The sequence below is a fragment of the Temnothorax nylanderi genome, unplaced genomic scaffold (assembly GCF_030848795.1).
Source record: "Temnothorax nylanderi isolate EJ_2023f unplaced genomic scaffold, tnyl_v1.0 TNYL_tig0127_pilon, whole genome shotgun sequence".
Taxonomy (NCBI): domain Eukaryota; kingdom Metazoa; phylum Arthropoda; class Insecta; order Hymenoptera; family Formicidae; genus Temnothorax; species Temnothorax nylanderi.
In genome coordinates, this window is record NW_027249189.1 from 12,733 (window position 1) to 153,810 (window position 141,078).

Below are 141,078 nucleotides of genomic sequence, written 5' to 3' on the forward strand. Positions count from 1 at the left end.
TAATTAATGTCAAGATAATAATCTCAGTCGAGTATGTCTTATTTCACTCTGTTTGTGAATATATATTTGATACAGACTAAAAAGTACAGACAAATCGCGAAGCGCGTCAGCAACAACACGTGAACGTAACAAACGGTAACGGTAAAAAGCCCAAGCTGTAACATCGCCTGACGAACAATCGCAGCGTTTTGCCTCCTGTGTCTCCGAATATTAATTACTCCACTCGGAAAGAGACGAACCATCATCCGCGGAGTTCGTCTCTTATTGCATTGCAAACTAAGAAGAAGCAAGCGCATTGAGCGATCTGCTAAACGTCGACGATCCTTTTCGACCGGCGGTGGTCCTACCTCTTTGCAGCAAGAACAGAAAGAAGAAGACGAAGAGAAGAGGAAAAGAAGAAAGAGTAGACGGGAAGCAAGAATAAGCAAGAAGTCGAAAAGGGACGGAGACGACGACGGGAAAGGAGATCTGCAATCTTTGAGAGAGGGAGAGAGAGAGAGAAACGTGGAAAGGCGACGAAGGCGAGAGCAGTGGGAGGAGGGTAAAAACAATTAGCCTAGCACCCTATCTCACCCCGGCATGCATCATAGGGTGGGGGGTACCCGCTGCTCTCTCGAGGTGGGAAAAGGAGACTGCTGGAGATGAGCCTCCATGAATATATCGATATCCCATTAGAGGGTTCCCTCTTCACCGTCCGCCTCCCCCTCCCTCCCGCCGCTTCTTCGGCCCTCTCCCGCACCCTCTCGTCTCGTCATCCGCGCGCCTCCGCTTGCCACTAGACTGTTTAAAGAGTGGCTGGAAGCCAGGCGCTGTGGCGTTCGGATGAACGCCCGCGAGGATCGCGTGCCGAGTTGAGGGAACGAGGAAGAGGGAAAGGAAAGAGAGGAGAGAGGCTGGCGCGTTCGTGCCACCCTCCGCGCACCCTGATGGTTCCGCCAGGGTGTTCGATCCTGGAATGCAGGCTGCCGGTTTCAGGGTGGAGTTTCGCATCGCATCCCGCGCGCCGGCATCGACGCGGACTAACGGCCTCGACCTAATCCCGACATTAATGCCACGGCAGGCAACCGTTACCCGTTTTGCACCTATAAACCACCCAGATCCTCTTGCTATGCGTTTCAGTCCTTTCATCGGTGTGAAGAGGCGAGAGAAGGAAGAGGGAGAGAGGAGGCCGAAGGGGTTAGGCGCGATCGAGTGAAACGATCGTTTCGCTTGTAACGGCTCCCCTTTTCTTCTTCTTTTTTCCCCCTTTTTATCGTCGCGAGACGGAAAATACCCCTCACTTGCATATAACTACCGCATTATATTTTCGATCACGTCTCAGGTGCAGGTCCTCGAGGACAAGGCTGCGAGACACTCGCTCGAGGTCGGAAACGAGCGAGAAAGCGAGATCGATCGATCTTACCGCGCGAGCGAGCGAGCGAGCGAGTGACCGCCGCGCAGGAGAAAAGATCCGATTTAGCAAATTGCCCGTGCGGATTATTCGCGCTTCCTTCCTCGCGCGTGGAAAGCACGTGCCGCAAACTTTTTTCATTTCGAGCTCTCGAGACCACTCCGCTATATCTGCGAGTGTGCTTAACGTCGGAAAAATTTCGCCAGCTCTCCGGCAACGATGAGACTTCATCTATCCTTAAATGAGCGCGCAGGAAGGTGTCGGACTCCTTGCAAGATCGATAATACATCTCCCTCGATTTTCGCGATCAACCGGAGTTTGCACCGGAGTTACTGTCATAAATTATTAAATTATAATGTTGCCGTTGCACATTATACACGGGCTAAATATTACTTTGTCTAATTATATCATTTGTTAATTCGTCTCAAATGATATAAATGGTAATATATAATAATACTATTATTTATTCTAAAGCTCAAATAATACTCTAATATCCATTATCTAACATCAATAGGTATTCTTTAATTATTTTAAATCTTTATTTCGATATTGATTTCTCTCTTAAAAATATCTATAAGATATTATAAATCATATCCGTAATATATCGTAAGTCATTAAATTATACACTGAAAAAAAAAATACTTACTTAATTTAAGTAAAGATATCTAATTCTAAATAAATATGTGATTATATATTAAGTACACTGAGAAAAAAATACTGTTACTTCAATTAAATGTGGAATCCCGGGGTGCCAGAAACATAAATAGTTGATTCAATTGTATAAATAGTTGATTCAATATTTAAATAGTTGATTCAATATTTGAATTATTAAAACGACTACACTATAGGTTGAATCAACTATTTATACAATTGAATCAACTATTTATGTTTCTGGCACCCCGGGATTCCACATTTAATTGAAGCAACAGTATTTTTTTCTCAGTGTAAATAAGGCCATTAGTACTATGTAAAAAAATATTTTCTTGGGGATCTAAGTATTTTTTTTTCAGTGTAAGTTACTGTAAATTGTAGACATGCTAAATATTTTTATAATTCGTCTCAAATGCTATAAGCATCAATATAATAATACTTTTTAAAATCGAATATTCTCTAATATTCAAATATCGAGTTTTTAACTTTTTTAAATCATCAGAATTCGATATTAATCCCTTTTAAAACATTCATTAATAAGATTAATTAATGTTAATGTATTAATAATACAATTCTCTCAATATTTTCTATGCATTGCGTTGTTTGATCTTAATATTATCCCGTAGCTAAAAAACGTCTAACAACCGTAGATCCGTGACTCGGCCTATACACACAGGTGCACGGTAAGATTGGAATCCTTCCCGCTTTCTGCTCGGTATTCCACGAAAGTTCTTCGCCTCTTCCACCCCATTACACTTGGCCAACCGAGTAAAGAGTCTCACTTTATTTTTGACCACGTACCGAGATAGCTAGGAATTTCATTTCTCGCTTCCCTAGGGGTATAGTTACGTTCAGATCAGGATATCACCCTTGCAACACTTCTCGCCCCTAAGAAATATTATTCCGCGAGAATCGCTTTCTTCCACGGCGCGGTCTCCTTGTTTCCTCTCTTTTCCTTTTTTTATATTTCCCATTATCTCGATCGCGATTTCGACGCGTGCAGCATCACACTATTTGATATGAAAGAACTATGATTCTGCAGCGCGAAGGAACTATATATACGCGGGTAAAATTAGAGGTCTATATCTTTCGGGATCATATAATTCTTATCACAGAACATCTTTTTACTACTTACTTTTATACGATTATTTTCTGAATAATTTAAAATAGTCGCTTTGATAGCAGCAGAGCGAGTAAGATCTGTCTTTACGGTCGGTTTCGTTGCATCTCCGCGACGCGACGCGCCAAAAATCCCATGCGTCTCGGGGTGGCTTTACATGCTGGTTAACGACTACTCGTATAAACACACCCGGCTTCATAAAAATGCGCGCGAGGAAGGGTGGAAAACAAGACCGGAGTGCTAATTAACTCGTGGCTCGATGCTGAAGGCACGGAAAATGTTGGCTTCAAGCTGCTCGTTGACCGCGTAGAGAAATGGATGTTTATAAAAAGGTAAAGAAGAGAGAGAGAGAGAGAAAGAAAAAAAAAGTGAAAACGACGTCGCGTGACTCGCACGATAACGGAAGGAAAGTGGTCTTATTTCTGTGAGAACCCTGGCCGGGAAGATTGCACTCCATCCATCAGTATGATCCGAGAGATACTGCGTTTCTCATACACAACACAGAAATCGAGCACAATGCGAGCGTTCGTGCGCGCGAGGCGTTCCTATCATTTGGATTTATTAACTTCAATGGGAAGAAGCACTCTCGCATTCGGGGAAATCTGTTAGCCGAGTTAAAAATGCAAAGACGTGCACGGTCCGTTCGTGATGCAAATTCAATGCTAAATGTAGCTGTCCGAGACTCCGATCTATATCTTTGACGCTTAATAAGAAGGAGCTTTCGCGAATACTCTTGAATTCGAGATAAATCATGCAAAGCTCGAAGTTTACGCTTAAAATACATTTTATATTTATCGCTGTGTTTTTCGCAAAAGAGCTTGGCCTTTAATAACTGCGATAACGAAAGGTTTAATAATCATTCCCAGCGAAACACGCTTATTCGTGTAAGGGCGATATTCCCGGCAAGCTGGCGGGCAAATCCCATTCAGTGCATTCTGTTCTCTTTCTCCCCTTCCTTCTCTCCCTCTCTCTCTCTCTCTCTCTCTCTCTCTCTCTCTCTCTCTCTCTCTCTCTCTCTCTCTCTCTCTCTCTCTCTCTCTCTCTCTCTCTCTCTCTCTTTTAACGTCTTAAACGTAAATCTAATTTTTACTCGTTACACGGCAGACTCATTCGTAGCAGCGGTTACATACAGCTCTTACTCTCTCCTCAGGTTTCACGTAAGCCGCGGGCTCTCCGTTAGCAAGTACATATTCCGACGACGAGGGACTGCCGTAACCGGTGACTCAATCTCATTTACAAATGGACCAGTCACCCGCGGCAATTTCTGTAATATACTTAACCGTACTCTCTGGCGGCGCTCCGCCTCCTCCTCCTCCTCCTCCTCTTCCTCCTTCCCCGCGTCATCTTCCTCTTCTCCACGACCTCCTCCTCCTCCTCCTCCTCCTCCTCCTCTCTTTCCGTTCCTTCTCCACTTTCCCGTACTGGGATAGGATTACATTGTCTGTGGACATTCTCTCGTCGGCTGCAGGACGACTACTCGCGCAATATGCATCGTCTCTCGTGATGAGGCTCGCGTTACGAATTACGCGAGGGGCGGGCGCCTCGCAATATATGCCGCCGTATAAACGTAATGCGAGATTTCGTGCCACGGAAACTGGCCGTTACGCCCACCAATTTCGAGCGGCAGACGCTGTGCGGCCGAAGCTGTGCAGAGTGGAGCTCCGCTCGCGTCGACGTGTCGGCGACGTGACGGGGACGGGGATTAAGGATCGATCGCGTGGACACGCGATTGGGCAAACACGCGCCGAGAGAAAAGTCTCGCATCCACGAAAGCGCGCGGGCCTTGTCGGCTTACAGACCGACGAACTGACACGCCGGATCTATTATTCGCGGATTTGACGCGCCGGTTATTTCGTAGGCGGAAACGTTCGTCGCGTTTTCGCCTGCCGATTTGCCGGAAATAAATGCAAATTCGCGTAAATCAAAACGTCGCGGGTGGGAAATCGACTGATGATATTGTTTTCCGTGGGACCGCTGATCAAAAGTGCATCAATTATAAAGGTGATTATCGACTGTAATGGCACACTGCTAAATTTTGTTTTATTAATAATATATATCTATAATTCCATTAAATGTCGAAATTAAATTCATAAACGGATCTCGGCCATGATTTCCATTAACTAGGAATATCGTTCCTTTCGAACGGTTTAAGAATTTACGACAGAGCGCGCGAAATGATAAAGGGAATATTAACTCCCGTTCCTCACACATGGAAATATTGCATATGCTGCTGGTCATTTAACACTTTGATAGTAGGGTAATTATTTGCGACGTGGAGTAGCAATTAACCTAATGCGAACGGCGCTTCCTCCTAATTCGAATGCAAATATTACCATATGAAAGTGCAGTTGCTGAACCAGCTTACGATCTTCGCGTAGAAATGATATTACGAGCGGGGCTCCCATTTAATCCGCCGTAACGTTTCAAGAATATCGGAGCTTAATCGTAAATTAAGTGATTAACGACGCGACAGTTGGACGCTAATTAAATCTCGCGGTGCCAAATTAGATCGTAGGTACGCAGTAATATCGGAACGGAATCAAAGTACGCGTCAAAACGTTTGCAGCGCAATTCAATTCGACAATAGTGCGTCGAATTGTATTAAAATAGGCTTTGAAACGAACGCGAATGAGAAGCAATTACGGCAAAGTGATTATACTGGCTCGTCGAACAGTAGCAAAAGGATTATTTATTTGACGTGCGCTTTAATTCGATTTTTCAGATTCCATCGTCGGGATCAATTAAACACAGTTTGGAATTATATTAAATTTCCGTGAAAAGTGAATCCACTTCGTCGCGCGAAGTGGATCATACTCGCGGCCAACTATGCTTTTAACGTAAGCCTTTTTGAAGTGAGTTTAGGATTCGTTCTCTCGGCGGCTTTTTGCGTAAGCTTAAGCTTTTCTAACGAACTTATGCATGCAATTTACGAATATCGGAGCTTTTCCGCGTTCCTTTCCGCTGCTGATGCTTCTCGCGGGGACGGTGACATTTCAATCCGCGAGCTATATAATTAACGCACGCGAGCGAAAACGCGAGAATGCGGTCACGCGATATGCGAAACCAATTAGATTCAAACGCGGTGTCGAACAAGCGAACTGAGTCGTTCGCCTACCTCAAGGGCAGAACTTATAATTTGCGTTGCCTAGGAAACTGCAGGTAACGTTACCGAGTGGTCGACGACAAGTGCGACGTCTAGAACGCGGATCGTTCTCTCGGTTTCAATCTTGGTTGAACCTTCTGAACGATACTACATTCTACATTATACGGAGTAACGTTGGAAATTACACGACCGCAATCGTCAACGAGACTCGAGACACTTCGTGAAAGAATTAAAGAAATAAATATTTACAACGGTTTAGTGAAATGCAGTTAGAGAGATAGAGCAAGAGCAAGCGCAAGAGAGATGTAGGCATTTTTTGTATCTTTTCCACATCGCAATAAGTTTAATATTTTCTTTCGTTTATTTCACTGTTTCACAAAATCATTTTTTTCGAGCACGAAAAGAAAATATTTATTTCCCGTAGTTTATTTCTGAATATGACCCCGTCTATTAAATTACTCTATCGTGTTACAATTTTGAAACAGTTGCAGTTAAAGTTAAAAAAAACTATTTTACTGTATTTTTTGACATATTATAATTATGATATGTAACGCGTTGAAGAAGTTTAATTGCAATAAAAATTAATTATATTGTTAGGACTTTTATTTCTTAAGAGGAATTTATTATATCGATTATATAGTTAAGGAGATATTTATGGTTAACATAAGATCTATTATAATGGTCTATGTAAGTCGCAGTTTTGACGCAACAGACCTTACATTGATCATAAATATCTTTTTAACTTTTTATAATTGACACAATAAATTCTTTTAAAGGCTACAATTTTGATTGCAATCAAACTTGTCCAATACACCACATATCGTAGTTACAATATGCCAAAGTAGCTATTTTTGCAACTTTAATCTCAAATTTCTCAACATTGTTGTGTAACAGAACAATATAAATATCGAATTCAGCGCCAAAACATTATGAGAAACGATTACCTTCGTTCTTATACATTTTTTTTGTTAAACAATGTTTTTTACAATTCAATATTCAACAGCTTCATAAATAAAAATTATGCATATATATATATATAACAAATTGAAGTAATTTTACTATGCGATTAACGGTTCTTATACGTTAAAACTTATACATTGTTATCGTAGGATGTTATCTTCTTAGCCCTGAACTTAGCAAACTTGATACAAGATATAGTCCTGCCGCAAGCCTCAATTGCAATTTACAATGTGGACCTCCGTTCTAGTTCGGAAACGGATTTACCGGAATGAAGAAATAGTATAGAACTCCCAGCACTCCTATGCATATTTGAAGAATCCTCGTCTAACGCTCCACTGAAAGTATAATCAACCTTGAAATGGGGAACGTTCGCACGAGCGGGGAACGTTGAACGCGCGGTGCGCGGGGAAAGCTGCGAAAATTTAAAAAGCAGAATGGAGATGAAAAAGTCGAGCTGCAGCCGCTGGCTGCTGCGGGGAGTCTGTCAAGAAGGCTGACGGCGTTTATTAGGCGGAAAAAAGGCGAGCCAAGAGAATTAAACGATAGCGTGGGAAAACCTCGGAAGTCGGTCCGAGGTAGCGCGGCGGCGGCGGCGGTCTGTGCGAAACGACGGTGACCATGAAAAGAAATTTCACTGAGCTTCCTCGCGAAAGCCCGCGGCGAAGATTTGAAGAGCATAAAAGGATTTCACGACGAACGACACAATCAGGAGCGCGCGTAAAATCGAGGCAATTTTCAAAAAAGCTCCGTGGAATCGGTGAGGCGGTACGCGAGGCAGAGGGACGACGGGGGGAGGGAGGGAAAGTACGCGGATGGAATTAACCTCGGCGAAAGCTTGTCAAAATAAACTCAGAGAAAATTCCTCCGTGGCTGACAATAAATTTGAACCTCGGGGTTATAACATCGCCCGGATGCTGAGTCAGAATACAGCGGCAACGTCTCTTCTATGACGAAGTTCAGAGAGGGCGATGATATTTCTATCTGATTCTCAATCTCGTTAATTATATTTGGGTGTTAATCACGAGATTATTTTCTTATAATGTACTACCGTTAATTAAAGGAAAATTTAATATCAGGAAAGCACTCTTGTATATCGTTATAATTGATAATCGCACAATTGCAGAAAAAAATAAAAAAGCTACGTACTAGATGTAGTGCGTTATAACATAATTTTATAATAGCTTAGTCAAAGCTGTGTAGTAATTGTGAGTCAGAGAGTATATAAAAGAGAATATATAAAATTGCACATGCATAAGAATATATTATTAAATAAAATTTCCTTCCATTTCTTCACGGCATTCCAGATAATGGCTCGATGATTGCCGATGTATAGTGTCGTTTTAGTAGCTATAGTCGCTACTCCTGAAGAGTTTGCACACGGCGGAAGAATTTTCCCCCGCAAGTTTCTTCGTTCTTCTCTCTCGCAGCGGGGTGTAATAATTTCGCGGACGCGCAAAGTTTCGCGGCGGAATATCTCAAGGTCCGGCCCCGAAAGGTCGTTCCTCAGGATAAATCAGCCGAGGAGCTCGCGCGCGCGTTACTCTCTTCCGCGGATGATAACTTTGGCGAATACTATTTCACGCTCAAATTCTCGGCGCCGCCGAATTACGGCGATAATGGAATTCGATCGACAAGAAGAATACGATGAGTTTGCCCGTTCACACGATATCATTGCGAATAATGCGAATATAAATGCCCGAACATCTAAATAAGTCGATATAAAATCGTTTAAGATATATTTTTAGGCAATTTAGCTTTTCTGCATATAAAAATATTTATTCTTTTATTCGCTATTAGATAGCTTCCCTCTCGGGATATTAACTGAGATACCAAAAAAAGAGGAAGCGCAAGGAATCCCATTACGTAAACGTTTGTTTTGCGATACGTGGAACCGAATGTAAAAAGATCTCTCTTCATCGTGGATCGATGCATGGACTATCAGATGTTTGCGTGAGCTCAAGAATTGCTCTCGATTGCTACTCACGCGCGAGTGGACTGATCCTTCGGCAAATAGCATCAGAAACATTTCCTCCTGAAATATCTACGAAGTATCTGCTTCCCTCCCCCCTCCCCACTCCCTCCCCCCTAACCACGTCCTTATTCTCCTGCTCTCTACAATTTGACTCACAGAATTCCCTCGGCGACTTTGAAAACATCCAATCGCGGTGGTAAAGGTTGGAAGTCCGGTGTCCTCCTGTGGTGAGCTTCACCCCCAAACGACTTCACAATGAACACCGACCCGAAAGGGGTAAAGCAGTGGTATAAACGACTCATTGAAAGTCCGATGGACCAACGAGGAGGGGCGAAAGTGTCGAGAAAAAGGGAGAGAGAGAAAGAGAATGGCCAGGGTGGAAAATGCGACTGACAGAAAAGGCCGGGGTCCACCGGAGAGCTAATTCTTTCGACTCTCGCTCTAAATATTGGAATAAATTGAGGCTGGCCCCTTCGATTTCGCACCCGAGGTCCCATCTCCGACAAGCCTGCGGCCACCCCACGGCCGCACCACTACTCCGACAACGGTGGAGCTGTGGCGGCGTCGTCGGGGGTGGCCCTTATCACGTGTACGCTTCACTGCGCTTCTTCGTGGCTGAAGGCACCACCACCTTATACCCCGTCCCGTTGGCGTTACCAACCCTCTGATCCCCGACCTACCCCCCGGCGGCCACAAGCGACTATTTGCAGCCGGCGGATGCGCCCGCTAACGGGTGATCCATCAATTTCCAGATAATCCTTTCGTCTGCCGATCGGAAATAAAGATGCGGCGCGACTCTCGAAGAATACTTTCGCATTTTGCTGCTTTACTTTGCGCGACACTTCGATTTCTCGCGAGAACAAAATATTTATCGCTTCGCTCATGTGTGCGCAACGTGCGAAAGATTTATATGTGACAGCGAGTTTACTTTATTCTACAGTCAGTCGGCGTTAAGTTATGCCTATCTGTCCGATTTTATAATCTCCGCGCGACTATCACACTCCCGGAATCTGTTTATCGTAATATTTAGCGCCGAGTGTGCAACGAGAGGATATCTCTCGTTAAAGCTCGCCGTGAAATATTTGTTTGAAAATCGGAGCTAAAATGTAATCGCATAAATTTGATGTAATCGTCTCTTATTTTAAGCAGCGCCAATCACGCTTGCGTGATGACGGAACGAGGGGATATTATCGTCGAATAAATGGAACGGCCAATTCCGAACAATCTTTTTTTTTTCTCCGAACACCGAGCCCCAGCATCTCCCGATGCATATTTCGCAGGTGATTCCTCCTCCATTTAATCTCGCAGAAAATTTCACATCTCCGCTGCGCGCGCGCGCGCGCATGCATTTACATCGATATCACCACCGCGCGTTTGCTTCCATCGCTAGTTTAGGCATCTCCGCCAAACGGATGTTCGCGAGATAGTTTTGGGACACCGGTTCTCCTAAAAGTCATTCTTAGATAACTGCACTTGGAACATTAGCACGCGCGTACCCTCTCCGCGCGCTCTGTTGTCTCGCCCTTAAAGTCACGAAGTCCTCCTTCGACGACGAGCAACTGCGAGAGCCTCAGCTGCTACTACTGCCTTAACGGCCCGTCCAAAAACGATCCTACTAATTTATTTATACCGAGTGTGTGCGCTACAGTAAATAATTACGCTGAGCCGAAAGTTCGGTACGGGAGCCCGCCCCCGTGTAGCTATCATTGGTTGATCAGGGAAAACTTTTCACTTTCGAAGAACCCTCTAATATAGAGAATCGATTTATCGAGTTTATTTGTTACACTAGCTAAAGTGTCCCAATCACGCACGGAAAGAACGGTTTTGCTGAAGTATCTAAAAATTTAGCTAGATACAGATCTGAAAATAATTTTGTTGCACTATCAAAATAATTATGTAGAACTGTCAAGCTGCAGATTGCTAAAATGTCAAAATTTTTTACAGCATTATTATTATCTTCAGCGACCTGCTATAATTGTGTCATTTCTCATTTTGATAACGAATTTTTTGATAAGTTTAAAGAGTCGAGCTTTCCTGACAAAAGTTTCAAGGAATGCAACCTCGTCGCCACTTTTTAATATTTAACATCAAATTAAAATTCATGGCGGAACGAAGTTCGAGTGAATTTAAACGAATAAGATTTCCCTCATTTATTTGCATCACTCCTGTTATTAATAACATTTCGCGGACGCATTACATCGATTGAACGAATTCCGGTTGTAATACCGGTGTCTTCGAATTCTTTCCGGGGTAAATTGAAATAATCGCCGTGTTCTCGGCGTGCCAGGGTAGATTAAGCGTGCATTCTCGCGGGCGTTTGACAGTAGCAATATTAAAATTCCTCTCCATCGCGGTGACATTATCGCCGACACGATCGTTACTAATTCTACCGGCATTCCGAGGAAATCCAGATTTCCATTTCCATTCTGGTAATCAAGAAACGCGCGCCAGCTCCTACATACTATCGGATTTTTATTCACGCCCCACACTTTTTTAAACTGGATTCTCTCCATTAACGAAGGGAAGAATCACGATTTGTTATAAACGGTTGCTATCTTCCTTTTGCCGTACCTAAATTTTTCATACCGATCAGTAACTGAAATCTAAGTTCGTAATAAGTACGGAGATAGAGCTTGACAAATACCAATAAAGATGTTAACCTCGTAAATATAAGCGACTTTTTAAGTGCGCCGTCGGTGTAAGAAGATTTAGAAAAGGGAGCAGTATATGTATATTCGTCGGATATCTTGCCAATATTCATAACTTACACACTAACTTAACTCAATTTTATGCCTCGCCCTTACACTTTGTTCTGCTTCGACGTTATGGATACTATCGCTTCCGACTTGAGCAAACATCCTGTTAGGTAATAAAGAACTTACACCAAAGTCAAGAGCCTCGGCATATCTGTTCTGTACGGTACATATCGCTTATTTATTGCTTGCACTATTGTTTACCAAATTTAACAATTCCTGCAATATAATATGAACTTATATATGATTAATGCAATTATATAGCGATAAAAGAAATTATCCCGTACCTAATTTTTTAGACATCAATATTAATCGCAAATAATATTAATAAAGATGATCATAACATGGACATTTTCATTAACATTTTATTAATATTTTAAAGATAAGATTCTTATCTCTCTATTCGCATGTTTTAAAACTGTAGACGCTCTTGTATCTGTAATATTTAGTTTAAAAAATTCGTTATTACTTCCCCATATTGACTGCGGATAGGATATCTGAAGCTAATCTGGACTACGACAATCCCGCTATATCGACTCGCTTGATATTTCCAATTGAAAAGTGAGTTAAATTTTAATTTGATAGATAGGTATTCGCGCTTTGGTACTAAATTCAACTTCGAGTTTAGCTTTAAACTTTAAAGTGTAAATCCTGTCAAGAGGGATTCACCCGATAGCGGCTTGAACATACAGTATGCTGCACAAAATAATAATTTATATTTTATTCCGTATATACATATATATGTACGTGTATATGCATTTATATGTGTAAATATAAATAATTTATTTCACAACAAAAAATAAATGTGCGAAATTAGCAAATACATGTAATATCCATTATCATAAATATTTCCGAAAAGATAAATATTTTACAAATGTGAAAACCAATTATTGATTTTCATAATTATTAAAAACAATGAATCATAATTCATAAATATTCATTAATTCTTGATATATAATTTATTGAAATAAAAAAAATTAGAGTACATGTTATTACCATGATACCATATCATTGATTTACTAAACTTTTATGTTTTAAAATATATCACACTTTGCGCTAAAGAAGGCAGAAGTTTATTGTCGTAGAGTTAGAATTTCTTTTTATAAAAGAAATTATACAGATTTCTAAGTGGAATCGCGATAATAACTGCGCTCTTCCAAATGCGAGGATATTGATTCTGAAACATTAGCTCTTAATACGCATACGTTGTTACCGTCGGCTACGTTTCCAGCGAAATGATTCGGATTTCCATTGAACTCCGAAGAACCAGTACTTTATCTAACGGGTGTCGATAAATAATCGCCGACGGAGAATGCGCCTGCCCTGCGGGTGTAATAATTTTCATACCCATTCAAAGGCCGGGCGGCTTCCACGAGACAGAGGAATATCGGAAGAAATCGAGCTGAAAGATACGAGCGGATACGTAATATTCTCAGCTCCCCCCAACCCTATCCTTCCTGCTGCGCGCTTTTACCCTTTCCCGATAACTTCTCTTTTTCTCAAAGCACCCCGAGACACCCCGTAGACGTTCTAGGAGAAGAATGCACGCACAGAGAAGCCGCAGCAAAGGCGGTAGTGCACAAAGAATATTTCGGACGATTATCAAATGGCAAAAATAAAGATCCGTTTCCTCATTACACACATCACTGCTCGGTCAATATAATCGAAATTCTTTAAAGAAATAAAAATTCAAGTTTTACATCCTTGAAATCTTTTGTATCTAATTTCCTCTAACGGAACAAAAATTGTTATTCTATTTTATATTTTCTATTATATAATTTATTTAACCAATTACTCTGAAATACGTTAATATTTCAAACCAATCGCTAATTAATAGTATCACGTAAAGTTACTCTCATTAATTTTCAATTAATTCATTTCTCATAACATCATAATTTCATTAAAGTGTTCTTTTGGTGTAAATGATTATTCAGAACTATCAAATCTCCACACATATAAATTAAAGCAAACGGAAAAATTGCGCAAAATAGCGGTCAAATAAAGAGACACGCCGCCGTATAGCGTCCGATCGGATGAAAGCAAGGGGAATTGGGGATAAGATCGAGTATCGAATGTTACTCGAGGGCAATTCGGAAAGAAGCTGACGAGGATGGAGACGAGGCTTCTAACATGAGTGGGACGATTACGATCTCCCTTCGCGCGGATGAGCACTTTTACTCTTTTCTACCGACACTCGCCTCGAGAAACTTCCTATATTTAGACGCTCCTTAACAGGGGCACATCGACGCGTGAGCTTCAAACTCGATTAAACTCTCTAAAAGAAAAAAAAAAGACGAAATATACGCACCGCGAGTGAAATTTCGCTCGCTCAACTTTAAAAAACGCGGAAGTTCGACCGCACACTGAAAATGAGGATGATAGATTCCGCGGCGGGACGACGGCAGACGCGAAAGGAAAGGTTTTTCCGCGAGGTGCACGACATCGATCTACCCTGTCCTGAACACACGTACAGGATCGTCGCCGGCATCGATCGTCTCGCTTTTCATCCTTCTCCCCCGCCCCTCCCGCCCCTGCTTGACAGAGACGACACGCGCGTGTCAGAGATTATGAAATTTCGCCGCTGCAGATCGAACGCACGACAACGATCGGGCGATCTATCGTCCTCTCCTCATCTCCAACGACACGTTTTCCGTCCTTTCCTTCCGCATCGCCGGCCGCCCTTCTCGTTTTTCCAATTTATATTTCTCTTTTTCCCATTTTTGCTTCCTTTCATTTCTCGCTGCAAGGTACACGTGTCGTACGCCGTCAAATGTATGGCGTCAGCTGAATATACGCCGGTCCGATGTCATTTTTGAAAGATACTAACGCGAGCCTCGATCGCGTTGCCGGTAGCAACAATGCTCGACAATATCAGATAAACACAGATTAATTTACGGCGTCGACAAGCGTTAATAGCGCTCTCAATTTTCCTGCATTGAGTGCTTAATACCGAGAAATAAATTGACTAAAAATGTATAGGTTCATTAGTAGGCACCGGATATCACAATTTCCACGAGTAATAATAAGTTTTCACGGAAGTAGCGTGTATAAAAAATATAATAACACAATACATCTCCAACTTTAATCTTAATTTCGAACAAGAGCGTCTCTTCCTACACACTACCGCTCTTTGACACTTTTTCCAATCTGCCTTCCGGGCTTTGAGTTTGTAAAACTTGTCCGTTCGGCGCGTTTCGGTCGGTCATAAGTTACCTTATAATATACTGGACAAGTTACACGCGGTTTCATCGGGATTCGTTCCATCCTCCCTCTACCTCTGTTTCTCTTTCTCTTCCTCTCTCTCTCTCTCTCTCTCTCTCTCTCTCTCTTTCTCCCTCTTTCTCTTTTCCTATGTCTCTCTTGTAGTCATCTCCTCCTACAACTTGTCTCCGAGATTCTAAGATTCCATAAAACTTCCTTGTGCTCGCTGCATGCTTTTTTTCTTGTCATCGTATGTCTTCGTTCCTTCTGTTCTTACGACTCTCCACGGCCTTCGAGTTCGATGAAACTTTCCCCGTCGTTCCGCACGCTTCCCTTTCTCTCTCTTCCTTCCTCTCACTCCCCCTTTTTCTCTCTCTCTCTCTCTCTCGATGCCGCTCTCTTTCTTCCGATTCCTCTTCATCCATATTGTCGGTGTAACCCGCGCTATTCAACGGAACTTAGTATCCCCGCGTCGACTTTTTCCGAGCGTTGCAGCTCGCAATTGTCGATCCCGCGACTCTCTTGAATCCCGCAAAAACGCTTCCGTGCTTCCTTCCATTCTACAACATCACCTCTCCCGAAGCGGATATAATTCCGCGGAACATCTCTCCCTTCTGGTTTTCACTGTTCGCCCTTTTTCCGCATCGCGCCTTCCGTCTCCTTACATCAAAAACAATTCGGCCTCAAACCTTTTTCTCCTCACGTCTCGCTCGCATCAAATTCCATACAATGTCCCCAAAGACGCATGATGGCACTTGAGGTGGAGGTAATAATTTTTAGCGGCCCCAGCAGAAGCATAAACAAGGAAGTGTTAAAGGCAACCTATGTATCATCTCTTACTTTATTTAATGTATAAAGAAAAAATCAATACAAAACAGAGAATATTAACGTACGACTCTTTCGTTACGTTCTCAACAGGCTTCAAGATAAAAGTAACTTAAAAAAAAATCTATAAATATTTATAAACAAATTGAAATAAATTCGTTTCTGGATCACTCAGTGCCTGACACGCTCAAGGTTCTTCAGTTTTGCTGCAGATTCCAGCCATAGTCATATTCCTCGCCATATATTTCTCTCGCTCTCTCGCGACCAGGCGTTATATCGGCGTCTCGTCTCATCTTGCCATTCGTCAAATTCCACGGAGCGTCCCTTCGCTGCAACCCCTCGTCCCTCTCGCTCTGTCCGTCGTCGCATCGATTTCGCGAGATACCGTATAGTCATCAAATCCGATGAAAACACGTCCGCGTTCTTCGTCATCGGCACCGCTCCTCCTTTTCGTCGTCATAACTCGCCAGCCGTCAAATTCCGCGAAAACGTCTCCGTTTCCCCCCCACATACTGTCGCGCGCGCGCGCGTGCCCATCAACCACCATAAAACCGCCCGTCGTACCTTTTGCAAGCGTCCTTCCACGATCCCCGCGGATCTTCCACGGGAGGTTCCATAAAACGTTGGCGGTGAATCGCCGGAATCGTGAATCATGTCCCCGAGGAAAAGGGACGACCTCGACGAAGCGGAGAAGCGGCGTAGAAGGCGGAAAGCGGACGCAGAGGGAGGGGGACAACGAGGACAGCGGGCGGGTGGCCGGAGAATAGGGATGGTGGTCCACGACGGAAAATATTAGCGATAAATTATTGCGCTACATCGAGGCGCAGTAAGTTATTGCTAGTCCTGCACCGGCAATAACCGTAGTAGCGAGGCCCGCTCGGGTGATATAGCCGTAATATTCTCGGCACGACGCGCGCGCACGTTTACCCACAGCAATGATGTTATACGGCGCGTAACACGAAAGTCGGTGGCGCGTCTGCATGCGGGTGTGTTTCGTGTGTATGTGTGTGTGTGTGTGTGTGTGTGTGTGTGTGTGTGTGTGTGTGTGTGTGTGTGTGCTCGAGCGCGAGATCCATCGATGAGAATTTTTGTAATTAAATCTCACCGAAGTGCACGGCGGTTCCGTATTTATTTATCGCGCGAGGCGTTAATTGTCAATAACCGGCATCGACGAAATTGTGAATATCTCGCGCGCGATACTTGCCCCGTCGAGTCAAGTACGTGACGGTAATCATTTCTTAATTTAAAATTTTAGCAGACTCCATTTTGCAACGGCGGATTTTATCCCACCGAACGCGATACAAAGGTAGGTCGCGAGAGAAATTACGTATTTATTAAATTAATAATCATAATGAATAAGCAAATGAAATGGCGAGTAACGAGCAAACCCTGTATCACTATGCGTCATTCTCTGTGCTGGGAATTAAATATGGAGCGCGTAATAAAGCGCGTAATAAATTAGTATAATAAAATATTCTTATATTTCCAATTTTACCTTGCTTTTATTATTTTATCTTACACGATTTTTTAAAACTGACTTTAAACATCGGATTTCAGAATTATTTACATTTTTGTGTGTCATGTAACAAAAAATATTTGAAGAGAGAATCAGAATGCAATGTAAATATAAAATACATATTAACACATTGTCAGAAGCCTATATATTACTGGAAGCTTAATAGTAGGCTTTTTGTTGCCAGCCTTATCGACCACCTATCAATTACAGACATATTAATCGACAAACATTTTATTATCCTTTTTATTCTGTTATTTACTTATCAGAATATATGTACTCACTTTCCGATGTTATTTAAGAAACATTCACAATACACTGTCGATCCACTGACCGTATGTATATATATCCATTTCATACGCGAGTTATGAAATATTAAAATAAACATATACATCAAAATACACGACATATAAAATTATAAAGGAAATCCTATTTTAAATTCTGACACGAGTTACAGATTGTCTAAAATAGGTTACAGTTATATAAGTTATTTTCTCTCACATGAATCTCGTCGAATCTCGTTTATTTTTATCAACTTTTAGGATATTAGAACTTCATTTTACGTATAAACATTATCTCCGAATATTGCGTTTAAAATATTTTAACCTCTTTGTTGCATCTTTGTATCAAATACAGTCAAAGGTATTTTTTACTACTTTATTAGATGGAAAATAGGCTCTTCGAAACCTTAGGTCTCGGTCCATGAAGAAAAATCAATCATTTTATTGAGAAACAGTAATCGTTTTAAAAGAATTAATAAAATTAATATAACAAGATAAGAAATAAATATTGATCTTATTGTAAAAATAGTACACGAGGTGTGCTTAATAAATAGGAGAAGTAAAAAGGAAAATAAATGTTCAGCGACGCATATTGCAAAGAAAAGAGTTCACTAAATGCTTGTGATAAGGTCATAAACATTTCCCTGCAGGCGCTCAATAACTGATGCAATAATTGTCGTAGCAATAATGTCTGGCATATCTCTCTCTCTCTCTCTCTCTCTCTCTCTCTCTCTCTCTCTCTCTCTCTCTCTCTCTCTCTCTCTCTCTCTCTCTCTCTCTCTCTCTCTCTCTCTCTCTCTCTCTCTCTCTCTCTCTCTCTCTCTCTGTGCGCGCGCACGTATGTGTATGTGTATAACGTTCCGTATGCATAACGTTCTTTTGCAATAAATCAATATTTATCCGCCGCTGTCTGTTGTCGAGCGAATGGCCTGGCGTTGACTTGTCGACGCTCCTTCACATTGTTTCAGTTTAACAGAAGTTGCGATAAACAGGGCCGCTTCTGCTTATTTCTATTATTGCAACCGTCCGTAATTCACAATCGTATGCATTAATTGTAAGTACTCTCACATAGTCAAATATTATCTGTTTTCATTAAATGTCCTGCGAACCGATACATCATTGCAGTATTGATAACTATACTACATTAATTTTTATTTCTTTTGCATTCTCCCAATTTGTACCATTTTTCTCCTGCAAACAGTAAACCAGCGAGTCCACTGTTTTATGAAAATAAAAACTTATTTTACTTTTAAATATTCAAAATGCTACCTTAATGGCTCTATAGCGGAACAAAAACGCAGTTGTTTTTTTTCCTTTTTTTCGTTTTAATGAGAGTATTTTGATGTTATATACAATATCTATATCTATACTATAAGTTAGTCTGCAATCTCTTATAAATATTATCTATATTATTACTTTATTTTAAAAATTACATAATAGCTCAAAGAGCATCAGCTTAAATGCCTGCTAATCCCTATCTTATGATATTTAGATATAATTAAGACGTAATAATAAAAATTCAGCGCAAATGCCCGACGTCATTTTCTTCCCATCCGAAGGGTGATTCGCGGGATGAGGGATTGGAATTTAGGGGGCGGTGGCTGCAATTAAGCCGGAAGTGACTGGGCGCGCGGCGGGATGGCTGCCAATCCGTAATTCGGCCAGTTAATTTATTTTGCCATCTGGTAGCGCGGGGATCGAGAAATCGGCGGTCGATTGGCCCCTGAGAACAAAACCAGCCGGACTAGTACTCCCCCCTGTAGTATTCGAAACGGATCTCGTCCCCTAACAACACGTGACTCTGTAACTTCATTACATTGAATATAGGGTCCGTAATTTCTGGCCGGCACGTGACCACACTCTCTTTCAATCAATGAGGCGATCGATATGTAGATAATCCGGGATTAAAACGGACCTCGTTTCGCTAAAATTTGTCAATGGCCAATCGGCAGGAAGATACCTGATCTGTGTCGATACGATATACGCGTACGACATATTGACTTTCAATCGCTGCGGTGCACTTTTGACGGAGAATTTTAAAATGAATTGACCGGCGGCGGTATATCGCATAAATTTCGCAGATTTGGACTTTGTGCGACGTACATAATTAGCCCCTCGTATCAAGGTACTGGATTTTAAACGAGTCGGGTGTATTCGACCGCTCTAGCCAGATACGAGATTAAGCATTGATATCATCGCGCCGCTAGAATATTCATCGTGTTAATGTTACAACATACAACCGATGATATCTCGTTAAATATATATCTCTGTAGGGGGGCGTCGGTTGTAAAATCAAGTTCGCGTTCTGACGAACTACTGGCGCTTTTGCAAATGCGCCAACCGATGGGAATTGCCCGCGATTAAACGACACTAGAACCCCGAACACCACTCCATTAATCATTAATCTCAATATCGACGAGCATCCCCGAACGCCTATTTTCTCGGAATTACTGTTGCTCGACGCGAACGTATCAAACCCCCACTTCGTTGTACTGCCAAAAATCATGCATACAAACCAGAAGTACCTTACTGTCCACAAAGCTCGAGTTGTATCGGCCTCAATTATGCCCGGTAATATTTCGACCGCTTAATTAATTTCGCCGTTCCACTATGCACCTAACAGTCATTCTATCCGCTCTTCGGTCCCCTTGCCTGGCTGAAACCACCAGCAGTGAGACCTCCTCAAGCGTAGCTCGTAAATTCTTGACACTATTTAAACGACTAATTAATAGATCCTCCAATTGGACAAGCATGTAATGAAAGAGTAATTTAATATAGTCGCGTTTGAATACTTTTACGAGGCGTTTAATAGAACTATTGCACGCCTCGAATATCACACTGGGAGTTTAATCATATCATGCGCACGTAATTTTACATGCCTTTTGTTGTTTGTCAGGCGATTCTATATGCGCGTAAATTAGCGCACAAAAGGCGAGAGATTCATTGGATCGGAGAGCATTGCCTAACGCGGTGTATGGACGGCAGAGTTTCGTGAGTTGTCGCATTTATTTCGCTCCCGATCGCAGATCGGCGCGTTCGTGCTTTAGGGTCCCTAGGCAGCGCCGGGGAAAAAAAATCGATCCCACCAGCAGCACCCGCACCAACGATGTCGAGAGAGCGGCATTGCTCATCCGACCTCGGTTCGCTTCGATAGCTCCTGATATTCTCGTGGGATCAGTCTCATCCCTGGGACCACCACCTTTCGGTGGATAGGCAGGCTGCGAGAAAGGCAAGAGGAAGAGAAAGAGAGAGAGAGAAGGGGGGAAGAGAGAGGGAGGACAGGCGATAAGAGAGAACTAGATACAAATAGACGGTGGAGGAAAAGAGATGGAGAAAGAGAGACAGAGAGGTCGGATAGGCAGATGCAGAAGGGGGGAAAGGAGAGGGCGAACCCGTTTGACGTTTCGCGTTTCCCCGACATACTCCCGCGGGATGGTGGCGGCTTTCGTGCCTGGAATCCGCCACGGGATATCCGCACGAAATGGATATCGTGCACGCTCCACAGGATAACCAGATAGAAAGAGGAAGGGAGCGAAAGAGGGAGATCGGCACGATGGGGAGAACGAGAGAAAGAGCAAGAGCGGAAGAGAGAAAGAGAGAGAGAAAGAGGGAGGGAGAGAGAAGTAAAATCGAGAGGTCGAAAGGTGGGAGAGGTGTATTGCACCGCGGGGGAACAAGTTTACGAAATGCAGAGGGACAAATTGTCTCCTGCCTGCAATTCGCGATATAACATTTCAGTGGGCAATGAAGAGGCCACGAAAGGAAGGTTCGCAAGGAAGGCACGTTGCACAAGGAAAATGCATTTGGCTCAACGTCGCTAAAAATTAACACGTTACTATCTGCATAAAATTATTAAAAGACTTAGTCAAAGTTTAGCAACTAAAATTCCTCATAGCGAAGAAATTCAAGTTGTGTTAAATTAGAGAATGAAATATTTTCTTTCCCCAGTTACTTTTGAATACCACAAAAATATCAATAGAAAGAAAATCAATAACAACTAATAGAAATTTAATCTTCTAGATTAAAATTCTGAATCTTCTGTCTCTTAAAAGCAGGCATTATCCTAAGGATTTTGATGAACCTTTCTTCTTCCTTTCTCTGCATTTTAATTCTCTGAACCAGACGCTATAGTTTTACCTCTGATGAGGTAACGTGAATAAGAGCACCACAGGAAGACTCATTTATCTCGTATAATGCGAAAGGGAAAACTCGTACGATTTCTCGTTTGTAGTATTAAATCCCAAATGGCCAACAGCCTTAAGCGGATGTGATCGCATTCCTTTAGAACTTGCGGCTTAATTGGTTCTCTAAGTGGAGTGTGTACATACGTCACGCGCGCGGTCAGGACAAACTATTCCGTCCGCGAGTGTTTGCAACGCGCGGCTACAGTTCGTAAGTTCACCAGACACGCGAATACAAAGTACACGCTGGTACACGGTTGTCAAACAGTTTGCCTTTAATGCCCACAGCATCCCGGAGAAACATCGTCCGCCCGTATCGCTCGCCGCTGCAAGTGATATTTTATGTTTATCCCGCAAGTTCATTTTTTAATATGCTGCAGGAAATCTATGAGCGCCACTTCTCCACCGACTTTGACGGTCGACTTTAAGCGCAGTTTAATCTGCGAGGCGCGGCAGTTACTTTTCACAATGTTTCAGCGAAGTACATGGAGCACAAAATGCATGCATAAAAACCACTTCGGCATATCGCTTTAATTCCGGTTTTAAAGGAGGACAGAGTAAAGTAGTCGTGGCGAAGGTTAATAATCAGACTGTGTGAAATCTTTTAATAAATCCCGCCGACAATTAAAAGCCAGCGTACGCGGATATTACGTCGAAGAAATCGAAAGCAAAACGCGCGCGAGTAGCGTTTTCCGCCGAGTGAGAAAATATTTTCGTTCGCGTCCACGGTATAAAATAAACGGTTGAAAATAATCAACTTGGCGTAAACGAAGCCGAATATTCTAACGATAATAGAAGCTCGCGCGTGCACGTGTAGCGCCATCCGCTAGAATAATATTTTTAGATCCTTGTTCACGGTTGCGCGGTTGATCGGGAGTGGTGGTCTTGTCGTCGAGTGATGTTGCTCACCTCCCTCTCTCTCCCCTCTCCCACGGCATAAAACCGCCATCTGTCACTGACCGAAGGGCTCACCCTCTTCTGCCGCCCCAATGCTGAAGGAACTTGTCGTTCCTACTTCTTCGTGCCATTTCTTTCGAACCCACCTCCCGATCGTTCCCGACAAATTTCGGCCGCCCTAATGCGCGCGGGACGATAGACCACCCTGGAAGACGCGGAATGACATCTTATGCACGTTCGCCCGAGGGTTAGAGTCCGGAGTAGGATCGGAGCGAAGAAAGCTCGAATACGAGCTCGCGGCAAAAACACAAATCTCACGCGCGCAGCTGGTTGTCCCAGAAGTAAATGGACCGGATCTCGCGCCCTCTTTCCTGAGCCTGAAGTCAATCAAACCCCCATTTGTGAAAACGACAAGTAGATAACGGCGTTTATAACTCAGAGCTGAGATACAAAAATACGCAATCCGTTTGCGTTACATTTACATCACGACCTTTCCGCGATAAAAGGTCTGCCAAGATCTCTCCAAGAGTCATGATTGTGACAAAGTAAATAGAATTATTTTAAATTATACCCTCGAAAGCTATTATGCGCGCCTGAACGAGTTATTATTTTCCGTGACGCTTAGGTAGATGAAAGGAAACAATTGAAATATCGTTATTATTGTAAGGGCACTCCTTACAATGTTAACAATAATCCGTGGAAGAATTTTCTATTTGTCTTCCGTATAAGAAAACGATAACACAATAATACGGTCGTGATCGGGCTTCAAGTGTTAAGGGTGACGTCGGAGGGCTTCGAGGGTAAATACGGACCATTTTCAGTCTCCCGAAAATTTATCCCCTGCGGACACGTATATGGGGCTACCCGTCCGTATCCACTCCGTAATGCGGGGCAAATCCTCCGGGCAGGCAAGAGCAAGTCACCGCCGCCGCGACGAAGAATGGAAGGAAAATAACGCACGTACTGGGGATGAACACACCCTATCTTCGATGATTACTCGAACGATCGATAAATTCAACCGGTCGGGCTTGATCGATAATAATGACGCCCCGGATATTTCTTAGGTGCACTTATATTCGTTTCGATCGACGTATAACGTGAAATTTATGACACACCGCTACTATTAGCACCGCCCGCGCCACCGCCGTCGAGCCATCAATAATAATCAAGAACTGACTGACCACGGACGCCAATTAAATAACGTATCTGCCCAATTTATCATGCGCGCTAACTGCACCCGTAAATGCGCCGTTAGACGCTTTGAGAACCGCCTTCTTTTTATCGAAATTCATCTTCATGTCGGCCCGCGTAGGCGCGGGGACATTAACGGTTAACGGCGCGATACCGCGCGGTCCACGTTGATATAATGCGATATTAATTTCGCGAATCATCTATCTGCGCAGAAAATTGCGCCGCCAAATAGTTCATAAAATTTTTCCAGAAATTCTAAATGCAAAATTCGATTCAAAGTTCGTTAAACAATTTATAACAAACAGATAAATCGCGATCTCCGATTATTCACGAGCGTTAAATATATATTTCGTTTTATTAATGTATACTGCAGGCCTCTCTCTCTCTGATTTATTCGTCCGCATAGAAATCACCCCTTCTCCCAATCAATAATAATATCCATTTGAAAAAAGAACGTCAGAGTTGAAAGGATTAACTACAAGGCGCACGAGGTAGCGGCGAAAAAATATCGCGGCACACTTCCGCGCGTCTCGCGACTCGCGACGTGACAAAATGGTAATCATATGTCGGCGTAACAGCGGGTGAAAGCGTTTAGAATTGCATATAAAGTACGACGTCGGGCGTGTTTATCGCGCTTCTGCGGGCGAAAAAATCGAAAGTGCGGGGGGGAGGCGACAATCTCACGCGGTAAGCACGATATACCAACCACTGAAATTCCTTTTTGCCGGGCGCGGGAAGGAAAATTGCCGGAGCCGAATCCTTTCGACCTAGTTCGCCGCGGCGGCGGCGGCGATGCGGGCGTAAAAAGTGCGCTGGTAAAGGGTTAATAATGCAGGAACCCCGCTGAACTGGAAACTCGACTCTCGACTTGCGACGCAACGTAATCGCGTTTCTCCGCGAGAACGCGGCCGGTAGCGGTAGTTCGGTAGAAGAGAGAGCAAAGGAGAATAAAGGATACGCGCGCGGCACGCCGAGAGATGCATGCATACATACGTACAACGAGTCGAGCTGGCATTATGAAAAATTGAGAGAAAGCAAACATCCCGGCAGCTTTTGGACTTAGGCGCGGAGGACAAGAGGGCTGTAAACAGAGCGTGAGCAAAAGGGTGGCACGAAAGGAGAGCCGGTGGTTGATCTATGTAGATCTTTATTTCGCGTCGGCCAATGCAAACGATATTTCACGGTTACATGCAGCGCAGAAAAATACAGAGGTACCTCCGCGAAGGTAAAATACTTTTTCGAGGCCTTTGAATATGGGGTCTTCGAAAAAGGCAAGCTCGCTCGCTCGACGTACGCCTTTCTGTAATATATAATGAGTAAAAATACCGTGCCCTCGTGCCAGCCTTAATCCACTTTAAATGGGGAATTTTTCGAGACCGTTGAAATATCGAGCGATCTGAAATATAGAATATAATGAAATATAATGCAATATGATATTATTAATATAATACAAATGCGTTTGTCCAGTATTTACATTGAAAGGTAGTTATATGAAATTAGCGACGTATTTATCCAGTAAATTTCAGTAATTCTGCTTAGTATAATGTATTCTGCAATAAATCCCTTGACTGATGCTATTATGCAACAACAAAGTTGATATTGCGGCTCGGTTAATTTTAATTTAAACCAAATGTTTCAATCTGCAATGTTTGAGTTTTGCGCCTCTGGTGTATAGTTTATCCCAACACACACACTTACGCGCGCGTAGACCGTAAAATGTTACTTCGTTCTGCCCCTCCCCGGGGCAGAACCTGATGACAAACGTCGTCACGTATGAGTAAATACAGTATACGCACTATAAATTGCGCGCGCGGTGATCCTCTTTTATCTCTCCTCCGCGAAAATATTATCATTCTACGGAGCTCTCTCCTCTCGGAAGAGAAAGGTCTTGTTTGACTTCCCGCGTGCAATAATCCTACGCGATAGCTCTAGGCCAGCTTTGAGATAACCTGTAGCCACGTATGTACGCATACTCCCCAACTATGTGCGCGAGTTTATGTACGCGCACAGCAGCCCGTATTCCTGTATTAGCATAGCGTGTGCACATACAGCACATACACACACACACACACATACACACATATATATATGTATACACATATTACGTACTCGTATATACGGAATACACACGACGCACACAATAAGGCTATAACCCGTTCGCGCAATATTTCACGTCAGATTATGTAGCCCCTTTGCAGAGTGCCCGATAGCTATCGATATCGATAGATACGGCCAGGTGTATATAGATTCTGGGACGGGACACGGTGGAAATAGAAACTGCAGCTGGACGAACAGCGCGTCCACCTCGTCCTTACGAGTATCTCGGATTTGACAGGCTCTGCCCGCTCAGCTAAGAAAATGAATTCTCGCCCAGATGAATAAAAGATTCCCGGTCGAGATGTGACTTTTTACTAAAGAGCGGTTATTGGAATAATTGGGTAATTGGGGACATTGTAGAAATAGATGGGCGGTCGATAATCGAGTAATCGCGGGAAATGCTAAAAATTTCCGAGGGTACTTTGCCCCCAATTTTTTATTACACGCGCGACACTGATTATGAGACGAAATAAACGAAGTCGCGCGACTAAAGAGCCGAGCATATACAAAAGATTACAGAATTTCCGACGCGCGGTGACGCAGCGGCTCGGCAAAAATATCCCACTTGCCGGGAAAATTTTTAACTCCACCACCACGCGTCGTGCTTTATCGTACCGCGCGCGCAATTAGGACGCGTACGTGTATTTATCTTACGTACGTCAACCCGCCACCGGCGCTTTTGACCCCTCGAAAAAAGGGGGAATGAAATATCAGTCACCGAGATTTTCGCTCTTTAAAGCGAAGAATCGCGTACAGCGTGCCGGAGAAACGCAATTTTTCATGTCGGATTACGCTGAGAAGAAAGGAAGAGGGAGGCAACATAGAGGGTAAAAGTGGAAAAAAGGAGAGAGAGAGAGAGAGAGAGAGAGAGAGAGAGAGAGAGAGAGAGAGAGAGAGAGGAGAGAGGGGGAGGGAAGAGGAAGAATGGCGAGAAAGACATTTTACGAGAACGGGTGAGTCACACGCTACCATCGATATCGATATCTCGCTGTTTTAGCCTTGGTTATCGAATGATCCGGTCCGAAGAATATTAATTGAAAGCGTGAAAGAATCGCGGTTTATAATTCGGCGACATTTCGCGTCGGCATTTCATCGTCTGATCGGCCGACCGGTCAGTTTCGCGGCATAAATGAAAAGCCGGAGAAAAAGCTAAAAAAAAAAAAAAGACGCGATTACCCGGAGTTATCAAGCCGAAATAACGAGGGGATCTCGAGGGTAGCGGTAAATTTCTGAATCGCCGATATCGAATTATCGAACAACCGCCGCTGTTACGGAAGTGAAATAAAAAGTAAGGGCCTCGGAAAACAATGCTGGCGTTCATCAAAAGGCGTCAAAGGGCGATATTACGATGCATACCCCAGTTGCATCGGCGATGCGAAGAACTCGCGCTCCGTTCAGCCTTTTTCCTACTTTACGGGTACCTATCCTCGCTATAGGAGTAGATTATCACATTTGACGGACACGGGAAAACTCCTAGGATACTTTGAATCTTGAATCTTCGAGTATTCGGATGAAAGGGCACTCTCTCTTGAATTCGTAAATCGCGAAATGTCCGAATTTTTGCAACTCTCCTTCTCCGCGTAAATATTTAGGTAAATAGGTATAGGTATCTACAAAATATTCTCATTTTTTGATAATCGCCGGACATGCCGTCGATGTTTCACATCTGAGCGGTGGGATGTAACCGAAAACAGGATTTACAGAGACGCGTCCGGAGAAAAAGAGTGCGCGCGCGGGTTAAACTTCCGGCGACGGCATAAACTTCTCCAGCACCGCAAGAAGGCAAACAATATTTTCCGCGCATGGGGTTTGTGTGGCAAAAGGACGACAACGTGGAGAAACAGCTGCCGCGCCTCGTCGTCCTTCCGAAGACAGTTCGACGAGTTCGTCCTTGCGCGTCCCGGCGGTGTACGTCTCCGCCCTTCCCCCCCTCCCCCCTCCCACGTCGTCGTTTCCGCGCGCGGTAAATCGAAGCGAGAGGGTTGTTGATTCGATTAGAACTTAGTTCCTTCTTGCACACGGGGGACCCCGGTGGCGACGGCGTGTAGCGGTGGCCTCGAGTTTCCCTATTCTGATCCAGCCGAAATGCGCCCTGGGAATTCGCGTCGACGAATCCGCGCGCGGCCGTGCCGCGGCGAGAGAAAAGCGTGAAAACACGCTGCCGCGGGAGTCGGTCGGCGGATCATGGGCCGAGAGCTTTTGTTTCCACGCTCACTTCACGTAAAACAGGACGGGGTTGAAAAGGGGCTTTCGTCGCTTCACGTCTCGAAATTGTGTGTATTTCGCAGTGATTCCGGAAATGGCAGAAACCGAGAACAGCGCGAATGCCGGAAAAGCGGCGATTCGAGGATTCAAGGAACCGTGCAACTGGGACATCCGAGAATGCGAGGAAGCTACCTCTTTCCGCATTTCTCGTGGCTGCCGACTGACTATTCGAGAATTTGAGAAGGCGGTTACGAGTTAAATATTCGAAGATCCCAAAAACTCCGTCCGAAAGTACAAAAATCCATCGATCGGATATTCCAGAATATGGAAATTATAGAGAAGCTAATAAAAATTCCGAAAATATATAGAATTGAAAGATATAAATAAAACATGTAATACACAAAAGTAACACACAAAATAAATTTTGAGAGTAAATATTTCAAATATTTTATTCGGAATCTGAAAAATAAAAAGCACGAGAGAGAGAGAGAGAGAGTGAGAGAGAAATCCTATGTCCTATGTAGTCGAAATATTTCATAACTCGATACACATGCAACCGAGTTGAACACAGCGCCCAATTATCAGGGCGCTATTATTGGGCCATCGATTTTGCCGAAGAGGCGAAACGTAGGTAGTTGTCGATTTCGACAACCAACTTCTGGATCGAGATCGAATAGATCGGATCGAAATCAAGGACAGACGGCGCGGGCGGCGGCGCACGTACCTGTCTGGAAAACGATTTATGCAGTAAGTGCTGATCCGTAACAGCTACAGAGACGTAAGCTTATTCTGGAACACATTTCCCATTTGCATACGAAATGTATCCTCGGTTAAGCTGTTTGAGCTGCATCTAACGGAATCACAATGACCCGAGGACATCTCGAGAAACAACGAGGACTACTATATTCGAGGTACAAGCGCACGGCGCTCCGGGTTTGTCAAAATGTTAATTATATGCCACGGAGCAGTTATCATAGGTAGACTTTCGTCTTCTCTACGTAGACAGACGATGGGTGGGTGCGTTTTGCCTCGCAACAAACCGGCTATTTCGCTCGCGGTTTCCTCTCAAAGAAAGATTGACCGCCGAGCCCATTTCAGCTCTCTTTAATGTCGCACTTTTAAGCATCTCGATGTAAAACGAAAGATACGCGTAACGAAAAACTTTTATATCGAATTTCTATATCACGGATACTTTTACAGCACTTGCGCTGAATATATTATAAAGGAACAGTTACATTGAAACGCATTAGTTCTAATAAAAGCATACTATTTTTATACTTCTCTTCCCATTTTTTTCATGAAATAAGTAAGTATTTTTTCCAATATTTCAATTTGAGAAGAGGAGAAAGGAAATGATAAAATTTTATATAACGGATATTAATATGATATCAGAAATATATAATGTATTTTTTTTAATGTAGGCATGAAAATATAGCTTTTATTTCTCATCGTTAACTAAAAAAAAAACTATATGAGTGCAATTATAAAGCAACGGCTGGAAATTCCATTCAATTTTATTCCGGGAAAATGACAAGGATTTCTCTCGAAATCCTTAATTTCTTACGTGCGTTTCGAGCACGCTGAATCGAATCAAAGTCGCACGTGCGTTTCGAGCACGTACGATCGAATCAAAGTCGTGCCATCGCGCGCTTGAAATCCGGGAGCGCAAAGAGGCAGCTTCGGTGAGCTCTCGAAGCTTTCCCTAGGAAAACGATTCCCCGGGGCGTTGTTCTCCAGGACTTCCCATCATCGTCCTTCGCAGCGAAACCGTTCCCGGCACATCCGCCGCCTGACTCCCCTTACCTACTACCTACCACCGATCTCGCCACATCCCCTAAAGCTGTCCCTTTTCCATTCTGGCTACCCTCATAGACGTCGTCGTTCTCATCATCGTCATCGTCGCCGTCGCCGTCGTCCCCGACGTTACTATTTACATACCAGCGCGTTACGTTTTTACGCCGGCTTTACGCCGTTCTCGAGATCATCTTTCTATCTTTTCTCGGCTTCTTGAAAAAGGAAAACAACCCCATGGGATACACCATATGCTTCTCTGAGGCCTAGCGCCGCGATAAAGATGTTACGTGCCATCAGATAAAAGGAAAAAAGGCATTTTTTGCAATAAAGCACGTAATAATTCAATAGGCTATCAAGGTAGGCTACTTACTCGTGGTTTTTCTACATTCACGAGAGACATTCGAATACCGAATATGCGGATCACCGCGGATGCAATGGATATATTTCTATTCACGTCACGTTTAATAAAATAATAGAGATATTGAAGATATTTCCCTAATTAAGACACTTGTTTCCGTAAATATATAAGGTAAAAAAATAAGCGATAGTAGTAAGATCGTGTGTGTTGACCGTGCGCCAAGTGTATTAATATTTCTCCGTGGAGAAATTAATTGTCGAGATTCGGCCGCGTTTACCATGCAAATGCTCGCATCGCTCATCCCCCGAGCGCCACGTAGCCGTTATCGCTATTATGATCCTTCCTATCGCTATCCCGCCACGGTTACCTTTCCATTACCGCGCCGGATGGCCGGAAGAAGCCATTTTTCGAGTGAGAATTGCCGCGGCGCGTTCATAATTCACTTATCAAAACTGCTGAATCGAGAATATGCGGCGGTCCGACGCGACGAGAGATCCGCGGACGGACGAAAAAATGGCGATATCGCGTGAAATTTCACCGGTCGCGTGCGCGCGTGAGTGAATGCGCGCGTAAGAGAGCTAGCTCTGTCGCCGGCTGACATTTTCGGTCGCGAACGGAACAACGATCTCGACGCCGATTGGCAGACGATACACGCGCATAGCGCATATGTACGTACAGGAGAAAAAAACAATCGGAACGCGACGCGACGAGGACGCGTTGACTCCCGATATAGTAGGTAACATAACAGCGAGGGGACAGACACAGCAACGGCGGAACAATAGCACGGTGCGCAACAATGGTGTGCGCGCGAGAAGCATCGCGTGACCGCGTGCGTACATGCGTGCGTGTTCAGCAGGTAGTCAGAAAAAAAAAGACAGGCAGCTATACATTTCCATTTACAATATTTATTATTCATACGCCGCAGTCTCTCTTTCCGTCCGAATCCCCATCTAGCCCTCCCCCTTTTCGCCACCCTCCTCTCCTTGGTTAATCGTCTGCTCGTTGTCTTATTTATAACACACGCGAGGTGCATCGAGGTTCACGTGGGATCTCGCGTGGGATCATATCCGCTATCTTGAGTCGCGCGTGATATCTGCCCGCCTAAAATAATGATTTGCTGATGGGCCCCGCCGCTATTAAGCGGATTACGAGGGGGATGCACGCACGCATATTCGGCGATAGCGATCGTGCGACTTATAGCGAGCCCGCCGTGTAATTTTCCAGGAACGAGGGATGTCTGGTTCTATATAAAATGGACAGAAAAAAAGACCGCGGCGAAAACACTATAGAAAACATGACGCCGAAGTTGTCTCCGGAAGGAAAAAAAAACGCGATGGTATATATAAACTATGCCTGGTGAAAATAAAAAAATGTAAAAATAAATAATACAAAATGTACGCGAACGTATAGGAAGATGTAAAACGTGACGACTGTTTTTGCGTTAAAATCCATCCACGTCGATGGCTCGTTTTGTGTGTCATCAGCTTTAACAAGCCGCGATAGTGTCACCAGTAAAGCTAGCCGTGTTGCGTAAACAAAAAGCCAATTTTACCGGGCGATAAATGCCACATAGAAGGTCTGTTAATTTTTCGCGCGCCTCGCAGCATCGAATTTTGTCAATACGGGGGACAAACTGGCTGGGGCGTTAACTTGCTCGACAACGGCTATTTAATTCGTTGGCATGAGAAATTGGAGAAGTATTTGCGTACCTGTTAATACACACATGCACGCACGCACGCACACGTGTGCCAAGAATAAGTTAAACTCACGAAAACCATCGAAAATAATTAAAGCGAGGCCTTCGTGCTATCCGCAACGGTGCAATTTGACCAAATTGTAAATTACCTCGAGGAAAAGGCGCGCGAGAGGTTGCAGCTTTTCGTAATGTAATGTTCCATCCGCTTTCTTTGCTGTAAGAATAGTTTCTCTATGTGCGGCCGCCATGCAACAGCGGTAGCCATCACCGTGCAATAATAATAATCGTAAATAACGGCTATAAAGGATCGTCCTGGGTAATGGACGGCGGTAACTTCGTCGAAAGTGTATTTGGATGGGAAACGAGTGAGGCCTGTCAGACGGGGAAAGCTCGAATAAACAAGGGCGAAGTAAGAGAAACAGAGAGAGAGAGAGAGAGAGAGAGAGAGAGAGAGAGAGAGAGAAAACGAGCGGGAAGGTACCCATTATACGGATAGAAAAACAGAGATACGTGAAATTAAAGAAACGACAAGGTCGATAAGCGTGATTACAAATCCCGACAATTATATCGCGAATGAAGCGGAAATCCATAAATTCACCGATCATTCCCGATTATCGGGGAATCGTTAATCGCGGACGAGATTACGGGCGTCGTAAATTAGGTAATGAGTAATTGCATCCTCTGTATCACCAAAGTTAATCGTCAAATACTGAACGACCCGTCCGGCCAATGGAATTTAATGCATAGTGACGCTTTCGCGGAAAGCGCCCGTGTGCAAAGCGGGGGCGCGCGTTCAATTAAGCGGCACATAGTGCGCGATATTGGAAAATATAATAGGGCCCTAACCCAATCCCTCATATAATATGCATGTGATAAAATTTAAACGTCGAGCGGTCTGCGCGTGACACCGAATAAAATGTAACGGGTAAATAATAAATGGTAATGCCCGCGCGCGGTAATGCATCGCGACCATAATATGTTACGCGACAATAATATATTAATCGCATATATTATTAATGCAATAACATTTGTAGTTTCCCGTAGTTCGTCAAACTCGCCTCATCTACAACACCGCCGCATTATTCCCTAACGTGACATTAATTCGGCGCTATTATTTCGTATTTGCCAATTCGGACGCGCGCCGAATGAAACGTACGGCGAAATCATATGCGATAAATCTGTTACGGATATACATATAAAATTAATGACGGCGGCGAAACTCAACAGGAAGTTTATATCTTCAAGATTAACCGTCCGTCTGTGTACGTTTTTTTTTTCTTGCACCCTCAGAGTGTATACGTGGGTCTGTCACATTTGACGCTATTTTTCCCTACTTTAAAGTATTAAAAAAAAATCTGAAAAAATGTACAAAACGTCTGTCTACATTGTAGTTGACGACTTTATAGTTCATTTTGATCGTTTATTTAATATTTTCTGGCAGGGGCTTGCAAGTTTTACAGTTACGAGCACGATATCCTTTTGGCTCGGACGCTGTAGACCCACGTATACAGACGGGGGGTTGAATATTCGCTCATCTCTAAGCCTTTCCTAAGGATATAATACGCGTATTATACAGCGCCAATACAACGTGGATGCACCCATGCGAAACGCGACCATTTTCCATCATCGTGAATTGCGCGCGTGCGCGCGCGCGCGTGCACAAACGCGCACACGGACACATGGAGACGCGGGGGCGCGTGCAAAGCCGTGAAATGCGTGGTCGATTTCCCCGCGATATTCGCATGGAACACCGGCCGAACGGTTTGACCATCGGTGCTCGATGCACGCGGCTCGCTGGTTTCGATTGATTCAGAAGATACACGTCAACACAAAGCGCCGGACGTGTTAAGGGAACCCCGCGTATTCTCCCGGCAAGCCGCATTATTTCGCATTCCGGGCTATCAGCCGCACATAACGGGAAATATAAATCGTAATTACGGACGGAGCCAACCTTGCCGCGTGTGTCGTCCCTCGTCGGCGCGTCCCCCCCGCGCGTTGAAATTTTGCAAGTCGGAATACGAATCGCGCCAATTGATTTCAACAGCGCGCGTATTCCCGCGAGATGCTCGTCGCGTAAAAAAAACATGCATCGCTGTATAAACTCGGCGCTTGTATGGAAATATCGGCGGATCGTATTTTTAAGCCTGATAAAAAGTTCCCTGCATTGACAATAACGGCCAACATTATTAAAATTTCAGCTCCCGCCGCAGTCCCGACCGTCGGAGCTGTATTTACACTCGCGGCTATTCGAAACGAATACATCAGTTTCAAGCTTGGCGAGATTTTTTTCCTCCGAACGAATTGCAACGTACAGTAATTAACATTCTCGTAAATCAGCAGAATTTAATGACGTATACCTATTACAAAATACGAATGCCTAATGATAACGCACGATCGATCACGATTTCGCTCGCCTGGGAGGGACGATGAATATCGCTATGATGAAAGATGAGCTAGCGCGAGAGCAGGTTAACATTTATTATAAATTAGCCCCGATAGCATAGACGGGTAAGACGGGAAGGGGGAGGGGAGGGGAGAGGTTGCTTCTTACTTCCCATCCGGTTGCTCGTACACTGTAAACTCATCTCTTGGTTATTAAGGAGTGATCGGCGTCTGCGGCGGGCCGAAACTTCCGGGCGAAACTTCTTAACGAGACGTAACAAGGTCCATTCTTTACCCGGGGGCGCTTCCGAGCGGCCCCGGCCAGTAAATGGCGCAAATGCGCAACGTTTATAATTCGCGAGAACTTGGCGAATAACTAAACAAAGCCGGGCCGTACAACAAAGCCCCCTCTGTGAATTACGTGTGTGCGCGTAATTACACGGAAGAACCGTTCTGCCCGCCGAGCACTTTTTTCCCGGCGTCGTTCCGAAACAATGGGCGGCGCCATCGTATCATCGCGCGTTCGTCGTCGTGGGGAAAAAAGGAAGTCATGCGACGCCGGCCGCCGCTATGCGGTATCGGGAATTTGCGATATGTTATGCGTAGCGAATTGTCACGGGAGGACTGATGCCGTCGGCGACAAAATTGAATTTGCACGGTTCCGCGCCGCGTGCGTTTCTCCTTCCTTCGCGAGTAACCATCGAAAACATTTGCGTGCTAGACGAGACAATTTTCGCGCGCGTGACACGGTATCCGTAACGATCCGAATTATATATACCTAATGAAATAACCGTCGCGGGTGATCGTACGAGTTGTAGCGCGGATAACGAGATCACGTTCGCGTCAACGATTTCGCGCGATAAGATTAAAAAAAAAAATCTCGCGAGTGTGACGTTTGTGAGCGGGACTTCTGGCTGCCTGATATTTCCGCGACACGTCGAAACTTCTCTGAAGCTGCAAGAGAAGAAAGTTTTTTCCCGCGGGCATCAGCGATGTCCGTGTTATCACCTGCCAATTTATCGCGCTAAAGCGGCGACCTCTACTGCCTGCTCATCACTTTTTTTTTCCCCCCAGCGCCTGTGCAAACTGTCGCAATAAAACGGCTCGTAAACCCGGCGCGAATATCCGTCGTTGGCTTGTCGGGCTCTTCACGAGGATTTTCTGTTGTCGCGTTACACAGACGGACAACGCGACGCAACACCGCTTTGCAAATATTCGTCACTTGCAAATGTAATCTCGCGACCGTAAGAACGCGTCGTAACAAGATACATAGCTGCAATTAGCTGTAATCGATTCTTTACGGATTTAAATCTTATTCGATTGTCTTTATAGTGGAATTTCAAATCGCTTGATCTTTCACAAAAGCTGCAAATCGCCAATATATCATTTTTAGTAGGACTCTAATTAGTTTCAACTTTTAATAATTATTGATATCAATGACAAATGGGCTTAGAGCTGTGACAGAATGTTCGTGTCGATAATATTTCTATATAAATTTTTTTTTATATACTTATTCAAAGACTGAAGTGATAATTTTCGCAATAAGTTCTTTAAATTCTTTACAGTGATTTAATTGTAAGGATGCTGATTAGCATCGATTAGTTAAATCGATTATCGATTTAAGTATATGTGGATTTACTTCCAGCAAAACTAGAACTGTGTTGCAAGATTGGAAAATATTCGGCGCGCTGTTCACTGAGGTGGAATAAGTATATAAAAAATTCACATAGAAATATTATTGACACGAACATCTTATCACAGTTCTAAGCCCCTTTGTCATTGATGAGAGAACCTTCTTGTATTTTTTATAATAATTTCTTCTTCATCAATAACTCGTAGCAGACTTTTTCACACATCTAACGACGATAAAGAATTTCTTACTGAAACCCGACGCGATATACGTTCTCGCGAAAAGTGCATTTGGTAAAGGGAAAGCATTTACGATGTCTAGTTCATAGATATGTAGGGGTAGAGAGACATCTGCCAAAAGAGATAAATTCAGACGTATGCGAATCCGGTTAGCAGCGCGAATCAGCAGGGTGCATAAGCGGACAAAGAGCGCGGAAGGGCATAGCGTAATGCGATAGAAGCAGCATCACAGGACACACAGGTATGTATGTGCAGGAAGCGACAGTACGATAAGAGGTCGCGGAAACAGCGGGGAGTGATAGAAAACGGCGAAGAACGATGAATTCGAAGTGCGAGCGCGCGATGTGAAGGGACAAAAAAAATGGAATAGAGCGCGCAAGAAGGATCGACATGCGATGGAGGGATCGGGCGAGGACAAGAAAACCCCCGGCTCTCTTATATCTATATACGCAGACCCGTGAAAAATGGGACAGGGTTCCGCGATAGCCGCTGTTTTTAACCACACCCGATAGAGAAAATTTTCATCGTAAAACGACTCGCGTTTGTAAAAAAAAAAAAAGGAAGTAAATCTTATTAAGAATAAAGTTAATTACGAAGTTTCGCGAGTGTTCTCGTAGATCGTGCTCAAGGCGCGTATTCCCTACTTAAGATGTTGGCGGCTAAAGGAGGAAAATTTAATGCCTCAAATTTAACTCGGTGACATCGACAAAAAATTAAGTAGACGGAAACCGAATTCGCCTTTACGTAGCATCAATAAATCTCATCACGTAGGCGTTTTAGTCTGACGGGCGAGGTACTTTCCTCAGCTTGTATTTCGCATCACGATTCTCTCATGGCTACTTTATAATTAATCTTATCATTTAACTTTGGCAGGGACGCGCCGAATATGCCCACACTCTTCGAATTAAACTCTTAGATTTTTTTCGTCGAAGAGATTGAGATACTATCAAAAATATTAAAGTTCAAGATTCTAGATTATCGTGTAATACACGGAAAAAAAGGATTAGCCGCTACAGCAAGGGATAACTAACATTTTTTGCAGCGAGAGCTATAATTTAGCAATAGTAGCAAAATTTTGTGTTAGGTTTTGATATTATTGCTAAATTATAGCTCTCGCTGCAAAAAAATGTTAGCTATCCCTATTTTGCAACTAAATTTGCTATAATAGCTGATCCTTTTTTTTTCCGTACACCTTTGATATTTTATGAATTTTCGATATTAAATTAGAATCATTCAAAAACGTAATGCAGTATATTTTAATATAACGTGAAAAAAAAGTTCTTTAAAATTGGTTTCGATTACCTATAGCGCAATGATTCTATTTCTGTTTTGGTATTCCCCAATGATTGATCCCCTTCGCGATTTTTCTGGCTCGCACCTTAATCCGATCCTGTGTACGTGCGATAGAACATATATCCTCGCAGCCGAGCATTGAAAAATTGCAGTCGTCAATCTGCAGCCGTGTGAATTTTTCGAAAGAAATCAAACGTCGTCCGTGGCAGACTGACTCGTGCAACGCGAGCGGAATACTAATTCCAAATGAAACAACCACTCTAAACTGATACCATTCGGACTACTGATTTTCGGAATATTGAAGCAATCAATAGAATGCAAATACTCCAACGCGGAGGAAAGCGGGATGACGAAACCGAGCGAATTTGTGGGATATACTACTACTATACTTAGCGCTTGAGAAATCGCGAAAGCGTATCGTCACCGATCGCATTAGCGATTTCTGTTTAACATCGATTCCGTTCCGACGACGTTAAGCGATCCTTTGTGTAATTTCCGCAAATTGGCATTAAGCGACTCCTGCTAATCCACGAAAATACTTTCCGCGCGGGGCACGTTTTTGACGGATGACAAATCACGGTGCGTCTCGGTACTAATCGCCGACTGCTGAATTCTAATGGGATCAGATTAATTATGACATTTAGCGTCTTGTTCGCGTCGGGAGAATACGGAGATGGAGAAAGAAAGCCAGGCGGGTTGGTGGATGGCGTCCCGGCTTCAGGCGGGCCTGCCTTCCTTGGGCGAAACGTAGTCCGTGCCGGTGACGAATGTAAGGCAAATAAGATAGGCGGAAGGAGAGAATGGTGGAAGTTTAATGCCCGGGTCCTTGGCAGTCGAAATAAATTAAACACGGTCTTACACCACTCGGTTCTGCTCCGCTCGGTACTTTGGCTAGCGGTGGTTGGTGTGCCTTAGGTATCCCGAATTTCGTCTTCGTCTCTGTGGATATTTATTTAACATCCCTCGTCCCGGCCTCTCCTTTCGCCAGCGTCTTCGCCTCTCTCGTAGCTTCCGACGCCTTTGTAAATTAATAAGAGCGGACAAACACGCAAAGGAAGAGAAGGCGAGAGGCTCGTTCCCTCGCCGCGGACTTTCGCGCACAAGGATTAACGAGGAAAACGAAGCTAAGCGCGCGTCTTCTCTCGCTCGTAAGAGAAAAAAAAAGCATGTGCAAACATCTCGCGGAGGTGCGACCTTTAAGGTCACCTTCATTTATTCACAGCTGAGCTCCAAGCCATCGGCGTCGTCGCGCCGCGCCGCACCGCGGAAAAGAGAATTTCGTCCTTGCTCACGCGCGAAAAGGGAATCCACTAATGAATATTAGCTATCATGGTTGCGGTTCGAATATATTTGCGAAAATTCCCAAGGAGCACCCAAGAAGCGCCAAGGCTACAGTAACGCGGAGTAAATCTAGCAAGAGACGTCATATACGAATACTAATAAGCAAATAAATTTTTTGATAGCGATCAATTACAGCGTTTACGTATGTATATTCGTGTAACGTCAGAATTTTTCTCTTAACCCACGGGAGACTTCTCCGTCCTTCTTCGTACTCCTCCTAAACTTCTCCGTACGCTAAAAGATCGTACGTTAAATCTGGTATTCTCCTTCGCCCGCAATTTCCCGAGCGCGAATTGAGGATTTCGAGACGTTACTCGGGGTTGCGCGCGTTACTCGAACTGTATGATTAAATTCCCAAAAGCTGTAGGGGTGCCTTCGACGGCGACGATTCAACGTCTCCTCTCGGAGATACAGACACGCAGCAGATACGACACGTAGAGGAGGCTCTGTGGATGGGTGGCTGCTGCTCGTATAGGTGTAAAAGCAGCCTTGAAGATGCGCTAAACGTAACTACCCTAATCCCCGAGAAGTCGATGCGTCGTCGGGGTTAACGAAGCGCCTCATACAACGGATGCCCTAAATCAAGTTAGCTACCGGTTCCCGTATAATTTCTCAATTTCGTCATTAGGGCAAGATCGCGGCGCGCCACTTCGGATCGTTGTCTAATCAAGCTAGTTTCCAAACCCTGCCTGCGAATCATCAAGATAAAATAATTGCGCGACCCGATATGAGAGAGCCCGTATAGTCGCGCGTCATTACGAAAGCTGGACGAATTAACGGAAAAGCTAGCAGCGATTTAATGAAACGCGATAGTGCAACATAGTGCACTATCCCGCTCTATGTTGATTGCAAATTCGTAAGAGGGAATTTGCTCGAAGAAAATCACAAAATTTCCTCGAGCGTATAATTGAAACAAACTACCGCGAACTAAATAGACGATTGGAAATGTAGAACCAGAGTGCTAGCCGCAATGTGTACCGTCAGGATACATGTTACTCCTTACACGTAGCCGCGAATACGTGTAAAGCATAGAGAGAGAAACGCTCGACGACAAATATTTAAACGCATGCAGAAGCAATGGTTACACGATGACAAGCGAGGTGTAGTCTTGACGCGTGATTGCAGTAGTTCAGAGTCAATGTCTGTGTATACAATGTGTGTGCGGGCAGAGATATTTTTAAAGGATATATTGAGATCGCTCGCAAATTGAGATTTGGATACAAAGGTCCATAGAATTCGAATGATCCATGATAATTAATTACGCGCGTCTGTGCGCTTCTTTCAGAAGAAACAATATATTATTATTTAAGATACCAAAGGTGTTTATTCTAATGTACTTTTAATATCTTAAATTAATAAATATCTATATATTGGTATAACTAAATTTGATAAATACTTAAATTATAAAAATTTATAAATATAAAATAGAAAACGTATGTTGCGTGTAAATCTTGGATAGTTTCACAAGCGACGCAAACGGGATATAGATCTCTGATTTTTTTACAATGCCGTGGATTCTTGGGAAGCAGGTAGAATGAACCGTCGCGTACTTTTAATTTGATACACTTTATTTAACTCGATTGCGAGCTACGTCTCGCATTGATGTCGGAAGCGAAAGTGATTAGCGAGAGAGATCTAAGTGGTATATTTAAGCATCAATCAGGATCGATAGGACATCAATAACGACATCTCTCATTCCGATAATAGCCCGAAAATTAGATTTGTCATTTAGACCGTTACTGGGTAATGTGATATAAATGAACTAAGACGATAATACGAAACGCAATTAAATCATTGAGATCTTCATTTTTTCTCAAAGTATTTCTATCGAAGCATGAAATAACAGTACCAAAATAAATTTTTATAATATTTATATATATATATATATATATATATTTAAGTCTTTCTTCATTAAAGTAAAAATTCTTATTTGCTCAGACGTATTAATTAATTACTCAATAACTATCTCGAATTTTGCAAAAAAAATGATAGATTTCTCTCGTCAGTACTCTGAACAAAATAAAGGACTGTTATAAGATACTTTAGGGCCCACAATTATAATAATCAAATTATTTGGATATCGTAACCCTAATTAACATTTTGGTTAGTGCCCCTTAAGTGAAAATTATCTTTGCGTAACTGAATATCGACAGAACTAATTGAAAGAATTGACTAGTATAATTTAAAAATCTTTGAAATAGATAGAATTAGCTAATTACGATTTTTAGTTACGCGTAATCGTGGGCTCCAAAGTAGCTTATAACAGTCTTTATTTCTCCTAGAGTACAAGAATGGCTTTTGTCTACATTACTTAATAAGTAATACTTAATACTTAATAAGTTGTCAAAGAATAACTATTAACATCATGAGAGAAGTTACTTTTTTTCCTTTTAATTCATCGAATTTCTCTTCTACTTCAATGGCACTACAGCTCAAGATCAAGCCATGGCCTTCTGAAGTTTGGCCTTCATCGAGGCCACTCTTCTGGTTTCTTAACAATTATTTTTTTAACGGGACAGGTTGTTAGCCTAGATAGCGCCTCAAACCTCCAACCTGGAGGACCAGTCTTCAAATATAGAGGACTCATGGCAAGAGATACTCTCTCGGTGTGTTGCCGAGAGGTGGCGATCGAATAAAAACCGACGATTTTTGGTCGGATTTGAACCCGGATCTTCGGCTCATTAGAGCAGCGCACATCTTTCTGCGCCACTTTGATCACCACCATGTTTCCATACGCGATACGATACTTTTGACTGGTACTGTATACACATACATATATACGATACACGTATACTTGTATACGAGAGAGAAAGACAGAGAACGAGAGAGGAGAGCGCATTCTTTTTTACAGCTTAATTCGTTGATGACGAGCACGTAATAATCGCTCGTATTTCTCGCGCCGCGCTCTTTATTCATCGTTTCACAATCGTAAAAATTGCGGATGGTATTCATGCGTTGCAAATGAAGTAACAAGCGCTCCATCGGAAACCATTTAGGTATCGCTCGAACGACCGCACTTCTCTGAAATACCAAGAATAATAGTCCATCGAAAATCAATTACCGGCCCCTAGCGTTCTTTTCTACGCCGTTTAAAGAATCGCATTCATTATTCCCGCCAAGGGGATCGCGCGACGAAATTTGATGATCATTCAAATTCTCTCGGCATCATCGATCTTGAGAACGCCGTACCTAACTTCATTGAATTAAAATCTTTTCTATGCAAATAAGAGAACAACTCTGTCGCAATCGTCGCTGAAAATTATAATGATAAACGCTAAGCAAATTATCCCCTACATTTACGTTTCTTCCACGCACCACTCCAATAACTTCGTAAAACTGATTGTGAGCTAGTGCCACGAGAATCTGCGTGTACCAAAAGTCATCGTCTACACGATGAATATGTCTCGTATACGATCCACCCCGAGAACTCGTATTTCGCGCTATTTATTGCCGATCCTCACTGCGACGCGTTTCTGCACGACGAGCAAGCTTTACACACAATCGCGGCTCCTCTCCCCCCTCCTCTTCCGTTGCTTTTACTGTCCACGCACGTACGCGAAATGTCAATAAAGAGAAGACCGCACGATCTCGGCATGTGACTACGCGATTTAAGCGTTCCACGTCAATCCACGTGAGCCTTACGAGGCTATCTCCCGAAACAAGCTTCCGATAGTTCCGATACAACTGAGAACACTCGTCACGTCTTGGAATCCTTTCGCTGACACGTGTATATGTTTATGACTTATGAAAGAGAGATGATAAAAGCGTTTTAAATCCCCCTAACTTCACAGATGACGTGTACTCGAGATCCATACGTCAACAAACACCTCACATTTATTTCTCTATATAAATAAATTTCATATATAGTTGTATGAGATGTAAGATTATTTCGCTATTATATGCTCTTCGTCAACAAATAGTGAGTTTTTTTTCCAAATTACGTTTGAATATTATAACTGTCTTAGATCTTATCTGTTTTAAAACTGTAAGTTATAAAATTGTTATTCTTGTATTCTTCTTTTCAGCATTGTATTCTGTACCTTTTGCCGACGTTATAATTATAATTATACTATGTGTACTAAAGGGACCTCTCCAAATCCTATTTATACATAAATAAATAAATGCATAACTCAAATATGACGCAATATGTATAATTGCTCCGTAAAATATTTGCCAATGCGATAGTGCCTCGCAATTTATCGGACGTTTCTTCGAAAATTATCCACTGGAAAACGAGGATTCTGATTGTGAGCTTACAAGCTTACGGAGAAATCTCAGCTTTTCAACATGCTTCGTATCAAATCGCTACAACATTCTCGAGCCGAGATCCGAGATATCGGCGATCGCGATCCCGCGCGTCGGAGCGGGGCGCGGAGGATGATCAGCTGATTGTGATCACGTGCTATCCGAGAATCCCGACCTACCCTTACCACGCGCATGTTCCCTGACCTACCGCTATGCGTTTTCTTAATGAACGCGCTGCGCCATCTTCGAACCGTCATAACTCCATAGAAAATAATCGTAGAGACGTGAAACAAAAACAGATTGTCTCAAATATTTATCCTGTATATATCCATATTTGTTAAAAGTTATTCCATATTACGATACGATTGATTTAATCGCATACTTCGCAAATAAGAGAATTTCCAATATTTTATATGAAATAATATTGTATGAAAGATGATAATCCTTGAAATAATGGGAAATCTAATAAAAATTAATATTTCGATGAAAAATAATATTCCACCGAGAGAGCAATTTTTATAGAAAATTCTTTATAAAATACAATAAAGCTTCTTATGTGTCTCCATGTCGTTTTGTTCAATGTCTCTGTAATGCTCTTTCGAAAATGCCGAACTCCCGGCACAGGGAGATCATCTCGTCGATAAAAGCTTAAGGTGTCGAGATTGCGAAATATCATCGCGACTTTTAGGAATCCGTAATGTCGACCCGGGACTACAGTTCTGCTATTGCAGGTTTAATATTATAAGCTTGGATTATGGTCGACGAACTTTGTCGGCGAGCGCATTGCTCGCCGGGGAACCGGGGAAGAGGGGGAGGGGGGGGAGTGAGATCTACCGAAGTTTTCGCGAAAAAGCTCATCGCGGCTCTCCTTCGCGCCGCGATTCACGAGATTACGGGAGACCGCGGTGGCGAGTGCGCAAAGAGGGGCCCGCGAGGGACGAGTCGAGTCGCGAACGAGCAGACGCTCGTCTGAGGAAACTCCTCGTCATCGCGCGGAAGACAACACGGAGAAAATTACTCTCCGCCGGTCGCGTTGTTAGAAAAGTAATTAACGCATTCGCCCAGGGAGAGAGAGGAGAGAGAGATGAGGAAAAGGGGCAGCCGAGCATACCGGTATCATGCCGGGAAGTTTGCTAATTTCGCGCACTCGGCAGTGCGTAATCAAACGGGTACCGGGTATCGATCGCCGTGTATCCCTAGGGGCGACGCAAAACGCTAAATAATTCAGCACCGGAGGTACGACCGTCATTTCGCGAGACAGAGAGGAATTCCCGTTGCCTCCTGGACACCCTGATTTACCCTCTCCCTCCAGTCTCCCAGACTCCCGCCAACGATTCGATAACATAATCGCGGCGGACGAAACGTTCCGCGCGCAAAAACGTGGGAACAAGCCGGAATAAGAATCTGGAGCCGGAGGCTGCGCGCGGACAGTATACCGCGTGAAGGGGGAGAGGGGGAGCGGGGGGGGAAGGAAGGACAGGAAACTGTAGGAATTATATGCGCCGGCAACGGGATTTCGATGCGAGCGGCTAAGTGAAATAGCCGAGTTAATTACGGCGCCGCTCTAATCGAGTTCTTTATGCTATTAATTTTTAGTATAATACGAAGGATATAATGTGGAAATGAAGTGCCCCTCTCGGGGGAGACGACGCGACGGCGGCTATCGCGTCGCCGTATTTGCGATACCGTCGCGGGATCTGACTTTGAAAAGCTCGAGATAATAAATTTTCTCCGGCAAGGGCGAGGGGGGAGAATTCAGGTCGCGAGATTTTCGCAAAATTCGCCGGATTCGTATACTCCGACTCTCGGAGGTGTAGGCGGCCTCGCCGGCGTCTCTCTAATTCAATCACGCGGTAAACGCGCGATGATTAATTTAACGACCTCGCTTTAGACACGCGATATCGCACGCAATAGCAAGAGATAATTCCACGGAGTTTGAAGGGCACGTGCCCCTGTCGAGAAACTTGGCGAGACAAATTGGCGCGGATTCCCGAAGATACTGGAGAACATCCACAGGGGTGCCCTCATAATCCCAAATAACTCGCATTTCGTTGTAAATTAAGTCACAAAGGATTCCGCCCTTTTATCCCCTAATTCCGGATTCATTAATCGTCGAGTGTCTAAAGTGTGTGCGCGCGCGCGCGCGCGCGCGCTCGCTCGCTCGTTACGCCGCGCAAGAATAATAATCGCCAACAAATAAGCAATTAATTATGCCGTGATGGATTCGCTTACCGGACGGCAGCCGCGTCGAGCGTCGCCCCTCGTGCGTGATCGTCCCGGCGCCGAAAGCTTTCCACTGGGACTGTACCGTTTTCAACTTCAATCGAGGGTTTCCACTCGGACGCGAATAATGCCGCGGGAAAAAAACGCGCGGCTGGGTTAGGTTAGGTCCCGAATCGCGCGCGCGACGCGATTAATCCGTTACCACTGTTACAGCGATCGCCCGGCCCCGGCCGCGCCGGCCGGGCCGACTTCCGCGGCCGGTTTTTTGCGCGGGCGATGTACTTTCGCCGGATGAAAAATGCGAAAAAACCCGGAGCGGGCCGGGACGCGACCTCCGCCCGACGTGACCGGCACGAAACTAATATGGCGCGGTGCGTTAGCGCGCGCTATTGGCTGCTTTGAATATTTCAAATTAATTCAATCCTCCCCGAATAACCGACCTCGTGATTGCAAATACAAAGAAATATTCAACAGAACTCTCATAAATATATGATGTAAAATACATAGCGTTAATCTTTCATGACGAGTCTCGAATGTCTTATGTTTTCAGTGCTCGAGATGAAGCGAGAGAAATGAGTAATTACAATAAATACAATTATACAAATGATAATCGCAATAAATATATATCTTATATTTTATATATCAATATATCATATGTTTTACATGTATATTAATGTATATGTATGTATGCATAATATATGTATGTGTCGTAGGCAAATGGTTATTTTAGGAAAATAGCTTCTGACTAGGCAAATGCTATCTGCCTGGCCAAATAGCTTTCACTATTTATTCTTGCTATTTTCCTAGTCAAATGCTATTTTCCTAGGCAGATGCTATTTGACTGAACCGCTGTTAGGCAAATGGTATTCCGCGAAGCATGCATTGGTGCACTTCAGTGACGCGCTTTAAATAGTTAAATACTTTTAAAGCGCGTCACTAACCTACATAGGTTAGTGACGCGCTTTAAACAGTTAAATACTGTTAAAGCGCGTCACTAATCTATACGCCGAAGGCGTGTCCTAAAATCAGTGAGAAGTTGTCGCGGGGCATGTTCATGGTCGCTACATCTCGTCGGTATGACAGGAATCATAACCTAATTCCTGTCAACTTTAACGATTAATATCTCGCTTCGCGGGGCAGAGCGACACTTTTTTCTGCCAGATTCTTTTGTTTCGTGCAAAAACGCGTCGAATAAGCCTAATTTCATCGATTTCTGTGCTGGGGTAGCTAAACTGAAGAATTACCCACCAATGCATGCTTCGCGGAATACCATTTGCCTAACAGCGGTTCAGTCAAATAGCATCTGCCTAGGAAAATAGCATTTGACTAGGAAAATAGCAAGAATAAATGATGAAAGCTATTTGGCCAGGCAGATAGCATTTGCCTAGTCAGAAGCTATTTTCCTAAAATAACCATTTGCCTACGACATATGTAGGTAATGCTTATATTAATATTATGTAATATATTCACATATTAATATATTGATATGATTTATTATGTAAATATAATAATTATTTAAATTAGACAAGAATAAAGTTTTCCAGATATATAATCAAACTTTAAATCATAAGTTAATAAGAGCACAGACACCAATATTAAAGCGAGAATTATAATATACAAAAAAATAAATTTAATACAATAAGTATAAATTACAAACGTTTCAGTTTTAAGGTTTAGACCCTCTTTAGTGTATACAATAATGAAGATGTGGTAATAATCTTAAACCGAGTCATCAGCCATACTTATACATTGTACAATAACGGAAATGTAGTCATATTCTTAAAACAAATAATTAACCACGCAGTTGGTCAACTAATCCACGAGCCATATCACGAAATTGACTGTTTTAAAGAAAAGAAAAAAGACCAAAGGAATTAACTAACCGGATTTGTAACTCGCAGGTGTTAAATAATAAAGTGAAACTCACTTACCTAACAGTCAAAGGCTTCGACTTGATTACAAAGCGAAATAAATACAAATCAAACAAACTAGTTAATAAGTAAAAACAAGTCAATAGATAAAAACAGTATGATTACGTTTCCATTATTGTATACGCATGGTTGATGACTCGTTTTTTAAGATTATTACCACATTTTCATTATTGTATACATTAAAGAGGATCTAAGCCTCAATATCGCAACGTATACATTTGTACTTATTATTGTATTAAATTTACTTTCTTATATATTATAACTTTCGCTTTAACATCGGTCTGCTCTTATATACCTTATGATTTAAGTTTAACTATATAAATGTAATTTACGATTTCCGCCAACTTGCACAAAAATCTTCGTATATCTACTATCTACTCTTACACTTAGCAAAAATTCTATAAATCTTCTAAAATTGAACAAAATTACGGATTGAAATCCTCATTAGTTTTCTCTCTCTTTATTCCCTCCTCTCCCTCTCTCTTATACATATTACAATATAAATATTATCTTCAGAAAACAATAGTCTAATCGCGCGAGCATAAGAACGAGCATCAAAATCCTGTTGTGCCTGGCGAGGAAAAAGGTCAACGGGGAAGGATAACGATGATTAACGGTGATAAAAAGTGCAGCAACTCCTCTCGCGCAACCGCGGGGGTAAAAAAAATTGATTACCAAATAGGCGAGAAAGCGGGGAAGGCACGCAACAGGAGTGCGAGCACTGCGAGCGCGAAATGGGACGGGAATAGGGGAGAATTGTTGGCGCATTCGAGAGTTAAATGGACCGTGGACAATATAAACAAGGCAGCCGCCGGAGAGAAACGCGAGGGGGGAAAATTTCGAACGATACTTTTTGCCCCCGCGTACCTCGCACCGTTTCCCCTTCCCCCCGTCCTCCCGCATCTCTATATCGGCCTTTTCCTCCGTATTACTCCTTTCCCCTCCCCTTCGCACGATTCCGCATCGCGAGAGAATACTTCGAGAAGAATTTTCCGCGACGCGGTCTCGCTGGTACCCCGAAGGAAATCTCTTAACGCGATCAAAGTTTTCCTCGAGAAAATCCTTCGAGAAGTCTCATCCCGAGTTCAAAGGTAAACCTTTTATCCGAGACCTCCAATATGGAAGCCTTTCTCGCCTCCGTTACGACATTTTAAGACATTTTATTCGGTCTTCCTCTCCTTTTTCTCTCTGGTCGAGAGTCAAGACATTCGATGTATCCACATTTATGTCTGTATCACTACGCCGCGCCGTTTCGTCCCGTTCAACGCACGTGAATTTGAGCACATCGAACGACATCGCTTTTCGAGACTGGTAATATCAGTTCTCGGGCATTACGCTGAATTTCGGGGATGAGAAATAATGGAGAAGAAGAGAGAGGAAAGGATTTTTCGGAATCGATTCCGATTTCAGTATAGTCTTAGAAAAAAAAAAAACAAAGACATATATATTTAGCTCGCATAAACTTTTCTTCTTTAATAAAAAAAATAGAGAGGTCAAGCCAGGAGGGTGATTCTCGATAATCCGGAAATCGAATCGTGTAACTGGCAATAAAATGAAGTAGTTATTCGAAAATGATATGAGGGAAAAAATGGATGATGAATAGGCGGAGGAAGACAGCCTGGAGGACCGTAAACGGATTGTTCAAGGGTCCATTGATTGAATGAAGACAGACATTCGCCTACTTCCTTCCTCTCTCGTCCTTCGAAACACAAGCTGATCGTGTACAAAATTCGTCTATATTTCTTATGTTTTTCTAGAAATACAAAAGTGCATTTTACTCGAGACCTAAGGTGCTGTAAACGTGTGACGGTTTCTATCTTACAAATCGTAGGAAAAATGTTTTTCAGCTTATTTTAATAAACATATATATGCATATATATAACACAAAATACGCGCGTTATTTTTTATAAATTTTCGTTTTACAAATCGAGTGCGAAGGTCGTTCTACATTAGTCGCGAGCAATCCATATTGTTGCAAGTCGCAAGAGGTTTGCAATTTAAGCTTTTACATTGCACTCGTAAGTCACAGCCAATTAAAGAAGAGAACTGTTGTAAAAATGTTGTTATCATGTCTTAAGCAAGCAGAACTGCTAGTAGTACGTAGTACAAGCAAGCAGTACTATTTCCGGTCGTATAACGTAGTCGCAAATAGCAATCACAAGTTTGACCAAATCCAAAATTTGCGTCTCTACGATTTGTGACAGGCAATATGAGCATCGAGCTCCGTTGTCTATTTCGCTTGCTCGTTCGTTTCGTGTTTTATTGTAACTCGCAAAGATATTGATAAGTTAGTAAATTTTATTTTAGTAATGAGTGATTTATAGAATGGAATAAAGATGAATCTCTCTGAACGCGAACGTTCATGAAGATGATGGCAGAGACGCAAATTTTGGATTTAATTACACACCTTGCAATTGCTATTTGCGACCGGAAGTAGTACTGCTTGCGTTCATGCAATTAGCTGCTTGCGACTAATGTACAACGACCTTTATACATCATTCTACATTGCGTTCGATACAGTCGAGGGATACGAAAGAAATATTACGTCTGTGAAGTTGGCCCCACTTTTTCAAATTTTGAAAAAATTTATTCGAGTTCTGGGTGCCCCAGCAAGAGCTCTCGAGTTTTCTATCGACTTTAGAAAGAGTTCCGTCATTTAAAGTGACGAAAACACCATTTAAAAAATAGGAATGCTAACTTCACGGCGTCTCTCATTTTTGAAAAAATATTTTTGAAAGAAATCAATTTTTTAGATTTTTTAGGTAGATTTGGAAAGATTTCGATAAGTTCCATAGGTCCCTATAAGTTTTAGTAAGAGTTCCGTTCAAATAATCCTAAAAATCGATGATAAAGTGAAACCCATAATTTCAAAGTTGCACTAATTTTCAAAAATCCGCAATTCTGGTGGGAGTTCTGATAGTCCCCCAAAGAGTTCTATCGATGACTCTCATGACCCGAAGCGCTACGACCAATATTTAAAAACTTACAGCTATCCAAAGTGCACACTTGGTACATATAATTACATTGTCGACTTGTCTCAAAGTTAAAAAGACAGTGTGTATAATACTTTGATGTTTGATTTATCTGGCATACTTGACTTAAAAGCAAAAAAGCAAAATCCTTAAAGTAGGCCGATTGATTCAAAATTTGGTATATATAATGTTGATATTAGTATTACGAGGACGCACGAGAAATAAGAAAACTAATTAACAAATTTGTATTTGAAGACATACCGCTGGAAACTACGCGGGCACGACGAATAACCTTATCCAAATTGAAAAGTGACTGTTTAACAAAAAAAGAAATAAAACAGATAAATTTTTTAGAAAAGAACCTTGAAAAATATGGATTATCTATAAAATCTCTGGACGATGATATAAGTTTAATTATTGAAAACAGGAATAAAATTGCGCATTGTAAACGAGGGGAGGTCGACGAAATTTTGAAAGAATTTTACGACTGGAGTATTGGAAAAGACACTTTACCTACACTGGTAATTAGGCAACTTCACAGCCGTGTAGCACGGAAAAGAGGCTTTAGCGGAAATGCATTTTTATGTTCTCAAATTATTTATCAATCCCCCCTACAAGAACACAAAGTGTGTCCCCATCTTTTTGTTACACCCTGCTCTGGGAAAAATATAACCCACTTTGGGGCCCACGATTTTAGATAATCAAATTATTTGGATATCGTAACCCTAATTAACATTTTGGTTAGTGCCCCTTAAGTGAAAATTAGTTTTGCGTAACTGAATATCGACAGAACTAATTGAGAGAATTGACTAGTATAACTTAAAAATCTTTGAAATAGATAGAATAGCTAATTACGATTTTTAGTTACGCGTAATCGTGGGCCCCGAAGTGGGTTATTTCCGTCTTTATTTTTCCCAAAGTGTATATGTCTTGCTTAGGTATGAATATAATAGCAATATGGAAAATGCTATTTGGACGCATTTTGCCAATGCTATAGCAGTTACTTGTTTATGGTGCGGAACTACTTTTGTAGTTCCTACAAATAATGCTGTTGCAATATTGGAACAACACTTGATATAATGCCATGGAGCTCCAATGAAACCTGTCGGTTCCGAAGTTTCAAATATTCGTGATACGAAGTCAGATATCTCTCTGGCTACCTGCCTGAGAATCTTTCACAACTATGCTTTGTAGTATTTGTTTCTAAATAACGGGTCGCACGTAAGTACATCATAAGTATGCGTTTCATGCTTGGTATTTCCGTAGAATATTTCTGGACAAAAATATATCACTTTCGTAGAGCCAATTAACCCATTAATTTTGCTAAATTTTTAATTAGTGATATAAAAAGTGATTAATTATTGATTATTGATATAAAAAATAAAACATATGAGATGAATTAAGACCGCAAGCTAATTAGTGGATTAAGAGTCAAGCATTGTAAAATTACTAATCAATTCAAATAAATCGTAAAATTACTAATTCATGACCTGGATATAATAATAGAGACAAAGAGGGGACAGAGAGAGTCAAACAACCTGTATATGTGTATGTGTTTAATAGAAAAAAATGAGATAGAACACCGATTCTCACTCATAATGATATGACGTACATAATACTTTTATACCATTCAATATTAATGCATGGGCATTTGAAATATTAGACGAAATTTATCTACAATATCTCTCACATTTTTATCGACAGCAAGCAAATGGATTTACCAGTTTGACCAAAAATACAAAGTACCTTCTTATGCGGTAATGATCGTTGTCGGTGCGTTGCAGCACCGATCATTTAACTTTAATGGTTTAACTATTGGTACATACGTCGAGACTCGACACACAATTCGTTTTATCGATTATCTATATCTAAAATATATAGCAACCACAACATACCATATACTACAAAGAGCCATAAATGTAACAAATGTAAAAAAGAAATTTTGAAAGAGTTTTTGAAAGATTCCAGAAATGCTATGTGTCACTGAAATGCAATCGTAATCGGAGCAAAATCACAAGAAAAACAAAATGGATGGACTTTATGGAAACGAACGATAATGTTGCTCAGGAACTACAGAAGGCACTTAAGTCTGTTAAGAGTACAAACACGGTACCAAATATAGCAGTTGATCTCAATGATGTCCTAAGCAATATAATTCATTCCTTCAGAGAATGTTGTAGAGAGTCAAACAACCTGTGTATGTGTGTGTTTAATAAGAAAAAAAAAATAACAACGTAGCCGTCCGAAGTCTCATCCGATTTGGAAACATTCTTTTGAGTTCAAGAACATAAAATGCATACATTGTAAAAATGTATGTGAATGTACGGAAATGTTCAGAGTACGAGTACATCGGGCAATAATGTATCTCACAAAAGTATTCCTAATGATTGCCATTTTTATAAGTTTAATCCCATCAACTTCAGATGTCAGACCGGAAAACATAACTAATGTTACATCTAATGAATCTAATAATAACAGTAAAAAATTATTATTATTAATATCCTGTGGCGGATTAACCATTTTATTCTGTTTAACTGTATACTACAGACAATATTCGACCGAGCAGGAGATCGAGGAGATCGAGGAAGAGCCTCAACCCAACGCTTCAGACGACAAGACCAGAATCCTCAGCAGGACTCCAAGGTCTCCAAGGTCTCCAAAAGCGTTGGACCTAAATGAACATTGTGAAAATATGGGCAATTCGGTCTCTCTTGCGCCTGTGTATCTGGTTGTATCAGAACAAGAGAGTCAGATACCAGCTGATAAATTGGAAGAATTTGTGCTATCGCGTGAACAGCAAGGAGAAGAAAAAAAAACCTTACATTTAGCATATAGTTTTGTCTATGCATATTATATGATAATTTTGTAATGAACAAATACATTAATAAATAATTTGGATACATTTGACAGTAAGAAAAATATATCTATGGAAGCTCAAGAAATAAAATTTGAAGATATTTGTAATCATTTGAATTCATATATACGTAAGTAATGTTAAAGATTAATACGTTAGTAATAAGATACGGTCTATAACTATTTTTTTACATTATTATATTAGGTTTTATTATTATATCTTTTTTATTAAAATATAATTATATAAAAATAAAATTAAATTGAATAAAAATTCAAACTTTTTTAGGTATACGTGGTTTCATTAAAACAGGATTTAATACATTTTCTAATAGTTTCATAACATATGGTTGTGGTTCTATTACCAATGGCATTTTTAAATTAGAAATCCGAATTGTTAATTATGATGAATGCGTTGATTTTAAAAAAGGACAAGAAATTGAAGTAAAACCTTGATTTAGGTTTCTCTTTCCTGCATTCTGAGAAAACGATTGAAGGACAAAGAATTAATAAAATAATTTAATAGAAAATTTAATAGAAAAAAATGAGATAGGACACCGTGGACCAAAAAAACGACACCCGATATGGAAAGACTTCACCGAGTTAAAATATATAAAATGTAAGAAATGTAAAAAAAATTAAGTGTAGAGAGTCAAACAACCTGTATATCCCAGCGAGAAATGACCTATCGAATCAACGTCTAATTGACGTCGAAAACATATATCGAAAAGTAATTAAAATATTCATCGATTTCGATTGATTCATGTCACAACTTTCGATGACTTTTCGACTCAGAATAAATTGATTTCGACTCGATATTGAATATTATTTCCTCACTGCAGCCATGGGCCGATTTCACCGTCTCCGATTAAACTCACTCTTTGGCTCTTTCTAATAAGGGGGACAGTTAGAAAGAGATGAAGAGTAAGTTTAATCGGAGGATCAAGTTAATCGGAGACTGTGAAATCGGCTCTATATTGAAGATTACAAGTAAACTACGATATTATTAAAGTATTAACAATTTTTGTTTGTATTACAAATAATGATTTTTGTGTTGCTTTTAGGTGATAGTCTTGTGTCATCCGGACTTATATTTCTCGGGTAAAATAATTAAAGTTCCAGAATCTTTATCAACCGTGTTAGAACAAGAGTGTTCTGATTTTGTGACAGAATTGATAATATCAGTTGGCGCCACTAATCATTGCGTGTGTAAACCGGCCCTAACAACACTGCCTCGTCCTCTATTCAAATCAAGGACAAGTCCAGTTATCATTATCGTTTTCATATATTCGCTCAACGTGATCATTATCGTTTAAATCATTATCGTTTTGCCAGATTGAAACATCGCAGTACAAGAAATTGTAAGACATAATTCCGAGAGGTTAGAAATGTCTAGAGGTTTACTACTCCAAAAATTGCTCGTTTCAATATGCAACAGCTCGTATACACATTGTTTGATATCATATTTTTGATGTCTGTCGTAGGTCTCTCTGCGTCTATATATATATATAAAACGGGAACTAGTTCTGTAGCGTCGTTTCCAGTTGCTACACAGTTATTTTACACTATTTAACAGTATGAAAATGTATCTTATAAAATTTTTACTAATAATTATAATTGCCTTAAGTAAAATTCCTTCGATATCAGGTGATTATGGTATCTCTCAGGTATCCCTGTAACATTATTACGGAACGAGCAATTTTACATGTTTTATTAATTAAAAATTATTTATATTTTGCAGATATATTAGAAATTGCAATGATTATAATGAGAACTAATGATAACAATACATTTAAAATAATAATAATTTGCATAACAATAATATTTTATACGGTTTACTTCTATATTATAATAGGTCCCAAAACTCCCAAGCTCCCCAAGCTTGACAACCAATTTCAAATTTAATGTCTCCTCCGAAAGATAGCCCAGTTTCGCCGCACGAGCAGCCCCACTCGTGCGGGGAGTGCAGTTTGGAATATAAAAATTCCTGTGATCAGGTGGACTCGAACCCGGTTCCTCGGAGTTACGAGTCTGGCGCTTTACCACAAGACCACACTGCCACCCCAAGAAAGACCATGGTATAAGTGATATAAATACCCCCGAACCGTACAAGGTACGGAATTGTTTACGATCTCGAGTAATAATACGACGGCAAAATGCAAATTATGCAATTATAAAAAAGAAAATTACGCACTAAGGACTACAAGCCTGACAACACATATTGAAAAATACAATTTCAATTGGAAAAACGAGTAAGTACATATTTAAAAACTTATTAAAATACCAAAAGCTCTTAAATAAATGTAGTAATAAAACAGTCAATATCTAAAGACAATTGAGCTTTTAGTAGAGAATTCATAGAATAGCTATTTGCAATTTCGATTGTAAATGTACTTATTTAATTGTAATTAACAATATTCTTTCAATTATTTTACATATAATTTGAAAAGAATTCGAATCGCTGCATATTAGCGTTTCCTTGTGCATTATATACATACACAATTTAGAGATTTAGATTAGATATTTATTCATTCGACATTAGTATTGGAGTAATTTGGATCAGGAATATAAAATGTACGATTTATAATTCTTGCATGTATTCACAATTAAATAGCCATTTTTAATCAAATCTACATTCGGCAACTCAAATCTGACAATTACTTATTATATAAATGGTTAATAAACAATAAAAATTACCGTTAGGCAACAATAAACGGTTCTATATAATATTTAAATATACGCTGTTAATTTAATTAAATTAACTAAATTTCGTACACGTAAATTGCATACACAAAATTCATTTGAGTCATAAGTCATCGATAGAACTCTTTGGGGGAAATCTACCATAAAAAATTGATTTTTTTAAAAATAGATTTATCATTAAAAAAAACACGCAAACGTTATAGAACACATGAAAGTTGGCAAAATACTGTCCGAACTACTTTATCGAAAGAGAAGAGAGATTTTATCAGAGGCAGACAGCTAACGGGAAAAAATGCACATTTTTGGCGCCTGAATCCCGAACGCAAGGAGTTGCATGAAAAAATATTACTTTACCTTAGATTTATCAGTTATGAAAAAAATACAAATTCTAAATATAAATGCCCAGCCATATCTATGTAAATCCATTTAATGTGATGGTCACAATGTATCGTAATACTTAAGGTCCTATAGTGGAGGCCGAACTTCCTCGACGTCGGTAATGTTCATTTCTAATCCTGTTTTCTATGTCATATATCTATATCTGTCCTTGTCTAGCAAGAGGCATCTGTCTTTGTTCGATTGCTGCGCCATCTCTCGCTACACGCAATACTGCTTATCCTATCAACCTGAATGTGCTTTTGCTTAATAAACCTTCATTTTACAATATCTTTTTTTCTAGGCGTTGAATCTTAGTTTTATTTACACAATATTGTTCCTACACGTTTGCCCTAGGGCGCTGAGGTGTCATTTTAAATATATAAACTGCAGTGTTTTTGTTATTGTCGTCAAATGACAGCTGTATGTGCCCAAATTATTAAAATATTCAATTCTATTACTTGAACTATTAAGTTCAAAGCTTTTGATTACATGTAAAACGGAGTCGAAACGGTCCTTTCTATCGCAACAATTAATTGGCAAGCCAAATCGATCGCCTAAGCTAAGAAATTTCGAAACAACATCGGGAATTTGTTTGCTACTTACGTTAACAATCCATTTGTTCATATTCGCGTTAGGAAAAACATTACTAAGTCGGTTGCGTTTCATTAAAATATGGTTAAATTTGTCCATTAATGGTTGTTTAGGGTTGTAGCGTATTGCCAGTATTGGAGATACTGAAAGACCGCATTCAACGAAAGAAAAAATTATCAAATACAATAACGGAGAAATACATGGAAATGGAAACTGCGAAATATAACGATCCATGGGATTACGTAGACGACGCATGGATTATATTTGACAGTGTCTGCCTCTCTAGAGGCAAAAGGTCTAAAATAAATGTCTCCGAACATAATGAGCAAAAGACAAATTTTGAGAAAAAAATAGACTCCGTAATGCAGAAACTAAAATACTGTTGCGGCAGAAAGTACCGATTCAACCGGCAGGTGCTTCGTTGTTACGGGGAGCAGTTCTGCTCAATAAAAAGAGATGCGAGATATTACTCTTTTTGTCGTTTAGTTCGTAGACTCATTGCTGCCACATTGTGTACAATGAAGTGTTTTGCAAGCGTTTTAATGTAATATACGCACTTGATAAGGACCGGAATCTCGGTTGAAATGCGATGTGCTTTTTAAATAAAGACTGCCAGTTTGGTTGAAGTAAAGGATTTTGTTCGATTTATTACTCACTGGCAAAGGAAAAGTATCTTATCCGTTTTAATAGAAAAAAATGAGATAGAACACCGTGGACCAAAAAAAGGCACCCGATATGGAAAGACTTCACCGAGTTAAAATATATAAAATGTAAAAAATGTAAAAAAAAATTAACAGTGTAGAGAGTCAAACAACCTGTGTATGTGTGTGTTTAATAGGTTACACGACATTTTCCTCAAAAAGAGAGGGGGTAATGTTGGTACTAAAGAAAATCCCTAGGCGATACAATTTAATTTTTGTAGATTATTAGCACTGCGTAAGTAGTAATTGTAAAGCGCGAGTCCCACGCTTTCAACCACGGGGGGGTGCGGGGGGGGGCCGAAGGGGGGGGGCCTCGCACCGCCTCGTCTGTGTGTGTGTGTGTGTCCACGCGAAACGAGGTGCCACATGGGTTCATGACGCGCTTTACAACTTAAAGTACATGCTAAGTTGTAAAGCGAAATTATAAAGTACATGCATGGAAAGGGGGGTGCAGGGGAGCAAAATCCCTTCGCCCACGCATGTACTTAAACGAGCTTGTAAAGCGCGTCATGAACCCATGTGGCACCTCGTTTCGCGTGGACACACACACACACACACACACACACACACACAGACGAGGCGGTGCGGGGGGGGGGGGCCGAAGGCAAGTACGGAATCCTGAAAGGAGAAGAGAAAGAGTTAGGCTGGGGTATTACAAAATTATTAATATCTCTCGCTTTGTTGCCAGAATCATTAATAGAAGAAGGGTTCCAAATGATAGCCAATGTCATCTTCCCGGTAAAAAGTTTTTCATATAAAAACATATATAAATAAATATAATTATATACTGAATATGTCCATATATAATGTTCATACTAGTTTCTTTCTTTTGTAAAATTTCTATTTAATCTAAGAAAAATAATAGTAATAGTAAGAAAACATAAAATATAATTAAAAGGATGATTTTTGTACGGTTTTTCTTTAGAAAAGTTAACTTTTAAAAAATAAATATATTAAATACTTTACAAAGAAAGGAAACTAGTATGCACATATATATGAACACATATATTTCGTATGTAATTATATACATTTATATATAGTTACATATATTTATATATGTCCACACGACACACATATAAAAACAATTTTTTACCGTGTTTCAGGATTGTAAACGTTTACAACCACTTCTGAAATATTATAGAAACACTTGGCTTAATGGATTTAAGCCCAGTTCGTTCTGTGTATTTAAACAAATACATAGAACGAATAATGTCTTAGAAAGACACAATCGGGAATTGAGAGAAACTTTGAAAAAACATTCCACGATTGTTGAATTTTTAGGTACGTCTCAGATAAGATAAAGATATCATTAACTCAAACAAAGGGCTTGCGAACCAGCAGGATGTTTATGCTATCGTGTATATATATATTTCGAAAACTGACACAAACGTTTCGGCCATAACTGTGGCCTTCTTCAGTGTAATAAATAAATAGTCGTTAAAATTTAAAACATACCCCCCTACAGTAATAAAAACGCCATTCGCTTACAAAATCAGATTATAAATCCCCTTACAACAATTCAAACGCCATTCGCTTACATCGTCCTTACAATTGTCGTCTCACGTCCGATAACGGCTCGTCGACGTAACATCGTGTCTGGTTATTAATACGAGCCTTCCCTGAGTCGATCGAGAAAGAATACGTCTCTAATTTGTCCACACATTGCGTTGGTAAGGAGGGACTGAGGTTGAAAATCCTTATCCTTAGAAGTGAAATGAAATATCTAATTTGAAGTTGAATTCAACGTATACACTCAATTCTTAAGTACCTTCAACCGTAGAAACGCTCCTCGAGAGACCCATGTTTGGCTGTGTTCGGTCAGATGTCAAATGCGAGAGTCAGAGCATTATCGAGAGGAACAAACAAGAATCTTCTTTAGATTCTCCTCAGCATGGTTGGTTTCGCAATCTAAGCACATACACAATCCCGGATGAAATTGTCTACCTGTTACAATTGGGGGAACGGTTCGGGGTTCCGATTAATGAATTTGAAATGCCTAAACTGATTACTGAGTTTATTAAGCACATAGAGGGTAACATTAACAAATGCCAAGAATCCATTCGAGGGGCGGTCAGAAACGAATCGGTATCGTTACTTAATAAAATCGCTAACAAAAAACTTACGGTTACTAAGAACGACAAATTGATTTTGGGATGGATTAATTCCACTAAAAAGTTTATTAAGGAACATCCAGAAATTCTTTTTACAAGAGCTGATAAAGGCAGTGTCACGGTGGCTTTGGACAAGGTCGAATACGTAAGGAACATGGAGTTATCACTCTCGGATACTTCCTTCTACGAAGTAATTAAAAAAGATCCGGTAAAAAAACTTTCGAGTGAGTTACACTCTCTAATAACAAGATGGAAGAATAAGGGATATATTGATCACTCCATGTACAAAAAACTTAATTGTACGGACGGCATCCTACCAAGAGCTTATGGATTGCCTAAAATACACAAGCCTGGCAATCCTCTCAGAATAATCGTGTCATCTATTAACAGCCCTTTGTATATGCTTGCCTGCTGTTTACATGAAATTTTGTCTAAAGGTGTTTCGGAATCTCCTAGCCATATTAAAAATAGCTACCATTTGATTAACAAATTAAATGGTACGCCGTTCGACTCCAATTGTACATTAATATCATTGGATGTCGTTTCACTGTTTACCAATGTTCCAACAGACTTGGTGGTAGACAGTGTTACTAAAAGGTGGAGTGAGATTTCGAAGCTCACAGACATTCCGTTTGATGAATTCATAATTGCAATCCGACTGATTCTCAACTCGACATATTTTTCGTTTAATAACAAATTCTACAAACAAATTTTTGGCAGTCCAATGGGCTCTCCCCTATCACCGATAGCGGCGGACATGGTCATGTGTGACCTAGAGCAGGTTGCAATCTCACAACTCAATTACGTTCCACAATTTTATTTTCGATATGTTGATGACATTGCAATGGATGCCCCATGTAATGAGATCGAGAATACATTGGAGATCTTTAACTCCTTACATGAACGGTTGCAATTTACGTGTGAAATCGGACGGGAGGGCAGACTTAGTTTCTTGGATGTCACCATTGTAATAGAGGATGAGAGGATTATTTTCGACCATTTCCACAAACCTACTTACTCTGGCAGATATTTAAATTTCAATTCGAACCATCCCCTTTGTCACAAAAGAGGCGTAATATACGGTCTCACAGATAAGATCATCTCTCTGTCCCACCCGCAGTTTCATAAGAAAAATTTAGAAGATACGATTAACATATTACTTAATAACGGATATCCGCTTGGCTTTATTTTTTCTACGATCAGAAGAAGGATTAAATTCCTTGCTCACAATACACAACCTAACAGTCAATCTGTTAAGACTTCGAATTTTACTATTCCGTATATAAAATCTATTTCGGATGGCTTTACAACGTTAGCCAAAAAAATTAATTTCCGCCCGGCTTTCACGATTCCGTTCAAGTTGAACAAGTTTATCACGACGGGTAAGGATATATTAGAAAAATCGGCACACTGTGGAATAGTGTATAAGATAAGTTGTGTTGATTGTGAGGCCACTTATGTAGGGCAATCGAAAAGACAGCTTAAAACCAGGATTAAAGAGCATAAATCCGACATTATGAAGAGAAGCGGATCTCCTTCAGTCATTACCGAACATCGCCTCAAAACGGATCACAGATTAGATTGGGAAGGAGTAAAAATCTTAGATAATGAACCCATATATAATAAACGTCTTATCTCTGAAATGCTGCATATTAAAAGACAGAGTGAGGGTCTTAATAAACATAGTGACACGGAATTATTGCCAGAAGCGTATCTCCCGATTCTTAACGCTCTCCCGCCTTGCTGATTCCCAGCACCAAGGTTTCGTTCCCCTACCATACGCAGTCCCCTCCACATGTTCCTCTCGATAATGCTCTGACTCTCGCATTTGACATCTGACCGAACACAGCCAAACATGGGTCTCTCGAGGAGCGTTTCTACGGTTGAAGGTACTTAAGAATTGAGTGTATACGTTGAATTCAACTTCAAATTAGATATTTCATTTCACTTCTAAGGATAAGGATTTTCAACCTCAGTCCCTCCTTACCAACGCAATGTGTGGACAAATTAGAGACGTATTCTTTCTCGATCGACTCAGGGAAGGCTCGTATTAATAACCAGACACGATGTTACGTCGACGAGCCGTTATCGGACGTGAGACGACAATTGTAAGGACGATGTAAGCGAATGGCGTTTGAATTGTTGTAAGGGGATTTATAATCTGATTTTGTAAGCGAATGGCGTTTTTATTACTGTAGGGGGGTATGTTTTAAATTTTAACGACTATTTATTTATTACACTGAAGAAGGCCACAGTTATGGCCGAAACGTTTGTGTCAGTTTTCGAAATATATATATACACGATAGCATAAACATCCTGCTGGTTCGCAAGCCCTTTGTTTGATTATTGTTATTCTAAGCGAACACTATATACTAATTTGTTTAAAGATATCATGTTTAACTCAATTCGAGTTTATATCATTATATTTAGAAAAATGCATATAAGAAATGCGTGCACACATGCTGTTCAGATTTCATTAACGTTATGATCAGAAGAATGTTTCAATTAATAAAATTATATATACATATATCTATATATTAATTACATATACGTATATATATTAATTTCATATATATATATATATATATATATATATATATATATACATATACATACACACACAAGTCATGAAGGTTCACAAATATTTATACATTATTTGTATTCATCTTGTGCTTATAACGTAATGATTTAAATTAAGTTTCAAATTGGAGTTTTAACATGATATCACATATCATAATGAAATGTAATCATCACGAATTTCTAATTCAATGTTGTTTACAGCTTACCTTACTGAGCATCAAAGAAACATCAAAAGTTTGATGCAACATCCACAATTCTGGACGAGGTCGGTGCGTAAGCGTACACAAATTAAAGAAAATAAATTTAAAAAAATGTGGGAGAACATAGAAAAAAATATAAACGAGTTAGATTTATTATTGATCTTAAATACGTTATCTGAACTTGTTGGAAAAGATTAAATAAATTTATAAATATGTAACTGTACCTTATACTTCTTTTAATCTTCCTTCCCAGACACACACACACACACACACACACACACGCGCGCGCGCGCGCGCGCGCGCGCGCGGGGGGGGGTGCAAGGGGGGGGCCTTCGGCCCCCCCTCCCGCACCCACCTCCGCCGGTAGGCAGCATGGACCTCGCTTTAGAACTTAAAGTACATGCTAAGTTGTAAAGCGAAATTATAAAGTACATGCATGGGGAGGGGGGTGCAGGGGAGCAAAATCTCCCCGCCCACGCATGTACTTAAACGAGCTTGTAAAGCGCGTCATGAACCCATGTGGCACCTCGTTTCGCGTGGACACACACACGTTTCGCGTGGTTGAAAGCGTGGAACTCGCGCTTTACAATTACTACTTACGCAGTGCTAATAATCTACAAAAATTAAATTGTATCGCCTAGGGATTTTCTTTAGTACCAACATTACCCCCTCTCTTTTTGAGGAAAATGTCGTGTAACCGTTTAATAAGAAGAAAGAAAATAAAACAACGTAGCCGTCCGAAGTCTCATCCGATTTGGAAACATTTTTTTTTTTTAGGTGAAGAGCATACCAGAGGTAAAATGCATATTGTAAAGAAATTTTGAGCATAACAGCAGCTAATATCTATCAATATCTAGAGAAACATCTTGAATTAAATCATCAAGATATTGTACAGATGCCAGATGATTTAAAATCAAATTTCATTAGACTGACTGAATTTCGTGTAAATTGTATACACTGAAATTTTGGGCATTACAACACTCGATTTTAAATGGCTACGACTGTTTACGGCCCGCCCGAATTGGTACTATAAGAGGTAGTACGCGATCCAAACGGAGTATTAGACAATCCTAAACTAATACCAGTGTTATTTATTTGTAAGCTTGAAATGCCTGCAACAGATACATTTCATTTAGCCACATCAATTTTTTCTATTATCCATCTTAATTAATTGTTATCTTTAGCAGTTTAACATCATCTTTCTCTATGTCAAAGATTAATTAACTGAATTTTAATTTTTTTATTTGCATGCATATGTGTATTTTCACAAAGATATGTGGATATTTCTTTACCAAAAAGAAAGGGACTTAGAGGACTCTTATTAGTGCAGCTTTTGTTGGCGGATAAATTGCTGTCAACATTTAATGGCGACATATTTGTTGAATGATTGAATAAACTCATCGTGTCGTTACTTCCACAAACTATTTGACATTCCTCGGCTGACGCTTTGCGAATTTTGTAAATCGAATGCAAGCCCGTCTTCGTATCGTATACTACCGCAAAGGATGGCTCTGAACTAGTAAATATGATCTGCTGACTCGACTCGTTCATATACGACACAGATCTTAAAATTTTAGTTCAATTGTATGATAAAAATTAATCAGAACTTTCACATAAAATCAAGCAAATATACGTTAGTCTTCATATATAATTCCACAACAAATTGTTTACCATGCTTAATAAGTAAAGGGCAAATTTCATATAATGGATGCATCAATGAAAAGGCCACTGGTAAATTATTATCTTGTTGCGCTGGTAATCTGCTGCTTTCAAATGATACATATCTGAAATCATATCTTTAATCATGTTGTATGTGAATGTACAAAAATGAGTTCAGAGTACATGTAAATGTACAGAAATGTTCAGAGTACGAATACATCGGTCAGAATAAAATAAATAATATTTTCCATATTTTAATGCAGATACCCAGATTATTTTCCTAGTATCTCTGGGCATTCAAGTACCTCTGGAACAACACAATTTTACATAGACCAAAATAATTACTTACAATTAGATGAATCACTGGATTTAAGAAAAAAAAATTAAAAAGACTAACTTGATAATTATTTGTATGATATAATTGTATCTCGTTAGATTCTAAAAAGTAACTTACCCAACCCTGCCTCAATGCGAAAAAAAATATAGACATAATAGTAATTTAAAAAAGCACATGCGAACAGAACACAAAGATTATAAACAGCATCAGTGCCCACATTGCCCAAAAACATACAAAAAAAGTTTATCAGTCATAAACCCTAATCGTGAAAATACTCAAAATCGAGTCCGAGGTGCGTCACATGAAGACAGTATGTGGAAGCTGCTTCGGGTGCATCAGATCGTAACTTATACGCGTCGTGCCCCGATATCATCGGTAGCGACAGCGCATGCAGTCAAGATGTTAGCTTATTCTCAAATCCCTGAATTTGCTGGGACAGAAGAAGAAAAAGTCGAGTTTTTGATTCAGACTGTGGAACGAGTAGCTCAGATTCATGGAGTTTCCGAGGATGTTTTGCTATTGACAGCATCTGGCAAGTTAGTAAAAAATGCTAGAAGATGGTTCGATTTAAATATCACAACATTGAGATCGAATCATGGGAAGCATTCAAGGAAGCAATAATTCGCCGCTTCAAACGAAGAATCTTGTTTCATGTGGCTATGCAGAAAGTGGAAGCAAGAAAGTGGAATTTCCACAAAGAACTGTTTCAAAATTACACCATGGATAAATTGGTATTGATGCAAAATCTGAATTTGCCGGACGAAGATTCCATTCACCTGTTGATCAATGGAATTGGTAGCCGATCGTTATGTGAAACGGCAGCTGCGCTTCGTTGTGGTTCAATTGACGAATTTCTGGAAGAAATGCATCACATTATATCGGCGTCTGCCGATCCAGTTCGCAAGGAAGTTAAGCAAGAAAAAGTGAAAAATAATAGTTGTTCCGTGCCCAAGGACACTTCATCGGTGAAAACCGAAAAAAATATTTTCTGTGTTTATTGTCGAGCAAAAGGGCATGTTCGTGCCGACTGCTATAAGTTAAAGAAAAAGGAACAGTCGCCTCCAGCGACATCAACCAAACCTGCACCGGTGGTATCTGCTGTGGACCACACGTATTACGTGAGCATGTTCTAGTAGATCATTGATACAATTTCTTATAAAATAGTCCATATATAAAGTTACTATCTATTTAATATGGCAACTATATCCTGATATACAGTGGCGTAAACAAAGAACAGCGTGCAAGAGCTGGAGTAAATATACCTGATGCACTCAAAATACAAAGATAACATAGATAGCTAATAGGAGTTATTAACTCCTATTATTATGGAAGAAATACTATCATCTTGTTTATTTTGGAAATACTGCATGTACTGGAACTAATGTGTTTTCGTAAGAGAGCTGAAGTTAGACAACCTGTGTATGTGTGTGTCAGAGTTGCGAAGAATTAATTACTTTTTTAATTAATTTCCGTCTTTAGTTAACGATTGATATAAAACAATGTAATTAAATATGTTTGATTAAGAATTGAATTAAGCGGAGTTACTTTTTTTTATCACCCGGTCCAGTTATTGCGGAACATTCACGCGTCTGAATGGGAGTTTTATTCTTAATCAATTCCAATGAAGATAATATAGGAAAATGGGCCAGTAAAGGCCTTTCGTTTCTCACTATCCACACCGAGGTTAGAGAGAAATTCATCGAAGATCAACGTTCGTTCGAGCAAGTTGTTCGAGGAATGATTGAGCTTGCCAAGACTGACGATTTGTCAATACTCTACGCCATAGTATTAACGTTGTTTAATCTATGCGACGCATATTATGAAAAAGAGTTGGAAGAATTGATCGCGTTTGGTAAATTTTTGATTAAGAATTGAATTAAGCGGAGTTACTACGCTTAAAGAAAGCCGTTTAATTGACGATTGATATGAGCGAATTCAATCGAAGATATTCAATTAACGATTAAGTTTAGCAAATTTAGTCGAAAATCATTCGATTGACGATCGATTTAAGCGGAGTTAATCGAAAGCCGTTTAATTGACGATTGATATGAGCGAATTCAATCGGAGATCATTCAATTAACGATTAATTTAAGCAGAATCAATCGAAAATCGTTCGATTGACGATTGATTTAAGTGGAGTTAATCCAAAGCCGTTTAATTGACGATTAATGTGAGCGCATTTAATCGAAAAGATTTTAATTAACAACTGATTTGTGTGAATTTGAGAATATTTTTTTCCATTGGTTCTGGCAACTCTTTCACATGTAATGTAACAACCATTTTAAAAATTCGTACGTTATGGCCTTATAAACTTTAAACTACCATACATAATAAATCACTTTTTACTTCGCCAGTCAAATAATAAAACAACAATGAAAATATTAATCGACTCTACTGGCCATTATAATCGCCAAGACAATACGACCACGATTTGGTTCGTTGTCTTGGCGATTATAATGGCCAGTAGAGTCAATTAATATTTCCATTGTTGTTTTAAACTATCATGTTACTGTAAAAATATTTATCAATTTTCTATAATTTTGTGCTTAAAATAATAACATAAAATAATAACAAAAATAGTAATATAAATTATAAATGTTTATGTAATTTTTAGGTTGCACTTTTGAGATTATTATAAGAAATTTTAGTTAAATATCTCATATTTTTTTTAAGAGCGGATTATATCGCTCTATTTTCTGAATTTTAAAACAAAAACATAAATTATTTAAGATAATAAAGTGACGGTAATTTATTTGCTCTAATAAAAGGAAAAGGCTTAGTACCATTATATGATTGAATGGTGACGATTTGTTTGTTATAATAACAAAAAAGAATATTTCTTTACATTACATTATAAAAGAATATGAGCATTATAATGATTGTATAAATATAATTATTTTTATACTATACAATAATAAATAATTAGTGTGTTTTATTGTATCATATTATTTATTGAAACTTAAGTTTGGAAACATTCTTTTGAGTTGAAAAGCATAAAATGCATACTTGCGCCTGTGTATCTGAGTTGTATCAGAACAAGAGAGTCAGATACCTGCTGATAAATTGGGAAAATTTGTGCTATCGCGTGAACAGCAAGGAGAAGAAAAAAGCGCTAAAGACGAACAAAACCTTAATTTAGGTTTCTCTTTCCTGCATTCTGAGAAAACGATTGAAGGACAAAGAATTAATAAAATAATTTAATAGAAAATTTAATAGAAAAAAATGAGACAGGACACCGTAAACCAAAAAAAGACACCCGATATGGAAAGACTTCACCGAGTTAAAATATATAAAATGTAATAAATGTAATAGAGAAATAATTGACAGAGAGTAGAGAGTCAAACAACCTGTGTATGTGTGTGTTTAATAAGAAGAAAGAAAATAAAACAACGTAGCCGTCCGAAGTCTTATCCGATTTGGAAACATTCTTTTGAGTTGAAGAGCATAAAATGCATACATTAGTTGCTTTCCATTTACATCAAAACTCAGATAATTCTCACTTGTAATGTCATTCTGTCTTTATTATTCATTAATTGCCAAAAAAGGTAGAACGACGTCACAAGTGAGAATTATTTGAATTTTGATGTAAATAGAAAGCACCTATTGTAAAGAAATGTATGTAAATGTACAGAAATGTTCAGAGTACGAGTACATCGGTCTTTCTTGCGCCTGTGTATCTGGTTGTATCAGAACAAGAGAGTCAGACACCAGCTGATAAATTGGAAGAATTTGTGCTATCGCGTGAACAGCAAGGAGAAGAAAAAAGCGCTGAAGACGAACAAAACCTTGATTTAGGTTTCTCTTTCCTGCATTCTGAGAAAACGATTGAAGGACAAAGAATTAATAAAATAATTTAATAGAAAATTTAATAGAAAAAAAATGAGATAGGACACCGTGGACCAAAAAAAAAGACACCCGATATGGAAAGACTTCACCGAGTTAAAATATATAAAATGTAAGAAATGTAAAAAAAAATTAACAGTGTAGAGAGTCAAACAACCTGTGTATGTGTGTTTAATAAGAAAAAAGAAAATAAAACAACGTAGCCGTCCGAAGTCTCATGCGATTTGGAAAAATTTTTTTCTTTTAGTTGAAGAGCATAAAATGCATACATTGTAAAGAAATTTTGAGCATATCAGCAGCTAATATCTATCAACATCTAGAGAGACATCTTGAATTTAATCATCAAGATATTGTACAGATGCCAGATAATTTATAACCAAATTTCATTAAATTAACTAAATTTCGTACACGTAAATTGCATACACAAAATTCATTTGAGTCATAAGTCATCGATAGAACTCTTTGGGGGAATCTACCATAAAAAATTGATTTTTTCAAAAATAGATTTATCAGTTATAAAAAAAATATAAATTCTAAATATAAATGCCCGGCCATATCTATGTAAATCCATTTAATGTGATGGTCACAACGTATCGTAATACTTAAGTGCTTATAAGTATGAAAATTTCAATTATGTAAATAAATTACGTTGAATCCTTGTTCTAAAAACGTTTGATCGTTTAGTGGTAACAAATTTGGAAATCTGACAATTTTTTATAATGCTATCCTTATTTTATTCCTTTTTCCACAAAGGTCGATTTATCTAATAACTCATAACATGTATATAAAACTCATATAAATTATAAACAATATAACTCATATACTTAATTCTTTTGAATAAATATATATTTATTTTATAAATAACTTGGAATTTTTTCAATCCTGTTATAAAACAAGGATTCAACGTACGTACATTCTTCACAATAGTGATTAAAAGTAGAATTAGCTATATGACAATACACGCGATTAATAATTGGATACATTATAGTCTTTGGTAAGCTTCTATGGCAGTGTTTCATTTCCCTACCAGCGCGGAGGAGTCGACGGTACAGCTTGCTGATTAATTAAGGACGGTCCACTACGTAGCAGCATAACAAAAATTTCTTTAACGTGATAAACTTGAAAAGATATGTATCTTTTTAATTAAAACTTCTTACCTCCAAGCAATGAGAGGTGCCAATCTCTCGGTCAATCTCTGATAATTTCTCTCCAGCTCCCGCTGATAATCCCGCTGATCGGGACCAATCAGATTCTTATTGCGCCGCAAAGCGTCGAGACACTTTTTCTGGAAATCTTTAAAACACAAACGAAGCTTGTGCTGCAATCTGGTCGGCTGCGCATTTTGTTCGCGCAAACCGGAAAGAAACACGACCGCTACTTCAGCGGGTCCTTGATTAACCGTCGTGCCAATGCAACCTTGAAGGACCATTTGCAGCATCTTTGCGTCAGGTGGTTCTTGAGCGGTTGCAGCAGCCACCTAATTAAGATTACATAAAAATGTATTACATGTGTACTGTAAAAATATTAAGATGTGAGAAATCGATCAATACCTCGGCAGTCTTCTTTTGTATGTCTTCAATTGCCACTTCGATGGGACTCAGGACTATCTGTTTTCGAGCCACAACTCGAATTCTGGTTTTCAGATATGGGAAATGTGTCGCCACCGTTAATATAGTCTTCCGTTTACACTGTTCACGTAATTCACCGTGAGCTTTGCCACCAGGAGTAAAAGGTGTCGCATAAACAAATCGTTCTAAAAACAAAAGCCATTATCGAAACAAATTGTTAATTACTGTATAATTAATTACTGTTATCACAAAATAATATTTTGTCTAAATCAATACTCACTTATGTTGAAATTCCGATGGAAAACTGTAGGTCTGTGTCTAAGCTCGTGTGCTTCGAAGTACGGCTCCACGTAAGTGATCTGTACGTAAGCTTTGTCCGGTTCCAGCTTGCTAGGATCCACAGGATTCGAATCCTTTATTATAACTATATTCTCCGCGCCGAATCTCTCGGCATAAAAGTTCTCGAGTCTCGAGAATATTTCCGGGAGTTTTGTTAAAGTTGGCTCTTTGTAAACGAACTCTTCGCCGGCGAGATCGCCGAATCTGGCGCCATAGAAACCAACTCTGAAGTACGTCCCGAAGACACGCTTGCCAGCCAATTGTTCCACACGCGTATATGCCTCGTGAAGTTTACTAAAAAAAAAGTTCCGAAATAATATCTTATGCAGTAAATTTGAAAAAGATGTGCCCTCCATATCATACTAAACAATTTAAATTTTCTTACCCGTGAATGTTAGCTAATTTCTTGTAGTCATGTGCAGCTTCTGCTATAGGTAGCAACACCCTATAGACGTCAGGAATAGCTTCGTACATTCCAGCTGCGTGAAAAGAGCTAGCCGCGTGCTCCAATAAACCCGCCAATCCACTTTCTGAAAAATCAGGGCCTAAGCAAAGCCCTTCTTCCCTTCTGGCCAGTACGTCATCGCCGACGGCGCTCTCCTCTAAAGCGTTCGGTGTTACGGCGTTCAAAGCAACGGCTCCTACGGGCCGACCGCCGCCACCAGGTTCGAGTAGATGAAGATATTCCGCTACCAGAGCGGCACTGTGCACCAAACACATTGCTGCTTCCGTGTGATTTTTCCTTTCCATGTGCTGCTGCGCCATGTTTGCGAGCCAAGTCAGGCGAAGATCAGGCGATCCTTGATAACCCTTGGCGATTCTAAACAAAATTTAGATACATCCCTTAGCTCGTTATGTTTACTTTGAGTACCACGTCACTCAGATCTGAGTGACGCATAAGTTCTCGCAGGGGCCCTATCACCCATCTATAGGTGACGATTTTATTCACTCAAGTAGAAACAATTTCGTTACTTATAAATATATTGAATAAAACCTTATTTTTGCAGTGCATTGAATATATATTTAAAACAAAACTATCAAAAATTCACTCTTGGGCCCCGCAGAGATCACGCTCGAAATGTGCTTGGCACTCGAAGTGTTTAAGTCAAATTGTTTGCTAAGATTCAGAAATCTTACCTATACATTAGATCCAAGAGCATTTCAGGATCCTCTTGGAATTCCTTCATCTTAACAGTATCAGAGAGGATCATATGAAGATTGAATAGTAGATCCTTCACTTGTTCAGGAAAACTCGTGTCTGAAAGCTCCGTATCTCTCTCGGCGTATACCAACACCGTTTTCAAGGCCCTACGTAACGCACCCTCGCTAGGTGCTCTTCCTCTTCCAACAAGAGCAGATAAGGACGTTGTGACTTGCATCTTGACGCGCGCAAAGTTCTGTGAAGAATGTAAGATTAAAACAACGCTTCATAGTTCACAACATCACGAGATCTCAATGACAGCTTACATTCCCAATTTCGAAATTCTGTCGCATCAGCAGATACAGGCTCGCAGCTGCGTGACTTCTAATAGCGCTTAAGGGCGAACTGCATCGAGTGAGCAATGTTAAGCACAAATCCCCGCAGCGCTCGCTTTCCTCGTCGAACAATGCGCTGTGATACTTGAAGACTAAAGCCCGCTGTGTATTGAACATGTGCTGAAGCACCGAAGTACTTTGGTTTCTAGCCAACGCTCTTAGTAACACTTTCAATACCGCACCGACAACCGCACCTAAGTAATTTAAAACGTTTGATTCATCTATCTTGTCATATTTAAATAGTAAAATAAAAAGTCGACGAATACCTCCACCGCCGTCAGCTTGAACTACGGATTCTAAGGTATCTAATACGACAAGAGAAGCCTCAGCCGCTAAGGCTCCTTCTATATGAGCGTCTTGTTCCACAGCTCTTCCTTCCGGTAGTTCGCAAGATCTTGAAGAATCAATATATATATATAATTGACTTCAATTAAAATTAAAATTAAAATAATATAATAATATTTGTACCTGTAAGGCATTTGATCTTTGCGCCATCTCAATTTGTCTCCGGTCACTCTCTCCTTTCTTCGCAGCATCATTTCGCTCCTGGCACTTCCCTGACCGAGAATCACGTCTTCCAGTCGCGATCTAATATCGCTGGTGGCCGTTGCTTGAGGTGGCAATCTTTTAAGTGCTTTCTTGCCTTTGTACTCGAAAGCTGCGGTGGCGATATTCAGTACTTGCAGCAAGCTCAGAATACGTCTCGCGCTGAGTTCGGAACACCACTGTGCTAGAGCAGTTCGTTCTAATCCCTTCAGCACCCATAAGGCACACATTAATAAATGTCGAGTAGCTTCGGAACTCAGAGATACACGGCACTGATTACCCGCGGTGTCCGCCGACATTCCGCCAGCAATAGCCAATGCTACCGATTGCGTGATCGATCCGGATTCATCCGGATAAACGCTTTTGTCTTTGGAGTCCCAATGATAAAGCTGGGGTAAGGCATCCATCAAGATACTAAGTAACGGCAGATATAGCGCGGCAACTCTAGCCTTCGCCGCAGGATCGGAATATCGCGCATCAGCATCGTGGCAGCTCATAAGATGTCGGACGGTCCCAATAGCTTTATTCTGTAGCATCGGATTTGGTATCTCCAAGGTGTTTGCCAGATCGGACAGAACGATGCCGACCAGGAAGTGCTGCTGCCTGAATTCTTGACTGAGTTCCGAAAACCGGGCTCTATCCCCAGGCACGAGAGTGGATATCAGACTGCCTGAGCTGCCAGTCGATGGACTGGGCGATGCCGGAGCCGATCCCGACGTATAGCCAGTGCCAAAGGGAAGATTCAATGCTACATAGTGCTCGTGCGAACACACTGTTCTCACGAGATCGAGTTTCAGAGCGAATAACGCTGCGGAGTCGGGAATATGCATTGACGCATCCGACAGCGAGCAACAGGCGGCGCGAACGAGCGACAGCACGAATCCTCTGTCCATCACGGATAGCAGGTCGGATAGGAAATTGCCAAGGCTCGATATCAAGTTGGACGCCACGCGGATTTCCTTGCCGCAGCGCGATATCACCTCAGACGTTAATGCAGCGGTGAGCGTCGCGACATCGTCGCAGAACTGCGGTGAGAATCTCAGTTTTCGCAGTGCCTCCAAGGACGCCATCTCAGACAGCGTGACAACCATAGAGCGCATTATCAGCTCCAGGAAGAACCAGGAATGAGTTATCGCCAGTTCGCGTGCCTGACCGGTGGATACAACCCAGTGCAAGGCAAGTTCCTCGTGTAGAAGTCTTCTGGTGGGATGATTGTTGATCGAGGGGGATTCCTGTCGCATCGACGCGGTTCTGTCCAATCCCCGCGAGTGGATCTCCATCTCCAGATCTTCCAGAGGCAGATCGGGATTGCTCTGTGCTCGCACGACGCCCCCGTTGTGAGTCATGCTTGGCAAAGAGCATTGATACGCGATGTAGGTGGCCAATAGCGCGTGTCTTCCATGCGCGTCCAATTGACCGTCCGGTAAATTGGTGATATTTCGTACGAGCAGTCCCAGAGCCTCGAAGATGGTGGCGGCAACGTTCAACGATTGAGACGGTAATGTTGGCGGTCGCACTAGAAGACACAGTAATTGATCCAGTAATTGGGGAAGTGATCGCACCAAGGCGGAATGCGAGGCACGCGCTAATTCGAGAAGAGCTGATTTCAATTCTGATTCCATGCCCGCTTCGCCGATACGAGGCGGAACTTGACCGGTTTCCAAAAAGCCGCATAATGATAAAAATCTGTAATGTGGAAATTATGTAAAAAATTATTACATATCTTTTTATTCGCACAAAGGAAAAAAATAATACATTATTACCTGTCGACATATTTGTCTTGCGGATGAACGCTGGAAACAGGCTCCAATATGACAGTGAAGACCCCTCGATGAGCATCCACCCATCGAGTGCCTGGCAAAAGAACATCGGGTGCGATGTAGGAATAATTTGCGGGTGGCGGATCTAGCATAGCAGGCAAACTGAATTCGCCTGATTGGAGATGACCGTCTCTTAGAAGCGGTAGCCACTATAAATAAAATTTTACATATTTAGTTCATCAATCAAATTACTAAGTCCTGGTTTTATTAATTACTGATTGAAATTTACTGTATACGCGACCGCCGTTTCGACGTTTGGTTGCTCTGCTTTCTTCTGGCAACTAATATGATAGAAAGTGAACAATAAGTGATGTTTCGCACTTAAATCCGCGGGTAGTCTCATCTTGATTTCGTCGTAAAAATTCGGATTCTTGTTGTGGTATGACACGGAAGTAAAGTATTCATGCGTCATCTCAGGACACGATGATCTGCCGAAGATAGCTGTAAGCGCGTCGGCTTCTTGCTCACCTCCCATAAGCTGAATTCTTACAGCGATATTACGGGCTGAGCCAGTTCTGGAGCTGAAGTTTGCTTCCTACACATAATAAAATATAATTTCTCATGTCGTATAATTAATAAGAAATAATTGATCATACAATTTTATTCGATATGCACCTTGGGATAAAGATATAGAAGATTACGATACGTTAAATCAGGCGAAACAACTTCGCTTGGAAACTCGAGTATCTCCTTAACCGGTCGATTCTTTTCATCCGGATATGGAACTAATCTTCTAAGGTCGGGATCAAGACACCTCGGTAGTTCTTCGGGTCTGGGGCTGAGATCCAATTTCAATATCCCTGGTAAGCATTTTAATCGTTTCAAGTTGGAACCAGGTCTTCGTAGTTCAACCAAAAGCTTATAAAGATCTTCATCGCGAAGTCGTTCGCTTTCCTGCTTGAAGAAGCTCGAGACTGTTAAAGTAATGGGCCTATAAGAATATCAAGATGTTAGTTAAGCCTTTCGATAGAAAAATGGAGCATTATACAAACCTAAAGCTATCGAGGCAATTGGCAAAATCGTCCGGCGACCAACTACGTCTTTTATCCGAACTCCGTCTTTCCAGCGAACCACGTCGCGTCGGCGGTTCCACTTTCTTTCGCCACTGTTCCAGACCGCCCGACTTTCTGTCTAAAGATCCAGCACTGCCAGTGCTATCCGTATCACCACCGCCTCCGATTACACCAGACAGATGAATTGCAGTCCACGCGAGAGGCATTCTATAACGACCCAGGCGTTCGCACGCAGCAGCGGCGGCAGCTCTGACCTATACGGAAATGAATAAGACAATAATATGAGAAATTGCCATTTTGAATGCATCAGTATTTTATTTTAACATTTTATTACCTTATCTTTATTTTTATCTTCGCGTAAATATGGTTCGGCACACTCCGATATATCGCCCTGCAATACTTTCTCGAGCCGTACGACAAGAAACAAATCGGGACTGGGTTTATTGATGCTCAAAACGCAACTTCTAGCTAAGGTACTTGCATCGCTATAAGCGATGTGTCCTCCAAGCATTCTTTTCAATCCCTCTGAATTCATATCGACGTAGAAATTTTCGGACATCTGAAATATAACAATTTGTAATTAGCATTATGCATTCTTGAAGTTGTAATTTCAATGATAAAAAATATCATACCTTTTTCTTTTCTCTAGCATCGTATAATGCGAGACTCGCGAATATTGGCTCCACTTCTAGTTCTAACTTTAATTGCAGACATTTTACGAGAATTTTATGAGCAAAAGGTTCTGTAGGTTCCGGGGCAACGCTGATTTCTTGCCACTCGTCGTCAGGAGAAGTCGGAGGAGAGTAAAGCGGGAACAAGGCTTCCTGAAAAATAAATATTTAATTATTTAGTCAAATATTGAACAATAAATACAATATTTAATATTAACATTATAATATTTAACATTTATTATTCAATATTTTATTAAATATTTAATAAAATATTTAATTGAGGAATGTATGAGGATAGTCTGGGACAACCTTCAGAAGGTTCGACGGTTAAACGGGACACTCTCAATTCACTCGCGAGTGAATTATCGCTAATCTCAATATCTATATTTACGTACACAGACTACAAAATAAACGCCGACAGAAAGATGATCGATCCGACGGACCGAAAGCCCGTTAACGGAATATAGTTCCGAGCACCAGCGGATTTCGACTCGCACGAGCGTAACTACAAAGCGCGTAAACGAATGGAAAAGAGGGCGGCGCGTGACGGAACGGAGCGTTGATCAGCGCGAATAAAGAGATCTTGAGGAGCGCGAATATAGAACGGAGATCTTGAAACGCGCGAACGGAGATCTTGCTGCGCGCGATGACGCAGATTTTCGCTGCGTCAGCTGAAAACAGTTCTTGGACCTGCAAGGAGAGCGTGCTCCACGCCAAAACCAGCTCGCTCCCAATAACACGGGAGGCCGGTATCCAATTGATTGTTAATCTTTGGATAATCACACCCGCACATCCTAGTATTAACGCAGGAGAACGGCGGCACAATATACGGCGCGAGCAATCCCATGACCGATCGGTCTTTATCGCAGGCCCGTCATACAGAAACTAAATTCGCCGGATCGTCGCACAGCACGCAAAACCTTCGAGTTCGGAAGCGGCGCAGGTATGCGGGAGCATGACTAGCGCGTGATACGATTGTAGGAGACGCGTGTACGCGTGATCGATTACACGCTGTTGTTGACTTACGGACTCGTTACTCGTTGTCTAAGTATCGCGGAATAGAATGTATCAGCAACGCCGAATCCGGAACAATATTTAATAAAATATTTAATAACAAATATTTAATAAATATTCAATATTTAATAAAATATTGAATAACAAATATTAAGAATATTTAATCGAAATAAAACGGACAAACTTGCCGCTTTATAATCCTGTACCTGTCGATCCTCCAATCTTTTCTGCTCGTTCATCTGATCGATCGTTTCGAGGCAAACACGATCTAATAAATTCGGCAGAAGAGGGTCATGTTGCGAATGCCGCAAATCCAGACTTGCCCAAGATCCTCTCGGAGTATCTCCGGAATTGGACAAATCATCCTCCTCGTTCGGTGACACACAGCCATTTGCATCTTCTTGATCTACCTAATTAAGATAAATCGCTTTCACTTCCTGCTTATCACAAATAAATTAATTTTATCTCCAGCACTAGATACCTCGAAATCTTGTCTAGGTGTATCCTGAAGCAATCTGTCTCTGGCGATAGGTGAGATTCTACCTTTGTATTTACGATGTATTACGACCCAGTCTGAAGTAAAACTCTCAATGCATCTTTTCACATAAGGCGACACGGTATCACTGAAAGCCAAATGATCAAAATAAAGAATGGATGGCAAGTTTTAAATAACTGTATTGTAATTAATAGCGCTTTCGACTATTTTCTTACATTGATTCGTGCGGTACTACTGGCTCCTCTGTTCGAATCTTCCTCTTTACGACTCTCAATTCGACGTCTCCCGGTGGAAAATCTAGTATTGGTTTTAAAGGATCACGGTCCAGCACTGACTGATGCTGTCCCAAGAATTCCTCGTAATCAAGTGGTTCTAATACCTCGCACAGGGACATCTGCATATAAGGAATTAAATATTAATTTACTCCAAGATTATTGGCAATCTCTTTACATGCCAGTTTTCCAAAGAAGACTGTGCATACCGTGGAAGAAAATCCTGATACACTGCTACCGCTCTTGGATAAATCACGAGAATAGGAGGTAGAAGTGGCAATTTGCCGCCTCACATCGGCGGCATGCTGTTTGCTTAACTTGTGAGCAAATGCACGCTGGACCGAAGACATTATAAATGTCCCAGCAAATTAATCCGACGAGATTCTGTAACTGTTAAATGCCATATCGAAATAATACTTAGTCGTGCTTATGCTCTCAGTACTTCTCAGTTGAATTTATATTCTCTATTTATGTTCTCTATTTACATTCTTTATTTACATTCTCATGACAAAGCGACGTATGTAGTGTTGTTTTCGTTTTAATTTCAACCTAACGTCCGAGCTTTACAAAGCAATTGATCATGTATACATATAAGAACTTGTCTCCTGCCGCTGTCTTCCAGTTAATATTAAATTGTAAGAGACAGTTCATAATTAGCATAACAACTAGATTGTGAAAGAATTTTCCTTTATTTATTGAAACGAGTAAACCACGATATCATACGAAATTTACAGTAACCAAAACAGATATGGAGAGATATAAATCTGACAAAACTACAAATGGTTCTAGCTTTTAAATCCAAATTAATTAATCATTAACAAACAGATATGGACAGATATAAATCTGCATTAATTAATTTGGATTCAAAAGCTAGAACCATCTGTAGTTTTGTCAGATTTATATCTGTCCATATCTGTTTGTTGTAACATTAATTATTAATGTATCACATATTTATTTCCTTCTTATTATGCAAATTTGATTTCCTTTGCAATAAAGCAACATACACAATACACACAGTATCTTTAAACTTACATCATTTTTGTACGTGTCAAACTTGTCGATCAATCATTTCAGAAATAATTGCGTGCTGCATTAATGCATTTAAAAGGACATTACAACAAATAAAAACAATGGGAAAATTAGAAAATAATGATAAATATTCATAGTTGTGAGAGTAGCTCGGAAATGGAGCAGAAAAAAGTATAAACACGAGTATGAATAACGAGATATCGGGATGAGAATGTGTACTTGTTATCATTGTTATATCGAGCAATTACTTACGTTAATCTGAATTCATTGAGAACGGGACTGTGAATCAAAATCGCCAGCAAGAATCCACTGTCTTCCAAAACCTTCCTCGAGGCTCGAGCCTTGACGTGAATCCTTGGCTGACAGGCTGACTTGAGTTGACTGACGCTTCGCTTTCGATGCTAGGTCCCTCGGATGATTATTACTATAGCGACTTGATCGCTCTTCTCAGGATTCTTACCGTCATATGATACGCAACTTTAACATTTTATAGAATTACCGACAATTAATTTAATTTAATCAGTTTATTTTTTCTATTATTTAAGTATACTACATATATAGTTAAAAAATATATATATACATATTATGTCTTAATTAAATCATATTTACATATTGCAACAAAAATGACAAAAAATCTCAGAAAATTACATTGTTATAACCCTAAGAGCAAAAAAATGTGAGTAATTTTTCTAAGAAATTATCAGTCTTTTTACAGTTATTTGATGAATCTACTTAATATTAAATTTGCAGCATCACAATCGATGACTCGCCGTTCTTATCATATTGTGATATGATAATACCAATCGGCGCCGTTCCTACACGAGATACTTGTGCACTTGTGCAGTTGTGCACTACGCTTCTAGTGCGTGTTCTGTTAAATGGCATCAGCTGTAAAGTGTAAACGACGAGTAGGCGGACATCGGGTATGTCATAAGGAGAGCGGAGAACAGCAGTAATGACGAGCGACAGGAAATTGAGGAAATTCGAGTCAGAACGGCGGAGTCGGCTCGTATGATCGGAGAGAGATTTATGGAATTTCACGTACACGACGTACGCCATGTGTCCCGCACTCTTGGAGAACGAGGAACGATGTTTGGGTGGCATGACTTTCTTCGCGCAAAGTCACCCGGTGGAGGTATGCGGCAGCAACGGTCTGCCGCTCACGCCGAATTCGATAACCATCTACGGGAAGGCGCAGTTTCTAAAGACCGTCCACCATCCCCATCTCTCCCCGTATCTTGATATAATTCGAAGCAAGCACGGTGAGTCCTTTGACACCTGCGAATAAGTTTGTCTGCTTGACCGTATAATTGTTTTGCGCAAATTATTTTTGTAGAGAGGATTGTGGTCGTTACGGAATACAGTGGAGATCCGTTGAGCACCAGACATGACCTAAGTACAGAGGAGATCGTCAAGATATCCTTTCAGAGTCTCTTAGCGCTACGGCACATGAACGAATTAGATCTGGTGCATAGGCACTTGAGTCCAGATAATATATTGATTAAGAAAAACGGTGATGTTAAGTTGTACAATTACGGATTGTATTACATGACAGACGGAGGGAAGAATGTGTCTTTCCCAATTGGGTATTTTCAAATAGTCTCCTTTACTGATATGGATATTGATAGATTTACCAGCTTGTTGTAAAATCTCAAATAAAATTCTTCTTTCCAGTTCTCCGAAGTATACGGCACCAGAGGTATTTCTGACTCCTAGTCCAAGTGGTGTTAAGATAGATTCCTGGTCTCTGGGAATGATTATAGCGGAGCAACTGTTAGGGCAGCCCGTCTGGCCTGGCGTAAAATTGTCCCAGTGCTTGAGGAAAGTTCTGAGCTTAATATTGTGTGATACCAGCATATTCGAACGTCTTGCCAGGGAAAACAATTGTTTCCACGTTTATGAAGTATGAATTTGTCTGTCATGCATTACAAGCTGTTTACATTATGATGGCATATATTTTATAACATTGTATCTTTATATTATGCAGAAGTTACCAAAAGAGCTGAAGGAATTCGTAGATTCGTGTCTGCAAATTCATTCTACTAAGCGCAAGACTCCAGAGGAATTGCTGGAACTGCCGATATTCGCGGAACACTTAACGAGAAATACGCAGGAGAAGGGAGAAAATCTCTATAAGAAAGTTATTGTTAGAAAAATGGATGAGTTATATTATTTGTGGCAATTGGCCGGTGGAGATATTACCGTGGATCTAAAAAAGCAGAGTCTCATCAGATCGAGACCGCCTATCTTGTCTATTCCAAAGTAATTTTCAAACATACCTGTATATGTATAATAATCATTGATACAGATCGTTCAATAGGATTATATCGAATATTTAAAATTTCTGTTTCAGTTTAGTCATACTACTGGGCCAAATGTTTGGCCAGAGGGACACCGCTAGTCTACTCGACGTAAGAGTCGTAAAAGTTCCTATGGAGACTCTTCGCCAGCGTTTAGCTCACATCCCATACATAGCAAATTATCCTTGGTTGACAAATCAGTCAGTACATTCACTTTTATTCTCGTCCTATATTTATCTCGATATTATAAAAGTATTATAAATATTTGACGTTACAGAATGCGAGTTCAGGCACAGGAAGATCTAACGAATGCTGCGTGTCAGTTGCCATTAATCATAAGGGAGCGCGATACGGAATATCAGTTTTACAGGCTTGTCCTGTTTGATAGACTTCTGCAGGCTTATCCACTCACTCAGGAGGCGATTATCGAGGAAGCGCACAAGGATATACCGCCTCCGGTTAGAGGTGCCGTGTGGGCAGCTTTGCTCGGTATCACCGGCGACATTCGGAAGCGTTATGACATGATTGATAAGGAAACGCCAACGCATACTGATCGACAGGTATAATCGCTATACGTAATATGACGCTCGACATATAAATACATTCCGCTACTAACTTGTTAGATAGAGGTGGATATACCGAGATGTCATCAATATAGCGAATTACTGTCGTCTGGTGCCGGGCACGAACGACTGCAAAGATTGCTAAAGGCGTGGGTCAGAAATAATCCACATTACGTCTATTGGCAAGGGCTCGATTCACTAACAGCACCGTTCCTTTATCTAAATTTTAATAACGAAGGTATGGTAACCAACGCACACTTGTGTTCCTTAATTTCACGCCTAATCACGCAATTGGGTTTTAGCTCGAGCTTTCGCATGTCTGTCGACCTTCATACCGAAATATCTCCATAAGTTCTTCCTGAAAGACAACTCAGCGGTGATACAGGAATACCTGGGCAAGTTCTCCCAAATCATTGCGTTCCACGATCCTCAATTGGCGAATCATCTAAAGTCCATAAACTTTGTACCGGAACTCTTCGCAATACCATGGTTCCTAACAATGTTTTCACGTAAGATTTGCTGTTAATACGCCTTTAGTACGTCATATTAATCGCCATAATCACACTAAAGATTACTAATGTTTTAGATGTATTTCCGTTACATAAGATATTGCATCTATGGGATAAACTACTGCTAGGAGACTCATCGTTTCCTCTCTTGGTTGGATTAGCGATATTGAAACAACTACGAGACCCCTTACTAATGTCAGGTTTCAACGAGTGTATTCTCCTGTTTTCTGATCTGCCCGAGATTGACATAGAATTATGCGTTAAGGATTCCATGACAATGTATCAAAACACACCCGCTAGTATTACGTACAGAAAACACCAATATAATACAGCCAAGGTACAGTGTCAATTGATGTTTGATATTTAATTACCAATTAGCATATTATAAAACTCTGAACTTCGCAGGATGCAAACTGGATTGAGCCCGAAGCGGGAACCGAAAAAATGCCAAGGATAAGTGTAGACGACTTTTTAAACCTCTATAACAGCTCGCCGAGCAAAGTCATAGTGGTTGATGTACGTAGTAATATACAGTAAGTATTCGTTTGTAGTAAAAAATTCTGCCTCAGAGGATTTATTTCCCTAAACTAATAATCCATCTTTAACAGATTCGAGAGAGGTGCTATTCTCGGGAGTATTAACATTCCATTCACAAGTGTGCAATTATCTCAAACTCACGTCGACACACTCGGGCCGCACGCAAAACCGTTGATAGATAATAAAAGCAGTGTCGTTGTGATTATTGGACCACACGATCAAAACAATGCGTTGGTAAGTAAGTCGTGTAAAAGAAAATCGTGAGAGGAGAGATTTACTCTAATGTATTTTCTAACAGTTTGCAGACTTTCTGGTAAAATGCAATGTCGTGGGAGTCTGTTCTCTGCAAGGTGGAATTAACGCGTTACGCTCCAAGTCTCCGAATATCATAGTACCTGCACGCTAATTGAATTACGTAATTGAATAACTATACATATAATACTCGGCAGATTTATTCATCGATACAGTAAAACTAATGTTATATGACCTGTAAAACATGTTTAACGATCTTGTATAATTTTGTTATAAAAGGTTTTATTGTATCATGTGGTTTTTGATTATTCACAAAGAATATTCCATATGTATATGCCTTTGTATGTGTGTATACCTCCAGTTGCTATGACAACGAATGTCAAAGCTAGCGATACAGTTTAGACACGTGCGTTTCGTTGCACCTGTTTAATTTTACTTACATAACAATAGCTTAGGTAAATAAGTATGGACAAAGGTGTACCACCGGATCTTCAGAAATGGCTAAGAAAATGCTTGAAAAAGGAGTTCGGGAAAACTATACAAAACTCTTTAGACAAGGAACAGGTGCCTAGCGATATCGCCTACAAGCTCACGCATTCGAAGGACATGGCCGCTTTGCTAAATTCTATGAAAAAGGCAATCGCCGAGCAATACGTGGTGGTGAAACCCTCATCCGCGGCGTCGCAATCACAATCATCCCATTCCTTCGCGAGTGATCTCACGGCGGACGACTGGGCCTCTCCGCAAGGAAACGGAGAGGAGTACAATTGCATCATCGACAAGATCAGTCGCGACAAACCGGTCCACGTGAGACTGGCTGGTTATGAAATTTTATTAAAAATCGAATTGTCCAACATAAATAACAGTTCTCAGTGGGACGTTCTCCAGAAGACGCTGCTGGACGGTCTCACGGACGATAACAGAGCTATATTCGAGGCCAGCATGCAAGTACATGCAAAGTTGCTGAATTGCTCACAAATGCATCATACCTACGAGAATTTATTGAGCGCGTTCAACGCACAATATCATTCGCAGAAAATGCGCGAGACTCTGCCCACTCTAATTTCCGGAATTAATTTCAAGTTTTTCCTGCACGAGAAACTGTTTAACATAATGTATCTGATAATCCGCTATCAGGAGGAAATGTTGAAGAACACTAGGCACAGCGACAAGACTGTGGAAGATGTAATAGAGCAATTTATAGTATTTCTCAGTACGCATAGCTTTGGCAACTCGTTGCAACCTAAAACCTTGAACATGCTGAATATCGTCTCGGTGTTGGAGCCGCAGGCCAAATGGAGCAAGAGGTGGCTTCATAGTCTCTCTACCAGAAGGACTTTCATCGCTGTTCTGGCCAAGTCTCCGACGTTTCTGCAAAATGTCGTCGACTGCGTTAACAGCGGTTTGGCAGAAACACCCTGTTCCTTGTCCATCTCCATCATGGATGAGAGCAACGAGCTGTGTATTTCCGGAAATACGATAGAAACTGCAACTTATCTGCATTCCTTGATCTTCGTCTCGCAACTCTGCAGCTATGAAGCGGGCAGAAAATTGCTCGCGGAGAGCTCGTTAACAACGCCATTTGACGTGGCTGATTTTTTGATAGAATTGTCGAACTCTTTGAATAAATTAGCAGCAGAGGCACCGAGTGGCGTGTACAATACTTCCTGCAATGCTCTTCGAAACATGCTCAATGTTTCGGACGTATTATACAATGTTGAATTTTATCATGCTGCATTGTGCCGCCTGATACCTCTTTCTGAAAATAATATAAAGATTTGGCCGCATACATTAAATATTATTTCTCACATGGTGGACGCGGCAGATGGTCCGGCATTTTTGACTACAAATTGTAAAGAACATACAACAAATTCCGAGAATGCACCGTCGAAGTGTCCAGTCGCGATCATAATGCGGTATGCGTCGAATTTATTGAAACAGCCGTTTTCTATAATGGATATAAAATGTATCCTGGATTCCTTTAATCTGGTAGAAAAATTATTTAATGTTTACGACGTTTACGAGGCCGCGCAGGAACAAATTGAGACGCAGTTCTATCCAGCCGTCGCTAATTTTTACAAAAGATTCAACAAGTGCAGCGTTGAGAACGAAAATAAAATTCAGCAACTCGATAGGTAATTTAGATAGAACCAACCGAAGGTTGGCAGCAGTCGGGAGAAAAACAGATTTGATATCCTTGAAAATCTAAGCTCGTAACAATATATAATGACTCTGAAATTTTATTATAGTGCTGTCAAAAAAGTTTTACTAAAAATGGTATCGATACCGCTCGGATTGCAAGCGCTCGTCAATGATAAATTGGTGTTCGAGGAACTGATCCGCGGATCAATCGCTCCTCTAAGAGTGATCTGGAGTTCCACCGATATAATCAGCTTCATCTCATCGGCTGGTTATTTCGACCTGGGCCATAATGTGCTCGCAGATCTCGGGCCCCATGTTCTGTCGACTTTGCTGTCAAAAATTTGCACAAACGTGGAGGATCCCAGATTCTTTTACGACCCTTGGGATAGAGAAAACATCGACGAACTTCTACATATACTTACATTATTTTCCCTCAATTTTAATTGTAAAGAACTTGGTCAACTATAACAATATTTCTTATTGTACATGTTCTGAATGTAAATCCATTAACAGGTTTTGCCGCGTTTATGGTGACCGATAGCGAATTGGATAATGACGAGGAAAAGGATTATCCCTCAAATTTGTCTGAATTACTACAGGCTGCGATAGACAAGAATTCAACTTACCATCATTTAGCTCTTCTGTCGTTGAATACAGTAATTTGGAACCTAGACGTTTGCGCTTACTTATTAAACTCATTGAACTTCCAGGTAGTACATTACACGCGATGGAAGAGTGGCTATACTTGTACATACGTAATAATAAATACAATGTTTAGGAAGCGCTGTTAGATATTCAGAGAGACAGCACGATTGTAATTGAAGTTTGTAATGAACAAACCGATGAAACTGACGAAACAGATTATGAGAAGACAGAGGACGAGGATGACGGTGATGGTGGTGATAAGCCAGAGCCGAGGAAGGAATACATAATTGACGATTCCAGTTTCCTGAGACATAATATTTTATTAAAATTATATTACATGACATATAAAAGAAAGCAATATGTGATCCCATTTGAGGAATATGAACTTTTTTCGGAATTTCCACCTCCGAGAGTATACGCGGATATGGCGGATTATCGGGAAATCGAATGCGATTCGGAGCTAAGCGATCTGCTGCAGGAGGAGAGGCCCGGATTGCTAGATATTAGTTGGGTCTTGCAAGTTAGAGCGGCTCATAAAGCCTCGCGATGCTCGATTAAGGTAATTTCACAAAAATAAATGTTATATACAATTCAATTGTGATTGGAATTAAAAATTAGGAAAATAATTTTTACCTTAGAATTCGATGATGATGAACTTGTTGAGTCAAATGCACAAAGCCATTCCAACTGCGGAATGGGTGGAACAATTTGAATGGCAAGAAAATATAACGTACGACACGGACTATTGGCTCCCAGAAGACATACACGCAATTAACATTATTTTGAATTATGCCGAACAAAGAGAGATTTTAAAAAATAATAACGACAATCAGGAGAATTTGAAGAAATTCATTCATTCTGCCTACATATTCATACAGTACAATAAACCGAGCAGATTTGAAGGTTTTGATTGGTTCTTGGCAACAGTGTTCATTATCTGTGATGGAAATCTGGATAAGTATGTAACTTGATACATTAACTTCAAATAATTCATCTATTACAGAAAAAAAGCAAATCATTAGCACAAAAAATAAGTTTGAGCCTCAGCTGACCGCGAATTAATCCTTTGATAGCCTTGTTTAATTTCCGGTATGGTCACATTTAGTGGCAGAGTTCTTGTTTAATCAACATCTCTTCGCGATATTTTAATCGCAAAGAAAATCGATTAAACAAGCATTTTAAAGCTATCAAATGATTAACTCAAGCTAATCAGATATCATCATTGGCAGGTCTCCGATTGAAAACTTAGTTTTCACCGAGTTAACGTTTCTTTTTTATCGTCAACCCGTCTCAATATTTCTTTTTCATCATTGACCAGTTGTCAGATAATGTGCTAATTAGCTAACTAGATAATATGCTATCAGTTTAGAAGAAAATGACATTTCCAGAGCTAAATTTGGTAGCCTAATAATATTTTGTGTGTGTATTTAGTACACATATTTTCCAACCTAGTAAACTACGCGCCGATTATTTGTCGAACTTAAAACACAGCTTCCGTTGAAACAGTAAGATCCCCTTCCCCCCTAATCCTTCGATAATCAATTTAACTTTGATGTTAATAGCATTCTATTTAAATCACTAAAGAATTTATTGCGAAAAATATCACCTCAGCCGGGGTTCGAACCTGGAACCTCCCTCAATCCGTGACAGGGATCTTACCAATGCGACCACTGAAATATGTGGTGATATTTATCGCAATAACCGGTTAATAATAAGCTAAACATCTTTTTCAGGCGACGTAAATAAACAATACAAAGAGAAACACCGTTTTGATAATTTTGATATACAATCAGTTTAGAAGAAAATGGCATTTTCTCTTAAACTGATTGTATATCAAAACGGTCTTGTTTCTCTTTATGTTAAATAATATGCTAATTAGTAATAATTAATTATAGGTGCAAAACTTTTATCATGCAATTAATTCAATTTCCATCGACACTGCTTCTCTGGCCGAAATTGGGTAAAGTTATTGATGAAAAAAATAACGAAGGCACTAGTTCGCAGTTCACTTTTATGCAAGTTTTAGAAACCATGGTTAACATCGAGCTTCCAAACATCAAATATGGATTGAAGGTGATTGAATTTTATCATTTAAAGAATTTAGTTAAACTACCTAAAAATATAACGTTCTGATTTTCATATTAAAAGGATGTCTTCGGTATCGATTGGTGGATGATATTCAATAGATTGTTATCGCAATGCTTTTGGGGAATTCTTCCATGGAGTGAAATAGTTCATTTTTTTGCAATTTGCATTTTGTACCCGTCCGACTATATGGTGTATTATTCCGTATCACTTTTGCAATTCTGCCAGGAAGAGTTACTGCAGGATTTAACAAGCAGAAAAATGTGGCCGGAAAATATGGTATGCACACGAAATATACTAAGAATTATTTACATTTAATGTCAATAATAAATAACTTGCCAAGTGCATTTTTCTACAGGTATTGGACGAGTATCGCTGTCATAATTACATTACGTACATGGATAATTTAGGTCAACGATATAGAAATCGGGTTTTACCGGCAATGACTAAAAATTTAAATTCAGAAGACGAAATATAGATATGCATATCTCGTCACCTTGGTAACTTAAAAAAAACAAGAAAAAAAGATACGTACTATCGACATTATTAAAAAAACATTCGTATTCATGCAAAAGAAAATATCTTATAAATTTTTAACACTAATTGTAAGATAATTGTACATCAGTAAAACAATGTATGTATATAACGAATAACAATTGACTATTGCGTTGTAACTAATAAAAATTCATCTGTTCTTTCTATTTAAATGCTTCCAATTATCTTAGCCGTAATGAACATATGTACACTTTGCACGTGTATGAGAATTGTGTACAGATTGTATTTAAAAATCTTCATGTATACAACATAACATTGACTGGTATTCATGTAATTCGCATTTACCTGAAATTCAACGATATGCGAGTTTTCGGTTGCAAGTTTTCCAATGATAATACCTCGGACACACAGAAGTCAGACAGCTTTTTACATATACGATACAGAAATCTCTTAATATTGTCATTCACTCTCTCTTATTTGTTAACCAAATAATCAATCTTCGTGGATTGTAAATAGTTTCGCTACTTCATTTAAATCGTCATACTTCGTATTTCCTGCAAGAACCTGAAATAGTATAAAAATTATGTTAAATTATTTAAATTACATGTTATACATATAATTTTGAGTGTATCCGAATAAATCAGGACTATTTGAAAAAAATTATAACAGAGATAGAAACAGATTAATGACGATAAATTTACCCGTCTGGCAATCGACATTCGATTGAAGATATTCCACAGCATTATTCCTACTACAACATCATCTCGCAGGTAGAAAACAATACCCTTCCCAAAATCGTCGTACTTTGTAGGTTGTTCTAACTTTACATTATTATCTCCAGATATATTTTTCTTTTCTTCTTCTGTGCTATCAACATTTTTCACAATTTGTGACATCGATGACTCCGATGTTTCATTAGATAGCGAGTTTTCAGAATGTGTCTTTTGTTCCTATGAGAAAAAACAAGAGAAATAGATTTACAATTAGATATATCACATTTCACTTTGAGGATTACTTACATCGCTAGGATTATTAGCTGCCATCATGTTTGCTTCCGTCGCTTTCGCAAAAACTCCAACAGTTGGCAAGGATGAGTCTATAATACCTATCGCTTCATATCCTACATCAGGTCCCAAGTCTGACCAAAACATCGATTGATGCAGATAAGGTTTACCTGGAAAAAGAAATTCGTTTATATTTCAATGTTTTCACAAACTGTGATATTAAAAAAAAAATATATATATATATATAAACTTGCTAAATTACCTGCGCCAGTCATATTTTCGCCCGCTAGTCTTCCGGAGGTAACCGCATGATCATGATGTTCAACTCTTCTTCTACCAAGTTTGACATCATAGAAACATGCGGCGTCACCGGCAACCCAAAGATTGCTTCTCGCTTCCAGTTCAGCGTTAACAAGGAATCCTCCTATCTTAGGCTCTGTCTCTAAATTAGAAGTTGTTGCCAAATCTGTATTTGGTTGAACACCTACCGCTACTATCACTTGATCAGCATCAATCTTTTTACCAAAAGAAAATAAAAAATTTTAATATCAATAAGAGTACTTAATTAATTACGTATTTAATATTACAATAAGAGTACTTAATATTACGTAATATTGTTTATATATCAACATACAGTCTGACCACCAGTGAGGACAAGGGATAATCGACCATTTTTATATTTATAATCTTGAACTTCTGTGCTAGGTATAGTGTGAACACCTTCTACTTCCGACTTTTTCGTAGTCCATTCGCTCAGGTATTCTGGTAATACTTGTGCCATTATAAACTTTTCTTTATAAATTTGGAAAATATTTTTAGATTTATCTATAATAAAACACATGTTTCATTATGAATAAATTATTCCTTCAAATACTTTTTGATAATAAATAAAAGGAACTTACAACTCCTAGCGAGTGCGCAGGCAAGTTCCGAGCCGAGAAATCCACCACCGATAATTACAACATTCTTACATTTAGGATTAGAAACATTTCCTTCCACATTGAGAAAATCATCCTTTGTTCTGAACATTGTAATCTTGTCTTTTATATCATCCTCAACGGATTCGAATATCGGCAGATTTTTAGGTGATGCGCCTGTAAATACAATTACGTACAAGAAAATTCAAATTTCAATTTTGATTTTGTTTGATGAAATTTTTTTAACAAAACCTACCGGTCGCAATGAGGCATTTGTTGTATTTTATTTCATAACCATCTTCGAGAGTCACAGTTTTATTTACAACATCGATTTTCCTTACTTTCCAACCCATGGCTACAGCAACTCCACCCTTATCAGACTCACCGAGATTAGTAACACTCGAGTAGAACTCTCGTGGCTCGTAAAATATACTATAAAATAAATATAAACATTATGCAAGGAAAAAGACAATTGTGGTACTAACGACATTACCAGAAAACTGGAAGTTTAAATATTGTAAAAAATTTACCTCCTCTGAGTTCCATTCCACTGATTAAAACGTAATTGTGCGGTTGTTTCTCTATCCATGTTATACCAAAGTTCTTTGGATAATGGTGGTCTCATATATGGAAACTCCTCCTCTTGTGCTACAACTAAAACCTGGAAGAAAATTTTTGTGTACTAACAGAAAAAGACAAAGTATAAATCTGTTGTCGTGTTATACCTTAGCTTTGGGATCTCTAGATTTAATTGACCTAAATGCTGAAAATGCAGCTGTTCCGCCACCTATCAACAGATAAGGTACCTCCTGAGGTATTAATTTTGATTCTGCTGGAACTTTTACTTTGTTTCTAGATCTATTTCTCCCTTCTTTCTTTTCTGAAAACATAAATAGGATATGTAAGTAATATATTTCTTCGACATTTCAAATATTGTATCAAAATAATTCTTAATTTAACTTACGTTTGCCTTTCTGCTTATCTGTTTTGTCATCTTTCGACAAAAACGATGAGGACACCTGTAAAAAAAAAGTTACAATAGATATTTAATTAGTGTTCTCAGTCAAGTAAAAACATTGTATTACCTTGTATGCGGCTCCTGTTACAATCAAGGCAGCAAGTAGGTGCCAGTAGCGAAACTGATATTTCCCATTTTTTCCAGGATCCGAGCCTTTCTCGCTCGGTTGCTCCTGCCTACCATTCAGCTTGCATTCTTGAGCAGCTGGACAAGACGCTTCCACTTCACAGGGAGGAACTGTTTTTTGTGATTTGAAATATCTAGAGTCAGGCACACATTCCTCTGGCCTGATAGTGGTGCCTGGTGGCTTCTTATTGCTTGCATCACTACTGTGGCGTAAGTTACTAATATTTACAATTCCTGCAAATGTTTTCAGTAAGCTATCAAAGCTATTAAACAAGGAAGTATACAGAAAGGTATCAAGGAAATAGACTATTAGACAAGGGAATATACAGGAAGTATCAAGGAAATAACGTTTCTTTACTGACAAATAGCTAGACAGTAATATAATATGCAATAAAATATCGTTAATCATTACTTTAGAAAATCAACAAAGGATATAAAAAATGTAAAGAGGATTCATCGGAAGGCATCTATTGTGATTTTCCTAGAAGACAGGAATGTCTTTGCGTCTCGGGTAAGTTATTAACGCATCTACAAACCTAGAAGTACACCTTTTTAAAAAGTTTGGACTTTAAAGGTTGATAAGACTAATATCCCATGTTTTTCAATCAATTTTTACCACAGTTTTTTGACACAAAACTTGTACGCCCTGGTTCATGTCTCTTGATCTGTAATTTTTTTTCCTTGTATGTACTATCTCTTCCCGAATTGTGTGTTTATGTGGGTTGTGTAATGTGTCACTGTACGTGAGTATCGAGTACGGAATTGACATGAAATCTCGAGTCCGTAGATTCGTTAAGTCCAGAGGATCAAGGCTGCGGTCCACTTGACGCTACAAATGCTTTTGCAGGAGCGTTCTCCTTCTCCTTCTTTCTTCATTGAAAGAAAAGAGAAGAGGAATGCTTCGAAGCATTTGTAGCGTCAAGTGGACCGCAGTCCAATTCTCCCTGCGGGATCTAGAAGCCACGCGTTACGTCTCCAGCTCCAGGTTATGTCATTCGCCGCGTACTTCAGAGCGGACACGCCGCGTGGAAGATTGTAAACACAGCTCCATTGATCGAACCGTACAATTATCGCTCGCAAGCTTACGCAACCGGCGTATGAAGTTACGGGCAATTATACGGGGAAGGGAAAAAAGGAAAACGATTCTGTCGTCTAGAAAAATTACAGAACAGGCGGGAAACGAGATCGTCCCTTCGAGTTCGACGTCCAAAACGCGGCGAGAATGAATAGAGGCGCGGAAGGGAGAGAAAGGGCAGGAAAGGGAGAAGAGAATCTTTCAGATGGTCGACACGTACCGACGTATTTTACAGGTCGATAGAGACGATTCGCTTGCGTGAGCCTGGCGGGCAGTTGGCCGACGATTCTACCGCAGACGAACATCCTCGGCCGGGCCGGTCGTCCTCCTCAAACAATATGGTGGTAATGGTGGTCGCTCGGCGCCGCTCGCCGTGTTTCCCCTCAGCCTCAGCTGCTGCCGTGCGCGATAATCAGCCGCTGGCTCTTACCGTGGACCGGAAGGACGCTCGCCGGAAGAATGCACGCCGCGCGACACGCCATTTACCTGGATTCTCACCTCCTTTCCCGAAGTCGCGCCGAGTCGCGGACGAACGACTCCTTGCCTTGCACTTGCCGTTTGCCGTAGCCGGAGGCCGGTGGCCGGTGGGCGAGACACGTGAATTTAGACCCCGCTCCGTCGCGACGCGCGAGCGTGTGTGCACGTATGTAGTATGTATGTACCGTACGTGCGACACCGGTCGGGATGGTCGAACGATTGAACCGATTGGCGAGTCCGGGGCAGTCCGGGCACTCCGGGCTGAGCGCGGCTAACTTCAGACGGGATCGCGCGCAGGTCTCGGTGGAGCTAAACGAAATATTGAGAAATTTTCGAATAAAACAAAAAAATTATAATTCATTTACAATTACATATACATAGTATGTACATGGTGACATTTGAGCGAAATATGATTATTGCTATAAATCACATTCTTCGTGACTCGTGATGGTACAGACACGGATGAAGTTTGCGCTCGATCGATAATTGTAAAAATTAGCGAAATATCTGACGGGACGAATAGATATTGTATTATGATCTTGCCAGTTTTTTTAAATAAAAGTTTAATTGTCAAAATTAAAAGCTGCTTTCAAAATTTTTTCTTAAATTCTTCACGCAGCACTTTATTGCCGACAGTGACATTATTTAATCATGAAATGAGGAAACAGTTACGTATATACATTGTAGATGGCACGTGCTGTACTATTTTCTTTCCCTTATGAGATATAGGCTGCGGTCCATTTGATATATTACAAGTGCTTCGAAGCATTCTTTTTCTTCTTCTTTCTTCATTGAAAGAAAGGAGAAGAAGAATGCTTCGAAGCATTTGTAGCATCAAATGGACCACAGCCATAATGGTGTTGTCAAGGCGTTTTCTTTTTCCTCAATAAAAAATCGTTATATTTTTTGCAAGTAGAAAAATGAATACTTGTCTGTGTCTGAACATCGTCGGTTATTTCTACTTGATTGTTATTTTACACAATATGCGATGCACACAGAAAGCACATCGACTTCTTTTTAGCAAAAAAATTTTCTCTAGTTATTTTCATTTCTATAATTGCTTTTTTTTTTTAAATTTGATAACGAACAGAAAAGATATTTTCACCGTAATTTTCTATGTATTTGTTACACAGAAATAAAAATGTTGTTTGGCACACGCGGGCAAAGAAATTGTAATATTTAATATCTTAAAACTTTTTGGGGAATTTGTGCGGATAAAATTCTATCTGCTGTTGAATTAATAATTGATGTCCAATAAGCACGATGTTATCTTGAACTCAGAGATCTACATATATAAATCTCTGTATCACTTATTTCATATAATTTTTTATTTTATGTCGGCGAATTTGAGTAGATTATTAGTATTATTGTAGAGAGGATGACAGTTTTTTTGTATTTATCGATTTGATATTATGCATATAATTGCAACGAAATACAATTTGTAATAGTAACAGCTTTACAGTGAATCTAACAATCTTGCTTATTATTAATATTATTAATATTAATATTAATACGTAACGGTTTTATCGTCTTTCATTTTTAGACGCGCGTTCAGAAATGTTTTGCATACTGTACTTCTCGTTTTTCACAAGAAGCCTTAGCCGCGATAGCATTCTTGAATATAAATAGAACATTTCACGTCGAAATAAGCTACTGCAGTTTATACTCGTAATAGGATGTATTTTTTGTTAAAGTCCTTATTTCGAAAGCATGACTAGTATTCAGTTTTTTTATCATCGATACAGATCATCGATCAAGAACAATATTCACAGTAAATGTGTCAATTTGAAACGAGTGTGTCCTCTGTGTCACTAAAAGGAAAACAGCCTATATATGTGGTGTTTAATCATGATGTTTAATTACGTAATTTTTAATGCAGATAGTTTAAGCAAAAAATATGAACATCATTATCAATGCCAATTCTACCTCTTGCCGATGTAACCATTATACAGAGTAATTATAAAATCGTTTAATCTTTCATAACTTCTATACGCAAAATTAATCTGTAAAAAACATTAGAACTGTAATTTAATGAAATATAGTAGAGGAAAGTCTCCTATTATAAGATACCGAGTTTATTTTGTGTGATTGCTGGAAGTCTATGGGCAGCATTTAAAAATGTAATAGGAACAGAATTAAAGAAATAGAATTTAAAAATTTAATGTGATAGATTTCATCCCAAGGGCAATAAGTTCATGGTGGAACCAACAGACGAGGACCTATTAGTTTAGCAGAAACCCCGCTATTTCATATTAGGAGCCCATTTCATAATAGGGGACTATCCTCCAAATATTACGAGAGTGATCTCGTAATAGTTTATGAAAATATTTTCCTAATAAATGGATTGGAAGAAGTAAACCGACCATTTCTTTTTATCGAGCATGTTAAAACTATTATATATTCAACAAAACCTTGCTTTTTAAATCGCAAATCAATTTGCGAATTAAAATAATTAAGAGGCTACATAGTACATCTAGGACAAAGAAAAAAGTAAAGTAATTTTTGACTTTTTTTTACAACTAAAGAAATTTTCTTCGCCAGTGAATGAATAACGTAAGTGATTAGATTTCCTCGACGATAACTGGCAATTTTATTAGATAGGTCAGCACGACGTCCTGACCCTAAATTTGGGTCCTTTTCAAGAGTATAAAAAAATTAAAATGTTCTTACAAAGACATTCAGTAGTCACGACATTGTACCCGCAAGTCAGATCTAAAGACTAGAAATAAAATGTATATCGATATAATATAAAATAGTAAGAGATCAAGACTAAAGAAAAATTTTTGGAAACTTGTGTTTTGTGCGTTATATCATATAGCAATAAAACGTAAAAACGGAAGTAAATTAACATGGTCAATCGTAAAATGAAAAATGTATAGCTTGTGTTAAAAAACATACAAACAATAATAGTTTATGACAAATAGAGGATTACGTGGCCCCTATTATTTTGTCATATTCTCGATGTCTTTTTGTAGATTGATCGCTTGATTGTCATTCGAATTAGGTGTAATATCGGTATTTGATGTTTTTCAATTTTTGGTTGACGCACTTATTGACGACATGTATCGGGTAACTATTAATAGGATCTCTTTAACTATTTTAATGTTAATAGACATGTGGAAATGTTTGTATCAGACAATAAGACCGCACGATCGACCAGACCCGTGATGACGTGAATTCTTTTTGTATAGATTTCTGGGTGGGCGGAGAAGTAATTAATATAAATTCCGGAGAATGTTAGTTTTCGATACTAGTTCGTAATTAATGTGTCACCATTTCTGAGGACAGTTGTGTCCAAAAAGTTTATCGCCTTATAATTAGTCTCAGTTTCAAGTAAATTTCACAAGTAAATTTCAACCGTCGGTGATAACTACTAAGTATGTACGTCATCAATTTTCCTTCTTGGAATTATCGCGAAAATGTCAACATATCGATAGAACATGGAGATTGCAATTTCTTTTAGTAAAAAAATTTTTTTGATTGAAGAATCGTTATATGCATCTCAAACTATATACTTTTATCTATTAATTCTGTAAGTTTTATTTAAAATTTAAGGATGTGGCAGCCATTTCCGTGAGGCTGCTTTTTCTAAAACAGCTAAACTCGGGTAAGATGGCCATAGAGGAAAGATGGCCAACTTATGTTCTTTCAATCTAGCTCGCCATGAAACATCGAATGAACATGAGTTGGTCATCTTTCCTGTATGGCCATCTTACCCGAATTTACCCTATATAACAATTTTTCAATAAAAAATTTTTTTTTCACTAAAGATAATTGTTAAAAATAACACTACTTTTCTTTATTCTAAATGTATGTAGCCTCTTATTGTAGTTCAAGATATCATCATAAATCAATTGCAAAACATATTTGTAGAACTTTAAAATTATATTTTGATTTGTACCTATATGTAACGATATGTTGAAAGATAAGAATATAGATACATACATAATATTGAAATTAATTCTTTCACTTATTCTTTATGCATTTTATAAACATCCCACATTATATTATTACGTAAAGATATTATGATATAACGATACTAGATTTAATCAGAGAAAAAGTCATGAAAGCAAACTACGATTGTTACACATACAATTAAAATGGTTCCACATGTGATCCATATATTTGAACATTTTCGCGACTGTAATCAGATATACCATTTTTAAAAGCAAATACGTAAATAGGTACATGCTCTTATCTTTGGACATTGAAGGTACAACAATGTTCGTTCAAACAAAAATTACAGCATTTATAAACATAAACCAATGTCCCCACTGTCACATATTACGCAATTTATAATCATTTACACTGGTATATAAAGCAGTTAAATTCAATACCGACAAAAATAAATTCAATATAATTGTGAAGTTGCTCGACAACGACTTACTTCTCAAAATGAAGATCTACGTGTTCGCCCTTTTGGTTATGACTGCGGTCGCTTTTGCGCGCCAACTTTCCGTCGAAGGTACAGACTAGAATCTGAAACTAGACATACCAAAAATACAACTTCCCAATTTATAAATTAAAGTGCGCGTTGAAAATATATTTAAATGTATCTATACTAAGCATCGATACGTGATGATTCTTCAAAGTTCAAAGTCATTTTTTAGTTACTTTTTATTAATAATAAATTTAATAACATGTTGAAATAATCTTCAAGTAATTTTATTTTAAAATAATGACAATGTTATATATTTTAAATGAAGATGCCTTGAATTTAAACAGATTTAAATGAAAATAAAGTGCCCCTGGACAGCCTGGATTTGCCGCTGACAAGTGAAGATGAATCTTTGGAAGTGACACCTGTCGAACATCATCGCGAACGTAGGATCACCTGTGACCTTCTCAGTGGTAAAGGTGTTGGTCACAGCGCTTGTGCTGCTCGCTGTATCGCCAGAAACCGCAGAGGAGGATACTGCAACAGCAAAGGTGTTTGCGTATGCCGCAAGTAAGTAACGATTCGAATAATTACGATTTTTTTCAATTATTCCGATGACAACATGGTTATAATTTGCAAAAAATGACTTTTGAATTATTAGTTACTAGGTCATATTGAATCCTTGTTAAAATATGGAATTAATTAAGAATATGTCATAGATTTAATAACGATTGAATAAAAGACAATCAATATGCCTGTCATCAAATCATTTTGTATTAATAATGAAATTTTTTTAATTATTTTTTAGGAGCAAATGGATAGGTTAATTTCGACTGCGGTAATCGTTTATTTAAGAAGAAGATTGGGTTGGGATTTTGACCGATGGACATATCGCATATGACGATATGACTCACATTTTTTTGGAATTTTGATTGTACCACAAATTCATCTGTAATAAATATTCTTTAGACATTTAAAATTAGTGCAATATATCTTAACCCTCTAAAAGTATTATTATAAGCATAATGTGTTAGCAGCTTGCGCGCAGATTGACAGCAAACTTGATCAGAATCCCACATTAAAACCATAGCCATTTGTGTCCGCATTAAGCTCGTGTTCTGTCAACAGAACTTGCTGACGGGCAATGAGAGCAGCAAAAACCGAACGGACTCTGTCCATAATCAGCTGTTTAAATAAACGCAACACGCATTATCTTTTTAATGATCTCTGACCTATAGGGAAACTCCAATATTTACGCCGCGCGGGGATTTACGCCGCAGAAGTCAGAAAAAATAAAAGAAATGAAGATATTTGCTTGTAATCACTCTGTTATGTGCCTTTATGCCATATTAGTATTATGTTGTAATTTCAGTTTTTTACTGTTAATATTAACGAAATCATCGTGAGTTGAATCGATTTCTCAATGTAGCGCGATCATATATATTACAATCTATGTAAAGTAAAATGATTACTGTAGGTAATATAAAAGGTTTAATGGTTATTTCATGATATATAAGTGTAGAGGGATAGTAAATGATGGAATACAGCAAAATACAAGTGCAGCTTTTGTATTCTTTGTTCAGCTTATATCTTGTATATCCCACCTGTTTGGGATATACAGCATTTTTAGCGGAATTTATGCCATAGTACAGATACTCTGTAAAAATCAAAATCTCCTATGTATTTTTTCTTTTTTGGATCATATAACAATAACCTTTAATGCATCTATCGTTCGTCTATTTTCTTTTTAAAATCTTTCAGTTTTATAATTTGTTTACCATTCTTACAACTTAATAAACTTTTTACACACATTTTATAATTTATTATGACATTCTAATGCCTTATTTATAAACGTTATTTGTAATTTTTTATAAGACGTACGTATATTCCACCCATGAATGTCATATATCCCACCTCTATGGGATATATGGTAAAAATGTGAGGATTTCTAAAAGTTTTTTTTTAAATACAAAGAATAAATATTTCATGTTTCTAATTTTTTTATAGTAGTAGACCATATGAAGTTTTTGTTGGTATAATTAATTTGCCTTAAACATAGTAAATAATGCTCGATAAATTAAGTTCTCCTTAGGTGTGGCGTATATACCAAAATCACCTTATATTTGACACAATCTTGTCAAATTCCGCGGTCCACTTCCGCGGTCAAATATAATAAAGTCTTTTATTGATTTGACTGCGCTTGTCGACTGATCGACTATATTATTTTGATCGCTTTTGACCGTTAATATATCGTTTGTAATTTTCATGTATATTAATTTTGTTTACACGGTGAAGATGACACAAAGAAAGTGTCGAAACGTCCGAATATGTATTGGCTAATATATTTTATCTTATTGACTATATATTGATTGCGCAATAATTACCGCGCGTGGCTCCGATTGCCTCTCTCACTATTCCCTATTTGATTTATTCAGGAGAGCCTATTACTTATTTGTTTTGTTAATCTTTAAAATTATATCTCGGTTTGTATATGTAACGATATGTTGAAAGATAAGAATAAATATATATACATACATAATATTGCCATGAAATTAATTCTTTTACTCATTCTTTATGCATTTTATAATCATCCCATATTATATTATTACGTAAAGATATTATGATAACGATACTATACGATCTAATCAGAGAAAAAGTCATGAAAGCAAGTTACGATTGTTATACATACAATTAAAATGATTACACAGGTGATTCATATACTTGAACATTTTCGCGACTGTAATCAGATATACTATTTTTAAAACGTAAATACATGCTCTTATCTTTGGACATTGAAGGTGCAACGATGTGCGTTCAAACAAAAATTACCGTATTTATAACTAAAAACTAATCTCCCCACTGTCACATATTACGCACTTTATAATCACTTACACTGGTATATAAAGCAATTAAATTCAATACCGGCAAAATTAAATTCAATAGTTGCGAAGCTCGACAACGACTCACTCCTCAAAATGAAGATCTACGTGTTCGCCCTTTTGGTTGTGGCTGCGGTCACTTTCGCGCGCCAACTTCCCGTCGAAGGTATAGAATCGCAAACTAGACATACCAAAAATACAACTTTCCAATTTATAAATTAAAGTGCACGTTAAAAATGACTTTCAAAATATATTTAAATGTATCTATACTAAGCATCGATACGTAATAATTCTTCAAAGTTCAAAGTTATTTTTTAGTTACTTTTTATTAATAATAAATTTTATAACATGTTGAAATAATCTTCAAGTGATTTTATTTTAAAATAATGACAATGTTATATATTTTAAATAAAGATGCCTTTAAACAGATTTAAATGAAGATGAAGTGCTCGTGGACATCGCGTATTGGCCAGTGAAGATATATGGAGACGAATCCGTGGAAGAACACTATCGCGAACGTAGGATCACCTGTGACCTTCTTGATGGTACAGGTGTTGGTCACAGCGCTTGTGCTGCTCACTGTATCGCCAGAAATCGCAGAGGAGGACACTGTAACAGCAAAGGTGTTTGCGTATGCCGCAAGTAAGTAACGATTCGAATAATTACGATTTTTTTCAATTATTCCGATGACAACATGGTTATAATTTGCAAAGAATGACTTTCGAATTATTGTTACTAGATACCATATTGAATCCTTGTTAAACTATGGAATTAATTAAGAATATGTCATAAATTTAATAACGATTGACTAAGAGACAATCAATATGCCCGTCATCAAATCATTTTGTATTAATAATAAAATTTTCTTTTATTATTTTTTAGGGACAAATGGATAGGTTAATCTCGACTGCGGTAATCGATCACTTAAGAAGATTGGGTTGGGATTTTAACCGATGGACATATCACATATGACTCACATTTTTTTGAAATTTCGATTGTACCACAAATTTATCTATAATAAATATGTTTTAGACATTTAAAAATAGTGTAATATATCTTAACCCTCTTGAGTATTATAGGCAAAGTGTTATAAGCAAAATGTTAGCAGTTTGCGCGCAGATCGGAAGCAAACTTGATCAGAATCTCACATTAAAGCCATAGCCATTTGTGTCCGCATTAAGCTCGTGTTCTGTCGACAGAACTTGCTGACAGGAACTGAGCAGATTGACAGCAAAAATCGAACAGACTCTGCTCATAATCAGCTGTTTAAATAAACACTTGCATTATCTCTTTAATTATCTCTGACCTATACTATTATTTAAACATATTTTTATTTATTTTCGATGAAAACCTTGATGGAAAAAATGTCTCAGAATTTTTCAGAAATCTCAGATAAAGTAATACCCATACAGCATAAATGTTGTAAGAACATTGCATATATTGCGGATTGCATACGATTGTAAATCACTTGCTGGGAGCATAAAGAAAAAAAAATTTGTTAGCAATTGCGCACAACATAGACATTGTCAAACTCGAGGCCCACAAGACGGTCACTGGTGGGCGAATAATGCCGCTTCCTGGGTTTGTGGGATGATTTTACCATCTTGAAGATCCTAAATTAAAAAATATCTGACAGAATAATGAGAAAAGCTGTTGAAAAATCGCACAACAGGAAAATAATGAAGTCAGAAATAAAGATATTCTCTAAATGAGAATGTTCTTTTTTTTCTGTGTATACACAGTTGAGAAATGCCCAAAGAAATATATGTATATCATTTCTTATATAGCATAAATATAATTTTTCTCATGTAACAAAACTATATTGCTGGTAGGTATAACAAAAGAAATTTGTTAACTGAACAAAAACTAATTTGTTCTTACAGCAAAATAATTCGTAGATTCAGCAAAATTATATCCAGCAAATGCGATTAGTACTCTTAACAAATCGTTTTGCTGGCCATATAATAACAATAAAATTTGCTAAGACAGCATAAAATCTGCTGTGCCAGCAAATTATTTCTCTCCGTGTGTGCTGTCTAGGATTTTCCCGGCTGTACTCAAATATACTATTTTTAAGCAAATACGTAAATACTTGCTCTTATCTCTGGACATGGAAAATCCAACGGATTTCCGTTCGAACAAAAATCGCCGTATTTATCGATATAAATCGGTCTCCCCACTGTCGCAATTTATAATCATTTACACTAGTATATAAAGGCCGGCAAAACTAAGTTCAAAACTATATTCATATCGTATTAATGAGATTCGTCTTATCATTCCTCAAAATGAAGATCTACGTGTTCGCCCTTTTGGTTGTGGCTGCGGTTGCTTTCGCGCACAAACTTCCCATCGAAGGTACGGAATAGAATCTGAAACTAGACATACCAAGAATACAACTTCCCAATTTATAAATTAAAGTACGCGTTGAAAATGACTTTCAAAATATATTTAAATGTATCTATACTAAGCATCGATACGTAATGATTCTTCAAAGTTATTTTTTAGTTACATTTTATTAATAATAAGTTTAATCACACGTTGAAATAATCTTTTCGAGTAATTTTATTTTAAAATAATAACAATGTGTGTTATATATTTTAAATGAAGATAAAATGTCCCTGGAGTCGCCGTTGGCAAATGAAGACGAATCCTTGAAAATGGCACCTGTCGAAGGACACCATCGCGTACGTAGGATCACCTGTGATCTTCTCGATGGTACAGGTGTTGGTCACAGCGCTTGTGCTGCTCACTGTATCGCCAGAAATCGCAGAGGAGGACACTGTAACAGCAAAGGTGTTTGCGTATGCCGCAAGTAAGTAACGATTCGAATAATTACGATTTTTTTTCAATTATTCCGATGACAACATGGTTATAATTTGCAAAGAATGACTTTCGAATTATTGTTACTAGATACCATATTGAATCCTTGTTAAACTATGGAATTAATTAAGAATATGTCATAAATTTAATAACGATTGACTAAGAGACAATCAATATGCCCGTCATCAAATCATTTTGTATTAATAATAAAATTTTCTTTTATTATTTTTTAGGGACAAATGGATAGGTTAATCTCGACTGCGGTAATCGATCACTTAAGAAGATTGGGTTGGGATTTTGACCGATGGAGACATATCGCATATGACTCACATTATTTCTTAATTTTGATTGCACCACGAATTCATCTGTAATAAATATGTTTTAGACATTTAAAAATAGTGTAATATATCTTAACCCTCTTGAGTATTATAGGCAAAGTGTTATAAGCAAAATGTTAGCAGTTTGCGCGCAGATCGGCAGCAAACTTGATCAAAATCCCATATTAAAGCCATAGCCATTTATGTCCGCATTAAGCTCGTGTTCTGTCGACAGAACCTGACAGGCAATGAGAGCAGATTATCAGCAAAAATCGAACGGCCTCTGTCCATAATCAGCTGTTTGAATAAACGCGACGCGCATTATCTCTTTAATGATCTCTGACCTATAGGGAAACTCCAATATTTACGCCGCGCGGGGATTTACGCCGCAGAAGTCAGAAAAAATAGAAGAAATGAAGATATTTGCTTGTAATCACTCTGTTATGTGGCTTTATGCCATATTAGTATTGTGTTGTAATTTCAGTTTTTTACTGTTAATATTAACGAAATCATCGTGAGTTGAATCGATTTCTCAATGTAGCGCGATCATATATATTACAATCTATGTAAAGTAAAATGATTACTGTAGGCAATATAAAAGGTTTAATGGTTATTTCATGATATATAAGTGTAGAGGGATAGTAAATGATGAATACAGCAAAATACAAGTGCAGCTCTTGTATTCTTTGTTCAGCTTGATATCTTGTATATCCCACCTGTTTGGGATATACAGCATTTTTAGCGGAATTTTTGCCATAGTACAGACACTCTGTAAGAATCAAAATCTCCTATGCATTCTTTCTTTTTTGGATCATATAACAATAACCTTTAACTCATCTATCGTTCGTCTATTTTCTTTTTAAAATCTTTCAGTTTTATAATTTGTTTACCATTCTTACAACTTAATAAACTTTTTACACACATTTTACAATTTATTATGACATTTTATTGCCTTATTTATAAACGTTATTTGTAATTTTTTATAAGACGTATATTCCACCCATGAATGTTATATATCCCACCCCTATGGGATATATGGTATTAAAAATGTAAGGATTTCTAAAAGTTTTTTTTAAATACAAAGAATAAATATTTCATGTTTCTAATTTTTTTATAGTAATAGACCATATAAAGTTTTTATTGGTATAATTAATTTGCCTTAAACATAGTAAATAATACTCGATAAATTAAGTTCTCCTTAGGTGTGGCGTATATACCGAAATTACCTTATATTTGACACAATCTTATAGCCTTATTTAAAAGAATAATAAGAGTAAAATTTTGTTCCCTATGGTATCTTTTACTGACCTGTATACTTGAATAATATTTTAAGTTTTTTTATGTTTTCATTATTTTTTGTTTCTAACAAGATAACAATTGAATTTATAATAGTTTATTTCTGACGTTACCTAGTAAAATTTTAAGTATGATGGCATTCTGCGTGCACACACATACACACACACGCATGCACACATTGAAATCACATTAGCTCTTGAGTCGTAATGATGTTTTATACATTTCAAATATTGTATATATATAAATAAAATGTATATTCTATTTTTTTAAATTTTAATTTTTTTTCACATTTGCATTTTTCTTTCCCACCGAAAATAAAGAAAAATAATTAAATAGCAGTATCTATAGGTCGGGGCTGATTAAAAAGCCAATCCATGTTTCGCGTTTATTTAAACAGCTGATTATAAATAGAACATTTTGCGTTCGAAATAAGCTACTGTAGTTTATACTCGTAATAGGATGTATTTCTTATTAAAAATCCTTATTCCGAAAGCATGACTAGGATTTCGTTTTTTTTTATCATCGATCAGATCATCGATCGAGAACGATATTCACGCGAGTTATAAGTGATATTTGATCATGATGTTTAATTACGTAATTTTTAATAATACACTTTAAACAAAAAGTATAAATATTTTATCACCAATGCTAATTCTACCTTTTGCCGAAGTAACCATTATACAGAGTGATTATAAAAACGTTTAAACTTTCGTAAATTCTATACACAAAATTAATCTGTAAATTAAAACGCATATTAATTGTATAACAATCGTAATTTGCTTTCACGACTTTTTCTCTGGTTAGATCGTAGTATCACATTATCGTGGTATCTGTATATATAACAATAAAAACACTTTTCTTACATAAATGACAACTTGATCCGTTGACTCGTTATTGAGATTTCAAAATCTCGGGTACTCAGAACTCGACCGTTCGCGTAAAGATACACGACGGTCTCGCGCTGCGCGTGTACTTGGCCCGAGACACTACCGTATCTCTTCGTATACTATTTTTAAAACCAAATACTTGCTTTTATCTCTGGACATGGATAGTCCAACGAATTGTTTGTTTGACCAAAAATTGCCGTATTTATCAATATATACCGACTCCCCACTGTCGCAATTTATAATCATTTACACTAGTATAAAGACCGGCAAAACAAAATTTAAAACTAAATTCACATCGTATTTACGAGATTCGACAACGACTCATTCTTCAAAATGATGATCTACGTTTTCGCTCTTTTAGTTGTGGCTGCGGTCGCTTTCGCGCACAAACTTCCCGTCGAAGTTACGGAATAGAATCTGAAACTAGACATAGGTATACCAAGAATACAACTTCCCAATTTATAAATTAAAGTGTTGAAAATAGCTTTTAAAATATATTTAAATGTAGATCTATATACTAATTGCAAATATCGTTATGTGATAATGATTCTTCAAAGTTATTTTTTAGTTTTATCAATAAGTTTAATCACACGTTAAAATAATCTTCTCAAGTGATTTTGTTTAAAATAATAACAATGTTATATATTTCAAATGAAGATAAAGTGTCCCTGGAGTTGCGGTTGGCAAATGAAGATAAATCCTTGAAAATGGCACTTGTCGAAGGACATCATCGCGTACGTAAAGTCGCCTGTGATCTTCTCGATGGTTTAGGTGTTGGTCACACCCTTTACGCTGCTCACTGTATCATTAAAGGACACAACGAAGGACACTGCAACGATGATCGTATTTGCATATGCCGCGAGTAAGTAACGATTCAAATAATTACGATTTTTTTGATTATTCCGATGACAACATGGTTATAACTTGCAAAGAATGACTTTTGAATTATCGTTACTTAGATAATATTGAATTTTTGGTGAACTATGGAATTAATTAAGAATATGTCAGAGATTTAATAAGACACGATTGAATAAGAGACAATCTATATGCCCGTCATCAAATCATTTTGTACACTGAGAAAAAAATTTTTAGATCCAAGAAAATATTTCTTTGAATAGTCCTAATAACATATTTACTTAATATAATACACATATTTATTTAGAATTAGATATTTTTACTTAATTTAAGTAAAGATATATAATTCTAAATAAATATGTGATTATATTAAGTAAATATGTTATTAGGACTATTCAAAGAAATATTTTCTTGGATCTAAAAAATTTTTTTCTCAGTGTATATATTAATTAATGAAATTTTCTTTCATTATTTTTTAGGGGCAAATGGATAGATAATTAGATGACCGCCATTTTGCAAGAAATAAATAGGGTAGGTAGTCCATCAATGAGCCAGTTGTACACTATGAACCATTGTAATATTTCATAAATGTAATGTTGCTAGATTGTGCTTGTTGTCATGCAACGACTCGCATTTGAATCCCTCTTCGGCTCCCCAATCGGTCGGCAAATCGCGCGAAGGACGGTCGTTTGAGACCACATTTTGTGATTTTTGGGTGACAAACTAATTTTTTTTTCGTAAGTTTTACGTATTTTTCATGTTTTTGTTGTTATATCTATTATTTTTGTCATTATTCTATAATTTTGTGTGTATATTTGGCTTTATAATTCTGTAAGCAACTTTCTTCTATTGCATTATTTTACCGTATTTTTTGAAGATTATCATAAAAAATGTTATATGGCCTACAATAAACCATTTTGTTTTTTACTACAGTTATCTGTGTTATAAGTCTTATTAAACTGACTAGTTGCTATAATAAATAATAATCTAAGTAAGAAAAAGTCTGATTAAAAATAATAATTTTGATTGTAAGCTTCAAATAATGGAAACATAACATATATAATTAAGTTAGTTTCAATTTAAAGTACTATCCTAATCTTACTTATCATGTCTTATAATTATCTCTTCCCTAAATAAACATTTTAAAACATAGTAAAACTAAAATAACACTAACAATTCACTGTATAAAACATGTGGTTTATTGTTAAAAATGGCTAGGTTCATTGTGTACACACCCCTACACAATGAACCATTTGACATTGTTTTAAAAAAATCGAAATTGTGGCTAAACTTTAACAAGTAGAAACTTGCACATTGCTTCCTCGTAGTCTTTAAGTGTGCAAGTAGAAACTTGCACATTGCTTCCGCATAGTTTTTAAGTGGGCAAGTAAAAACTTGTACATTGCTTCCCCTCATAGTTTTTAAGTGTGCAAATTATAAATTTGAACATTACTTTCTCACAATTTTCAAGTATACAAATTATAAATTTGCACGTTGCTTAATCAACATTTTATTTCGCTCATAAAGCTTCCTCTTATGAGGAAGTTCCTCTTATGAGCCTATTTTTTTATGCATAATTATTAGTAGATATTTATTAATTTGGCTTCCTCATAGAGGAAGCTTTATGAGCGAAATAAAATGTTGATTAAGCAACGTGCAAATTTATAATTTGCATACTTGAAAATTGTGAGGAAGTAATGTTCAAATTTATAATTTGCACACTTAAGAACTATGAAGAAGCAATGTGCAAGTTTCTACTGGCCCACTTAAAAACTATGAGAAAGCAATGTGCAAGTTTCTACTTGCACACTCAAAGACTATGAAGAAGCAATGTGCAAGTTTCTACTTGCACACTTCTTTTTATTATTATAAGCTTTATTGCGACTAATATCTGTTATACTATTACAAAAATCAATTAATAATTTTACTAAAATGATCCTTACTAATTGCGGATATTTCTTAATTTTTCCATTTTATTCCATTTTTTTATTTATACATTAATTTTTTATCGATCATGCCCCGATCTTGGCTTAATTGTCTGGATCGTCCCCCGATCTTGACTCAAATCATGTCCCAATCTTGGCTTAATTGTCTGGATCGTCCCTCGATCTTGGCTTAATTGTCCGGATCATGCCCCGATCTTGACTTAATTGTTTGGATCATACCGATCTTAGATCATGATCCGATCTAGACAATTAAGCCAAGAATATAATAAAACTATAAATAGCCCGATATTTCAAAATTTGCCACACATATTTCTAAAAAAATTATGGACCTTTGATCGCGTATAAAAATGGATCTAATCAACCAAATCTTAAAGAATTATATATGAAATAGGGGTAGAAAAAACTGAAGAATATAATAGAATTAGAAATAGATCGATATCTCAAATATCGAGAAAATTGAGAAAGCTACAGCGTAAAACACACTTTTCTAAAAAATGAAAATCCCCTTAAAATCCATACCGGTCGACGGATTTTAAGAAAAATAGAGGAGAACATACTTTCTATGATACTCTATTTGTGTGCAAAATTTCAACCCGGTATCTAAAAAATTGTAGAAGTAGATGCGTGTACAAAAAAATCCGCACACACACACACATACATACATACTTCCGGACATTTTCTACTAATATGATTTCTCGACATTTTGGAACATTCTAAACCTATTTCCATCAAAATTTCGAAAAATTTTTTTTTCACCATCACAAAGCTTTCTCTATGAGGAAGCAAACTCTATGAGGAAGCAAAAATGACATATAAGTCATTTTATACAGTATGTAGCCAACTAAATTCATGAACTGTATGCAAAAACACAGATCTCCAACTCAATAACTGAGAGAGATATAAGCCTCTGAAATTTACATGGTTCATTTTTGAACTACCTACCCTATTATTAAAATTGGCTACGTAGCTCACACAAGGACTATAGTTTTTCCACCTTTTGAGGAAAAAATTTTTTATTTTTGTTTCAGATAAAAACCAATGAAGATATTCTAGTTACCGCGGAAGTTGTTTTAGAAGAAGCCGCCTCACGGAAATGGCTGCCACATCCTTAATTTTTAAATGAAACTTACAGAAATAACAGATAAATGTATATAATTTAAGATGTATATAACGATTTTTCAATAAAAAAATTTTTTTACTAAAAATAATTGTCAAAAAAACACTACTTTTCCTTATTCTAAATGTAGCCCCTTATTGCAAAACATATTTTTAGAACTTTAAATATCTTGGATGTAACGATATGTTGAAAGATAAGAATAAAGATACATACATACATACATAATATTAAAATTAATTCTTTCATTTATTCTTTATGCATTTTATAATCATCATCAATTATACAATTAAAATGATTACACAGGTGATCCATATACTTGAACATTTTCGCGACTGTAATCAGATATACCATTTCTAAAAGCAAATACGTAAATACATGCTCTTATATTTGGACATTGAAGGTGCAAGGATGTTCGTTCAAACAAAAATTACCGTATTTATAAATATAAACCAATCTTTCCACTGTCACATATTACGCAATTTCTAATCATTTACACTGGTATATAAAGCAATTAAATTCAATACCGGCAAAATTAAATTCAATAGTTGCGAAGCTCGACAACGACTCACTCCTCAAAATGAAGATCTACGTGTTCGCCCTTTTGGTTGTGGCTGCGGTCTCTTTTGCGCGCCAACTTCCCGTCGAAGGTAAAGAATAGAATCGGAAACTAGATATACCAAAAATACAACTTCCCAATTTATAAATTAAAGTGTGCGTTGAAAATGACTTTCAAAATATATTTAAATGTATCTATACTAAGCATCGATACGTGATGATTCTCAAAGTTATTTTTTAGTTACTTTTTATTAATAATAATTTAATAACATGTTGAAATAATCTTCAAGTGATTTTATTTTTAAATAATGACAACGTTATATATTTTAAATAAAGATGCCTTAAATTTAAACAGATTTAAATGAAGATGAAGTCCCCCTGGACATCTTGGATTTGCCGCTGACAAGTGAAGATAAATCCTCACCTGTCGAACATCATCGCGAACGTAGGTTCACCTGTAATCACAACGCTTGTAATGCTCACTGTATCGTCAGAAACCGCAAAGGAGGATACTGTAACGACAAAGGTCTTTGCGTATGCCGCAAGTAAGTAACGATTCAAATAATTACGATTTTTTTCAATTATTCCGATGACAACATGGTTATAATTTGCAAAAAATGACTTTTGAATTATTGTTACTAGATCAAATTAAATCCTTGTTAAACTATAGAATTAATTAAGAATATGTCATAGATTTAATAACGATTGAATAAGAGACAATCAATATGCCCGTCATCAAATCATTTTGTATTAATAATAAAATTTTCTTTTATTATTTTTTAGAGACAAAATAATATTAGGTTAATCTCGACTGCGGTAATCGTTCACTTAAAAAGAAGATTGGGTTGGGATTTTGACTGATGGACATATCGTATATTCACAGTTTTTGGAATTCACAGTTTTTGGAATTTCGACCACAAATCCATCTGTAGTAGTAAAAGTAGTTGAGTAAAAAACCACACACACATCTATATTCAGATGGCCGCCATTTTGTGAGAAATGAATATTATTAAAATTGGCTACGTCATACAAGGACTAGTTTTTTCATCTTTTTGAGGAAAAAAATTTTTATTTTTGTTTCAGATAAAAACCAATGAAGATATTCTAGTTACCGCGAAAGTTGTTTTAGAAAAAGCCGCCTTACGGAAATGGCTGCCATATCCTTAATTTTTAAATAAAACTTACAGAAGTAATAGATAAAAGTATATTGAGATATATATAACGATTTTTCAATAAAAATGATTTTTTACTAAAAATAATTGTAAAAAAACTACTTTTTCTTATTCTAAAATGTATATGTAGCCCCTTATTGTAGTTCAAGAAATCATCATAAATCAATTGCAAAACATATTTGTAGAACTTTAAAATTATCAAATAGGGAATAGTGAGAGAGGCAATCGGAGCCACGCGCGGTAATTATTGCGCAACCAATAGTCAATAAGATAAAATATATTAGCCAATACATATTCGTTTCGACACTTTCTTTGTGTCATTTTCAGCGTGTAAACAAAATTAATATACATGAAAATTACAAACGATATATTAACGGTCAAAAGCGATCAAAATGATATAGTCGATCGGTCGACAAGCGCAGTCAAATCAATAAAGGACTTTATTATATTTGACCCAAAACTTGAACGATTTAACCGCGTGAGGTCCGTAATGATATTTGATACTTTGGAAAAACGAATAATGCATTTTTCAGCCTGCGTGTAATAATAATAAACTAAGTATAGGGTCTTCTGAATAAATCAAATAGGGAATAGTGAGAGGCAATTGGAGCCACGTGCTGACCAATATATTTTATCTTATTGACTATATGTTGATTGCGCAATAATTACCGCGCGTGGCTCCGATTGCCTCTCTCACTATTCCCTATTTGATTTATTCAGGAGAGCCTATTACTTAGTTTATCTTTAAAATTATATCTCGGTTTGTATATGTAACGATATGTTGAAAGATAAGAATAAATATATATACATACATAATATTGAAATTAATTCTTTTACTTATTCTTTATGCATTTTATAATCATCGCATATTATATTATTACGTAAAGATATTATGATAACGATCTAATCAGAGAAAAAGTCATGAAAGCAAGTTACGATTGTTATACATACAATTAAAATGATTACACAGGTGATTCATATATTTGAACATTTTCGCGACTGTAATCAGATGTACTATTTTTAAAACGTAAATACATGCTCTTATCTTTGGACATTGAAGGTGCAACGATGTTCGTTCAAACAAAAATTACCGTATTTAACACTATAAACTAATCTCCCCACTGTCACATATTACGCAATTTATAATCATTTACACTGGTATATAAAGCAATTAAATTCAATACCGGCAAAATTAAATTCAATAATTGCGAAGCTCGACAACGACTCACTCCTCAAAATGAAGATCTACGTGTTCGCCCTTTTGGTTGTGGCTGCGGTCACTTTCGCGCGCCAACTTCCCGTCGAAGGTATAGAATCGCAAACTAGACATACCAAAAATACAACTTCCCAATTTATAAATTAAAGTGCGCGTTAAAAATGACTTTCAAAATATATTTAAATGTATCTATACTAAGCATCAATACGTAATAATTCTTCAAAGTTGTTTTTTACTTACTTTTTATTAATAATAAATTTAATAACATGTTGAAATAATCTTCAAGTGATTTTATTTTAAAATAATGATAATGTTATATATTTTAAATAAAGATGTCTTAAATTTAAACAGATTTAAATAAAGATGAAGTGCTCGTGGACATCGCGTATTGGCCGGTGAAGATGTATGGAGACGAATCCGTGGAAGAACACCATCGCGAACGTAGGATCACCTGTGACCTTCTCGATGGTACAGGTGTTGGTCACGCCGCTTGTGCTGCTCACTGTCTCCTTAAAGGATACAGAGGAGGATACTGTAACGCCAAAGGTGTTTGCAATTGCCGCAATTAAGTAAGTAACGATTCGAATAATTACGATTTTTTCAATTGCAAAGAATGACTTTCGAATTATTGTTACTATAGATCATATTGAATCCTTGTTAAACTATGGAATTAATTAAGAATATGTCATAAATTTAATATCGATTGACTAAAAGACAATCAATATGCCCGTCATCAAATCATTTTGTATTAATAATAAAATTTTATTTTATTATTTTTTAGGGACAAATGGATAGGATTATTCTCGACTGCGATAATCGATCACTTAAGAAGATTGGGTTGGGATTTTGACCGATGGACATATCGCATATGACTCACATTATTTTTTAATTTTGATTGCACCACGAATTCATCTGTAATAAATATGTTTTAGACATTTAAAAATAGTGTAATATGTCTTAACCCTCTTAAAGTATTATTAGCAAAATGTTAGTAGTTTGCGCGCAGATCGGCAGCAAACTTGATCAAAATCCCATATTAAAGCCATAGCCATTTATGTCCGCATTAAGCTCGTGTTCTGTCGACAGAACCTGACAGGCAATGAGAGCAGATTATCAGCAAAAATCGAACGGCCTCTGTCCATAATCAGCTGTTTGAATAAACGCGACGCGCATTATCTCTTTAATGATCTCTGACCTATAGGGAAACTCCAATATTTACGCCGCGCGGGGATTTACGCTGCAGAAGTCAGAAAAAATAGAAGGAATGAAGATATTAGCTCGCAATCACTCTGTTATGTGCTTTTATGCCACATTAGTATTGTGCTGTAATTTCAGTTCTTTACTGTTAGTATGTATATATATTCCGTTATATTACAGTCCATTGATTTAAGGTAGTTATTCTGCATTTTATATATGGAATGATTAAACAAAAAAAATTGGTCGTTTTACATTTATATATCGATGATTAAACAGAGAAAAATTTGTTGATGTTTGGAAGATTACAATTATGCATATTATAAAACTATAAAAACAAATTATCATTCTTAGATTTAAATACTTATAACATTTCATCGATTCATAATTCTAATAATTGTTGTCTATCACAGTCATTTGTTTAAAGATTTTATGTATTAAGATTATGTCAAATTCAATGTTGTTATTGGAAAGAGAAACATAATAAAGGTTAGAATAAATCGCATAATGAAAAAATCAGATCAAATAATTACTTATTAATGACATCCTTTTGTCTTTCCTCTTGCTCAGGTGATGCCTACAACTCCTCCTTGTATGCAGCTATTGTTCAATTCAGTGGGTCTAATATAAGAGGATCGACATCCGCAAGAGAGACTGTTGATTTTGAGTTACTCGGAACATATCTGTACACGGCATAATTAAAAACAGAACATGTGATAAACGTTTCAATTATGATAGCATTAAGTATGTTATAGTAGTGTATATTACTAAATTGTTGAACAAAAATATTATTTTGGTGATGTAATTGAAAAATAAAAAAGTTATAGCAATTATTTAAAATACTGCAGTTATAAAATATAAAAAAGTAAATATTTAACTACAAGGATATTATTACATTGTATGATATAAGCAAAACGAATAATTACTCATCAACAGTGTCTTCTTGTATTTTTACTTGCTCAGGCGATGCTTGCAGTTCCTCAAGTGGAGATAATGTTTCACTCAGTTGTTCACACGCAACGAATTCGAAATCCTCAAGAGAGACCATTGATTCTGGAGTACTCCAAACATTTCTGTACATTCACATATGACATGCTTAAAAACAAAACATGCAATAGGTGTTTTAATTATGATAGTATTTAAGATGTTGTAGTCGTGTATAATATTCAATTGTTAAACAAAAACATTATTTTTGTGATGTAATTAAAAAGTAGGTAAGTCAGAGTTAGTATTTAAAATTATCATTACTTATGTAAAAAATAAGTAGCAGATTTGAGTTATCGTTATAGATCTTGTTTAAATAAGTTTATTTAATTTGAATACATACAATAACTAAACATTTTATATATTTGACTCGAGTTTTGGCAATACTAATATCAAACAAATGTCTAATCTAAATTTTTGAATTGTATACGTCTACATATATGATAGATAGAAAAACATGAATGTGAGAGATTCGTTCAAATTATATGTGAAATAATTGAAAGATTATTATTATTACGTTTGTATAAGCACATTTATGATTGGAATTGGAAATAATTATATTACTTGGATGCCCTGATAAAAACTTTCAATCGTTCAATCTTCTTTAACTATTGCTTGCTTTATCATTACATGTATTTTATAAGTTCTAGTATTTTAATAATTTCTTGAAACATGTGTACTTACTCATGTTGACTCTGGTTTATTACGAAGCCGGAATGTTTTCTATTTAAATGTGATGTCAAATTCCAATGTTCTCTATTAGATATTATGGTACCACATTGATTACATTCTGCTTTACAATTTGGTGAGTTCGTATAATAATGCCGCAGGTTGTACGGTATGGAGGGGTTTATATCAGATATTTTATGTGTAATCTTTAAGTGGGCTTTTAATTCTTTTATAACTCTTTGTGAACTGAATGACCGAATTTTTTCTCCACACAGCCTGCACTTTGTGAGCAAATCTTCTAACTCTTTGAAGTGATCCCACAACTCGTTGGATTTGAAGTCTTTCGGTAATTCCATTATATACGTCTCGTACTGAAAAATATCTGTTACTAAATGTTGTACAAAAATAACTTCAACAAGCGTTTGAAATCTACTGCTAGCACAGGTCAAAAAGAGAAGTATGGTTTATTTATCGGGATGTATGTATGTATAAATATTTTTAATCTGCCTAACTACGAGATCGTTCATATGATACAAAAAAAATGTAAATACACCAATCAAATTCTCGAATTTTATAACTGCAGTTGCAAAGCAGCTTTCTGCTGAATACAATTATAATTAGTATAATGCCTGTATATAGGTGTCTATATATAAAAACTTTTTTACTTTCTGTCTTTAATATTTATTTTTAATTATTTAATTTTTTTATTTAATTTAATTATGTTTAAAAAGTAATGGCAAACACGGCAGGTTTGTCTAGAATTCTTAGATAGGTGAGCGACAGAAAGAGAGTTCCTTTGAAGTCAATTTTGTCTTTATTATGTGTAGTTATCTTTACAAAAAAAGAAAATATGTTGACGTGAAAGAAATTGAGAGTAACTAAAAAGTTTTTACATTAGTTGAAATAAAAGCAAACCAAATCAGTAATCTGTCCTGAAGATCCCTCTCTAAAAAAGGCGTACAAAGTCGATACTCGAATATATCGCGGTTATTGTTGCCTCTTTTTCGCGATGCCGATTGGTTCTCTCGCTGTGCGCTTACTTCATGAGCAGCTGTCATCGTATATTTTGACAGTTGTGTGTAATGTTAAAGCTAAATAGCGCGCGCGAAGCGCGCCTCTGTAGTGTCTAGTAGAATAGAAAATAAATGAACTGAAATAAAAAACCAGATCTTACAAGACGGAATTAAGATGTCTGGATTACTGACTGAAAATGTGAGTCCGAATGTTTACTGAAACGTAATACCGATTATGAAAAAAAGGAGAAAGAAAAATGAAAAGAGAGGGGGGCCTCTGCATTAATGTCTATAAGATCGGTTCTTGGGCTAGAATTTCAAGCCAGAGCCATAAGAATGAAAGTAATTCTTAGATCTCAAGACGTATATAAACTCTAGCACAGAGGTCCTTGTACTTTTTTGACTAATGTCTGTCTTCAAATATGGCGTCCCAATGAGAATCCCGCTCGCTGGACCGGACTCCTCGCCTCGATCCTCCCTCTCGGACGCTAGCTGCCGCAGCTCTCCCTTTCCTGGCGGTGAGCTCTCCCTGGTGATCCGACTCTCGCTCGGTTGGTCTCCAGAACACGCGTCACAACGATCAATCCGTCAAGAAAGAAGTAACGGACTCGACACGTTCGAAGAAACGCAAGCCAGTGCGGCCATGACACCTAACGAGTGAGGAAGGAGGCGGGGGCTCCTTGAGAGTGGCGCCATCTAATGTGAAACGATCGGGCGTTGTAAAACGCGAAAAGAATTCGAGCGCAATATCTGAACAAATTATTTAATTTTTAATAAGTCCAATTATTAATATTTAATTTCATAATTGAACTTATTTTCTATTTTGATAAATGTAAATACAAATATCTTATTGTATTAATATTTAATATTAACAATTTAATTAGTTGCTTAATTTAACTTCTTGTTTAATAAAAGAGCGGATGTAGTACTGAAAGTGTATCTATTATATAATATTTCAATTTTCAAAATTGTCAAATTACAAACAGGAATTTTGTTGTGACTTTTACAGTTATAAAGTAACTATTTAATGGAAATAGAAGCCTAAAAAAATTAATATTGTGTCGCAATTATTATAATGCTCAAATCATAAAATATTTACATTATCCATGTCTGCCAATACAATATAATTTTTTATTCATATTGCATTCTATATAATGGCAATGTTATTATATATTTGACAGGCAAATCAAAATAGCTTCGAATCGATATCGAAATGATGAAATATCGATGTCTTAACAGAAAATACATAATATGCCTGTTTACAGTCTGGCACGATGAATGTATATCACAAATAATTTCTTCTTTTAAAAAATGTCATATAGCACAAACATCGAAATAAGCTTCTTTCGAGCATTAGTTCGATATGATGTAATATCGATGATTTCGACGTCAATTAGACAACGTCAATTCGATGGGTCATTTCTCGCTGGGTATGATTGAGCAATTTAAATTTGTTCAAATATTATGCGAAATTAAATGCCATTCGAATTATATATGCGATATAATTAAAAGATTATTATTATTATTACGTTTGTATATAATTACTTTTATAATCGGAATTGGAAATAACTATTACTTGGATGTTCCGATAAAAATGTTTTCTTCGAAGAAGGGAGAAGAATGTCGAAGAAGATCGAAAGGAGAAGAATCCTTTATTTATTGGAGTAAATGTAAATATAAATGTATGTATAATTTGAATTTGCCTAATTATAACAGATCGTTCAGATCTATCTTTCTTTATTCCATCATTAATTTTAAAATTATATATCACACACAACGCTTACACATGGAAATTTAAAATAACAAAGTTCGGTAGACTTACAGTAAAAATTAAAATCAGTTCAATCTTTGAAATATTTTCTTATAAAATTATATTTTTTTATTTAAATGTTCTTTTCTGTTTTTAAGGGGATCCTATAGTGAAGGCCGAACTTCCTCGATGTCGATAATGTCGAACATTTTTAATTCCGTTCTAATTCGTTTTCTATCATTTTCTATATTACCGGCCTATATCTGCCCTTGTCTAACGAGAGGCATCTGTCCTTGTTTCGATTGCTGCGCCATCTCTCGCTACACGCCATACTGCTCTTCTTGTCATTCCGCATGTATATTTGCATGTATAAAAGTTAAAACAATGACACTTTTTTTCTAGACTTCTATCGTAGTTGTAATTGCACGATATTGTTTTTCATGTTTTCCCTAGAGGGCTAGATTCTCATTTTGTATATATAAACTGCAGTATTTTTGTATAACCAAATATTGTCGTCAGTGACAGCTCTATGTGCCCAAATTTTTAATTTTTTTTTTTCGTTTTGGAAGTTAAAACCGATCTAGTCCTCTACATTTTTGTGCGTACTTTAATTCTAGACCAAATTTTTGCAATTCCGTAAAGCCAATTAAAAGTGGTTTTGTTTTAACTAAATGTCGGTAATTACTGCCACTATAGGATCCCCTTAAGTACGAGTATAAACTACAGCAGCTTATTTCGAACGCGAAATATTCTATTTATATTCAAGAATGCTATCATGTTTTTGAAGCTTCTGTGACTATACACAAGTGACCCATATATTTGAACATTTCCAGACAGCACAAAGATGTCTAAAAGATGACAGATTTTCTGCATAGACATTTTTTCAATAGGGCCCAAAGTCGACTAAAAGACAATTAAAAGATGTCTTATGTTCCACTAAATGTCGTATTATAGCCAAAACTTATATAGACATATCTTTTCGTTATCTTTTAATTTTATGTGCTGTCTAGGATTTCCCCGGCTGTAATCAAATATACTATTTTTATAAGCAAATACGTAAATACTTTGCTCTTATCTCTAGACATGAAAAATCCAACGGATGTCCGTTCGAACAAAAATCGCCGTATTTATTAATGTAAACCAATCTCCCCACTGTCACATAGTATGCAATTTATGATCATTTACACTGGTATATAAAGCAATTAAATTCAATACCGGCAAAATTAAATTCAATAGTTGCGAAGCTCGACAACGACTCACTTCTCAAAATGAAGATCTACGTGTTCGCCCTTTTGGTTGTGGCTGCGGTTGCTTTCGCGCACAAACTTCCCATCGAAGGTACGGAATAGAATCTGAAACTTAGACATACCAAGAATACAACTTCCCAATTTATAAATTAAAGTGCGCGTTGAAAATAACTTTTATTCTTTATCTATACTAATATATAAAATTCTTACGGGTGATGTGTGTTTGAACGTTATTAACTTAAAAACTATTGGACCGATTTTGAAAAAACTTATACCAACATGTTCCTTGAAATCTCAGGAGTGCTATAGGGCAATTTAATTTGGCGGTTCTTTTTTTAAAAAAGTGATATTTTTTAATTTATAGCATTTTTGTGGATTGGTGTGTATGTATGTTTGCTTTTATATCTCGAAAAGTTTTAAAGGAAAGAGTACTTAATTATAGTGTTTTTTACTTAATATAAGCTAAATGCACTTGCAATTTATTTTAGTTGGTCTTTTTTTATTTTTAAAACTGATTGTTTCCAAATTAAATACCACTTATCTGTATATATAAGTGTCGAATGTCTGTCTGTCTGACTGCAAACTACTTATTCATTAATGGGCCGATTCTCTTGCAAAAGGTGTCATCAAAATTTTTCTAATTTCTCGGGGATGGCGGTGATGGGGTTCGATTTTTGTTTTACCGATTTTCTTGACACCGGGGCCAAAATTTTTCTAATTTTTGGGGGATTGCGACGATGGGTTTAATTTTTTTAAGAGAAAGCTTTGTTTTCGTGAAAAACTTTAGCACCGGTCTCAAGAAAATCGGTTTGCAAATTACTCATTCATTAATGGACCGATTTTCAATGTTCTAAAACGTCGAAAAATCATAATTTTTAAAAAATGTTTGTATGTGTGTACCTATGTATTCCACTCGCTGAGGATGATCCAAGAGGAAGCATTAAAGGACCGATTTTCTTGAAACCGGTGCCAAAATTTTTCACGAAAACAAAGCTTTCTCTTTAAAAAAATTAAACCTACCGTCGCAATCGCCGAAAAATTAGAAAAATTTTGGCACCAATTTCAAAAAAATCGGTCATTTAATGCGTGATAATAATTAATAATAAGTTTAATCACACGTTGAAATAATCTTTTCAACACAGTAAAAAAATTTGTGTTAAATATAACATAAATCACATGTCCCAAACGGTCCACTCAAATTTTTGTGTTAATTTAACATAATGTAAATATGTCAAATTATGACACAAATATTATGTCCATAATTTAAGGCTCCTGGGTAGTCACCGCGGCCATATTGGATTCTTACTATCGAGGCGAGGAAAACACCCAATTTTGTTGTGCGTGCCATTTTCAAATAAAAAGACATTTCAATAAAACATCACTATAGATTGTTTCAGAACACTTCCGAAATTGGCCGAAAACTACCCTTTTCCCTCGACAATAAACAAACAACCATAAAACGAAGCCTAAACATACGGGAAAAACAGCCGTTTAACGACTATCGAAAGGAGGTGAAAACGTTCCTTCCGCGTGCAAATCTTACTTTTCGGCCAATTTTACGACTTTCACGAATACGTTAAACGTTAGAGCACAAGCACAGAGCGAATAATAAAGAAATAGCACGCACAACAAAATAGGTTGTCAACATGTCACAAAGGACTGAAAGGACAGAATTCTCCATTGGAGAGAGTGAGAGGAGAGAGTTCTTATTTCTACCGCGACGGTACGTCGCCACCGTCGCTTCGGAGTTCTCGGCTCAGGGACCAGGAGCCTTAATACAAAATAAAGGAAAGTTTGATGACATGCTAACAAAAATTTTATGTACAACAGACATCTGTATAATGTTAAATATAAATAAAAAACATGTTAATTTAACATTTTTGTATGTACAATAGACATCTGTATAATGTTAAATATAAATGAAAAAAATATTTTTTTTAACAAAACTACATTATTTTTATGTTAATCTTACGATTAAATATAAAATGTGTTATTTTAACATTTAATTTACTTAAATATAAATTTAACACAAAAAAATCAGATAACATAATCAAAATTAGTTAAATTAACACGTAAGTATGTTACATTTTTAACACAAAAATTTCAACAAGGTCCATTTTTAACAAAAATACACAAAATTTTTTACTGTGAAGTGATTTTGTTTTAAAATAATGACAATGTTATATATTTTAAATAAAGATAAAGTGTCCCTGGAGTCGCCGTTGGCAAATAAAGACGAATCCTTGAAAATGGCACCTGTCGAAGGACACCATCGCGTACGTAGGGTCACCTGTGACCTTCTCGATGGTTTAGGTGGTGGTCACTCCTTTTGCGCCGCTCACTGTATCGCCAAAGGACACAAAGGAGGATACTGCAACGCATCTGGTGTTTGCGTATGCCGCGATTAAGTAAGTAATAATTCAAATAATTACGATTCTTCTGATTATTCCGATGGCAACATAGTTTATAACTTGCAGAGAATGACTTTTGAATTATCGTTACTAGATAATATTGAATCTTTGATGAACTATGGAATTACACAGTAAAAAATAATACGTAATTTTAACACTTTTTACATGTCCCAGAAAGTCCACTCTAAATTTTAAGTTAAAATGACTCATTCATCGTGTGTTACTTGTTGACAAATTAGAAATGTTAATTAATTGACACTATACTTTACATTTATATTTGTTTTTTTGACTTTATTTTTCAAGTTATATTAACACATGATATTAATTATTTTACCAATTTTACTTGAATTATGTGTAATATTGTAGAAACATTTAATTTTAGTAAATTTAATTATTTTGTGTGTCAAAGTTTACGATTATTTGAAAATTTACTTTAACTTTTGTTTGTTTGTGTTAAAATAACTTTAAGACGTGTTGATTTTTTAAAGTATTTGTGTTAAAAGAACTCAAAATAATATTCAATTTTTAAAAAACACTACTTTTCCTTATTCTAAATGTATATGTAGCCTCTTTATTGTAGTTCAAAATATCATCATAGGTCAATTGCAAAACATATTTGTAGGACTTCAAAATTATATCTCGGTTTGTATATGTAACGATATGTTGAAAGATAAGAATAAATATATATACATACATAATATTGAAATTAATTCTTTCACTTATTCTTTATGCATTTTATAATCATCCTATATTATATTATTATGTAAAGATATGATAACGATACAGGTCGATACTATGATCTAATCAGAGAAAAAGTCATGAAAGCAAATTACGATTGTTATACATACAATTAAAATAATTACACAGGTGATCCATATACTTGAACATTTTCGCGATTGTAATCAGATATACCATTTTTAAAAGCAAATGCGTAAATACATGCTCTTATCTTTGGACATTGAAGGTGCAACGATGGTTCGTTCAAACAAAAATTACCGTATTTATATAAACCAATCTCCCCACTGTCACATATTACGCAATTTATAATCATTTACACTGGTATATAAAGCAATTAAATTCAATACCGGCAAAATTAAATTCAATAGTTGCGAAGCTCGACAACGACTCACTCCTCAAAATGAAGATCTACGTGTTCGCCCTTTTGGTTGTGGCTGCGGTCGCTTTCGCGCGCCAACTTCCCGTCGAAGGTAAAGGATAGAATCGGAAACTAGATATACCAAAAATACAACTTCCCAATTTATAAATTAAAGTGTGCGTTGAAAATGACTTTCAAAATATATTTAAATGTATCTATACTAAGCATCGATACGTAATAATTCTTCAAAGTTATTTTTTAGTTACTTTTTATTAATAATAAATTTAATAACATGTTGAAATAATCTTCAAGTGATTTGATTTTAAAATAATGACAATGTTATATATTTTAAATAAAGATGCCTTAAATTTAAACAGATTTAAATAAAGATGAAGTGCCCGTGGACATCGCGTATTTGCGGGTGGCAAGTGAAGACGAATACGTGGAAGGGACACCTGTCGAAGAACACCATCGCGAACGTAGGGTCACCTGTGACCTTCTCGATGGTACAGGTGTTGGTCACGCCGCTTGTGCTGCTCACTGTCTCCTTAAAGGATACAGAGGAGGATGGTGTAACGACAAAGGTGTTTGCAATTGCCGCAATTAAGTAAGTAACAATTCGAATAATTACGATTTTTTCAATTATTCCGATGACAACATGGTTGTAATTTGCAAAGAATGACTTTTAAATTATTATTACTAGATCATATTGAATCCTCGTTAAACTATGAAATTAATTAAGAATATGTCATAGATTTAATAACGATTGAATAAGAGACAATCAATATGCCCGTCATCAAATCATTTTGTATTAAATAATGGAATTTTCTTTTATTATTTTTTTTTAGGAACAAATGGATTGGTTAATCTTGACTGCGGTAATTGTTCACTTAAGGAGAAGATTGGGTTGGGATTTTGACCGATGGACATATCACATATGACTCACATTTTTTTGGAATTTCGATTGTACCACAAATTTATCTATAATAAATATGCTTTAGACATTTAAAAATAATGTAATATATCTTAACCCTCTTGAAGTATTATAAGCAAAATGTTAGCAGTTTGCGCGCAGATCGGCAGCAAACTTGATCAGAATCTCACATTAAAGCCATAGCCATTTTTGTCCGCATTAACCTCGTGTTCTGTCGACAGAACTTGCTGACAGGCAATGAGCAGATTGACACCAAAAATCGAACAGACTCTGCTCATAATCAGCTGTTTAAATAAACACTCGCATTATCTCTTTAATGATCTCTGACCTATACTATTATTTAAACATATTTTTATTTATTTTCGATGAAAACCTTGATGGAAAAAATGTCTCAAAATTTTTCAGAAATCTCAGATAAAGTAATACCCATACAGCATAAATGTTGTAAGAACATTGCATATATTGCGGATTGCATACGATTGCAAATCACTTGCTGAGAGCATAAAGAAAAAAAATTTGTTAGCAATTGCGCACAACATAGAAATGATCAAACTCGAGGCCCACAAGACGGTCACTGGTGGGCGAATGATGCCGCTTCCTGGATTTGTGAGATGATTTTCCCATCTTGAAAATTCTAAATTAAAAAATATCTGACAGAATAATGAGAAAATCTGTTGAAGAATCGCACAACAGGAAAATAATAAAGTCAGAAATAAAGATATTCTCTAATAAATGAGAATGTTCTTTTTTTCTGTGTATACACAGTTGGGAAATACCTAAAGAAATATATGTATATCATTTCTTATATAGCAAAAATATAATTTTTCTCATGTAACAAAATTATGTTGCTAGTAGGTATAGCAAAAAAAATTTGATAACTGAACGAGAACTAATTTGTTCTTACAGCAAAATAATTCGTAAATTCAGCAAAATTATATCCAGCAAATGCGATTAGTACTCTTAACAAATCGTTTTGCTGGCCGTATAATAACTAATAAAATTTGCTAAGACAGCATAAAATCTGCTGTGCCAGCAAATTATTTCTCTCCGTGTGTGCTGCTTAGGATTTTCCCGGCTGTAATCAAATATACTATTTTTAAGTAAATACGTAAAGACTTGCTCTTATCTCTGGACATGGAAAATAAAACGGATGTCCGTTCGAACAAAAATTGCCGTATTTATCGATATAAATCAATCTCCCCACTGTCGCAATTTATAATCATTTACACTGGTATATAAAGACCGGCAAAACTAAGTTCAAAACTATATTCATATCGTATTTATGAGATTCGACAACGTCTCATCATTCCTCAAAATAAAGATCTACGTGTTCGCCCTTTTGGTTGTGGCTGCGGTTGCTTTCGCGCACAAACTTCCCATCGAAGGTACGGAATAGAATCTGAAACTAGACATACCAAGAATACAATATCCCAACTTATAAATTAAAGTACGCGTTGAAAATGACTTTCCAAATATATTTAAATGTATCTATACTAAGTATCGTTATATGATAATTCTTCAAAGTTATTTTATTAATAATAAGTTTAATCACACGTTGAAATAATCTTTTCAAGTGATTTTATTTTAAAATTATAACAATGTGTGTTATATATTTTAAATAAAGATAAAGTGTCCCTGGAGTCGCCGTTGGCAAATGAAGACGAATCCTTAAAAATGGCACCTGTCGAAGGACACCATCGCGTACGTAGGATCACCTCGATGGTTTAGGTGGTGGCCACGACTTTTGCGCCGCTCACTGTATCGTCAAAGGACACAAAAAGGATACTGCAAGGAATATGGTGTTTGCGTATGCCGCGAATAAGTACGTAATAATTCAAATAATTACGATCCTTCTGATTAGTCCGATGGCAACATAGTTATAACTTGCAGAGAATGACTTTTGAATTATTGTTACTAGATCATATATATTGAATCCTTGTTAAATGAAATTAATTAAGAATATATCAATAGATTTAATAACGATTGAATAAGAGACAATCTCAATATAATAATATGTGCTCGTCATCAATTTATTTTATTTTAATAACAAAATTTTCTTTTATTGTTTTGTATAGAAAATTAATTTCGATTGCGGTAATCATTCTCTTGGGAAGAAAATTAGATTGGGATTTTGAGCGATGGACATATCACATATGATTTATATTTTCTAAAATTTTGAATGTATCACAAATTCGTCTGTAATAAATACTTTTTAGACATTTAAAATTATTGTAATACATCTTATTATCTTATGTATCCTCGTTTCATTACATAATTCTTCGAAGGCATCATAAAAGGTTCATAATTAATGGTATATACGGAATTCATTTAGTTAAAAAGAACAAATCTATATAGTCAACAAACAAAATAGTCAAAAAAACAAAAAGAACAAAATATTTTGTACAAATATTTTGTTAAGCCAATCAAATCATCTGCTTGGCAACATACAATCTTCCGGTTTTATTAAATCAACAAAATTTTTTTTGAAAAAAATAATTATTTTTCTCAGTGTACTTTTCCTTATTCTAAATGTATATGTAGTTTCTTTATTGTAGTTCAAGATATCATCATAGATCAATTGCAAAACATATTTGTAGGACTTCAAAATTATATCTCGGTTTGTATATGTAACGATATGTTGAAAGATAAGAATAAATATATATACATACATAATATTGAAATTAGTTCTTTCACTTATTCTTCATGCATTTTATAATCATCCCATATTATATTATTATGTAAAAATATGATAACGATACTATGATCTAATCAGAGAAAAAGTCATGAAAGCAAATTACGATTGTTATACATACAATTAAAATAATTACACAGGTGATCCATATACTTGAACATTTTCGCGATTGTAATCAGATATACCATTTTTAAAAGCAAATACGTAAATACATGCTCTTATCTTTGGTTTGGACATTGAAGGTGCAACGATGTTCGTTCAAACAAAAATTACCGTATTTATATAAATATAAACCAATCTCCCCACTGTCACATATTACGCAATTTATAATCATTTACACTGGTATATAAAGCAATTAAATTCAATACCGACAAAATTAAATTCAATAGTTGCGAAGCTCGACAACGACTCACTCCTCAAAATGAAGATCTACGTGTTCGCCCTTTTGGTTGTGGCTGCGGTCGCTTTCGCGCGCCAACTTCCCGTCGAAGGTAAAGAATAGAATCGAAAACTAGATATACCAAAAATACAACTTCCCAATTTATAAATTAAAGTGTGCGTTGAAAATGACTTTCAAAATATATTTAAATGTATCTATACTAAGCATCGATACGTGATGATTCTTCAAAGTTATTTTTAGTTACTTTTTATTAATAATAAATTTAATAACATGTTGAAATAATCTTCAAGTAATTTTATTTTAAAATAATGACAATGTTATATATTTTAAATAAAGATACCTTAAATTTAAACAGATTTAAATGAAGATGAAGTGCCCCTGGACATCCTAAATTTGCCGGTGGCAAGTGAAGACGAATCCGTGGAAATGACACCTGTCGAAGAACACCCTAGCGAACTTGGGATCAGCTGTAACATTGGTCCGGCCGCTTGTACTGCTCACTGTCTCATTAAAGGATACAGAAGAGGAGTCTGTACAGACAAAGGTGTTTGCGTATGCCGCCGCTAGTAAGTAACGATTCGAATAATTAAGATTTTTTCAATTATTCCGATGACAACATGGTTATAATTTGCAAAGAATGACTTTTAAATTATTATTACTAGATCATATTGAATCCTCGTTAAACTATGGAATTAATTAAGAATATGTCATAGATTTAATAACGATTGAATAAGAGACAATCAATATGCCCGCCATCAAATCATTTTGTATTAATAATGAAATTTTCTTTTATTATTTTTTAAGGAACAAATGGATTGGTTAATCTTGACTGCTCTAATTGTTCACTTAAGGAGAAGATTGGGTTGGGATTTTGACCGATGGACATATCACATATGACTCACATTTTTTTGGAATTTCGATTGTACCACAAATTTATCTATAATAAATATGCTTTAGACATTAAAAAATAGTGTAATATATCTTAACCCTCTTGAAGTATTATAAGCAAAATGTTAGCAGTTTGCGCGCAGATCGGCAGCAAACTTGATCAGAATCTCACATTAAAGCCATAGCCATTTGTGTCCGCATTAAGCTCGTGTTCTGTCGACAGAACTTGCTGACAGGCAATGAGCAGATTGACAGCAAAAATCGAACGGACTCTGCCCATAATCAACTGTTTAAATAAACACTCGCATTATCTTTTGAATGATCTCTGAATACTATTATTTAAACATATTTTTATTTATTTTTGATGAAAACCTTGATGGAAAAAATGTCTCAGAATTTTTCAGAAATCTCAGATAAAGTAATACCCATATAGCATAAATGTTGTAAGAACATTACATATATTGCGGATTGCAAATCACTTGCTGAGAGCATAAAGAAAAAAAATTTGTCGTTAGCAATTGCGTATAACATAGAAATTATCAAACTCGAGGCCCGCAAGACGGTCACTGGTGGGCGAATGATGCCGCTTCCTGGATTTGTGAGATGATTTTCCCATCTTGAAAATTCTACATTAAAAAATATCTGACAGAATAATAAGAAAAGCTGTTGAAGAATCGCACAACAGGAAAATAATAAAGTCAGAAATAAAGATATTCTCTAATAAATGAGAATGTTCTTTTTTTCTGTGTATACACAGTTGGGAAATACCTAAAGAAATATATGTATATCATTTCTTATATAGCAAAAATATAATTTTTCTCATGTAATAAAATTATGTTGCTAGTAGGTATAGCAAAAAAATTTGATAACTGAACAAGAACTAATTTGTTCTTACAGCAAAATAATTCGTAGATTCAGCAAAATTATATCCAGCAAATGCGATTAGTACTCTTAACAAATCGTTTTGCTGGCCGTATAATAACTAATAAAATTTGCTAAGACAGCATAAAATCTGCTGTGCCAGCAAATTATTTCTCTCCGTGTGTGCTGCTTAGGATTTTCCCGGCTGTAATCAAATATACTATTTTTAAGTAAATACGTAAAGACTTGCTCTTATCTCTGGACATGGAAAATAAAACGGATGTCCGTTCGAACAAAAATTGCCGTATTTATCGATATAAATCAATCTCCCCACTGTCGCAATTTATAATCATTTACACTGGTATATAAAGACCGGCAAAAGTAAATTCAAAACTATATTCATATCGTATTTATGAAATTCGACAACGACTCATCATTCCTCAAAATGAACATCTATGTGTTCGCCCTTTTGGTTGTGGCTGCGGTTGCTTTCGCGCACAAACTTCCCATCGAAGGTACGGAATAGAATCTGAAACTAGACATACCAAGAATACAACTTCCCAATTTATAAATTAAAGTACGCGTTGAAAATGACTTTCCAAATATATTTAAATGTATCTATACTATCGATACGTGATGATTCTTCAAAGTTATTTTTTAGTTACATTTTATTAATAATAAGTTTAATCACACGTTGAAATAATCTTTTCAAGTGATTTTATTTTAAAATAATAACAATGTGTGTTATATATTTTAAATAAAGATAAAGTGTCCCTGGGAAGTCGCCGTTGGCAAATGAAGACGAATCCTTGAAAATGGCACCTGTCGAAGGACACCATCGCGTACGTAGGATCACCTGTGATCTTCTCGATGGTTTAGGTGGTGGCCACGCCTTTTGCGCCGCTCACTGTATCGTCAAAGGACACAAAGGAGGATACTGCAACGAATATGGTGTTTGCGTATGCCGCGATTAAGTACATGTAATAATTCAAATAATTACGATCCTTCTGATTAGTCCGATGGCAACATAGTTATAACTTGCAGAGAATGACTTTTGAATTATCGTTACTAGACCATATATACTGAATCCTTGTTAAAGTATGAAATTAATTAAAAATATATCAATAGATTTAATAACGATTGAATAAGAGACAATCTCAATATAATAATATGTGCTCGTATTCAATTTATTTTATTTTAATAACGAAATTTTCTTTTATTGTTTTGTAGGAAATTAATTTCGATTGCGGTAATCGTTTTCTTGTGAAGAAAATTAGATTGATTAGGATTTTGAGCGATGGACATATCACATATGATTTATATTTTTTAGAATTTTGATTGTATCACAAATACTTTTTAGACATTTAAAATTAGTGTAATATATCTTATTATCTTATGTATCCTCGTTTTATTACATAATTTTTCGAAAGCGTCGGCTCATAATTCATGGTATATATGGAATTCATAGCGATAAAGAATATAAAGTGTTGAATTTTGTATTTAGTTTTATTTTTTATTAAAAGGGAGCGGATAATACTGTGAACGATGCGTCTTTGATCTTGATCGTGCGACGCAATTAAGTTGATAGCCTAATCCTTAATGCAGTAGACGCGTTGTGCGGTAATCGATTCCGAGAGATTGATGTAACACTGATTATGAGCATCTATGAACGCGCGACGGTCAAAGCGAGTTAATCCACCAAGATCTATCACGCGGTTAAATCTGATCGAAAGTAAACATATACGATGCAAAAAGGATTAACATAATTATTGCATAAACCAGTTGCAAAATAGGCGAGAGCCTGTGTCACGCTATAATACGTAAAAGCGCGCGTGCAACGCGCTTCGATCGATTGCGCTTCGAAAACCGGTACGTTTTGTTTTTCGACAATATGAGAATTTATTTGCTCGCTATTTGCGCTATGGCGCCGCGGCAGCGCACGATGCATATCGGTTTCTATTTGTTTTAATAGATCGCATAAATATTTTCTTCATCTGCACGCTACGCGATTTATAGCTGACGGCATTTACGTATTCGAAATGTGCGTGCGAACAACAGCTAATATAAACTGCAAACTACAATGCACGTTATTGATAAACTATTCTTGCGACATGAGAAATTGGAAAATGAATTTCTAGCATCCAGTAATCTTTGAAATGAATTCGAATTGCGACGTGCACTTATTGTTAGCCGCCTATCGTTCCCTCAGTCCTAAATGTTAATAATAAAATAACGAAAATTACATCAATTGTAATTACTAAGTTATTTGCAACTTTCAATAGATACTGAGAACAACTGAGAATACACTTCATATTCTCAACTGTTCTCAATATATTCATATTCAAAATTTTATGTTAAACAGTGTAATTAACGCTCGATATTTTAGATTAAAAGAATAGTTGAACTTAGCTCCATTCTAAGGGCGTATCAACAAATTAATAGAAGATAGAGAATTTGCATTTAAATCAGAGATTATTAGAAGATGATGAAGCCAGGAATTGTCATGTGAAAAATCGATCAAAAAACAAATATTGCAACACACACAGCGAATACTGCGTATGACAGAAATAATAGCTACTCTCGATAATTAAAATTTCTCGATGAAATTAATTGAAAAATAAACCGTACATGTTTTTTTACACAATCAGACACAATCAATTTCTAGTATTTACACATTAAAAATAGGTATATTCGCAATTTTTCCGTTCTTTCCGTTTCATCCATTTTAATGTAACGCGGAAATAACGTGCCGGTTTTTGCAAACTTTGCAGTGCTAAAAATCAAACATTATTTCAGAATGCAAAGAGAAACTTTTGCCACGTGAAAAATTATCTTGGCAGATTTCGATTTAGAGGCATTATAGTGATTAACTGATTACTGATTCGACGATTCTAATAAGCTCGTCGCACAATGAGTTCAATGCGCAGTTTCTTCAATAAGCAACACTTGTACAATAATTTGCACAAGTGTTCCTCAAATGTATTATATAAGAATGCTATTTAATATCGATTGGTTTTAATGGTTTTAATGCTTTGGTACCGCGATATTATATAAGCGCGACAATATCAGCAAACATTACGACGAAAAGATATAACAAGGGTACCGCAAATAGCACGTGGAAGCAGCAACTTCTGATGATCGGACGAGCATGAAATTTTCGTGACAAATATTTGATTTTACGTTTAACGCTGGATTATTCGACACACGTTGTTACCATGTCACGCACCGTTTGCGAATAATGAACATTTCCATGCAATCCGTAATATGCAAATCGTTACGAGTAAAAAACAAATTTTTGCATAGCAGTAAAGGATTAATTAATATTTTTATCAAATTAATGTCTTCATCAGGCTCATTATAAATCAGATCTCATTATAGATTAACATTTTCATTACATGTAAGAATAAATTATTCTTCAAGTTGTTCCTTTATAAAATGTTTCTATGATCTAATATTAATACTGTGTTTATTGTAAAAGAAATATACTTATAAGGTGTTATAAACATTTATTTTTAAATACTAAAAAAATTTATCCTTATTAAATTATCTCTAACTTATATATCTAGCATAAAATAAAAATATTCTATATTTACAAAACTTAAAAAAACTTAAAAAAAAGCGATGTAATCAAATTATTAATCAATATACCCAACTATTAATAATTTCACTTATAATTACTAATTTATATTTTGAGATAATAAGTTGATTATTTCTCTGATACAATTGTCATAAATATTTTTCTTAAAGAAGAAGATAATTGCGGTGTGAATATCATTCCAGAAATCATCACAATCTGCAATCTGTTTTGCCCACGAACCAGGAAAGTGAGATGAATATTATGACAACGGAATCTGCGAATGTCAAGAGAAAACGCTAGATGAGAAGAAAAAGGATGAGCAAAAAAATAAATTAAAAGAAAGAAAAATAATTGTTCGACAGTGCTGAAATTATATTCATCTCACGTATTCGAATATCCCTAGTTTTTAGATTGATAATTAAGAGTGTTTAATGTAAGTAATCCAGATGTATATAAACAATAAATCTCAAATACATACTAATGCTAGTGTATATGTATATATTTATATATTTATATGTACATATATGTATAGGTACTACTTACTTGAAATATAAACGAATTTATGATTTTCATTAACACGAAATATTTTAATAGTTAATAATTATGTATATAATTAATATATTATATTTATCATTATATAAATAATTATTAGGTATTAAAATACTTCGTGTTAATGAAAATCATTAATTCTTTTTTATTTTAGGTGTAAGATACATTACAGAGGCTCATATACCATATATATCTCGACGAAAATTGCGATAGAAAGAGAGGAAGCAGACGGGGCCGAGCGGTTGATGGAAAGAAAAGTGGGAAAATGCGACCGGGAAACCAATATGTTTTGTACTTCGGCGCGCAATTAAACGGTCGAGGGGGTCCGCCGGTGATATTTTTCGACCAGCGATTATTAGGATTTTTCTCCCTCGTTCCCTGGGGCGTAACTGGATGATTCTGCGGTCTGAAGGGTTCTCTAGAAACAAACGCGGCTACCGCGTACGCACGGTACTCTCCGCGCGATGCGACGCGGCTTTCATTAAAAATCGGACCCATTCATATCCTCTTCTCGTATCTTTCTCCCTTCTGATTTCTGACGAACAACTCGGGTGTCCACTTGTTGAAAATGACTTCCCACATACGAGCGTCCGTCATTCGGCCGCTATTTAGACGAGAAATATCAACGTATATGAGTTTATAGTATGATATCTTGCCAACGTGAGTTTTGTATTTAATTTATCGTGTCTCTTTAAACAATATATTTTGATATTTTGTTATCGCGCGATTTCACAAATTATTGCAACAAAATGTATATAATAAGGGTTTACAGCTTTTTAATTCATTGAGCTAAGTTTTAATATCCACAATAATAATAATCACAATTTTGAACAAATAACGATTTGTTTTAACTGGACTTGAAAATAAATCGTGTAATAATATCTGTAAAAGTATAGCTTACAGAACGAATTTCCAGCAATATCCAAATGCATTTCGTTCCGGGGATTATATGTCTATTATTATCTGCAATATTCCATGGGCACACGCAGCGTGTGTTATTCGCGTAGGCATATTTGCATTTAAAATAACATTTAGCACATATTAATCATATGAGATATAGCGAAAAAAATAATCCAAGTAACTAAAAATATCGAATAAAGTTTGCCTCACCATCAATCAACAATGTAATTGAACTTTAATTTTACCATTTAATTTATCTGCCGTGGCATTGTTTTTCAACGAATAAGATATATCTTCAGTATACAAATTCAATCAATATTTCAGTAAAACACGGGAGAGCGAGAAACTTAATAAATATGTCGAGACTGACTTTAATTTGCATTTCAGAATTTTAAGTTCTTGCAAACGTACGTGGAATCTAAATTCGGGAATACAGCAGGCTCGCATAGTGTTCCAAATACTATCACGTATCGTGTGTATATGTACCGATATAAAACAAGTCCCATAAAATGTTTCAATTAAACAAACAAATTAAACCGTTTGCTTCCCGGAAATTTATCGCATTAAGGATCAATATGCATGACTAACCGTTTGACCACTTAACTGATAGTGCGACGGAAATTAATATTAATCGTTGTTTCCTACCTTTGCGTGCACCGATCTGATAAATAAAATATACATAGTAAGCGCGACCTCGCGTACGACAGATGCAATAAATATCACGCGTGCATCCGGTTACGAAACGCGCGAAAAAATTGAAAAAAAAAAAACGAAAAATGCTTCACGCATTAATAGGATGTAGCCCTAATTAACCATAAATTTCCATGATTACAGATTGCGGCAATGTTTATAAATTAGATATTATTATTGGATGCGAGAGAGTGAGGAGCCGCGTAACGGCACCGGTGATTATCTCATTGCGCGCGAGATTCATTTCGAAAGGATCATGCCCATCGTGCCATTTTCGTAGCGCGTCCTTCGGACGGTATAATGGAATCGATTTCGAAAGACGATCCTTCGATTCATGCCTGCTCGATGGTGCGTAATATCCGCGGCCCGATCCGCGCGAGAGCCTTGAACATCGTAGTAAACGACGATTGCACCTGTCACTTCGCGAATACACGTGGCGGTGCCATTGCAAAAGAATTCGCGACTACCAGTTAGAAAGAACGAGATTCGCACGGACGAAGGAGGATCCTTGACTCTTCACCAATAACCGCAACCTTCGATGTACTTTCTATTCGGCCATCAAATTGTCATATAACAATATTCTCGATCACAATCGGTGGTTGCTTCAAGCGTGATTTACATCCTCAAATCCCCATTGCGGTAAACTTGCTTGTGCCATAAGACATTATTTATATTATGATCGTTTATTTTGTGAAAAAACTTCTTACTTCAAATTCTACCGTATAAATCAAGCGATTTCGTAAAATTTATCCTTGATGGACAATTATTTAAGCACACGTGACATTGGCCTGTCTTTCCTAAAGTGCAATTCTCGTCTGAAATAACGTATTCGAGGCAGTCTGAGTGCTCGTGGAGCCACTTACTTCCGTCTCTTCGTTCTTGACTTTTATTTAGCTTGCTTCGCTTCTCAATCACGCGGCGACTCTTTTCTCCTTATTGAAATTATCGATCGCGGCACAGACAGGGAGCAGAGCGATGCCGTCGTTAGCTTTCAGAAGCCACGCAATCTTCCTTCTCGGATGCATTAAGCGTTCTCCACGCTTTCTATCTCGCCGGTATTACCAGTACTTAAGGAACCTCGAATCGGCGATGTTTCCGTGATAAAAATGCGCGCGCGATACTTATTTAAACTATAAATTCCGAGATCGTGTCGAGCAACCCCCCTCGTGGACGGATGAAGGAACGTTCGGATGTCCGGCAACGACGAGGATTTTAGCGTCCGCGGGATAATTATTATCGGCAACGAAAGGGACGCGGATTTTCGACGCGGCATTGTCTGCGCGACACGTGAATTAGCAATTTACCACCGTGGAGTATTCTCGGTACCGCACGCGGCGAGAAAGAGGGAGAGGACGAGAGAGCCGATCGGCGTCTCCCTCGCGCGCGCTACAGGGATAAATGCAATTTGCTCGAAGAGAGGCTAATGTAGAAGTTAGTAGACAGGCGATGCTGTAGGTCACGACATAATCCGATTTCCCGGGCGTTAATACGGGCGTCCCGAACCAGCCGGCCGCGTGTACTCGCCGTTACTTCTAAACCGACCATTTCCGCGATACGGGGGCGCTTCTGGACTCTTAACGAGAGAGACGCCCGATATCGCCCCGTTGTCATTAATAACACCGTCGATGCAGCCGCGGCTCTTGCGCGCCCGCCCAAAGCCCCCTTCACGCTCAAAGAGCTAAGTTTAAACAGATAGGTAATTTTATTTCGCCCGGGAACACTACCCTCGAGGCAAACGGATAATAGTTGCATGCACATATTAATAGACAGGTAGTATAAAAAAGCATAAAAGCGAATGCGTAAGTGTATTAATAGCGAAGTGTATATATCTAGCGATCAGCCAGCTGTAAATACGAGCACGAAATATGCATAAATCGAACAGGAAGAAAATAAAATTTTTATCGTATCATAGAAAAAGTTCCATAAAACAGAGAGCGACCGTACAGTAAAAATAGGCATCACAGAACGAACTCTAAAGAGTAAAATATGACAAATAAAATTAGATATTACGTCGAATCGAATGTGGCGAGGGTAAGAATGGTTGAAAAACGCCAATAATTACAAGTAGATGTTTGCGTTAAAAGATTCTACTTTCGGATCTGTTCGAGGGATGCATCGGGTAGACTAGAACAACAACATCGGTGCCGGAAGGGAAATCTAGAAAAACCTGACGAGCTTAACAGGGTCGCTATGCAACGAGCAGCCGTTGTATCCCTTTCTTGCGGCGTTCCTTTAAATCGCCCGGATCTCATATGCCACCCCCATTCCCTTCTGTTGCATTCTCGTTCGTTCCGGCCACTCCGGAACACGTTTCGGTCGATCGATTTCGCAGTGGATACGCAGGCGGTCGGAACGGAGCGCAGGAGAAGTCGGAAAAGCGCGCGCGTAAAGGGCGGCGAAACAGGGGCGAGGTTGGGCAAGAGGGAGGGAAGGGAAAAAGAGGGAAGGCGAACATATAGGTCGGAAGGGGGGAAAAAAAGGAAACGCTGCCGCGGAAACGAGATCGCGAAATAAAAGGGTTGCGAGAGTCAAGGCGCGGAGCAGGGCAGAAGCGAGAGGGAAAGACCGAAGAGAAGAGGCGAGACAAAGAACGGAGAACGCGGGAAAGGAAGAAAGAGAGAACGGACAGAAAGGGAGGAAGAAAAAGGGACGTTGGAGACCGGAAGTGCGAGAGACAGAGAGGAGACGCGCGGGAGACCGCGTTCAGCTACCCACCTACCTACGGGGGTGAAGAACGGCTCGTTTGCTCCGGCCTCCGCCACCCCCGCCCGCGAGCCAACTCCCGGCCACCAACCGCCTCTCTTTTTCCAGCGTTCCTTCCACCGCCCCCCCTTTTTCCTCGTGTCTCTCGTCGCATTCGTCTTCCTCGCTCCCGCATATAAAACCTACTTTTCCCAGTCTGTCTTCTACGTCTGTTTCTCTCTCTCTCTCTCTCTTCCTCCGCGACGGGAAAACAAATTCACCCGGGGGGGAGGGAAGGGAGATGGGGAGTCCCACCCAACAGTCGTCCTCGCTCGCGCGGCGCTTTGAATGTAACTAATTAGTAACTACGTTCAGCGTGACGTAATAAGCAGACGGCTTCTACCGGCAAGCTCGCTGCCGCGTGCGGTGTGCTCGTTATCATTTTATTTCGAACTTTTCATCCCCTTTCCGCCCGCGACCGGCTCGCTCGGCAATCTCCCCTCGTTCGCCATCGTTCGCCTCGTTCGCCACGACGACGACGACGACGATGAGAACGACGAGACTGCCACCCCGTGCCTCTTCCACTCTTATCGCGCGCTCGCGCTTGCCTGCTACCTTCGCTCTCCGCTATCGCCCTCCGCTTTTTTCCAACACCCTCACCGGGGGTTGAAAAGAATTCGACGCTACTCGCTCCGAGCATCTGAGAACCGCAACAGTCGAACAAAACGATTCCTCCGTTTGCGTGGAGGTTTTTACGAATGGATTTGGATCCCATGGACACAAAATAGCCAAGTCAGAGGACAATAGAAGGATGAAAATTCTATCTCTCGAGCACTTATTTGTAAAATCTTTTTTTCGCATATAAAAGAAAGTATACATACATGTATACCGTGCATAAGTGAGAGAAATGAGAGCGCTTTCGAAATACATGAAATAAATGCAATTTCCTGCGAATAGTTTCCAACATTTTCAATTCGAGCCTTCGAATGTAATCGACTCACTTTGGTATTATGCAAACATTCGGTTATCACATGCGCGCACGCGCGCGTGCTTACATATTTAACTTTTGCAATTCAACGATATAGTTTTATTTATACTGAGTGCGCCCGACTTGAAATGGCGCCGCTTCGCTGCAAATTACGGTTTGCCAGACTTTGCCCCGAGTGTCTCCGCTTCAATCCAAAATCGAACTGGCGTGACGAGAAATCGTCGCGACTCGGCGAACGTGAGCTCCGAGCGGATCCAATTTTCGCGAATTTCGAAGTTCGCCCACGAACTCTCCGGGTCGCATAGCTCGCAACGGATATGTAACTTCGGCCGCGATTAAAACCGCGCGAGTTGCGCCGGGTACTGGCGCGAATATACGCGACTACCTCTCGGTGATAGACGGTACGAGCGGGAGTTTCGCAAATAATATCAGTCGGTTGTTCCAACTGATCGGCCGCACCGCCGGGAATACACCGTCGTCATGAAGAGGCGATAATTAATTGCTTCCCGCGCTATCGATTATTTATATCGCGCCAAGCATAACCGTGAGACGAATGCGGATACATACGCGATTTATAGATGCAATCCCTCGCTCCCTTTATCCCTTAAAAGTTAACAGAGATGGATAATCTGGCTGACCCCGAGACTTACATATCGATTATCGCCGATATAATTTTTGTTCTACACTATATTTTTGTCTATTATAACGAATATATACGATGTTTAATTAATCTTGTTTAATTAAAAGCGAAAATAATATTTAACATCTAAATATACATGCCATGCTCGTCTTTGGCCTTTGAATTTGATTATAGCTTAGCTTGTAACGAGCAAGGTATATTTATATAATTTGTTATATAATTTTGTTAATATATATTTCGTTTATTTATTTCTTAAATTAAATTGCCTAAGTTTGAATTGAGATAAATTAATTTCATATTTGAACGATTTCGACAAGACAAGATCTAAAATTACGCAAACTTGACTTGCTCGATCCATAAAATATAGTATATCTCAAATCGCGGAGCAATCTGGAATCGAGTCCGATCCCGGACAGAAATTTTTCAAACGTCGTTATTCCGTTATTACTGTGGCAATCTCGAGCAATCGCCGACTCTCCCTATCTCTCGGCCGTAAAACGCGCGCGATAGTTTCTTCGGGATCGTTCATAGAAAAGATTATCGGCCGGCGGCGATCGTCGTTGCGGTAGCGATCGCTGTTACCATTACCAATCGCCGCGGGAGCTTAATTATCGTCAAAAGCGAGACACCTCTTCGGACCGCGCTCGAACGACTTGCGCAACTGCACAGCCTCCCTTTCCGGGGGTTTTCTCCTTTTAATCGCGTTGCGTCACATCGCCACCGGGATTCGAAACTTCCGTTGATAAGTCCTTTTATTTGGCCGTGGCACCGCAACTTCGAGAGAAAGGAGAGAGCGAGAGCGAGAGAGAGAGAGAGGGAGAGAAAGAGCCGTATCGGTCACGTCGATAGCACCCGTATAAAGAGTGTCCCAGTGCAGCGGCAGCAGCGGTGGCGTCGGCGTTCCGAGCTCTAATTATGCCCCGGGAAAATCGAGCGGGTGGGCCGGGAAAGCGGGATGGCCGAGAGAGTCGAGTGGAAAAGTTCTCGTCAAGCGGCCGAGCAGCCGTTCAAAAAGCCGTGCACGTACTCGCCGCAACTTTTCGGATTATAATTAGTCGTTATCGCCGATTTCCGTTACGACGCCGGTAAATACGGAAAACGCACGGCGACGCTGATGGGATTTGCTAGCTTACAATTAGCGAGTGCATGTTGCGCGAACGCCGGCAGATAGTCGCGACTGCTCGCTTTCTCCTCGCGCGTAGCGTCGTTAACGTTGCCGCTCTTTCTTGCCTTTCGGCGCCGATAAGAGTGCGCTTTTCAAGATAAGCGGTTACTTCTCGATTGGGGAAATATAATTACTCCTGACATTTGTCCGAGATTGTTATTTAGACGACGGCTAAAAAAACATACTCTTCGCTTGTGATAAAAGAGAAATAATAGCTTCTATTAATCTTACAGAATATATCATTATTATATTACATTGTATTGCCTGTTTTGGTTGAAATATAACTATTATAAAAGTCTGACAAAAATACCTAAAAATACCTAAAAATTCCTAAAATTCTCAATTAACTTTGTACTTAATTCTGTTATCATCAGTGAAGAATTAATCGCTCTTACATTTTCGATACCCGAGTATAACCCTCGATTGTGAAAAAATTGAGCAAAATTTGTATACCTACCTAGATGGCATGCATGTTCAAAATCGGGACATATGATGTCTAAAAGACGTCTTATGCCTAGATTTTGGACATGATGCTGTCTGGATCCTTATTACGAGCTATATCTCTTCTTTTCTCCCTCCTCAGCTTGATGGTGGGCACACATAAAGGAGAAATAAAAGTTTCGGCTGCCTTCCGCTACGTTCCTTTGAGTCAGTTCCCATTAAGGATACGGGAGGAACGCGTTTCTTTGTGTTAACGAGGGTTGCGCCCTCCCTTACGATCGCCGCGAATGCCGGCGAAATGAGGGAGGACGGAGAGACAGCACGAAGAAAGCGGAATAAAGATCGCAGGGCGAAGCGAATGCGGAGGAACGGAAACGCGCGCTTCGTAATTCTCTGGGAGGGTTGCATTCGCGTGTTACGGCGCGTAACACACGTGTTCTTATAAAAGGGTGTTAATATATACCACCCTTTTGTGTGTTGCGAACTATACGTTTCTTTCTTGGTTTGCCTTGCATTAAAAGCAAGCACTTGCCGTTAGTAGATCCCTCGATGAAAACGGAGACAATTGTCCTTCCGAAACTCCAAAAAACGAATACAAATTTACCGCGGAATTTTTTAATTTTCGACATTAAATCTCCTTGACGTCATTAAGACGTAAATTAGGAAAAATTTGTAATCGGTCTGTTTGAAATTAATTAAAAATCACATTTTGCAAACGCATATACGAGACGAATAATCATAATTCCGACATCCAGGAAAGTAGACAACGCGCAAAAAACTCATAAATTCTCACTAAATTCTCGTGAAATATAACATTTTTCCCTAATATTCGAATGAAAATAGACACAAGAGATGTAATCTCGAAATTTTTAAAATAGTACAATATCCCAAAAATATATGATATGCAACACTCGCCATATTTTCTCATAAGAAAACAGGATTTATCCACAGGATGAGAATAAATAGCCACTACCAAGCGAGATCCTTCTCTTAGTGAGAGAAGGGAAGGAAAGAAAGGGACAC

General features: G+C 38.1%; 7 protein-coding genes and 5 long non-coding RNA genes across 22 annotated transcripts; 8 read left to right on the forward strand and 4 right to left on the reverse strand.

Annotated features, from left to right (window-relative positions):
- Window positions 1-49,189: 49,189 nt before the first annotated feature.
- LOC139776764 (uncharacterized) lies at window positions 49,190-61,517 on the reverse strand. The gene is made up of 2 exons (XR_011719174.1): window positions 59,436-61,517; window positions 49,190-59,369 (listed from the first exon to the last, which is right to left on the reverse strand). It is a non-coding gene; the product is annotated as an uncharacterized lncRNA (long non-coding RNA).
- Window positions 61,518-61,525: 8 nt separating this feature from the next.
- On the forward strand, window positions 61,526-62,781 carry LOC139776763 (uncharacterized). The gene is made up of 3 exons (XR_011719173.1): window positions 61,526-61,667; window positions 61,734-61,897; window positions 62,560-62,781. It is a non-coding gene; the product is annotated as an uncharacterized lncRNA (long non-coding RNA).
- Window positions 62,782-68,953: 6,172 nt separating this feature from the next.
- Zir (dedicator of cytokinesis) lies at window positions 68,954-79,105 on the reverse strand. Its single transcript, XM_071713672.1, has 20 exons — window positions 78,954-79,105; window positions 77,882-78,062; window positions 77,616-77,794; window positions 77,386-77,527; window positions 77,111-77,314; window positions 75,852-76,043; window positions 75,554-75,778; window positions 75,199-75,473; window positions 74,822-75,137; window positions 74,436-74,741; window positions 74,150-74,355; window positions 72,309-74,072; window positions 72,107-72,234; window positions 71,772-72,034; window positions 71,442-71,701; window positions 70,690-71,124; window positions 70,246-70,598; window positions 69,948-70,150; window positions 69,555-69,874; window positions 68,954-69,475 (listed from the first exon to the last, which is right to left on the reverse strand). Exons 2-20 carry the CDS (start codon window positions 78,020-78,022, stop codon window positions 69,421-69,423), a joined length of 5,967 nt encoding a protein of 1,988 aa, XP_071569773.1. The 5' UTR covers window positions 78,023-78,062; window positions 78,954-79,105; the 3' UTR covers window positions 68,954-69,420.
- A 418-nt stretch (window positions 79,106-79,523) lies between these two features.
- On the forward strand, window positions 79,524-83,152 carry LOC139776747 (TBC domain-containing protein kinase-like protein). Its single transcript, XM_071713643.1, has 12 exons — window positions 79,524-79,963; window positions 80,038-80,287; window positions 80,376-80,604; window positions 80,689-80,963; window positions 81,055-81,201; window positions 81,279-81,561; window positions 81,625-81,802; window positions 81,867-82,073; window positions 82,151-82,410; window positions 82,479-82,606; window positions 82,682-82,844; window positions 82,909-83,152. The coding sequence occupies exons 1-12, from the start codon at window positions 79,759-79,761 to the stop codon at window positions 83,014-83,016; spliced, it is 2,433 nt and encodes an 810-aa protein (XP_071569744.1). The 5' UTR covers window positions 79,524-79,758; the 3' UTR covers window positions 83,017-83,152.
- A 129-nt stretch (window positions 83,153-83,281) lies between these two features.
- On the forward strand, window positions 83,282-88,435 carry LOC139776742 (protein broad-minded). The gene is made up of 8 exons (XM_071713641.1): window positions 83,282-84,997; window positions 85,112-85,449; window positions 85,518-85,714; window positions 85,783-86,208; window positions 86,288-86,607; window positions 87,545-87,722; window positions 87,798-88,013; window positions 88,093-88,435. Exons 1-8 carry the CDS (start codon window positions 83,328-83,330, stop codon window positions 88,210-88,212), a joined length of 3,465 nt encoding a protein of 1,154 aa, XP_071569742.1. The 5' UTR covers window positions 83,282-83,327; the 3' UTR covers window positions 88,213-88,435.
- Aif (Apoptosis inducing factor) lies at window positions 88,028-93,110 on the reverse strand. The gene is made up of 12 exons (XM_071713640.1): window positions 92,590-93,110; window positions 91,236-91,528; window positions 91,115-91,169; window positions 90,876-91,030; window positions 90,681-90,811; window positions 90,407-90,582; window positions 90,136-90,327; window positions 89,868-90,058; window positions 89,496-89,748; window positions 89,249-89,403; window positions 88,931-89,179; window positions 88,028-88,793 (listed from the first exon to the last, which is right to left on the reverse strand). Exons 1-12 carry the CDS (start codon window positions 92,672-92,674, stop codon window positions 88,722-88,724), a joined length of 2,007 nt encoding a protein of 668 aa, XP_071569741.1. The 5' UTR covers window positions 92,675-93,110; the 3' UTR covers window positions 88,028-88,721.
- A 2,962-nt stretch (window positions 93,111-96,072) lies between these two features.
- LOC139776752 (defensin-like) lies at window positions 96,073-98,203 on the forward strand. Of its 9 annotated transcripts, none has more exons than XM_071713652.1 (5): window positions 96,105-96,227; window positions 96,402-96,453; window positions 97,215-97,311; window positions 97,572-97,794; window positions 98,033-98,203. In XM_071713652.1, the coding sequence occupies exons 3-5, from the start codon at window positions 97,242-97,244 to the stop codon at window positions 98,049-98,051; spliced, it is 312 nt and encodes a 103-aa protein (XP_071569753.1). In that variant the 5' UTR covers window positions 96,105-96,227; window positions 96,402-96,453; window positions 97,215-97,241; the 3' UTR covers window positions 98,052-98,203. The 9 variants fall into 9 exon arrangements, with proteins under 9 accessions (XP_071569748.1, XP_071569746.1, XP_071569749.1 ...); XM_071713653.1 differs by having other exon boundaries at window positions 96,115-96,223; XM_071713647.1 differs by lacking the exon at window positions 96,402-96,453 and having other exon boundaries at window positions 96,073-96,227.
- A 1,042-nt stretch (window positions 98,204-99,245) lies between these two features.
- LOC139776755 (defensin-like) lies at window positions 99,246-101,146 on the forward strand. The gene is made up of 3 exons (XM_071713655.1): window positions 99,246-100,269; window positions 100,532-100,745; window positions 100,986-101,146. Exons 1-3 carry the CDS (start codon window positions 100,200-100,202, stop codon window positions 101,002-101,004), a joined length of 303 nt encoding a protein of 100 aa, XP_071569756.1. The 5' UTR covers window positions 99,246-100,199; the 3' UTR covers window positions 101,005-101,146.
- A 1,191-nt stretch (window positions 101,147-102,337) lies between these two features.
- On the forward strand, window positions 102,338-103,913 carry LOC139776761 (defensin-like). Its single transcript, XM_071713671.1, has 3 exons — window positions 102,338-102,458; window positions 102,711-102,915; window positions 103,157-103,913. The coding sequence occupies exons 1-3, from the start codon at window positions 102,362-102,364 to the stop codon at window positions 103,173-103,175; spliced, it is 321 nt and encodes a 106-aa protein (XP_071569772.1). The 5' UTR covers window positions 102,338-102,361; the 3' UTR covers window positions 103,176-103,913.
- An 8,646-nt stretch (window positions 103,914-112,559) lies between these two features.
- LOC139776760 (uncharacterized) lies at window positions 112,560-116,780 on the reverse strand. 3 transcript variants are annotated; one of them, XR_011719171.1, is made up of 5 exons: window positions 116,540-116,780; window positions 115,147-115,502; window positions 114,405-114,551; window positions 114,012-114,161; window positions 112,560-112,793 (listed from the first exon to the last, which is right to left on the reverse strand). It is a non-coding gene; the product is annotated as an uncharacterized lncRNA (long non-coding RNA). The 3 variants fall into 3 exon arrangements; XR_011719172.1 differs by lacking the exon at window positions 115,147-115,502; XR_011719170.1 differs by lacking the exon at window positions 116,540-116,780 and having other exon boundaries at window positions 115,147-115,937.
- A 1,102-nt stretch (window positions 116,781-117,882) lies between these two features.
- On the forward strand, window positions 117,883-121,016 carry LOC139776745 (uncharacterized). The gene is made up of 2 exons (XR_011719165.1): window positions 117,883-119,232; window positions 120,410-121,016. It is a non-coding gene; the product is annotated as an uncharacterized lncRNA (long non-coding RNA).
- A 2,480-nt stretch (window positions 121,017-123,496) lies between these two features.
- On the forward strand, window positions 123,497-126,078 carry LOC139776746 (uncharacterized). The gene is made up of 3 exons (XR_011719166.1): window positions 123,497-124,967; window positions 125,207-125,404; window positions 125,658-126,078. It is a non-coding gene; the product is annotated as an uncharacterized lncRNA (long non-coding RNA).
- The last annotated feature ends 15,000 nt before the right edge of the window (window positions 126,079-141,078 follow it).

What these genes read in the sequence shown, in the direction of transcription:
- LOC139776755 (XM_071713655.1), top strand. Translation starts at nt 100,200, where the DNA reads ATGAAGATCTACGTGTTCGCCCTTTTGGTTGTGGCTGCGGTCACTTTC. An exon ending in GCGCCAACTTCCCGTCGAAG is followed by an intron (nt 100,270 to 100,531) that starts GTATAGAATCGC and finishes GCCTTTAAACAG; the next exon opens with ATTTAAATGAAGATGAAGTG.
- Zir (XM_071713672.1), bottom strand. Translation starts at nt 78,022, where the DNA reads ATGTCTTCGGTCCAGCGTGCATTTGCTCACAAGTTAAGCAAACAGCAT. An exon ending in CTCTTGGATCTAATGTATAG is followed by an intron (nt 71,125 to 71,441) that starts GTAAGATTTCTG and finishes AATTTTGTTTAG; the next exon opens with AATCGCCAAGGGTTATCAAG. An exon ending in GCACCTCTCATTGCTTGGAG is followed by an intron (nt 69,476 to 69,554) that starts GTAAGAAGTTTT and finishes GCTGCTACGTAG; the next exon opens with TGGACCGTCCTTAATTAATC.
- Aif (XM_071713640.1), bottom strand. Translation starts at nt 92,674, where the DNA reads ATGTTCGTCTGCGGTAGAATCGTCGGCCAACTGCCCGCCAGGCTCACG. An exon ending in AGATAAGCAGAAAGGCAAAC is followed by an intron (nt 91,031 to 91,114) that starts GTAAGTTAAATT and finishes TTATGTTTTCAG; the next exon opens with AAAAGAAAGAAGGGAGAAAT. An exon ending in CAGCTAATAATCCTAGCGAT is followed by an intron (nt 89,180 to 89,248) that starts GTAAGTAATCCT and finishes TTTTTCTCATAG; the next exon opens with GAACAAAAGACACATTCTGA.
- LOC139776742 (XM_071713641.1), top strand. Translation starts at nt 83,328, where the DNA reads ATGGACAAAGGTGTACCACCGGATCTTCAGAAATGGCTAAGAAAATGC. An exon ending in ACATCAAATATGGATTGAAG is followed by an intron (nt 87,723 to 87,797) that starts GTGATTGAATTT and finishes TCATATTAAAAG; the next exon opens with GATGTCTTCGGTATCGATTG. An exon ending in AAATGTGGCCGGAAAATATG is followed by an intron (nt 88,014 to 88,092) that starts GTATGCACACGA and finishes ATTTTTCTACAG; the next exon opens with GTATTGGACGAGTATCGCTG.
- LOC139776752 (XM_071713647.1), top strand. Translation starts at nt 97,242, where the DNA reads ATGAAGATCTACGTGTTCGCCCTTTTGGTTATGACTGCGGTCGCTTTT. An exon ending in GCGCCAACTTTCCGTCGAAG is followed by an intron (nt 97,312 to 97,571) that starts GTACAGACTAGA and finishes GAATTTAAACAG; the next exon opens with ATTTAAATGAAAATAAAGTG.
- LOC139776747 (XM_071713643.1), top strand. Translation starts at nt 79,759, where the DNA reads ATGTGTCCCGCACTCTTGGAGAACGAGGAACGATGTTTGGGTGGCATG. An exon ending in TCTAAATTTTAATAACGAAG is followed by an intron (nt 81,803 to 81,866) that starts GTATGGTAACCA and finishes ATTGGGTTTTAG; the next exon opens with CTCGAGCTTTCGCATGTCTG. An exon ending in GTTCCTAACAATGTTTTCAC is followed by an intron (nt 82,074 to 82,150) that starts GTAAGATTTGCT and finishes CTAATGTTTTAG; the next exon opens with ATGTATTTCCGTTACATAAG.
- LOC139776761 (XM_071713671.1), top strand. Translation starts at nt 102,362, where the DNA reads ATGAGATTCGTCTTATCATTCCTCAAAATGAAGATCTACGTGTTCGCC. An exon ending in GCACAAACTTCCCATCGAAG is followed by an intron (nt 102,459 to 102,710) that starts GTACGGAATAGA and finishes TTTTAAATGAAG; the next exon opens with ATAAAATGTCCCTGGAGTCG.